Genomic DNA, 144,179 nt, shown 5'->3' with positions numbered 1-144,179 from the left:
TCAATATTTGAATATGCTTCTCTGCAATTTCATAAACTGACCTATGAAAACCACACGATTTGAGGTATACGTTCATGTTTCCAGAGTTAACCAGAGACGAACAACACCCCGTTGTCCCTATAATTTATTCTTTTTCAAAATTTACATGAATATTCATTTAAACTGTGGCTATAGGGCATCGAGCATCGGTCATGCTATAAACGGGAAAAGTTGACTGTAAAAAAAATATATATATATATAATAACCCATGGATTGCAGCTCAAACTACTGGTTACTTAGCATCTTAATGCTGGGGCTTCAAATGTACCTCTTTGTTTGCATATCTCTCATTATCTTCGTTTTGAGAAGACCTTCAAAATTTCCTCACGCAGGAGAACGATAACCAGCAGGTTGGTGGCAGCAAGCACTGGTGGAGCTATGGGTGTCACTCTGGCTGTGTGCTGGTCCACGCAGAAGGACAGACATCTGACCTGCCCTCCCCATTCTCAAAGTCATGGCTAAAAGAAGTAAAATAAATAAAGAAATAAACGTATCAATAACCTGGAGTGATGGAGTTCGTCCCTGCCCTTGCTCCTTCTATCTTAGCTTTTTCACAACTATGCACAGGCTGAGTGTATGTTGGCTTAACAAAACACTGAAAAAGCAGCATCTGAGCTCAACCTGCCTCTTTTGCGGTGTCCCAGCTAGAGCCATGCTCCTGGCTCTCTTCTTCTAGGGACGTGGGTCACTCCAGCTGGTGTGTCCACCCTTCCTCCACAGGAAAAAGCACAGCAACCTGGGCTGCTGAGGGAGCCAAGGAGGGTTTGCCTCCTAACCCACAGCCCCCCTTGCAGTTCAGTGGTGCTGAAGACAGGATGAGGAGCTACCTCACGAGGCTGTAGGTTTCTTGTTAAAGCAGGAATTTAACAGATAGCTATTGTCATCCTCTAGCTCTAACTGGTTGCACTCATAGCTTCGCCAGGGGTGATCCATGATGCTGACTGCTGTGTGCAGTAGGGGATCTCCAACTGCTCAGATAGCATCCCCAGCTGGCCCCAGAAAGAGAGTCAGCACTTTGGGGAGGGTCTTTCCTTCCCTTGCAGAACCCAGGCAGTGCAGCCAGTCTGGCCAGAGGGAAAGCAGCTCCTCTGAAACAACTCATCCACTAGCCAGGAGACACCTCGGTCCTGCAGCACCTACTGTGAGCAAAGATGCTGGCGGAGCTGAGGTCAGGGAGCAGGGACGTCCACCCAGCAGCTGCGCAGGGAGGGACGGGAGAGATGCTGGCTCCAAAATGCCCCCAGCAGCTGAGCTGCAGCCCCAGCCCTCACACACCAGGAGTAGCAAAAGGACCAAATTAAAAGCTTGCAGGTAGACAAAGTTTGAGCTAGGGGCAAAGCCAAATCATAACTTGGATAAACTATAGACAAAACAATTGCTGTTTTATTTTAATTTAGTTCTGATGGCAAGCACCAGGCTTGCTACAGTGCTGCTCTCTAACCTGCAGCCCAGGTAAAGCCCCAGTGGTCTCCAAGGCACACCTACCTCTAACTCCATATGAGAGACTCATTTCTGCACCACTGCAATGCCAAAGGATGTGGTGGTATTAACCAACACATTCAGATTAAACATTCTCTTCGGATCATGCCGTTGCCGTATTTTCAAATGCTCATTCTGTCAGCATTTTATACCTGCACATTTTCAAATCTTTTTTGATTTACACTGAAGCAGCTGGATTATACCATCAACCAGCATGAACTTGATGCAAAACACTAGTATTGTCTGCTTGTTCCTGTTGTGTGCAGAAAGAGACTGAGAGCACACATGTACTTGAATGAGCAAAAACCCTATTTCATCATCTTTCTGCTTAGACAGACTAAAGCTTGGAGTCCCACTGTGTACCTATAGGAGTGCAGGTCCAGATCCAAGACTGGATGTTTGAAACTAGGTTACTACATCAATGCTTGATATGCCTTAAAAAAATTGCCATTTTCTTAAGAAACTGAAGCTCTTGGACAGCTTTTCTGAGGCCAGTCAAAAATGCTGTGTATTCAGTGTTTTTGTATGCATCTAATTTTAGGATCCCTTTCTTAGAAATCTTGGACTAGAACCAAACCCATCTTGATATTTAAATGCACTGAGGAGCAGAAGCAAAAGCAAACAGCCCTGGACTGCTGCACAAACGGGCAGGCTGCAAGCCAGCACAGGCAGCAATTCCAACCTGCTGACCTACTGGTGAGGAAGGAACTTCATTGCTCAGGGTAGATGGGCACGGCCCAGGAAATATGCAACTCTTTATACACAAAGAAAAATGATTACAAATATTACAAATATTATATAGAATAAAGATTTACAGTGTTTCAAGTCACGCATCTCCATGGAACAAAGGTTTTATAAAAAATTAATGAAAATTGTATATATATATATACATTTTTTTTTTTTTCCTGAGACTGCAGGCTCCCCTAGATACTTCAAGGGATTATTAGTCAGCCATAGACCAAAAGCTGCTAGATGCTGCCAGAGACCTGGCTGCTTGCCGGGGAGCTTCAGGCCTTTCCAAGAGGGCAAGGTAGGGCAGCTGGAGCCTAGAGAGTATAGAGCTCCCCAGAGAGACTTTTTGTCGTCATTGGTTTCATGTGAATGTCTTCTTCATAAGACTCCATTTGAGACTCACTTAAGTTTTCCACCAAGAGATTTTATTACAGGGAAATTAGTGCGATTTTTCTTTCTTTTGACTGTGTCCCTGACTTAAAAAGTCTTGCAAATATCTGGTGTTCATTTAACCATCGCTAGCCCTGTGTTAACAAACACAACACTCTTCAATTTGTCTTTAAAAAATTAACTCAGACCACCAGCTAGAAGAGCTTTCATTCCCTTCCTCCATAAATTCTTTCATTTGCCCCACGAATTTCCCAAAGGAAAGGAAACTAACAGCTGAATTGTTTTTTTCACCTACCTCTAAATTCCTTCTAGCTTGGATTTTAGAATCTGAAGTTCAAACTTCACTCATCTCCATATGAAAGTACAGTGAGGTTGAACTTTTATAAAACAGATGCCCATTGACAAGAAGCAATTTGCCATCAAGAAATGTATTTATGAAGACATTTCCTTCCTCACCTCTAGCACAGTCCCCTTCCCAGTCTCATACAATACCTACACATGTGGCACCTGCTCTTCTCAGATGTGTGCTACTGCTGCAGCCATGTGAGCTGAACTGGTATCAGTAAGAAATGCTACAGGCACAGTATATGATTTTACCTGTGTATATTTTTCAGTCTGTCATGAAGTGCAAACAAAAAAAATTTGCTCAAAATAATCAAAACAATGTTTGGAGTCAAATTCTTGTGCTTACATAGGGCTGCTTGTTCAAAGCTATGGGAACTCTTGCATGGGAAGAGCACGGACTTCAGTGTCGGATGATATAATGCACCAAAAAAGTTCACTTCTGCGACTGTTTATTTCCCAGAGAGTGCTAGCAGAGGTGGCTAAGGCCTCTGGAAATAAGAAGCATATTATTTTAAAGGGGGAGGGGGATTATGTTCTCTAATCTGGAATTGAGTAACTGCTGAAGAGGCCAGCCCCAGTTGCAGGCAGCTCCTGAGGTCCCAGGCTGTGCTGGGCAGAGGGGCAGCCACCGCCTCTGCTCCCCACTGCCCACGAAGCAGTCCAGCTCTCACGACTGCTGGGATGCTGGTGATGCGCAGCCAGCATCATGGAGATGTGAACCGCAGAACTGCATCCCCAGCTTATCAGCCCCTCTGACCATGCTCTGCTATGATTTGTAATGAGATTCAGACCTCCTTATAAGAGGGGGAGAACTACTAGAAGAAACAGTAACTTCACTACTTGACCTATTGGCCATGCTTCTTTTGATGCAGCCCAGTGTATGGTTGGCTTTCTGGGCTGCAAGCACACATTGCTGGCTCATGTTGAGTTAACCAACCATTAACCAACACCTCCAAGTTCTTCTCCGCAGGGCTGTCCTTAATGCATTCTCTGCCCAGCCTCTATTTGTGCTTGGGATTGCCCCAACCCAGGTGCAGAACCTTACACTTGGCCTGGTTGAACACTTGAAGTCCTTCATTCATTTCATTTCATACAAAGACAGCAGCCATCAAGACAGATTTTACATGGTGAATTGAAACATCTTTGCTATGTTTCAGGCCCTGTTGGAATAGAGAAGTGTTTCCACAATCATCTGTTTTAATGTAATTTCAGACTTGAAGCACTCAAGGCTGTAAAAACAACAGCTTTTTTTAAAAAAGGATGGTTAATAACCAGTCTACATAGAAGAGATTATTTTTCTCTTCTTTTTCCCCAGAAATGGATGAAGAGATGGAGATACAGACATATATATAAATACAAATATATATATTTATTTATTGAAGAGAAGAGCTCCTTTAAGCGTAGTGATCCATTTACACATCAAGAGTCTAACACACATCCTACTTCAACTCAGGATGGGACAGAATGAAAATAAAGGATGAACAATTTACCAGAATTGAATGAGGCCTTAATAAGAGGTAGACGATTCCCACTTTTTATGAAAGATACGGTGCTTCCTTTCTCATACCACTGACTCAGAATAGGTGACCTCAGGTTGTGGTTAAACACAAAGAAAAAAATGGCATATTGTTGACAGATGCACCTATGGTTTAAACACAAAATACTGGATCTGGTTCAAGCAGATGATGCTAATCTACAGAATTACCATAAGGAGGTATTTTCCTTTGATTTAAGGACACACTGTTGTTGCTTGCTAAATTTTCCATGAAATGGGCAGGCACATATACAGCAGCACACAAACACCATCTGAAATGAGCAGTTCCACCCCCCTTTCTTATGGCCACCTCCACACCAGCCGGCACAAGTCCCCACTCCCCATGACACATCCTTGAATGTTCCCTTCCTGAGGGCACCTGTCACAACCCAGGCACACTGTGAAGGCAGAGGCTCCACGCATGGCCCTAGGACAGCTTCTCAGCCAGCCCAGGCACATGTATATGGAACCTAAACTACAATGTTCAGACTGTACAACCCAGTATGTCCAGCAGCTTGTTAATATTCTAATAATAATTTACAGTATATGAATAAAAAGCACGTGTTACCAGTCCTCTGTGCACATCCTGATTACGCATGTGCATACTCTATTACAAAATGAAAAGGAACAAGCATTAACTTTAAATTCTAACACCAAGTTCTGACTTCACCAAGTACAGTTTAATGCCACAGTGCTGAGACATGAGACAGATGGGATAGATAGATCTGAAGTGCTACAAATAAAATCTAAAACTGAACTTTTAAATATTCATTCTGAACTATAAAGAGAGCTGTGGCTTTTGTGCACTACAGATGGCTTGGAAATTCAGTGCAAACAAAGGACCAATTTTTGAATACTCATAGCTGCTCTACCATAATAGCTGGAGGCCCAAAACTCCAGGGGTTTGAGATGATTCAACTCAATCCTCTTACCTGCCAAATTTCATCAAAGCAACATTGCTTTTACCATCTTATAGGGATGAAAGAAGTATGAATAGTGTCGTGTTTTTTTTTTTTTTTTAATGAAATGTGGACTGCTTAAGCTTGGAACAAAAAATTACAATATGAATGGAAAGTGCAAGGTAAAGGGAAAAATGTCTTTTTTATCATAGACACTAAAGCACAGTATAAGATGAAATCTGTACTTTTTATAGATTGAAAGATTAAACAGATATATTTGGTAGATTTAGATAAATGAGGGAAATAAAACAAACAAAAAAAAACATAATAAAAATCCCTGCCAGTCATAATCAATGAGAAACTGCTGATTGCCAAGTACAGCCTTAGGTTTAAATCTAGGAGAGAGACATATGTTTCTTTGTAAGGTAGCAGGGCATGACCTCATCAATCAGAGATTATCCTCTGCATAATAGTTTATAGAAAGAAACCACTAATGCCAACTTCTCATCTGCCTTCCAGACAACAGCAAGCTGATACAAATACAGCTGGAAAGGGAATAAAGTCATATAACACAGTTGCTAATGCCACACACTGCAGCATTTACACAGCAGTGCAAGGAATGCAGCCTCTGTGGTGAAAACCATACAAACATTTCCATTTTAATCTGTTTTCTGTTGCTATTAGCCACTTCCTGAAGCCTTTGACTTTAGAGAGGATGCTCACTCTTCTTTTGTATGTATTTGAGTTTCTACAAGAATCAAACAGAAAAGCAAGATACAGAAGTGGAGAGACAGAGTGCCTGCAGGGGAGCAGGGACCGCCCCAGGGGCACAAAGGACCCCTGAACTGCAAATGCTCTTCCAAGTGTACAAGCTATGGAGACAAACATGCAGTGCTGAATCACAGCTAGCAGTCAGGCTTATGGATATTCATGAAGCACCACTGCCAACTGCAATGAGATAATGCAAAAGAATCAAAGGAGAAGGCATGAGGTACTTGATGGAATATCTAAGAGTTGTGTAATGACAGCAGGTGCCAAGAGACGGTCATAGACTGATATCAAGTGATGGGTGAGTGGTAGAATAGGCTGACAACAATCAGATTACACTATCAGTGAAATCAAGGGATTTAGTAGTGGAAGGACGCACCCACAGAGGTTGCCTAGCTGGCATGAGATGCTAGGGAGAGGGTGGTTTGGATGGATGGCAGCAGCTATTGCCTTGATTGTCAAGATTAGAGAAAAAGATGTGAAAAATCAAGATAAGATAATAGGAGTTGAGGCAAGCATTTTAATTGCTCCCAGCCAAGACATAAGTGGCAGCTTATAGCAGGGAGCCAGTCTACCAATCTTGGGAATAGCACAAGGTCGGAGGTCTGAACTGAAGAACAGACCTGCAACCTTGCAGAAGGGAAGCAGGGTCCCAGCACTGTCTGCAGACAGAGAGAAAGGAAGACATAGCAAGGCTTGAGGAGGCAAGCAGAAAGACCAGGGCCTCGCTTTCAGCTGCGTCAGGCTGACAGATCCATCCGAGGATGAACAGGGACTTCAGCCTGCACAGGTGGCAGCTTGAAACACTGGCTTCATCTCTGTTTGCAGCAAAGGCAAAGAGGGGGAGACAATCAGAGGGGAAAGGGCAGGATCCTGTAGAAAGAGGTTTTCCAGTGACCTCACTGTCCTTTTGAGAGTAACGGCTTTCCAGGACAGCATGTCCCAACAGGATACTTAAATGCCTTCAGCACAGTACAATATTTGAAGATAAAACCATACAACTTCTCATGAAATCTGCCTCCAATAAAAACATCTTTATTGCCCTGGGCTAATGTGTAAGTTAGCGAGAGATTATGGTTCATCTTCTATAGCCATTTTATGTAATATGAAAAAAAATCCATAGGGACCTTGTCTGTTAGTCCTCTAAAACATAAAATATAGTCTTAAGCTACACTTCCATCATGGTAATAGGCTATCAGCTATTTTCCTAAACCCTCAGACTCATCTCTGTCAGTCTAGAAAGACTGAGAAAACCTGACTTAATCACCTCCTTGTGACTCACTGCACCGTGCCCCTTCCTTTTGAACACATATAAATCCTAATTATTTTTTAATCCTTCACTAGTACACCAGCAAAACGATGGCTACACTCGCAGCATACAAATGTGGACGTGTACAGGAACCAAAGCTGGGGCTTCGGGGGCTCTCCTGCCTGGGGAGTTGCATGTCGCCAGTGGGACTCAGCACAGGGGACCTCTGCCTCTCCAGCAGTAGTTCTCTTGTAACTTCTGCTCATCTTCTGGAGGGGCAGAAAGCATTAAAGCAAGGTTACAGCCTTGTTATTCAAGAGTACTGCGGCCAGTGATATAAATGGCTTAAACCTAGCCCTTATCTGAGTTTGGTTGTCTGTATAAACAACTCACCAAAATCCTTAGTAACCCTAAAATCCTGAGATGATTTCAGTGATCACAAATACCTTTTGTGTGTGTGTGTTTGGCTCAGACTACAGCTTAAGTTCTGTCCTCCTCTGTTGCAAAGACTTGAAACCTAACTATTTATAATCAACAAAATGTTCAGTGAGAACCAGGGCAAGGAGGCGTTATTTTTGTTGGTCTGTTGCCTTCTCTAAAATCTGTAATATGACAATTCATGCATTCAAATCACAAGAAGCAGCAGGAATTTCACCAGTTTGCTGTCTAACGCACTTAAACCGCCCCACATGTACTAACAAAACTGACACAGCCTGTAAAGGCCTGGCCCCAGACAGCTCCTGCAGGCCTGTGGAGACGTGCGTTGGAACCAAGGGCACCACATAGACAGGTGCTGCCCTGTATTTCCCTGTCTTCCATCAGGAAATGGAGGTGAAACAGAAATCACACGTTGCTATGGCCTCAAAGGTGCTGCCTGTCCCTGGCTCCCCCACCAGTAGCCCTGGCTGGTGAGGACATAGAGGAGCTCAGTTGCAGGTTGGTGCTGGCCGCAGCTTTGACATACAAATCTAGGAGCCAGGCTGCAGCCCCTCCACAAGAATAAGCCCCTCCTGGTCATGACAGAGTTTCCCCCAGTTTGTATAATGACAGTTCAGGAAAATGAAATTTCAGGTAATCTGGAATCTGCTGCCCAAGCCTTCACGGCTTCAGAGAAGTCTGCCTTCCTTATGGCTGCACCATCACATGCCAGCCCTGAGGGACACCAGCAACTGAATTTGTACCTCATGACATAGCAGCAAACTCCACTGCTACCTTCCACATGTAATCCTAGAGGGATTGTGGACTGAGGTGACAAGGGTTCAGCAGCTGACCCAACATGGCCTACAACCACACTTCCTTTTTTCCCAAGCTATCTTGTGACTTCTACCAAAGAAGCTTTTCTTGATAAACCAGAAACTATTGCATACTGTCACAAGTGATGGATATACATGCACACAGACAGCAGGTTCATATCACATACCTGGAACACCCTGGATTCCCAATCACAGAATATCTGGAGTCACAAAGGATCCATAAGGATCATCAAGTCCAACTCATACCACCACGCCGGGCAGCCTAAGTGTTAAACCATATATCTTAGAGCACTGTCTACACGCTCCTTGAAAGGATGGGTCCAGTTCCTAAAGCTGTCCTCACAAGGACGGCAAAACAGGACTTGTGCTTATCATAAGCCTTGTGGCCCTCTCAAACACAAATCACATTTTAAATGTTAGCTTCTATATTATTATCCCCCAACACTTTCAGACAACAGCTTGAACCACAAGCATCTCACAGCTCTTCCTCCCCAGCTCTGTTCCACATGCAGTTTCCTTTTCTGTCATGAAAATGAACAAGCCAGAGGCAGCTTGTGCTGCCTACTTTAATGTCCCAATTCCCTGGCCTATGAAAGACTATCTGCATCACAGTGTATTTCTGTCCAAGCCCTAGCAGTTAACTCTCCCCCAGGAACTGCACATTATTGGGGAAAGAAGCACTGCAAAAGCAGACAACTCACTGCAGTCATTCACACACTGGATCACTGATTCTGGGAGATCAACATGATAAACATGGCCCTCGCTGCTTCCTATGTTATCACACGAACCTTATAAAAGCACTCTTATAAAATGTACTTTAATCGGAAGAACTTTTTAATTTGCAATTTTAAATGTGAGCGTGTTATAACTTGTAGCTGAACATTTCTATAAAGATAATTACATATGGCAAGACAGAAAAACTTTTTAAAACATTTTCTCTTGAATGTATGCCTGAATTCATTTACAACTGTTGCTGCTTTAAACACTTCAGGCAGAATAAGTGGATGGCACTAAACAGCTTAGCTGCAATTATTATGGAATGTCTGAGGTATAATTTCCCCTGCGGTTTTGTTAGGCGTACAAAATTCATAATTCTGATTTGTGGCAGGTACTTATTACCCATCGCAGGTGGAGATATGCAAATATTATTCTAGTAGGGGTGAACAGCCTTTATTTCAGTATTCAGCTATTAACGAGATTTGTGAGTCTGGTACTCTGGGGCCATTTAATTAATTAGATGGTACAGATAAAATATAAATTGTATTGTAGGCTACACAATTCCGGTTCTAGAAGATATAAAATATGGCTAAATGAACTTAGTATGGACTGATTTGTTGTTTCGTGTATGGCACAGGGTACAGGCAAATCCTGCTTGTTATTTTTGTCCAATAATAATCCTGGACAGAATCTTTCTATTGTCAAGTATTGCAGGAAAGAGATGTTATTTATTTGTCATTACTACTAAGAATATCTATCAGTTAACCTTTTTATAAAAAGTGCTGGCATGCATAAAACAAAGAAAAACAGGCATGTTCTTTTATGCAAATCCAATATATGCATGTTTCAGAGTGAGCACACATTTTGAAGACGTGCAGATTTGGTAGTATATTATTGTCTCAAGGACTGACACTTGTATGTTAAATAAATCATTTCCATGGGGTAGATAAGCCATATTTGCAAAGGGAAAACGGAGAGAGAATCTACAGCATCATTTTAGCATCTAGATCTTAAAATAATTCTATCAATTGGTTAATTCATGAAATTCCTTTTCCTACGTATGATCTCTTGACAACTCGAGAAGATTTTGGAAAACCATGAACACAGGAATTGGCGGGAAAGGGAGGGGAAGAAAACAAAACAACAAAATAAACACCTTTATTCCTCAAAGTGATAGCTATAGTGGTCACAATAAAAGAATCAACATTTACGAGGAGTTACAGCAAACTACATATTGAGAAATTCACCCTGCCCTCATATGGAGGAAATAAAATGCAAGATGCATGAGACTGGAAATTGTTAGCAAACTGTCAGCATTTAAAGGCAGGCATTGACCATTATATTAGATCTAAATCGTGGGTAAAAAACTACACTACACAATTACCGTACTCTAAACATTGAATGAAAACCAGTTACTTTTACTGAAGTAGGAGTATAATCAGCAGTCAGCTTTATTGGTTTATTGAACATATTTTGGGGTCCATTCCAGCTGTCTTTATTAGCTCTAATGCAAATGATTTTTACACTGCTATTTTGCCAAGCCCTGGTAGCTGTAGTACTGCAAACACACCCCACTGCTTTCTGTCTGCTGGGGATTTACTGACAAATATGATAAAGAGTACATAAAATGAATAACAGTATAAAACTAGTGCCATACTGGAAAATGAAAACTAACTGAGGGAAATTACATTGTAAGCATTAAGAGCTATTGTAGGGTTTTGTACAATATAACTCAAAAACACACAAGTTCAAAATTAAATATCTATCAGGAATCACTCTGGTCATTTCTCCGTAGAGGGGGGACAGGGAGCTGCATTGCAGCCAGCACACCATGTGCTATTTTGGTGGGGCACAGCCCCACCTCTGCTGCTTACCTGCATCCCTGGGGATGTACCCAGTGTACAAAAGCATCACCGGCCTCACTTCTCACCCAGCCTCTGCAAAGATCCGCATGGTTGGCAAGAAGAGGAAGAGACTGGTAGAGATGGAATCAGGCTGGTACAGACCAAACAGGAGAACAGCAGGTGCCCAAATGTTGTCTAAAAGACAAAAGGATGGAATTTCATTCAAAGAAAATGCTTTTGACTTTGGAAGCATCCTGCACGGGAGAGGTGCAAACCTGGTCTCTTTGAACACGGCAAGATGTGACCGAGGAATCTGGCTGCATAAATAATTTTAACTATAATTTTAACTGTAAGACAGAAAGTAGAAACAAGTCAAAGTGAGGAGGAATTGACTGGGACCTGAGGAAAAGGGCCAGTCATACTTTGTGGGTGAAAAGAATTGATCACATAAGAAATTCTTTGTGGCTTAATTTTCAGTGAGAAATGCCAATTGTGTTTTCAGTGAGATTCCCTGAAGCTGAGGAGACTGCAAAACCATGAGATGTATGGAGAAATGAGCTGCGGGCAACTGAGTCTGACAAAGGGATTTCCCGGGCAGGAGAGCCGTGGGTGTTTTGGTCACAGCGACAGACGTGCGACTTTGTGGCTTGTCTGAATTGCCAGCTGCATTTTGCGCACTGAGAAACACAGAAATCTTGGTGCCAGTGTAAGGGACATGTCCTCATGTTGCACTTGTGTCAATCCAGGAGCACTGCAATATTCAACTCAAAAGCAAACCCTGCAAGCAGGCAACAGAGGTTGAGTGAGTAGCTTGCATGGACAAACAGAATAGATGTTCAGTGAAAACACTAGAAAAAAAAATCTCCAAGGAGAAAAATGTATTTGGTTGGACACCAAATAAGATAAATGGCAGCATTATGTATGGAAGAGCTGTAACAGAACCATAAGAAATACCTAAAATGTTCAGACGCAGCGAGCCCAAGTTACCTGTAGGCTTTTGACGAACTACCAAAGAGCGTCAAAATAGCTCCAACCTCATCTCTCGCAGCTGTGCAGATTAGCAGGATGTGGCCTGCATCTGCTCCACATAACAGCAAAATGCTTGTAGGGGGGTGGAAAAGAAGTACAGATTTCCAAAGAATAAATACAGCAGAATAATATTCTGCATTTAAATGCCTTAAATTGGATAAATAGTACCCCATGGGTAGAACCTATAAAAGGCCATTCCTAAGGAAGATGAAATCTAGAAAGCAGTTTTAATTAAATCTTTCCAAGGACTTCATAAAAATCGATACCCAGCAGCAGTGTTCCATGTAGTACCACGATGACAGCCCTGAGCTACACAGTCCAAAATGGAGGAGGTATGCAAGCACATAGCATTTTTTTTCCCAGGTATGCACACAAACACATCATTAGTTCAAAATCAATGCACAAATGAGAGATGTGATCAGAGCATTACATCTATTCACAGTAACACAGAGAGAACCGCGATGAACCTAAGGCAGTTCCTGAGAGGCGGAGGAGAGCAGTGCTGTGGCGGGCAATTGATTCCTCTGAACACAGAGGAAACCGCTGCCTGCTGGTAGGTGATTATTACCAGCATTTTTTCAGAATAATGTAAGTAAGCAACATTTTAGGTAGCACTGTAATACCCACCAGGCATAGTATTTGCAAAGAGATAACAGAGCAAAATGCATATCTGAGGAACTTCTGCAGCGCACAGCTGGCGCTCCCTCTGCCACGTGCCCGCCAGGCAAGCCTGGAACTGTATGCGGAGAGGTGGGCAGATACCCACCTACGTGAGAGTCAGGGTTTTCCTGACCAAATGCTGTCCTTGAGACACCACTGCTGCAATGCATGCCTGGAACCAGGCTCTGCTCATCCCCTTAAGTGACAGGCAAAAGATTAAATTGGTGAAAAAATCCCTTCCCTTGCCTCAAGCAGGATAAGGGAGGAATGGAAGGGGAAATTGTAATATGATAAGAACATCAGCACGCTGAAAATTGACAGAAGAAATTCCTTTGTGACCATGGTACTCTGGTACACCAAACCAAGAAAAAGCCGGGCCCAGTAAACTAACCACAAAACAGGCAGGCTGCTGGCTGGGAAGTGTTGCAGTCCCTTGAGACCACGTCCCAGCGGCGAGCAGCACAGCAGGAGGGGGCCAGGACCCGCCGGGTGCTGAGCACGGCAGAGACCCTCAGTGCCACAGCCGCTGCGTGCTGCTGTGCCAGGGCGCCCAGGATGAGCAGCTGTACTTACTGCACGTTCAGCTGAAAGCATACCCTGACAGCCCACGAGCACAGCATTTTTGCACCCCTGGTCAAGTTTTTTACAAGTCCTGATCATCGTGCAGAGGGACCTGGATAAGGGCTGACTGTCTTTTTGGAGAGCACTAGAAATCACCCTAAAGCTCTGTGCTGTAAGTATAGGTGATGAGCTGAACCAAGAGCAGTGGACTTGACATTACCCTGGTGAAAAACCCAATCAAATAAGCAGCCTAAAGCAAACCAGCACCCAACCCCATCGAACCACCACTTCGTCAGCGATTCCCCCTCTTCCCTCCCTCCTGCTAAAGCAACAATGTTTGTTCAATACATAGTGCTTTACAGGCTGCATGCTCCCCAGCCACCAATGTCTGGCAGAGCTGCAAACAGGACTTTGGCAAGATAAGATCAATTACACACACTATGCAAGCATTCAAAAATTAATGCAACTAATCTGCTGGTTTCATCTGACAGGAGGTAAATTAATGATCTTTGCAATATGAAAGCACCAAATAGAAAAAACTCAGAACCGCACACTTTCAAATGCACCCTCATCTCCCTTTGTCAAACTTAAAGCTCAGTCGTATCCAAGGGGCTGCAGGGAGATTTGAGAAACACATGTTCTCCCTCTACAATTTAATCATGGCGCAAGCAAAAGGCTGATTCTCCAACAAGCCGATGGTTGTGTCGAACATGAAACAGCATCACCCAAACCCCTGGCACAGGCCAGTGCTCATGGGAATACATGCAGGGAGACTGACAGTGTAGGCTATCGAAGCCTTTCCTTAATCTTTAACAAGCAACTGAGGTTGTACAGCCCTACAGCCAAATCTTTTTGTGCACCTGAAAGACTGGTACAGTTACCAACACATCACCGGTGTTACTCACCCAAGGGGCAAGCTTGCTTTATAAAACCAAACATTGCTTTCCCCAGTCCTGCCCCCCTACTCCCCCCTTTCTCCTGGCAGCTCTCTATACTGCTACATAAACACAAGCTCCTATAAAGTTGCTACAGGAGCTGATGCTCCGTGAGATAAAAGCCAGGCTGCCCAAGGATCACTTCCCTAAAATGGGCACCTTCCCATGTGCCTGCCTGCTCCCCCTCATACACAGCAATGAAGCACACCAGGACTTCATCCTTAGTGTTTAAAACGGGATATATAAGAGAGAACAGAAAACAAACCCACCAATATATGACGTTTTTTTCTAACTTCTTCATGGTCTTCTTTGTGAGGGAAAAGGAGAGCAATTCCTCTAGGACAGGGCGTTGTTCCATGACATAGAGCATTACATCAGGTTACAGAAATTGACGTGAGAGTCAGAACCTGCTGATATTAGCTAAAAGTCTGATTTTAACTTTTTTATCATTATTATGTCTCTTCCCCTCTATGCACCATGCACACCACCACTAATTTGTTGTATGAATGAAATGGCTTGAGTGCTCTTAGCTCAGAAAAGAATTTCTCTGAAGATGCTGAAACTAACAAGTTAAAACAAAATGAAAGGATTATACTTCACTTTCTACTGATTTTGCTCATCTTTTTTTAAGCCTTCAGATTCCAGGTTATACCTAACCTTTTTGCTTCACGCAGCACTGTCTTTACAGTACAGATCAGCAGAAGCCACTCAGCCTCCACCAGGCACATCATGCCCTTCACAAAGTCCATCACCACAGGAGGAAAGTTCTCCAAACCCTGTGTAAAACCACAGCATTTCAAACCCGAGCTGTGTATTTAATACACTATACTTAACTGCACCTCCCAGAAATGATTCTGCTATTCACTGGAAAGGGGTCAGCTTTCCTTCTTATCCTGTAAGGAGAGCCATGACCCACATACTCAGCCTCCAAGCAGAACTTGAGCACAGGGTGATGGAGAACCTCAGCGCGTAGCTGTGACATGATCTCTTTTTCCAAATGCACTCAAGAGTGAATTTTGCATTTTATCAAAACATTGCAGAACGCAGCACAGTTTCAGGAGAAAAACATGCTTTTGAGAACTTTTCTTAATATTTATTCCCCAACATTTTCTTTATTTGCCTCAGGCCATTTTCTTGTCTCCAGCTCAGATGGTGAATAATTCCTTTGTCTTTTGCACTGTTCATATCTTGAAGGTACTATTGATTAGGAACAGGCCCTTTAGGTCTTCCCACATTCTATACATCTCTTGGTATCACTTTCATCAAGTTATTATTTCTGTTGTTTTCTGTAGAAACTGTTTTCTCCTCCTGCCCTTCCACCTTCTTTCCAAAAGCTGGGAACAAGGGAGAAGGAACTGTTAATGCTCCTCTGCTTACACTGGTATTTCTGCTAGCACTGAACCTGAATATTGGCAGTAGTTCATACTGAACTGCTACTCCAGGCTTGCTTATTCTGCCTTCAACAGCCTCATGGTAAACTGCAATGACTGTTCTAAAAGAACAATTCTGCTCAAAAGTTCCTTAGTAATGTCATACTAGTAAAGTTCCTCTTAAAAACAAAAGATAACAAAACCCTCTTTGTTCTAAGAGAATTCATAATAACACTCATTATTATTCTGCCAGCTCATCCCTTAGCAACAGCCTTGCTGCAGCCCCACTGGAAAGACTAATACATTTTATTTATATTTATATTTTACATATACAATTCTGGGAGGAATACTAAAGACTAACAATTATTTATTCTTCTCGTTTTGCAACATACAGAGTTCTTCCCATTTAAGCTTTAAATAAAGTATTCGTTCTTCTTTAATCTTGACTACTATCTTTCTTGGTCATACCCCTGTTCTCAGTATAATCAAAATCCTTCCCACCTCAATCCCCCCTTTACCCTCTGCCTCCTGCTCCCACAGAGCATTCACTTCTGTGAATGAAAGAGATGGAGGCAGATGAAAGATAGGGTTGTTTTCTTCTGTTTTTCTTATTATTTTATCAAAAGCTTATCATTTTCTCCAAGAATTGAAGTGGCATATGGTATTGTCAAAGGCTAAGAGTAGTTTATCACATTTTCACCTCAGCACATTACAATTCACTTGCATGCAGTCTACTTTTAGCGTATTTTAAGTAATATATTCTACTCCCCAAACCATGCTTGGATTGACATCAGCATCTCCAACAGACAGGTCTACCTCAGTGCCCATGCTCTGCGCTGTGTGCAACTCTATCAGTAACACCCTGTGCTGCACATCCCATCGCAACGGGAATGCGCTTCACTTCCAGCCTCAGCATGGTGTTTCTCCTGGAGGACCTCCCACAAACAGTACTTGGATTGCATTCAGCCCTGGAGAAGGTTATTTGCTTTTGGACAGCCACAGCCCTGGCTCCCTGCAGTCAGAGGGTGCATCACCTTGAGTGTGCAGCTTCTAGGACACAGGGCACCCTGTCACAGGAAAGTCATGTCTTGCCTCTCCTGGGAGTGAGTCTCTTTTTCGCCTTTGATCTACGTAGGATTTGCCAACAAGTTACCCAGAGGAGAATTAAAAGCAAACAAATTCCAAGGCTATCAGGAAGCCTTGGTTTCCTCCCCCGGTTTCTGGCTGCTATCCTCATTCCACAGCTCCTTCAACACACAAACGCTTTCAGATTTTGGCTTGTCTGTGCTCATATGTAAGACGAGGACTGCCTGGCCCCTTGCCCTTTTAACAGCAAAGGCTGGTACAAAAAAAAGTTTTCTATAAAATAATTATCCCACACAGTGAGGCATACTTTTTTGTTTTGTTTTAATCACTTTTACCACCCCAAATTGCTACAGTAATGTTGACATGCACCATAAGGTAGCTTTTTGACTATTATACTGTAAAATAATTTTGCCTCTTTGCGTGCAAGTTTTAAGTGGCCTGTCGTGGCTGGAGCTAATACTTGTATGTGGATTAACTGTGCTGCCTTTGGTAGTTACCACATTATACCTAGAATATTCTACCAGAGCTGCTAATGGTGCAATCACGCTTTTGTATTGTTTAAGATAAAATGGGAGTCTTTCATTGTCTTCCCTAGGTTCCAGCTGTTAGCACCACTACCTTGAGTTGCTAAATTATTATTAATTGCACCAAGATATCTCAAAGAACATTGCAAAAACTTATTACAAAAAAGTCACCATGAAGACATTCTTTTCAGTCTCCACTAGTTCTCCAGAAATAAAACAGCAGTAATAAAAAAAAAAAATCATAAAATCTTGCCTACATCAAAAATATATTTGTTGGATAATTCAAGTATTTGTTTGCCTATAGAGATGCAAAGATAGATAGATTTGTTTAGCCTCCATCATTGTTAAATACATGCTTACCTGCAGCAGAATTAAGTCTGTCAGAAATTCGCAGCCGGCACTTACAGCACGTCTGTAATTGTGTGCAGGGTCAGATGTGTCAGTCCAGCATCCCTGAAGCGCTCATTTTGAGTTCAAACATACTATCCCTTGGAAGATCGACATGCACAAGAGAATTTTCTGTTTGTAACCTTGAGGAACAGGAAGACCCTCGTGCTTTCAGTTACACACATGCTGTCCCAGCAGAAGGCACTATTTTCATATATTTTACTAAGGTTTCTGCTTTCTTCATACCAAAATATAATGCAAATGGAGAATGAAGAGGATATTTAAAGGAAATATTTTTCCACAACCAGACTCACAAATCAAACTATGCCAGGGAACCATGTAAAACCAGAGGACAAAACGGAGCCAGTGGCTGCCCTGGGGCAAGGGCCCCCCATCTCACAAGGCGATGGCCCCCCATGAATGCCCATCCCCGTGAAGTGCCAGGGCAGCTGCTGCCCACCTAGTGCCAGTCTGCTGGGACATTATCATGGCCCTGTTATCATCTTCAGATGGATTATGTACTCTTTGCTCATCTTAAAACAGAACTGACAAGCTTGTAGCAATATCCTTCAGTCCCAGAATTACTGGAGATCAGTAAGAGATACTGGGTAAGCTGTAACATCTGTGTTATTCTCCTACAGCCTGCAAACATGATTTTTGGTGAGTTCATCATAGCTCGCTGCCCAGGTACGGAGAAGCTTTAGCTATCAGACAGTTCCCTCCTCACTGTCGTTCAAACAAGGGGCTGCTACGTTTCGATTGCTGATGCTGTAAGTATGGCTTTGGTCAATCATCTACACTGAAGGCACAAAGGAAAAATCCACCTCAACCAAACGCCCAGCAGGAATTTGTTCAGTTGGTATTTTTAGTAGAAAGCAGCGATTTGTTTGATCACCCTGCCACAAAATAACATGGTTACATCATACACCAACTTTCTTACCCGGAGGTAGTAGGTTCCCTCTGACAGAAACCCGAACGAGGTGTATATAAAGCCTTTGTACAGAAAGGCAAGCAGATGACAGGTAGGCTGATTTCATGCATGACTCAGGTTAGCACCAGTAATTTTAGCAGAGAGGTTTTATTGCATGTAAACATTATTGTTTCTGTTTGGTTGTAGGAACATCCATACAAAAGCATGTCAAAAGCAGTAAGGGCACAGCTTGATTTATTACGTAAGATTTTATGACATTTTTATTTGTGTGGGTTTTTTTTTTGTTTGGCTGTTTTTTGGTTTTTGGTTTTTTGTTTTTTGTTTTTTGTTTTTTTTTTTTTTTACTCCTAAAGCATAACTTTTTGGTGTGACAACTGCAAGCCAAATATTATCTATAAAACAAAAGGGGGAATATTTTGGCTAACAGTCTCTTACTCTCTTTTTGAATGTCAGCACATGTCCCATTGGCAGATTCCAGAAATTCAAGAGCAACCAGATGGTTGCGTAACAACGATGCCCAAAATACGCTCTGCAACTTAAGGAATCATAACAGAAGACAACGAGTGGGTGGCTCAAAGATGTGAACAACATCTACTCAAAGTTGTCACTTTGTTAGGTGGACATCCAAGAACATCACCTGGAAGAGAGCAGAGCACAGCCCACCCTGACATGACAACCCTGCACATAGCAGCATCCTGCAGATACTGCTCGAGATGTGTATAAAAACAGTGCTATATTTTAGAAGAGTTTATTTTAAAATTTATGTAATAGAAATGAATAGAAAATGCCGAGAATTTTCTTGCAGCATTTCCTTTGGGAATGCTTTATCTCCACATACAATACTCATTTGGTTTTGAAACTTCAGCATAGGGTTTTTCTTTATTCTTAATTAGGCACTTTACATATCACCTCTTCTAAACCTACATCCAATTTCTTTTATGGTTAAGATTTTTTTTTCCTTATTCAGTAGCTTTCCCACTTAAAAACGGCATTGCAAGAAGTGTTCCCAGTTACAGGTGTGCAATTCAGTCATCAGGGATATGTAGATAACAAATTATCCACAGTTTCAGATTTTCTCCATCTACTTTGTAGCTACCGTAACAAAACCTTGGCTGACAATAGTATTTTTATGAAATCTTAGCTCCTGTCCACAGAACACCACTGGTTTAGGAGATGTGCTATAAGTGAGTGTTTATATTCTGAATTTCTGAGAAAAGAAAGTGATATCGCCATAAGATAACAGGAAACTTTCTTTTTGGCAGCAGTACAAGTTACAGTCAGGTGTCACAGCTTTTACATAAAAATAAGGAGTTTCCTTTATGAAGCACAAGCAGCAGGGCGCTGAATGCTGTGAATGCTGAGAGAGGAAGACCTTGGTACTTGTGTCTGTCAGCAGGACAGCATCACCTCCACAGCCACGCAAGGGCAAGGAGCAGGAGTGTGCACTTACACGTGTCAGGCATACAGGCAGCAGGGCCATGAGTGCAGGGAGGAGGTCGTGTTCCTCACGTCACAGAGCGTCCTGCTCTTCGGAGGATCACCCCTTCGTGGCTGTCTGAGGCTAGCCAGAGAGGCAGCTGTGCTTCCAGCTCATCAACAGGGCTAACAGCCTTCTTAGGGGAGCTTCTGACAGCACGAGGGCTGGTACAATGATGCTTGTCATTTTAGCAGCACTGGAAATCTGAAAATGCCAAATTAGAGTTTAATTTTTCCTCTATATTTCATTACTAAGATACTAACAGTATCAACGGGATTAATTTGATGATGGGATTAAAGAGGTGTTAACACCTTTTAATGAGATCAATCATATTCTTAAAAAAAATATATGAAACTATCAAGGAGGGAGTCAGGGGAACGATTGGAGAATAGGTTTAACGTAAGTGCAAAATTTGGTGCCCGTAAAACATTGCTGGCAGAGCATTTTAATTCACTTGAATCCCCACATAGTACAGGCTGGAAGTCCATTAAGGAGAAAACTCAGTATTCCAGTTTCAAAATGAAAAGGCATCACAGTAATTAATGTCCCTGCTCCAGTGTCTGAGGGAAGAGCACTCGGTCAGGCAGCATTTCCAAGAAAACGGGAGGCTGACACAGCCACAGCAGCGGCAAGCTCAGCAAAGGAGAGCCCTGGTAAATGGCAGGTACCTGCTAAACCCCTAAAATAGGCCCCACGCTACTGTGCAGCAGAGTGTGGGTTTGGCCAACTTCGCTAGAAACAGCCCTGTTATCAGCTGGTTATCTGAAACACTGCCCCCAGCAAGCACCACGAGCGATCAGAAGCAAATTAATGTGTACTCTATGCCATGCAGGAGGTGGTAAGGATAAACATCATATGATGAATAACACACAAATCCTGAAGAACCAAAACTATGAAATCCAGGGTCAACAAATAAGAAAGAGGGGAAAAAAAATAGGGAAACTTTTCATAAATCACAAATTAATCATAAAACATACGTTATTCAACTTCTTGCTATATTTGATTACATAAAGTCTTCCTACAAAAACCCATCCCACAATAGACTAAATCTGAATAAAAAGCAAGCAAATTATTCTATTATTGCAGCTACTAATCAAAAAATTACATTAATTTAAAAAAAAAAAAAAAAAAAAGGTAATTATATTCCCAAGACATTTTTGTGCTCCAGAGCAGTAATTTTTACTTTCTCAGCACAGGATGAGTTTTAGTGTCCCTGTTTGCATGAACACGCCGGCTCAAAAATTCAGAGTTGATTCAAAGTTCAAGTGAGCCTCCTGTTCCCTGGGTATTCCTTTTCCTAGGATGATAATGTTCACAGCTCATTGTTTCCCAAATTCACAGACTCTCCCTTCTACTCTCAGGAAGCTCAGAGCACTCTGTAGTTTCGATAACAGGTTGTCCTCTCCCTCTTTCTCCCTCTACAAATGCATGAGCAGAATTATTTGTACAGCCTTATTTTATTTTTTTTTAAATGCTATGTCAAGTTTATTTTTTTTCACATCAAATCAGTTGGACCGCAAATTTAGAAGAACTGGCATTCTGAGCAGGAGACGACACCACAGGTGACAGCATAGCCCGCTTGCTGAGCACGCACCCATGTGTCCTACGGATAGCAGAGCCTGGTGCACCAGTGCCTCCTGGACACGGTCCCAGTACCCTGCCACCGCTGCACCAAGCCACCTGCGCGTACTTGCAGCCACCAGCTATAAGAGAGGCCAGGTTGCCATTAACAATGGCCACGGGAGAGGCTGCAGCCACTGCTCTCTGCACTTGCAATGGGAGCACACACAAGGAAGGGGCAGCTGCGCAGGGGCATTGCAGTGCATCCATGAGCAAGTCCTTTCTGCTGGCTGTCACAGCACCAGAAGTGCACACAGTGGTCAAGGAGCAATCACGCTCCCGCAGACAGTCCCGTTTCTCCCTTTCTGCACCACAACCAAACGCCTTTGCAGGCAGTGGAGTGGACACTGACCCCTGCGAGTACAGGGCGGGGAGGAGATGTTGCTGCGGGGTCCTAGCTCTCCTGCAGCACTTCCCCAGGTCTCTCCTCCTCCTTGCAGCTGATTCAAATTGTACTCCTTTAGGTGGCCTCCCCTTACCACCCAAAACCCACTCTCTGCTTGTCAGCGCAAGCTCCTTTTCCCTACAGACACCTAACATTCCCCATCCCAGCTGCAACCCTACCTCTCTTTTTTTCCCCACATCAGTTTAATGACATATTGCTTTCTAACTTTCTTGGGTGTCACCTTCTTACTGATTAGCACTGCTCCAGCCTGATCAAGGCAAACAGGATTATTCAAGATAATTAACATTTCTATAGGGCACTGACAATTACACACAGATTTGAAACCCGGAATACAAAAGAGCGGCACCAATTACAATTCTAGGAGGATTTTCATTCATTTCTATGTTTACTTGCAAACATGAAATTAGTGATGCCTAGATTAAGATTAGAAACAACATGAGCTGCTGTCACAAAAAAATCCTTTCAAGTATATTTCAAGCACAATGCATGCGATATCTCAAAATACAAAAAATGGTTGTATCACAGATAATCTAATGGAGAACATTTTTTTCTTAATAGTGGAAGTACAGCTACATAGAACAGAGAAAATGGCTTGTTGATCTATTTGAATTTTTTTACTAACAATATACTTTAAAAAAGAAGAGGCGTGATAATCTGTAAAACATAATATTTAAACTAAACTTAAAATCCACCTCAATTCTCTTGCCAGTAGCAAAGTTCAGCTATATAATTCAGAATATTTTTTTTAACCCCTCCTCAAGAGATGCCGAGGAAAGGCTGGTAAGCAGAGTTTGTCTTGTCTCACAAAATTGTATTTGAATAGTAAAATTGAGCTTAATTGTTAGAATTCAATTTAAAAGATAATTTTGCTATATGCCAGCAGTTACAGGAAAAATACAGTGTACCAAAGGCAAAGTTCTATTTGAGCCCTGCAAAGACAGTACTTTTTCCTGTAAATCCAGACTGATGACATGAACCCAACCACTGGGATTTAAAAAAAAAAAAAAGAGGAAAATCGGAAAAAAGCATTTATGGTCAAAATCCTGAAGGTGATTCTAAGCAAGAGAAGAAAATCCTAGCAGCAGTCAGCAGTACTTAGTAAGTCAGAAACAACAAACAGGAGCCACGTGAATCTGAGGTTTCTGAAAGGCACATATGGCATGCTTCCCTCCAACAAAAAGCCCCGCAAACTGAAGACAGCAACTGTGAGCAGCTACAAGCCCACCACCTTCAGCCTGACCACCCAGCAGTGGGACAGATCACAGGGACCTAATTAAAACACGATCGAAAATACATTTGAAAACAGGGTTTTAATTGAAATCCATTCATTCAAGCTCTCGGAAGACAGCATGTATTTTTCTTTAGCACAGTTCCCCAGTCCAAGCCACGACCACCCAAGGTCCCAGGGAGGATGCATTCACACGGTCTCGGGTCGCAGAGAAATTCCCGACTGCTGCAGGTTGCCGCCCTGCCTGGCTCAGCTTGACCTCTGCCCAAACCTGACGACAAGGACACACATTTTTATCTTTCTTCTAAGGTAGTTTGAAGACATTCAAAGTCTTTCTCGGTTTTGATAATGGTGATCAAAGGTACAGCTCTTTTGAGGACTGTGACCATAATGCCCATCAATTTTCGGTACTACGCGCACATGCACACACATACACTGCATTATTTCCTTTTTTCCAGGCCTGTTTTTCTGTTGTTGTTGTTTTCATCTCTACAGATGTTAAGCTGCCTGGCTCCTGCTCTGAGTCCATGCAAAAACTACCACGCTGGGTCTCAAGCCTTTGCTAGAGTCTTGGATTTTCTTCTTGTCACCACGTGAATAATAATTCCTACCATGCTCAGTTACAATGAACATAATAGCAGACACAGTACTACGGACACAGTAAAGGTCCGTAGTAAATAAATACAAATAAAGCAGAAAGGGGCTTAAACTGGACTTGACTTGTCAGGCTTGCAGGACCACCACCACCCTGCACTTCGGGAGAGCAGCCACCTCAGGCTGCGGCCCCCGAAACAGCGGCAGGGAGGGTGCTGCCCTGGGGCTGCCAGAAGACTTGGGGGTCTGGTTTCTAAAATCTTATTTTAAGTTGATTATTGTCCTCCGTTGTAGGGCAACCATGGAAGAATCACAATAAAAGCCATAAGCCAGACCCATTGTTGAAGAGGAAGTGAAAAAAAATAATATTTTGATTCCAGACCTAAATTTAGACCACGACAATTTTTTAAGCGAATTTTCGAAGTAGTGAGCAGAGTTCTTTCTCACCTCTTCTTGTTTACAGTCTCTTAGACTGGGATCCCACACTACCAGTGTCACACAGGATGTCATTTTTTCTCTTGGCAAGTAAACACATGTGAAAGAGAAGGCATTGCATTTATAATGATAGCAACAGAACTCGCTAACATAGTTTTTACCAGGTTTCAAAGGGACAACTTCAGCTTTCTGATGTACTACGCGATGTCTCTTAGCTTCACATGCGTTTTCCACCCTGCTGAGCACAGTTTAAAATGCAGAAGTACCATAATTCAATATTAGACTATTTCACAGTACCATTCGAGTTCAGAACAGAAGAAACAACATTAAAAGCAGCGAAATAAATCAAGTGAATCATCTGAAAATAAAATTAGGGCATAAATAAAACAAAAGTAAGGCCAGGAATAGACAGACTGTCTCCTCTTTTCCTCTCGGGACAGATTTCTTTTAGTATGGCTTCAGTCACTCGCCGTGACATTTCCTGGGACTCCCCGGAGCCCTGGCAGCCGGGCTGGGATGGAGCAGAGAAGTTGGAAGGCACCGCGTAGCATTTACTTAGTGGGAAACATGGGAAAACAGCCGCACTCTTAGAGCACAGGATACCTGTGCATTTCCTAAGGACTGTCTTAACCATTGATTTAAAGTGTAATTAGTTTTCAAGCATCTTTTTGTTGTTTTTTTTTCTTTTTTTAAAACCTCAAAACGCATCTGCTCAGCACTTTTGTACATTAGCTCTCTCTCGCTCTCGACTCTCCCCGAGTCAGTATCTCTCCCTCCAGCACACAGCCAGCACCAGGCTGCTCGCCTCCTGCTCCTAACTCAGGTCCTTCATTTGAAATAATTTCCCCATTTCTCCTCAGATATTATCTGCAATGATGGATGGTCAGTAGCTGCTCTGCTCCTACGACAGCTGGCACCAGGAGGGAGAGGCAGGGCTGCTGCAGAGCGCCTGAGCCACGCTCCCATCAAAAACACAGAGCCAGACTCAACTTCAGCCACTCCTCGAGGACGAGAGGCGAGGGTTGGTTTGTCAGGGGGATCTCTGTGTTTAAAAGCCGGAGCTCACAGCACAAGCAAGTTTGGAGATCGCTTTCTGGCATGAAAGGGGAGTTTGAGAGGTTCCTCTTCCTCACCAGGGTATACACCCTGTTTTGGTAGGGAATGATTCAGGAGTACATTAGCAAAATACAATAGCAAGAGATACAATTTGTCCTAAAAAAGAGAGAGAGAAAAAAGGAGTTATGCTAAAGGCAGTCCTGACGGGAGCAAACTTCTGTTTCTTGTAAAAGAAATGAAAGATTATTACTTCTACATGACAAGAATAACATTTTAACATTCTCCTTTTCAATAATAGCAGCTAAATTCTCGCAGGATTCAATGTTTACACTCAAAAATCAATTTTTCCCTTTTATTAAAAAATTATGTACAGTAAATTGCCGCTACAACACAGTCTACATTGTTTAACATACCCTGCTTTGATTTACTGTTCCATTCATAATCTGCTGATGATTAAGCGTCTCAAAAACAATCCACTAGCCTTTCTAAGTGATATCAAGTTGTTTGTTTTTAATCTGCTGAAAATCATCCTGTAGACAGATGCATTATTGAGGAATTACATGTTAATTTATTTTCATGCAGTGCCTGTGATGGGCATTTGGATTAACAGAGTATGATAATGCTTCTTTATGCCTGTATCTATTCAAATCAGAAATTACCTGCATACACCGTCTCTGATGGTGGTCAAAAAATGTACAAAGAACTGAGAACAGTGCTTCTTAATATCACACAGCCCTGCTGCTCATCAATGAGTCTTTTTCTGTTCTAATGCTTTTGTCATGTATATGAAAGTCATTATGTAGTTTAGAAAACAGGAGATGAAGTGAAAGAGGAAGATCAGGAACCTGGGATGCATTAATATTCTACCAGCGTCAAAGATATTTCCCTCGAGGGGCTCCTACAGGCCACACTGTTATTACAGTGCCTATCCATTATCTTGTGCTGTACTTGGTATTAAGACAATAATGGAGAGAATAGGATTATGTGCAGATGATAGGAAATGCGAAGGCAATTCAGCAAGATAGGAAATGAATGGAGACATGATTCTTTCATCGAAGCTAGGGATGGTTTAGCATAGGGTAAGGGAGAAGATAAATGAAGCAAAATGAAATCTTTACAGGTTAGCTAGGGTAAAATGAATGTTTACATAGAATCCAATGAGTTTAACCTTTTTGATACAGAATATCGCAGGATCTTTCTTTAATGCACCCGTGTATATCACTTCAGAGGTCTGTTTTAATCTGAAAACTTACTCGACACACATGGGGAAACAGCCAGTGTTAATTCGATAGAGGTGGCCTTATACAGTGGATAACCCTTTAATTCACTCTAAGAAAGGGAAAATTCTTATCACCACTCCAGGTTTCTGTTTTTCAACTGCAGGCTAGAAAAACTGTCTAAGCCTGCTAAACAAACAGACAAAATAAAATCAAAACAGCAATAAAGAAGGATCGAGCATAACTGAATCGCTGATCCCACTTCTAAATGCTCACGTTGTTTCACTATTGCACACTTTTAATTCCTCAATTCAAAGCCTGTGGCTGATACCAAGTAACAAAGGCTAATGATTTTAGGAGGCCAGCAATGCATTATGATGGTGATAAACAAAGACAGGACCAGACTCTGTCATTTACAGACGTTTTTCTGGCTTATGTCTGTCATTTTTTTAATTAGGATAAATCACATACACGCATTTGTTATAACAGCACAATGCCAAAGGAGATCATTTTTGCTCCCTAAAGTACAACCGCAATTTTATTCTTTTTAAGCTGTGCTTGGAGGCTTCCCTGCCGTCGGATTAAAAACCAACAACGTACTTCGGCAGCACGATGTGCGCAGATGCAGGCAGGCAGCGCAGCGGCGCCAGGCAGCTCCCACAACCCTGCAGCACACGCGCTGCCTACGGGCTTGATTGTGGAACAGGAACAGTTTGCAAAGCAGCGATTAACGTACACTTCCCAGAACCCATCCGCCAACCTGTGCTCTCCAAGTCAAACCCAGCACCCTCGCTAGAGCTCTGGCTGCCAAGTGAGGCAACGTGCCCTCACACAGAGCAGGGCTCCGCACCAGAAGTGCTTGTGCTATCAGCCTTAGCACGCATCTCCTCACAGGCCTGGCCCTATGGCGTGGGCGGCCGCCAACGTGGCTCCATGCTGCTCTCTGCTGTCTCCCGCTCACCAGCTTTTCTGCTACTCCCTTTGTCTCGGTCCCGCTGTTTGCCCATCGTGGCTTAAATCCTGGTGTGCCTTCGCTGGCAGTGCTGGCTGAGCCGCAGGGCCGTGCATGTTGGCTGTGGGCCCTGCTCATGACTGGGCTCCCCCTGCTCACCCCGCAACCTCACCCCTGCCCACTTGCCCAGCGAGGCTGTTCTTGTGGAGTTTTTTCATCCAAAAATGAGTAGAAAATGAAGCTTCTACAGCCCAGCACAATTAGCATCAATGTGACACAAGGACCTGGTCCCCACCAGCTGGGCTGGACCCAGCACTGAACATCCCCAGAGGCAATGAAAGACAGGCAAGGAGCTGCTGTGACAAACCCCAACAGAGGAAGGCTGGACAGTGACAAGTTGCAATACTGGCACGCAGGGGACTGGTAGCCCAAGAGCATTCCACATACAGAAAATAGTACAGGTCCACATAGCATGGGGTAAAGTAAGCAAAACAACCCAGCTCTGAGCTCACCTTGTACCAGTGACATCCTCCTTTACAATTTTTCTCCTTCCCTGTGATCAATACACATTAAATTCAGCCCCTCCACACCTGCGTTTCACCCCAGGAGGGGCATGGCTCCTGCTGAAGACAGGTCCCTCCTGGCTGCCCCCGGGAGTGAGCACAGCATCACCCAGTGCCCAAGACCAGCTTTTCTGACAGACTTCTGAGAGGAGGCATTTCTGTGAGAAACACAGAATTGGCAGATTTAGGGAATTAGGAATAGACCCATGAATTCTCCATAAAAGACAAATACAGAAGACTACACAGCAACAGTGGAGCTACATGTCAAGAGCACCCCTTCACAGGGATACATTGGCTGCACCAGGGTGCTCTGTTTGCCCCCTCACGCTGGGCAATGCCACATACCCCAAAGATATTGCTAAAAACACTGCGAAGAAAACTGTCCACATAAGAGTTACAGACCAAACTACATTGCACCACTGGCTGCTGACTTGAAGAAGAGTGTTTATGACCCTGTTTTAATGTTACTTAAGATAATGGACACATTTATATAAATGTAACATTATGTTTTGAATTAAGTAGAGCCTAGACTGTCCCGTAACAACACATGGGGGCAATGAGAGATAACAACACATTATATCCTTTTATCTCATCACCTCAGTCTCATGCAATGCTTCTAGTTTTTATATTACCAGAAGTAGTTAACAAGGATGGTCAGGTTAATCAATCTGCTTTCCTTAGTACTTTGTACATGTCCGTTGCTTTCTCAGCTGAACGCAGACTTACTCATGAGTGAGAGAAGCGTCTCTGTGAGTTAAACTTCACCCATTTCTTACATTAGTATTTTGTATCAGAAATTAAAGGCAATCAGTTGATGAAGCCACTTCCAAAAAATACAGATTAAGCACTTTCCAAATCGCTTCTTCAGTACGATCAGGTGTGATTGCACTGAATGACCCCAAGGGTGCCCCAGCGTGGGGCCAGATCCACTGCTTTGGTTTGCCACACCGTATTTTATTGCCTGATTTCAGAAACAGGTTGGTGATTTTTCAAGGGGGAAAACCCCAGGAGGGTTTTGACCTAAGGCTGAGAGCTGTGCAAGCGATGCCACAGCCAGCTTCCCAAAAGCAACTCACGCCCGGAGCTCTGCAGCAAGGCCTAGCAGCGCCCCCGTCCTCGTGCCTCCAGCCTTCCCCTCAGGAAGGGGCTGCCTGAAGCCTTGTGGCTCCTCTGTTCACAGGAGGCCCTCATACCGGGGACGTGGCAGGAGGGCATCACTTGCTGGGTATGACGTTATGATGTGACACAAATGGGGACTCACACACCCCTCATAGCCTCTCATTCAACTCTGGCCAAAGCTTGTGAGTCCTCATCTGCTGGGCCGTGCGGGTGTGCAGGCAGAACAGCATCTTTCAAGCTGGCCACAAAGTGGACAGCCCTGGAGATATTTCAATTTCCCTTCTCAAGTCCATATTCACATATTCAAATCAGATGAGTAGGGATCAGTAAAATTGTTATAAATCGCTATAAAAAAATGCTGTAATTCAATGGCTACAGTTCACTCTCACAAGGAAATTCCAGGTTTGAGGAGATTGTTTTCTTGCTCGCTTCCCCCAGGGAACATGTACATAGGCTAGAGAGCCAAGGTTTACGGGAGGAGGCAATATCTTTTATGAGACCAGCTATTAGAGTTGGGGGAAAAATAGACAAGCAAATAAGCCCTTCTTTAGGTCTGAAACAGAGGTTGCAAACTGCAGTAAAAGCATGTTGGGAAGACGTGCTCTGGGATGAAGTTATTATATTATCAATTAGGTGATATGAGAGGAAAGGACAACTAGCACCTGTGGAGCAGCAAGCAGCTCCTGCACAGGGAGCCATGTTGAGGTCACTCACTCCTGTGGGACAGAGAAATGAGAGAAACAGAAAAACAAGATAGTCAGGTGCAATTGAAAAGTTAGCAGGAAAGGAATGAAAATTATAATGTCATAAACCAACCTCTCTGTTGGGTCCCTGCTACTCAGCATCTTCATTTGCAGGTTCTTTCTTTGGTTTGTTTTGTAAATCTGCTTTGAAAACCAGAATGCCAGAATGGGCAGATTATTTTCTGAAAAATGTTTATCCTGTGATAATGGTGTTTCTGTACCCCTTGGTTGCCTGAAGGAAATAATTTTGGTGTGTAGGGCTCATCAAGTTTCCACTCACACCATTTCCACAGCCCCACCTGGTGCAATGGGTAAAGCCTATTACAGTACTGGTACCTATGTGCAGGATGCACATGCTGTGGAAAAATATCCTGACTACAAAAAGACTACACGGTAGGCCACATTGTCTCTTAATTTTTTTGATATTTTTGTGATAAACACATACACCTAATCAGCCCCCCCCCCTTTTTTTTCATGGCTTTGACTTTATTCATTGAATTACTGAAAAATAATTTACCTACGAGCAGCAGATTAGCTGTTTCTTTTCTGCTTTGCCTAATACATTCAAAATCGTTACGGACGCTGTCATAAAGGCCAGTCCAAAACACTTTTTACTATGTAATCCTGTCTATGGAAAAAAATGTATTTTTGAAACAATTTCTTTTGTAATAATTAAGGACTAAAATTTCATAAAAATTTAAAAATACCGGTCATAGAAATGAACATCCCCTTTTGCTCTCCTCCATTACAAAGCAGAAATACATTATATATACTGCTTGCCATAAGAATAGTTTCATTTCTAAGCAAAGAGTTCAGAACATCTTTGTGAACATGAAATGATTACTGAAATACTAACTACTACATAATTCAGCTGTACCTACCCTGCCTACCAACCTGTTGAATCCTTACTCTGGAAAAAGGATAAGCTTAGAAGCACAGAGCAGGCAAGAAAATAACATCTTGGATTACAGAAACATTACCAATTCTCATCTTAGACAGGGATTCAACCTTGTTTTGTTGGATCCAAGAGACATCAAATGCCACCTTTCCACTGACCCCAACAACTTCCAGCTCAGACCCACCACCTCATTAAGATGATTCCAGTGTTTCCAAGCATACAGCTGCTATGGACAAAGCTATCCATAACAAATGACCACTATCTATACCCAATTCCCTTAACTATAAAATATATTAAAAGGGAATTACAGACTGCATTTATTAAAACAGCTAACAAGGACAACAAAGAAAGCATAACATCAAGACGAAGCACACTTAACCAGAAATATTTTGCTTCTGCTAGCATGCACCTGGTTCACAGATAGTGCATTATTAGTCTGATATCCATGAACTGACACTCCTGCTTGTTTTCATTTCTCCTCTAATTGTAAGGAGCCGCTGAATGCAGTGTGTCCATCCAGCAGCACCCCAAGAGCCTTTTCCAGTGAGAGCTGTCTCCTTTCACAGCAAGCACTGAGGATGCTGGTGGCTCTCAGACCTGCCCAGGATGGGGAAGAGATCGTCGGGGCATTCGTACCTTAGTTCCCCACTCCATTGATAAGGCCCACTCAGCTAAGTTCATCAAAAGTCCTTAAAGGAAATGTTTTTGTACATCTAAAATCAGGCTGTATTTTGGCTGACATTATTTACCCTCTTCTGAAAGACAACATTTTCCCTGGCAGGTGACAAGCAACACCTCCATCCTCTACCGTAGATGTTGCTAATTAAACCACAGTGAAATTCAGATAATTAGCAACCCTTTCTAACACGTCAGGTTACTTATTCTAAACCTTTCTCCAGATGAAATGGTATTTCAGACATTTAAAAAGTCTACTACTTTCCATGCTTTTAAAAGTATTTTCTGTTCTAACAGTAAGAAAAGGAGAAAAGCACACAGAACAGATGACATAGGGTACTGAAAGCAGGGGAAGCGTTTGTCAGCAGTGTTTCTTAGCATTTTGTATCACTTGACCACAGGAATACCAAAAATACTATGTTCAATCCCTCCACCTAAGATAGTCTCTCATCATAATGACATGGCATTTTTATTACACTTTAAAAACAAAAGTAGATTTTAACAGTAGATATACAGACTCGATGCCTATATCCTTGACAGAGACCCTTCTAACTTTCAGAATGTATTACATTACCAAAATCTGGTATGTGGTGAATGCTCTAATACAATACATGTTGCTGATGTTTCTGTAGAAGCGGACTTGCTTATATTTAGGATTAACGTAGAGATGGCATAATTACTGGGATGGTTGCATGCCTATCCCTTAAATATACTGTGTATCCACCAAAACCATCTCTTGCTCTGCTGGCTGAGACCTCTGCCCATGTATGTCCATTTAAACCTATGCATCTCTACTGACAGTTCAGGAGATGAAGTCATGCATTTTTTTTAAGGTAAAAGAAGTTGTAAACCAGGAGGTTTGGTTCCAGGTCTTGCATAAAGGAACTGCCACATTTGCCTTCTCGCTCTAGAATATCTATGGCTATTGGTCAAAACAGTAGTCATAGCAGAGAACAATAAAAACTTCCTTCACCTTTTTCTCCTGAATTACAAACAGAGCTGTCCCCTCATCCCCTTCCAGTCACTCTCTGCAGCATTCAGCTGGGTTCTGAAAAGGGTACAAAGCAGGACAGAGCTGCCAAAGCTACTGGGCTGAGGGACCACAGCTGATCCCCACTCAGTACACTGCAATTCGTCCCAGGCACTGGACAGCACGGCTGCAACTTTTGGCCTCTGCTGCCTAAAGTCTTTGAACATCCCTAATTACCAGTAGTCAGCTGTTCTCCCCCTTATTCCTCCCATACGCACCTCTAATCACACTTCTCCCTCATCAAGCTGAGAGCTCTGCAGGGGTTAACCCTGAAAAATTTTACAGTAAAGGCAGCTTTTATTGTAGTGGCAATTACAGAAAAAGAAAAAGCAATTTAGTCTTTTATGTAGCTCACAGTTTCATTAATGCCATACACTTTTAGCCGACTCAAGTTGTTATGCATTAACTCAAAAAGGCATGGTACACAAACATTGCTAAAAAAAAAAAAAAGGCAGGGCAAACTTTAACTTCTCAAATACAGGCTTAATTCCTCAAATACCAGTAATGCTTTTTATATGACAGCTTTATTAGTGTTCTAAGCTTCAGGCCAAACTCACTGTGAAGTAAACTGCTCAAACGAGGCTGCAGAAACAAGGAAGAAAGATTTAAACAATCTGTAAAGAACCCCTTGTACCTCTTGTTTTAGCGGGGAGCTCTGCTTCTACTGCTTGCTGCACCTTCCATAACCTCAAATGATGACAAAAGGAACTTCGAAAAAAGGCAGTCCACCGCAGCAGTAGTGGTTATGCGGCAGCACAGACCTTTCAATGTAACCTATAAAGCCTGTGCTTCCCCTCCTCTAGGAACGGCAACCTACAAAACAGCAGCCCTTCAGCATTTCTGGTGCACCCACTACATTTCTGAATGTATTTTTCCTCTCACTAAGCGATTTCTTCAGCCACAGAAAGGAACAGCCCACTGTGTTCAGCCTTGCTGGATCATCTTACGTTAACAACCCACGGCAACTCACCAGCCTAATATCATCTAAGCATAACGTGATTTTGCTGAACACCAAGGCCTGGTATGGAAGGCCAAGAAGTTTCTGTAGCACTTCCTGTTCACAGTAGCTTCACAAAGTTGTCAACAGTGTCCCAAAACAGCTGGTACTTACCGTTCAGGAGGCAAGCATCATTCTGAAGAAATCTTCCATTACATTTGCCTTGGTAGCCAGGTGAATCAGACGAGCAGCAGCAAAAACTGGGATGCCCCTGTGTGCCAGTGGTGCTCTAAGCTGTTCAAAAGTGGACTTCCATAATCCTGGTTTCTGCCAACATTTTGCACCATTGCATGCCTCCAGCACTATCTTGTCCTGTCATTGCCATTTGTCTGACATTAAAAACATTCCTCAAAGAAAACTGTTCCAAAGACATGCTGGAAAACTGGCTGGTCAGTGTTTCTCCTCCCTTTCTTCCCATCAGGTATCAACCGCAAGTTCTCCATGCAAGTTCAGAGATGCTTCTGGGATTCTGCTGATATAGACATCGTGTTAGACAAATTTCTCCAAAGTGACTGGTATCATTTTATATCTTTGGACTGAAAAAAAAGCACAGATGATGATTACACAAAGACTAATCACAGAGATTATTTTTGCTGACATTCAAGTCCCAAAATTCCAGAGTTTGGAATTCTGAATGAAGAAGAGTCACTGGTGTTGTAGTTTCCAACACATGAGCAGATATCAAGCACTTATTCTGAGGCTTTCCAAATATTTCTGGGCAGTGCAGTTGCAAATAAGAAATTAACTCTGTTACTCTGTGGAATCAGGGTATGTAAGTGCAGTTTATGAAATAGTTCTCACCTATCACTTCACATTGTTACAGAAAAACCCACAGCAAGTTATGGGCATGACTACATTTTAAATAAAGCTTGTACCATACATCTGTGTATAGGTTTTTGTTTGTTTGCTGCTTGTTTTTTTGTTTGGTTGGTTTGGGGGGGGGTGTCTTTTTTTTTCCCTGCAAGAGGTCATTCAGGCAAGTTAAGATGAGTCAACTAAACCCATGATAATAATGCATGTAAGTTAAAATACATTAAATTCCTGTGTGGATATTCTCACTGAGAAGTGGTCTGACTTTAGTGTAAAAGAGGATTAAGCTACCATGAACTAAGGCCATTTTCCTTCTGAATTAGATCATCCACACAGAGGAGCTTAAACCCCTCTAGCTTTGATGCGCTTACTTCACACTTTTCATTCTTCTGAATTTTCCTACAATTGGTACAATTCTTGTTTAAACAAAAATCTTACCTACTGTATATTTCTGGTTGATATTAAACCACAATGCCTGGTTACCTGGTTCGCAAATGTATTGGGAAAAAAAAAAAGAAAAAAAAAAAGCTAAAGACATTTTGCAAGTAGCAGAAACAGACATCCTTTGTAGAGGAAAATGACAACAGCATGCCCAGAGCCTGGGACACCCAACAGATCACCAACTTCAGTGCTCTACTTAGCTGTTGCAAATCTTGAAAAGCAAACAACAAAGAAACACAACTTTATATCAGTCTTATATCCCATCTGAAAACATCTCTTTAGATAAAAAAGACAGACAAACAAGGTAGTCTCATGAGACAAGGTTGTGATGGAAAGCATCTGGCAACTTTGTCCTCTAAAAGGATGAGCAGAGCAGGCATGGATCTGGGGTGCCCTGTCACCGAACATAGGATACATTTTTAGAGGTTAAATAAGGTGCATTCTGAAATGTACCCATCCCAGGCTAACAGATGAAATGTTAACTAATGAACAAGGAAGAGTAAACTCTTTTGCAGCCTGAAACCAACTCAGGTCTTAGTTTATCTGAATGATAAATTTTACATGACTAAAAGGAAATTGATACAATTCATGTTCCCAAGTACTGATAAGTAATTGAGATGTGGCAAACAAACGCAAAGAAAATAAAGTAATATATATATATATATATATTAAACAGATATTCCCCTTGAACACTAAATAGCAGGTTGGCTTCAAATGGGTCAGGGAACAGACAGCACTAACTATGATACAAAAAGTTATTTTTGTTGTAAATGCTGTCTTTAGTTTTCTCCACAGCAGATATAGGCACATATCTGTAATACATATTTTGCACTAACATATCCATTAATATTCCCTACAGATATGAGCTACTAACAGCAATAGTGGGAAAGTTTAAGAAAAATCTAACATAGACAGAGGTGTTGAGCTTCCGTACTTCATTTTTTATGATTTCCACTGTTTGCCCTTATTATACCTTGACATTCTCAAACCCAAAGAGAAAGGATCTGCCTACTCAAAGATGACTGCAGCTGCCAGCCCCACTGCTGTCCTCACACCTGCAATCCAGATGTCAGCTAAAGCAGCAGCCCCAAGCTCCTGGAGAAGGAGGCAGCTTTGCTGCCAGCAGTCCTGCAGGAGAGCACTAGGAACTGCTGTCGCTTCGACACCAGGCTGGTTACGATCATCTCCTCCATGCATCTCCAAAGAAGTAGTAACAAGTCCAGGTTTCTGCACACTATACTCTTACAGCACTTCACCAGTGAAAATCTGGGTAGTTTCTCTGATCTTGTGATGGTACTCTGATCTAATTCAGGCTAAGTGACAGACAAGTCTGATATGAGAATCTGTTACAATTTCAGCAGAAGTAATAAAGCTGCAAGGAAAAGACTTTATATTGCTCATGAACTAGGGAATATGCTACATTCACATGTGCTGGTAGAATGTTTTAAAATGGCTCAATCATTTCCTGCAAGAAAACAGGCCATTCAGATCATTTTTCTACAGGTCTCTCCTTCGCAATTGCACAAGCCAAGCCAGAAAGAACACCCCTGCAAGTCCACAAATGTAAGACCTTTCATACTAGCTTATAGCACAGATTTCTGCTTGCAAGTTACTTTCCTGACATGTCCACCCAGCATGCTGGGATTGCAGTTTGCACTGCACTGTATTAAATCATTTTGTTATTATTATAATAAAGACGTATTTGATCCATACAGCTGAACGTTTCCCCATGCAATGACTCTGGAGAGCAGAATCCACTGGTGTGAAATTCACCAATTATGTCACCCTGTACCTCTATCTGACCCAGCCTGAATCTTCTTGCATGCCTGCAGAGCCCCTCAGTGTCCGTCCCGCCACCCTGCAACCCCACATCCCAAGGGATGATACGAGAGCTCTGCCTGGAATGGGACTGCTCCTTCTCCCAGGCTGTCCTGACTGCCGGGCACACTGCAAGCCACAAGGGTTTGTGTCTCCTTAATCTATCTTCCTTCTCCACTTGCTGGGCTATGCTAGCGATGGGGTTTGAAATAGGACCGAGCTAAGACATTTGGCCTGAACCACTCAACGTACACATGCCAGGTTCTTCCGTCTGGCACAGCTGGAAGCTTCTGTATCACAGGGAAACATTACTTGGGGGTACGTGTGCCTGCAGACATTCATTCCATATTCCTCTTGCAAAACTATCTTCAGGATCTACACCACTCTATGATTATCTGAATGCCATTCAATCTACCTCTAACTTGAGTAGCCTACGTATATTTGCATGTATATTGTAAGCATTATACTAAATGAGATGGGACTGCCTGTGTAATCATGCCATGACTTTCCCTCAGGGAAACCTGGTAAAATTATGTTCCATTACATTTGTAAAATACTACCCATTAAAAGCAGGAATAAAACTTTTATGTTCATGTGAAACAAAGCAGAAAAGATTCTCCACCTTGTAACTTATATCAATTTTGATATGAAAGAAACATTTTCCAGGCAAGCAGGGATTTCGAATTTGAGTTCCGTAACACGCACTTTCAGCTTTGATAGCTTGACTGTTAAGCCTCTTCCCAAAATTCTTTTTTCTTAATATTATAAAACAAACAAAAAAAAACCACAGATCAAAAACAGTTCATGTGCCTTGAAGAGAATAGACAGCAGGTTTGGAAAAATCTTTCTTGGTGAGCTTTCCTTATTTATAGCAGTCTATGTCACAAAATAGAAAAACTGTTTCCTATACAGTAGTGTTCAGTGTCCTTTACTGTTGCTGCTGCTGAATTCATTGTTTTAATTCCTTGATGCTCTGGCAAACTTTCAAGTATGCCATAGGAGAATTTTGAAAATGAAGCATTCATTTAGAAGTCACGCAGTGGTGATATATACACACAGCTTCAATTTAAACCATTATTGCATACCATCCTTTTCCTTTTATAATAATCCATTAAATGCTTTCAAGTATAGAGAAGGAATAGCAACCTGTAGATCTGAATGGAGCCCAGATGACCTATAAAACACATCCTGCCTCACTGCCTGACTTGTTCCAGCTCTTGTCGCTAATGGTTGCTATTGTTATTCCTCCATCCAGACAACCACACACATCAATTATACATTCTTCTGGGTCACGAATACATTTTCTTAGGCAACCTTTTTGTCTTAATGCATAATGCTTTTTCTTCAACCTGTGAACAAAGTTGAAGGTCTCGATACTTAAAAAAAATATTACTTTTTCTTAAACTGTGTTGATAATTGGAAAACATCTACATGAAAAATCAGAAGATACAGCTTTCTGAACTACTTCAAAGTGCATGTTTAGACCATATATTGTCTCTCTATTACACCAAATGCGCTAGGCAGCACTCTGTTGTAGGTGAACATTTTTTCTTTTGTTATACCACTCCCTGGCACCACAGCTATAATTAAATGTCCTTTGCCTTCTCTATTTTATGACACTTACAATTCAGTCATCTTAACTGGACTTTCCTTGGTATACAAATGCCTGGCTCAGAAGCAAAAACTTTTCCTCTGTGAAGCAAACTCACTATGAGCTCTCTATGACTGTTTTAGAGAAGAGAGGATGGCAGCTGCACACGTTTCAGGAATTCCATCACCACACCATGAGAACCATGTTAATTCCCAGTCTCCCAACCCTTCCACCCAATCTGTGCTTTCACTCACCACATTTTTAAGAGAGCTTTGTTTTTAATTCATGTGAGGACAGAGGTAGCCTTAAAGCAAAGCTGAAGCTGGAGGGGAGGCCATAGCTTCGCATTCCTGCACTTCACATGCTCACCAGTTTTAGGTCTTTACAGCAGTCAGTGGGACCCATTTAGCAGAATCCTATTCAGATCTACAAAAACCAAGGGATAAATATTATTTTAACAGGGGTTTCTGGTTGGCTGATCGGTTTGTTTGTTTGCAAAGGCAAGGGGGTGTGTTAAGCTTAAACTTTATTATAACTAAGCCTATATAAATGCAAATACTGTTTCTGTAGATATAATTTCATAAAGCAAAACTATCCACAATCTTTAGCAGTGAAATTCAAGTGGCAACTGTGACAAGCAAAGAAAAATGAATGCAGTTAACTTCAGCCATCCCTGCTCATCTGAAAGCTTGTGTCAGTTCCTAAATAAGCTTTTCATTTTTCTATTCAGTCTGCTGATCTTTGTTGATTTACAGCATGAATGAGCATGGCACATTGCAACTTGTATAGTATATTTTTCCTAAATAATAAAACATTTATTGCAGACCCATCAAGCCTGCTACCAGCTTTGAATTATTATGGCTGTGAAGTGCCATGTTAACAACTCATTTACATTGTTGCAGAAGACTCTGCATTAACACCACACATAATTTAATCCCAATCACGAGAGGGGACTCCCCAGAATATATCCAGAGCTGATGATAAATTACAACTTCATGCCATTTTTCTAATCAACCTCTTCCCAAGATGGGGCTGCTTCCATCAAGTCCATCCCACCCCTCACTGTGCACAGCGTACAGATTGCAGCTGAATGAGCCACTTCCATGTGCCCTTCACCTCAGCCAGCCCCAACTTCAGGTCCTTCCTCTGCTGGAAGAAGAAAAAGGAGAAGAAAGTATATTTAGAGCTGCAATGATTTGATGCTGCCACTCACACCTGCTGCAGGTTTCCAGAGGAAACATCAGGAAGAAGCTCCTGCTGCTGTACTCACATGGGTGACTAAAACAATTAAAATATATATATATATATATATTAAAAAACAGAGGGGAAAATCCCCCAGGATATATATTATTCTCCTAGCGCTCATCAGAAAAGATCCTGTTCTTGCATATGTTCTGAAAGTAGGTTGGATGGTATTGCAAAGCCTGTTTTAGGCAACCATAAATAAAAGTATAACAGCCAAACTTTACTGGAAAGAAAAGTGAGATTAAATGTGTGGATTTTAAAATGATATATAATGTTTAAGGAGTAATCCAAAATACCAGTGGTTTAATGATGAGGATAACTCTGACTTATTGTACAGAGGAGCCTGTCTGGAACAACGCAACTTCATTTTTAATTGGGTAAAACAAACTTGCATGGAAGCAGAAGGCATCATTTATAAACATACCCTAAGACAGTACCCAATTCATCTCCCTGTTTTCTATCTCACTAAATACAGGTTCAGGTTTATAAACCAGGCCTATAGCTCTAACACACACAGGCAACAGGTTTATTCTCAGCCATGCTCTTCCACAACAGGTCTGGCAAAGCAAGTGGATTTGGAGGCAACTTTAAAATCACAGGTCTGCAGCTGCTTTGAAAACTTCACGGGTGAACGTTATTAAGCACTGACCGGCGGGTTTGTGTCTCCTTAGTCACAGACCATGCCCAGCTTAACTCCTCTTTCTAACAGGATTACTTGGCACACACAGAACGAGCTGAAACCCACCTTCACATGAGCGTCCTGCACTTTGCAGCAATTGCCCTGTGGCCACAGCGAGGCAGGAGCCAACACAGCAAAGGAATGGGGATGCTGTTCAGCACGCAGGGGACATAATACAGTTGCCTCAGAGATGGTGGTGTGGCGGCAGAGTGGGCACAAGCTCCATGACACGCAGCACAGCTGACACCATGTCATCCTGCTGCTTCTCTGTAGCTAGCTCTGCAGAGAGGCTGCAGGCACTACCGTAGTGTCCTCAAAATAGGCTGACCGACCCTAAATATAATTTTGCATGGACCCCTGGGGACATGCTCACGTACATAAAATGTCCAGGTTACAACCACTTCTGCATTGCAATACCCAGGTTTTGCTAGACACCCACAAGCCAATACAAAAGTGATCGTTCCTAGAGTCTTGTGGGCTTATGACTTTTATAAATAAGACCAAGAAAATAACATTGCAAAAGTATTATTTCAAAGTCTTAAGACTTACTTCAATTATTTATGAGAAACACTGCCTTTTCTGAACACCATTTAGTTTGTGTCCAGTAGGTCCAAATTCTTCCTGCATAATCTTTGTTATCTAATAAATTGCAAAAGACAACATGTTGCTAGCCTCTCTAGTTCTTTCTGGACCAAGATTTCCCTAAGAAATACTTTGTACCACAACAGGCACCAGTCTTTGGCTGTGATTATTTGAATAATTTGATCCCCTCAGTCTTTTCTTAAGACATTTCAAGGTAGGTGAACCTATTAGCATGCTAAAGTGTTACTGTCATTTTCTGAATCCCTGAGATTGCTTATAATAGAGGACAGAATTATTCTTCTTATCTATTAGCTTCACTTGCAAAAACATTGTTGTTTTTCTTTGTTCCTGTACAGAAAATGTTAGTTTTCTCTGTAGTGCCCCAGGATGAGTACTGACTTTATTCACTTGAAAAAGACTCCTACTCGAGCTCCATTTCCACCTGCTTCCAGGAACAGACTACGAACCAGCTAAGTGCAATGCACCTTACCATCTTAAACTAAACAAGCCGGCACCTTGCCCCTGAAAGTTGCCTCTCTCGGTCCAGCAAATCCAACCAGACCATTGAAGGTATCCAACATTCACACAGGTGCTGTCCTAACTAGCATCAGCGAGGGACAGCAGAGGCCATAAGAAAGCAGTAGCCATACAGTAAAAACTGCTAAATCCGTCTGTTAGAAAAGTACTCCTGCACATGAGGTCGCTTTGTTGTTATTCTGAAAATCGTATGATTGGAAACTACAACCATAAAAACCCTATCTTACCAACAAAAGCCATTTAATATCTTAAATCTAACGCAATTTCAATGTCCCTTCCACATGAATACACTTATTCTGCTTTATTTCACATAAATTACCCAGTTAAAAAATTATTTGAACAGGAAGGCACAAATAAGGGAGCATTATTGTTTGCTGGTTGACTAGAAAAGGAGTTAAACATCTAGAGGTGAAGTGGAGGACAATTAACATTCTAGCCTGCTCAATTATCATACAATGCCCACTTCTCAGGGAATTAGAGCTATTATGTTCTATTCCTATGAATAAATGAGAATTTTAACTCTCAGAGGAAAATGCAGTAGTTTTTGAAATAATCTTTTCATGAGATTGTGGCTTTATCAGTTATATTTTAGAGTCAGTATAAACACTTGTGTATCATAGGGTAAGAACTAAAGACACACTTGTAATTTTAATTTTTGTTCTCATATTCTTAGTTCATTTCTCCTTATTCTAGAAACCAAAGGAAAAATTAGATTACTTTTTCAAGTTTTCTACTTCTGTAAAATATTACCAGAAATCTAATATCCCAATAAAGATATAAATAATGATTTGAGTAACACAAATTCAACACAAATGGTTTTCCAATGCAAATGAACACGCAATGAAAGTAGTCTTGATGACACTCAAGTGTTGAAACACTCGAGTGAAATTCAAATACAGCTTCAAAGATAAGGAAAAAAACAAAGAGGACATTTCAAATTTCAAGTGATCTAGTAAAACGTTTGTCTTCAATTTTATATAAAAATATTCTTTGTTGAATATTTGGATGGAAGTTCTTCGAGCCTTTATCAACAGAATTGCTGATTTTCTCTACAGTTGCCAAGTTTCAGACTTTCATGGTCATTTTCTCAGCAGACAGAACAAACCTAAATATATGATAGTTTTAAAGCAGCCTGACCACAAAAGAAAGCTTCAGGAGGCCCAAATAGTGGACCATATGTGATATCAAATGGGCAAGCCATTAGCATCAGCTGTGAACATATTGTACCAACTGGGAATGAAAATAAAACATTCAACTACCAACTGTTATAATCTGTAAATAGTCAAACCAATTCCTCTGGGTTCCAAAAATACATGAATAGGGTGACTCATTGTGGCCCCGTTGTCCTGTTCATAGGTAATGGGGTATATTTGGTCCTAGAGGAAAAAAAATAGTAGTTACTGAGATCTGATATCAGACACAGTCCCTGTACATTATACTCCCGGGCTTTTCGAAACTGTAACTGAAGATTACACATTAAGGATTATGAAATACAGAATTCTTTTGAAGCAACTTTTCTCTGTACAATGCACAACACCAATAAAAAAAAAATCCCCATTGTAAATTATATTGAGAAACTAGCAGAATACTAGAAAATTTATAGAGGGCATCAAACTGCTGAGAATTCATTGTACAGCTGGCAAGTGCACTCCTACCTACTAGTTGCTTCACATTTAATAATGTATGTTATGAACAGATGGATAGAATGTCAATAAGGTTCTCCGTATCATCAGTGGTAATGAAATACTGGACTTTGAATGCTTAATAACACAGAAAACAAAAAGCCTGGAGGAAATTTGTCAATGTCATGCATGCAATACTTTAGCAGTGCTTTAACACTGTTAGTGTGAGGCCATATGTTTCTTCTAACAGCATCTACTGTAGCTGGGTGCCAAAAAAAAGTTTGACACTTTTTTTTTTTTAAACTCTTACAACATGTTAAGAGCAAATACCCTGTGAATCAGTCAAGCACAGTAGTCAGCAGAAGTGCAATATCACTACTTTTTTTATTCCATTTCTCAATGAAAAGAAGCTAAGGGAAACTTGCTAGTAAACATTGTTCTTTATACCTGCTTAAGAAATACACCTGAAAGTAATCTCTTAAAAATTAAGTACAGAAATAAAGGCACTGAATTATCTGTATTAGGCAATAAATCTCACTGTCAAGAGCTGTGGAAGACGTAAATCTGGAAAATATTACAAGCATAAGTAAAGCAGAAATGTACACAGCAGAGTCTAGAAATTAGGCACAGAAAAACGAATAAAAGTTATCTTGGGTAAATGTCAGGTAAAGCATCTAGGGAAAATGCCCTGGAATAGTCAAAAGGAAGAGGAGAGCAGAAAGCTGCCATTCTCAACAAGAGATGCAGACCTGCGGATAAGCACACCAGGTACAGACTTTAACTGTGACATGGATGGAAAAGGAGTGGCCTGGTGGACAGTAGCACCAAGGCTAACAGTGACACCTGGGGTGGCATTCCCACCTCACACGCTCCTTGAGGAAACACCGTGCTCAGGACTACATAAGATGGCAGACCACTGCTGCAGGTAGTCCTCTACAAGACATGGAGAAAGATCTCAAGTTCAGAAACACAGCTTGAATTTTAAGTATATGGTATCAGCAGAAATCATTGCAAGTTTAACTACTGGTTTGAGGGAAAGAATGATTAGACCAGTGCTGGGTTTATAATAGCCCGAATAATCCTGGGGAAAGGTTCAAGTTCTTTGGGCAGGAAAAACACTACCTCATGCCTTATGACTCACCCACAAGTGAGGGACCTACGGTGCCTTCCTTCCCCACGCTGCTTCTCCAAAACCATCCTCAGCCCAGTGTCCCCAGCCACAAAGCCCTCAGGCACCCGCTGTGCTACTAGCCAGGCCACCAAATGTGCCCCAGCTGCTTGCAAGGCACAGGACCACCGTGGGATGCTGGCGTCTTTGGGACCTTTACCACCACCAGACTCAGCTGTGAAAATGCCCAGTGTGTTTGAAAATAATTAGAGAAGGCTGACAGACAGGCAGCATTTCCTTAGAAAATCAAGCTAGAAATTACAGCATTAACAGCAGCTACTCCTCCGAACATGAATAGCTTGTAAACCATTTCACTTACCCTCCATTCTCTGTAAGCCAGGACTAACGCTTAGTGCTAATAACAATAACTTAAGTTGCACTAAAAAGAAAGTAAATTTTTCCAGCTGCTGACAGTAGAAGGCCCTTACAGCACCAGTATCCATTGGCACCCAGCAGCAGACTCTCAGCTCCCCTCGCACAGCACAGAAAGCTGCAGGGAAGCAAAGGGCCTGCCTGTCAGCATGGGTAGTGCACCAGCTCACCCACGCTCCCAGCTGGCATGGGGAGCCCCCCTTTTGCCACCGTGAACTGTGAGAAGGTGGGACCAGCCCAGGCTGGCAAGTCTACCTGAGAACTTGTCACAGCTCTCTGCATTTTCCTGCATGGACATACATTAGTTTAGTTTCCTAAATAAGGAGCTAAAAGACAGCTGAGGGCTTCCAAACTGGACTTCAGACTATAGCACAGCATCACCCTCCTCCTCCTGCCTTCTGTTTTACCTGGAAATATCCTGTGTACTGACCACAACAGTTACATTTGCAGAAATGAAGCAAATTTTATGCAAGCTCCAGAAGTGCAAAAACTAATAGGGATGCAAGTTTTCTGTGGAGCAGAAGACTGAGGTAGGAGATAAAGAACTGAATAGCAGTAGGGGGTCCTCATTCAGCACAGCCAGAAGAGCTGTGCATCGAGAAGCAAAGCAAAGGAGCCTTTCTCAAAGCACTGATAAAATCATTCTATCAGATTTCTCTTAGCTAGAATCTCATATGTATGTTGGACCCTGAGAAAAAGAACCTGAAGAAAATGCTGTAGTGAGCATCTTTCTACAGTATGGTTTGATAGTAAATGTCATTCTCAGCCTAGAAGGTCTTAGGTGGGTTTTTCAAAACCAAAAGCATATTGATAGCTGAGGAAAGTTTCAAGAACAACTTCTTATGGGAAAAGTATAATAATCTATAAATATTTCAAGTGTGTAAAGCCATCAAGGGAAAGGGATATAACTAGAAATAATGGAAAGAAAAAGCTTAAGCTCAATAGAGTATCGGGAAAATCTTCCTGACAGCGAGATGTATTAGCCTGTGAAATAGTCTCCCAAGGAGAGATATGGAAGCTTTCACTTGGGATTTTGAAAACTAAAGTTGACATAACACTAAAAAATGTTCTCTAAGAAATAATCTTACATTGGCAGAAAAATGGACTGAATGATCTATTGTCTTTTCTCTTTTGAAGTTTCTTCACCCTTTGATGATTTGGTAGCACATCGTAAACAGCAAAAGGTTATCAGATAGGAGCTTCTTCAATTAATATGATGAATAACAAGATTACAAAGGTCATCATTGTGAAAGCCTGTTACAAAGAATTTCTTTAAATGTGGAAAAGCAGATGCTTTTCAGACAACGGGATTTTTTCCCAAGACTTGTGAAATATGACCTCAATCCAGTTTTTAAGTACATGCTTAATTTTAAGTATCCCATTAATTCAAAGACAGCCCAAACCTACAAGATGAAGCAAACTTGTAAGAAAAGGGCTTTCCAAGAGTCCTTGTAAAATTCCCCATCCTCAACATAACCCTGCCAAGCGTTGCATGCTATCAAGCAAACAAATAATGTTTATTACACATTTATTGGCACCTTTCAAACCTGCCACTGACAGGGACAGCCTAAGTTAGCTCAGAGCTACTATTCTGATCACTGGTCGAAACCACACATCTTCCTGCACTAATTCCTATTTAATCTAACCCACATGACACTGTGAACAGCGTTAATGAATATTACAGTCTGTCATACTGACTTGTACACCACAAAAAAAAAAAGATGCTGAAAATACTTTGGGAAGTGTACTGTGAATTATGTTCTGCGTGTTCATCTTGAAATTGTCCTATCTTATCATATGATTAAGTCACTACCAATATTAATATTTAGCAGATAGTCTATTTCATTCACTGCCTCAGATCAGTGATGGATAGTTAAATATTAGGGCCATGGAAATAATTTATTTACTGGTTCAGTGCCTGAGAATGAAAACAGAAATCAGTACATATAACCTATATGAAATTTCTTGCCAAAACAAAAATTCCAGGCCATTACATTTAGGATCACAAAAAAAGGAATTTCTTTTCTATTTCTCCCCCTCTGAAAAAGGGGTGCTTTGATGTAGATATAAATAGATATGACAGTAGATACAAAAGGTATGGCAAGCGCCTCTCAGTAGGGTTTGCTTTTGTCTAGCAGCATGGTATCAAGGAGGGCTGGACGAGCCCATATGCCACAGCAAGTTCCCTCCAACATGGGCAGGCGATGCTGGTGGAGGGCACGGACTTTGTGCCCTGCAGATGTGCTGCATCAGTGCATCCCTGAGATCATGCTGGTACCCATACGGACACGATCCCTGAGTGGACATTACCAGCAGCTGCCACGCAAACCAGGAGCGAATGGAAAGCCAGGGTTGTGCTTCTCTTACAAAAACACCTGAGCAACTTAGCAAGAATAAATCAATCAGAATGAACAGACTTAACTTTGAGCACCTGGAGACTGTAACAGAAAATGTTAGCCCATCCAGACCTTTAAGGATTTAGTTCTACAGCAGAGATAGATACAACATATTAAATATTTTGACATCAATAAGTTGTGAATTATTTCTTCTAGGAGCATTACTGAAGGTAAATCAGGGCTGTTTTGGAAGGAACTCTCCATTTATGTGCTTTAAACATCAATGTACTATTTGTATATTTTTAAGAAATACATCCTTTACACACATGAACCATAAAACATATAACCATAAGAATAAAATTACCACGTATTTTACTGTCCAAGAATCTGCAAGGATTAACTAACCCCAGAGCACAGATGCCCCTCGGTCATAAGTCATAACTTTGAATCCTCCACCCCGTGCCACCAGTACTTTTTCCCAGAATAACTCTCCAGTTTGGGAGAAATACAAAACCCCAGAGCACCAAGGAGACACTGCTCAGCCCTGTCAACCTCAGGCACCGCCTATACGCAGCGAGAACAGAAGGAGGAGAAGCATTTGCTCATGGGCTGCCCTCCTGGCTGTCCCATCAGCAGCCATGAACCACACCGCCTATTGACCACTGCTCCCCTTCTTCCCACCGTGCCCCTTCCCACCCTTCACATCTTTTCTTCCCAACCCCCCAAACTTTATTTTCCTCTCTTGTTATAAGACTTTTCATAGGGTTGTTTTATTATTGTTTTTTTCTCTGAGTTTTACAGCTGGCACATCATCCCCTGCTGCACTAAATCAACACTTCTGAAAGTAGCAGCCTTCAAGTGACTGACTGGAGCCACTGCTCGCGGAAGTGTCAATTTGGTGCAGCAGGGGATGGTGTCGCAGCTGCAGAATGAGAAGAGAGGCCCTATTTCATGTTTTAAAATGGTAAAAATGCCAGAGGGGAGGGAAATCTATACAAAATATAAAGAGTGTAGAACAAAGAAATAGAAGAGGAGGAAGAGAAAAAAGGGCCAGAAGGAAGAAAGAAAAGGAAAAAATGACACTGCACAGTGGAACAAAATCACTGGTAAACAAGACGCAAGATTTTTGAAAGTGGGCGCTTTCAAGGTAAAAACAGGTCATGTGCACATCACAAATACAAACCTACCAGAAGTATCCTTCCACTTTGGGGAGAAAGTCTGGTTCATTAAGCTTAAATTATTCTTTTAATTAACTATACCCATGATAGGTTGTGATGTGCTTTTAAGCACAAATACCGTGGCTAAAGGAAAATTATTTCACAGAGATTGATTTTTATGAAGAGATTTCAAAGTAGAAGACCAAGCATCCTCCACTCAGAAATCTGAATCAACAAAAGCAAACAGAATTTTCACCTCCTGAAGTCAATTGGGCACACCCAATCCGAACACTCTTTAGAGGCTCCCACTGGAAAAGGATGTACCTATTATTTTGACAGCTGAAAGAAAAATAAACCAAAAACATAGAACCCAAAGAAGAAATCTCAAAAAAACAAACTTGTGATTTTCACATTACGTGAATATGTAAATTCATCTAATGCATATTTCAAATACCACAAGCATTAACTTTTTGCTTTTAAATGATGCCTTTTGTTTCTTCTAATCTTTGTGTGGGAGCTGCTGCTTTACTTCCTCTCTATTAACTTTCCAAAGCATGCTTGCAGTAAGGGAAAATATAGCTGGGGGCTTTATAGCCCTAAGATATTTTCAAATATAGTCAGCGTACCGTACAAAATTTCAAATAAATGCACCATTTAAATCAACAAGTGAAAACATCTCTCCTGAGCTGCAGTTGTGCTCTGGTGGCAGCAGAGCTTGCAGCACACAGTGCCTCCACAGTTTTTCCTCTCTAGGTCACTTTGTACATGCCAAAGTAATCTCACTTTTTGTCTGCACTGCTTTTCCTTACCAACCTCACCAGTCCAGATAATAGACAAAAGAAAAAACAAAATGCAATAAAAAAGTGGACAGAACTAAAAATCAGAAACCAAACAAGTAGCCCTTGATATTCAGGGGCTAGATAATCTGTTGTAGGAAAATTCATCTTTGTATCACTTGGAGATGAGGCAAGCCAGCTTCACATGCTTTACACAAAACTTTCAACAATTTCTCTTTAAAATGTTTACGGAGAGCTCCAAATTTAACCCCCCAATAAACCAAGTCCCAATGTTGTCATAAGTCTGACAGTCAATGCCCAAGGTGTAGGCTGTACACACCTGCAAGACTGTGACTCTTCCTTGCACTTCATCTCTTGGTGCAGCACATCTCAGCTTTCCTGCTGTCTGTTACTTGCTCCCTCAGGGTGGGTGCCCTCACATCAGCAGAAAACAACAGATTTTTGCCTGGCGCAAGTCAAAGGAGGCCCAAGCCAGGGGATGAAGGAGCATATTTGCAGGACAGATTTTAAATGTGGTTTCAAAACTTCAAAAAGTTTTACCATAAGAATTCACTACCTCTTTTCTGCCCACTTCATTTCCAAATTGGGTTGTACCTGCCCCTCTGCTCTGATCTTTATCCTGTTGTCCATCACATACAAGTCACTTTATTAAATGCTCCTATTCAACTCCATGCTTCATGTTGATTGAGAGTCCTAAAAGGATGAAAAACATTATTTTCTTCCAAATTTATTAAATTAAAACACAAATACAAAAGAGCCCCCCACACAAACACACACAAAAAAATCAACCTCCATCTACATCAATATTTAAGTCAATATTCAATATGCAGTAGCTTAGGTATGTGGTCTTGACTCTCTGGTGGTTAGACTACAATACAAATAGCAGGCTAATTATTAAATAAGGAATTTCTTAACAGAGCCATTGGGTGCTAAAGAACCCATATTAGAACCGTAATATTAATCTTGCTAGAACCTTATATCATCTCAGTATGTTGTATTAATATATGGATTTACCAGTCTGATTGGATAGCTTTGTTTAGGCTTGCTCTAACCATATAGTACCATAGTACCATATAACCATAGTACTCTTCACCTTGAGTACTGTGTGCAGTTCTGGGCACCACAGTACAAAAAGGACATTAAACTGTTCGAGAGTGTCCAGAGGAGGGCGACGAAGATGGTGAAGGGCCTAGAGGGGAAGACATATGAGGAGCAGCTTAGGTCACTGGGCCTGTTATGCCTGGAGAAGAGGATGATGAGGGGGAACTCATCACGGTGTACAATTTCCTCGCGAGGGGGAGTGGAGACGCAGGTGACCTATTCTCTGTACTCACCAGTGACAGGACCCGTGGGAATGGTGTTAAGCTGAGGCAGGGGAAGTTTAGGCTGGACATCAGGAAGAGGTTCTTCACCGACAGGGTGGTCGCACACTGGAACAGGCTCCCCAGGGAAGGAGTCACTGCACCAAGCCTGTCTGAATTTAAGAAGCGATTGGACTGTGCCCTTAGTCACATGGTCTGAACTTTTGGGCAGACCTGTGGGGTGCCAGGAGTTGGACTTGATGATCCTTATGGGTCCCTTCCAACTCGGGATATTCTATGATTCTATATACAAGAAGATCCTCTGGATCAAGTACAGCTTTCAAGTCTGTTACAGGCTCAGACCATATAAAACATACATTATGTATAAACAAGAGCAGAAGATGTCTCCCATTCATTAACTCAAGTACATCTTCTCTAATCCTAGTTCTTGCAGCATTCCTAAAGTAATTGAAAAATTTAAAGACATCAGACTGACATTAAGCAGATTAATAATTATCAAATTATCCTTCCAGTACCTAAAGGGGTCCTACAGGAAAGGTGGGGAAGGACTTTATTTGGGAGTGTAGTGACAGGAAAAGGGAGAATGGCTTTAAACTAAAAAAAAAAAAAAAAGTAGATTTAGATATTAGGAAGAAATTCTTTACTCAGAGGACGGTGAGGCACTGGAACAGGTTGCCCACAGAAGCTGTGGATGCCCCATCCCTGCATCCCTGGAGGTGTTCAAGGCCAGGCTGGATGGGGCCATGAGCCTTTTACCTTCTCCCGTTCCTCCTCAGCCAGCCCCTGCGGCAGGGCACAGCCACCTGCAGCAGCCTCAGATGGTGCATCGTGCCATAAACACTTCTGGGTTACTTCAACAGCGCTCTCCAGCACAAAGAGGGGAAAAAATTAATATCAATTAATTGTCAGCAAAATGACAATTCTGAAAGTGGAGCAAATATTTATTTTCCAGCAAGTGTGTTGTTATGGAAACAGCTGTGAGCTGCTGTTTGTTAGGACACACGGTGCCAAGGCCCCGGCACAGGGCTCCCCAGGCAGCCCCCGCGAGGGCAGCACGCAGCAGCAGCTTGGCCCAGGAGGGAACAGGGCAGGGAGGGGAGAGCAAGGAGGGCAGCGCTAAGTCCTGGGGAGCTGCTTCAAGTCACACTAGAGCGATTCCAATGTATTTCGTAAGTACCAAGTTCTTGTTAATTGGCTCAAAATAGCAGGTCGTCCTGCGTGGAGAGATGAAAAACAAAACACAGCATTTCTACTATGGGGAGAAGGCCCCCAAAAACAGACAATTCAGTGCTTCTCATTACAGCTGTATTTTTTTTTCTAGGTAATAAACAGCTGACCAGTAGATATTTGGTTACACATACTGCGGTGACAACTGAAGGCAGCATCACTCCACAGGCTGCATGTGAGAGAGGCCAGTGACTGCTCTGCAGAGCCCTGTCCCACACCGGAGCTGCTAGAGCAGAGCTGAGCAGTCCTTGTCCTGCACAGACCCAGGACCTCCCTCAGTGCGGGGCTGAACAGTGACACAGGTGCCTTCCAGGAGGGCCATTGTCCAGGCTTTGGTTACAAGAGCTCATTTCTCCTCTTAAAACTTCAGCAGACCTGGTAAAAAGCAAACAAGAAAACCCAATGAGATCTAGCCATGTAACACTCTTATTTTACTCATAACAAATATTCCTTGATCTTTTTGGCATGATAAAAATTTGTTTTGCCTAAGTAATTAGGCAAATTAATTTTGTTTCCAAGTTTGTTATTACAGCATTTGTATATTAAATACACAATGCATACGTACATGAGCATGTTCAGCTAGTATTCAGATGGAAGAGCAAGAGAATTCCTTTCCAAAAAAAATTCAATATTTCATTCCAATTATACAAGAAACCAAATCTTCAAATGTTGGAGTACAATGTAGCTACCCTGGAGAATAGATATTTGGTTTTCCAACCAGCACTACGGGTTAGTAATTGAACAGCTGCAGAAAAGAGAGAGGAAACAAACATACCAACAAATTAGTTTTCAAACCTATGTTCACAGGAAAATTTCTACTCTATTGTGCTTTTGGTCACAACACGTGAAAACCGAGTTCCTCACTTACTTGTGTGATCTTCTACAAAACAGATTAGAACGGCCCAAAGCAATTTAATTTATTATATTGTATAATCCCTCATTCAGAGGGGCAAGTAAGAACATAGCCCAAGTACTTGAAGGACTGAAGTCTATCCACAGCTGCTAGGATTGTTAGAACTCATGGCTTAATTCATGTATTAAACAGATGCAATCCTTTTTGAAAAAAATCTACTATGTTCTGATTAAAGGACACTACTGTTGTTTGATTATTTTTTAAGTGCCTGGGTCATCACTAATATTCTAAACAAGGTACCAGTCAAAAGGACAAGGCAAAATTTTAAACATAGCTATTTTAGGAGTAGAAACCCTCTTTGTATATCTTCAGAGAGAATGGGGGAATACATCATAAAATATGAATTTAATGTTTATATGTGTATGAGCATCTGTATATCTATGTATAGTCTTCAACACTGAAATCATGAATGTTTTAATGCATCGACAGCATTTGTTCATTTCACATTTTCAGGGGAGGAAGAAAAAGAGGGTTCTTTACTGCAGTACAAAGAAGGATGTTCTAATATCAAAAGATCCAATTAAAATAATAGGGCCATTTATTTCAGTAGGATTTCACACGTACAAGAGAAATGCTAACCCTTGGGAGAATGTTCTCAGTTCATTTAACAATATATGTTTCCTCCGATATGAAAACTTCAGCTTTTGCATTATAACATCATTGCTAACAAGGCACACGTATATATCTCGTAAGTAGATGGAAACATGAATGCGGGAAGAATGATAATAGTTCTTTATCCATAATGCACTCATCTCGGGATACACATGCATCTGTTTTGTACTCACGCTGGGTAGTTTTTTCCTCTCCATGCATTTAATAAACACTCAAGAAAGTCTCTGTACTCTGAAAGACAATAAAAAGATTAGTAAAGAACTAAAAGAGATCAGCAAGGAAAAGAACTATGAAATGAAATGGAGAATTTATATTCCACACCCATGACTGCCAGAACATTTTAAAGGGCAGCTGGCATACAGCTTTTCTCCAGCAGGCAACAGAACGATTTACTCCCAGGCTGCAGCTCCCCGTACATTTGGGGCTGTGACTCAGCCCATTGGGCTCGAGGATGCTGCAGGCAGGCAGGCACGGACCTGGCGTGGCCACCTCTCCTCCCGGCCGTCACAGCACACCGCGCCACGGGGAGGGCAATGCTGGGTGCCCAATGTACACAACGCCACCAGGACAAAACACAGGGGTGGGTGCCATGCCACCAGCACCCTCTTGTGCTGCTTGCATATTGCTAAGGACAGGCAGTCCCTTCATTGCTGCTGGTGACAGCACCACGCCTGCAGTCTGCAGCCCAGGAGGTGCTGTCTTTATGGTGGGTGTCTGGGCAGAGCAGGCTGGGTGGATGTATAAAGTAGCAAGGCTGAAATCATGGGGTCTACTTCACAGTTTTGTGTATCCAAACAAAAATCTACTCAAAAATGGACTTCCCAGGGTATAACTCTTTCTATTGTTCAGCTAAATATATTCAGGACTGGGATCTGATGTCAGTGAACAATTTATAAAGTCTGGGGTTTTGAATGTTGCAATTAACTCATATTACAAATCTCCCTGTTTAATTTTCTGTGTAACAGAAAGTTGCAAATCAACCAGTCAAGCCATTAATGAGATTCACTTCTGTAGATCTGTTCCTATTGCCTGTCAGCACACAAATATTTCTACCTAACCATGAGGACAAACGTAACGCTAAGATTTGAAAGATCAAATCCCTAAATGAATTAAGGCAATAATCTCAAATCACAGATACAGTCCTACAGTCAAAATGTCAAAATTACGTCCATCCAATTCAGGATGGAAACATGAATGATGCAATTAGGCATTTCATACAGCACGCGGAAGGGACAAACCTCTAGGAAAAAGTTGGTCTCTGAGTACTTTTCTCTGCAATACACTACTTGTAAGCCCAGAACAACAGACTTGCACATGCCTTGTATATTTGATTGACTCCATAAGGTTTTCATCTAAATTCAAAATATAACTGTGTTTAGATATATTTGAACATTTTATTGCATTTAGTTATGAGATATGAATTTTTACTGAGAGAACCTGGGGCATATAGCATTGCGAGATCATTCCAAACAAGTTAATTCTGAAATGGGCTTGAATCAATAACACAAAAGAGGCAGTAAAGCCAATTTTTACGGTAGTCACGGTTGCATAAAATAATATCAAGACAGTCAGATTGAAAACTCCGTGCATCACAAATATAATTTGCAACCTACTCTAAGCACAAAGAGGAAATAGATAGATAGGTGGAAGATATAGATAAAAAACAAGTGATACATAGGACAAAAGAAACTGGTGGTAAAGAAAGAATACAGAGTAATTGCCATTCAATATGGGGGGGAGGGAAGTATGCCATGCAAGTATTTCAAGGTAAATAGAATGCTTTTCTTTCATTTAGGCTTTAAAACTGTTATGAAAAGGCTCTCTTCTCACTCTGTCTATAAGGCATAGACAGACAGGGAATGAATGTATAAATAAGTATGTCACTGCAATACTTCGCTTTTAATGAAAATGGATTTTTAATGATCCAAAAAGCTGCATTTCTTTCCGACTTGCTCCATTTCCAGGCTACCCACAGGAAGTAGGTAGAGCAAATGCACTTGTTTTCCATGTCCTTCACTAAATCCCAGGACGACCCACACATCCAGGTACTGAAAAAAATAAAAAATAAGTGGCCATTATGCAGAGCAGATACAGAAAAGCTGCAAGTCTTTCATTGTTTTTCTTGAACTCCAAGAGCTACGTGACACTGCTGCACCTCTCTTGCCGCAGCCCTGCTTAGGTTACCTTGGTCTCCAGCTGCACAAGCAAAGGCAGACATGCGGCTCTGCTCCTTCCCAGGCTCTCCACCTCAAGGAGGCTTGTTAGCAGCACGCTGCTCCTCCCGCTCCCCAAAGCGGGCATGTTGTGCTCAAGTGCCCTGCCTGAAGCTCTGAGCACACAAATACCGGAGGATTTAGTCGGCAGATGAAGAAAAGCCACAAGGAAAAGAGACTGATGCAATCCTTCTCCTTCTCATCAGGGCACAGGAGTTCTTCTTTCCTGCGTCAAAGATCCCGTTACAGTCAGTAATAAAAAGCACACTGAAAAATGTGTACTAATGTACCAGATAGTAAGAATAACATTTCTTCCTTTTTTTTTTTTTTCCTCCACCCAGACAACAATATTTTTAAGTCTTCAGGATCAGAGAACAAAGGGAAGCTTTCCTTACTCCACCTTCCACTTGTGAAATTCCCCCTACAAATAGTTGTTGTAAGGCAGGTCCGTACACTGGGAAACTCTGCAATACAGTTCCCAAAGCCAATATAGCATTTAAAATGGTCTGGGACTCTCGCATTCCAGTCACATTCAGTAATTCTCAGGTAATCTTTGTGCAATATACATTATTTGGGGAAAAAAATCCCCACGTTTATTTCCCATGTTTTTACTTCTTTCAAATATTAGAAAGCACAAGAAGGAACCAAGAATGAGAACAATGCTGTTGAGAGAGAGAGAGCATGACTGAGGTGCTACACAGCCAGTTAAAAAACATGCTGGTCCACCTAATGAGACAAAAGGATACAGCCTCACGAAGGGCTCCACAGAAGCAGAATCAAATGTTTCTCTTTCTTAAAAACATTTTTTAAAAATCCATTCGTCAGGCACTCCCAAACTCATGCGTTTTCCATTTTGTCTGCTGTCCTTGCTCAGAACGCCTGCCAATTAATATTTACCAAATGTCTCTCCCTTCTTCATTTAAATCGGTTCAAAAACTGCACCTGTTTCATGAGACCTGTGTGAGCTTCTGACAGCTGGTATTTGAGAAAAAACAAGTTAAAGTTCCTAAAAAAATATCCTAGCTATCAACGTTAGGCTAGAGTCAAGAAAAGCAGAGCTAAGATTAGCTGTGCGAGTACAAGACACCAGCAAAAACACACACGGGTAGCCAGCTTCTTTGAGGCTCTGTCCCACATCAACAGGGCTTGAAATGCAGCAAGGCATCCAGTAGCAATTTAGAGGGACCTGGAGACACTGACACTGGGCAAACAGCAAGGTTGTAGCTGCATTATTCCACTAGAAACCAGGCAAAAATAAAAGAATACAAATCTGTAAAAGTGCCACAATTTCCAAAAGATCAAGCTTCAGAAAGCCACAGTGTTCAAAGCCAGGCTTCATTTTAAGTAGCAAAATGTAACAGGCCAGTTAAGAAAAGAGCTTCAAAATCCAGCAACAGCTACTGTGGACAGCAGCCAGAGGATTCAGCAGAAGCCAAGGCACAGACAGCTAGAGCCACTTGCCAAAGTACAGATTCAGGCCAAACTTCACTTAAAATAAAGTTGTTATCAGTGCTTTGGTATTGTAGAGGAAAGGAACCAGATTTGCCCTAAAAAGGCTGGACCAGACGTGAGCAAAAAGCCAGACGGAAATGGGGTTGTAAAAATGGTATCCCTCGTCAGTTTATAATTCTCCATGATTTTTGAAAAATCCTAATATTTAGGAAAAGAAAGAACACAATGATCAAATAGGGCACTTCCTTTTAAAAATGCAGTTAAATTGCCAGTTCCACAGAGGCAACTTATCAGGATGAAAATAATAAGGGAAACATATAAAAACAGTATCTGTTGTGTTATTAAATACTATTCATATGTAGTTTCTGACAGTAGACTTAGTGTGCTGTCCCTATTTGTTCTTCTTTGCCTAAAAAACTCATCCATTTTAGCCTTTCTTTTGCAGTCTCTTTGCAGGCTTGTCTAAGGGTACATCAGCACTGAGCACACGTTTAAGCAGATACTCCACGTAGCCTGTGTTGCACCCTCAAGTATTTTCTGAATCAAGTCCATCACTTCCTAAGTCATGCTCCTTTCCATTCATTTGCTAATATAAAACTTATAGTATTTTATACAGGAGTTCTTCCAGATTATCTAGGTAAAAGGTAATTGCACAAGGACAGGTAAATCTTGTTAGAAAGTATCCCAAATAAGAGGCCGAGGAGTGGGGTGGATAATGTCCAACTTGCCTATAAAAAACACAGAAAACATTAACATCTGTGTATTGCGTTCACTGATGAATTCTGCCTGGGATTTCTTAAATAGAATTCATGGAGGAAGAGGCTGAAGCTTTTCCAGCCCTTTGTAGTAGATTCTTTCAATGCCACCATTCCATATTTCCAGTTACAATTTTCTTCCTGACTTTGCATGATGTGCAGAACCAAGAATCCCCTGCCGGCATTAATAAAGTAGCATTACTTGGGCAGGTGAGCAGCCGCAGGGTTGTCTTCTACAGCAGTCAGCTGGGCCTGAGCCCACAGGTGGATGCTGCCTGCTGCTGGTCTTTGCCCCAGGCACAGGGACTGAGCAGCGACCCTGCCCGACAGAGGCCCGTGCTCATTTCTGCGTTACACCAGATACCTCCGTGCCAGAGCATCCTTCAAATAGGGTCCAGTTCCCTTGTATGCCATAGCTCATACAAACTAGCTCCTGATATACCACTATCGAGCTGACAGATAATTGACAGAATTTATAACATAGAAGAACATTTTAATGTGCTAATTTCAAGTACCTTATTTAACTCATATCATTTCTCTAAAGCAATACCTCCTACCCCCGAGTTGTATTTGTTAATTCTGGATGTAAATGCATCCTTTTCTCACTAAGACAGCATTTTAATAGTTATGCCCACACATTTTTAAATTCTTATTAAATATTAATCAAGAACATAATTTTATCATAAAGTAAGGTGTGGGGTTAATCACAGATGCAGACAATTTACATTCTGTATGTTTTGCACGCATTTCGGAGAAAGCAAGTTAAACAATGTTTATTCAATGTAAGTTTACTTTCACTGACAAAACGACTTTTCAATGTGAGAGACAAGTCAGCCAAACTAAGAAACAAACGGAGCCACCTACCACAGTCAGCACTGTCTAACTAAACCCAATAGCCATCAAAAGTAAGAGTTTTCTCCATCACCACTCATGACAAAAGTGATGGGAATCACTCAGCACGAGAAACATCGCTGTCTCTGCATGTATCTCATATGCCCTCTTTTTTCTGCTCGCTGTACTCCTTCAATCTGCCCACCTCTCTGCCTCCACATCTCCTCCGGTCTCCGCTTCTCTTAGTCTGCACAGACCCCTCCATGAGGCAGGTTCCCACGGCACGGTGCCCGCAGGGTCTCAGCCTCGCTGGTCACGCACCCAGCCTGGATCAGGCCACAGCTGCACCTTCTTCACCCCTCCAAAACCTGCCCAAGCCCAGGACCACTCAAGAGACACCACAGGCAAAATTCACAACTCGTTTTAGTTTTGAACTACACACAAACAACTATCAGCCCAAAACTCAGCCTCTTTCCATCCTCAGAAATTAATCCCAAACTTTTCTATGAGCTTCTAAAATAAACATGTCGGCTGAGAGTGATTTTTTCTGCTTTATTTTTCAGTGTATGGATTGTTACAGAATTATCTTCAAAAACCTGCAGCTTTCAGTCCCCAGCGATTAGCTCAGTGCTGACTAGTTTGGTCGTTTTCGCATTTGCTTCTCTATTTTAAGCATAAACAGATATGCTACTGACACTCGTGTGCACAAGTGTAGAGGAATGCCAGCAATTTGAAAAGAAATCAGTTTCTTTTTTGCTACTTAGAAGTTATTACTAGTGTTAATGCAACTCCTAAGTGCCTGATCTCGTTTTTAATTTTTTTTATTTTTTTTAAAACAGACTACTTTTTATTTTTAAAATGTGTCTTATTCCCCTGTTGCTGGAAAAAAAGGTGTGTGTACAAACTCTCTTATTAAATGCTTTAAAAGTTAAACAAAGTAGAAAAAGAGAAAATATTTCCTCCCACCTTTCATTTACACTTGTCTTAAAAATTCTGTGGATATATTGGTTATACGTTTGGGTAATCTGGATAAAAGAATATTTAGACAGCAGTAACTTAACATTGTTCACATACTTTAAATCTCTACTCTCATAAACACCTGTGAAAACAGTCCTATTTAATTCCTGAAAACACTCCTCAGTACAACCAGCCCAAGTAAGACTTTCTGGAGAGTACAGATGAAGTTCTGAATTCCCAGCTGCAATAAGGCAAAGGACCACAGTAATCATAATCCGAAGAATGCCTATTAAGATTTTTCTTTAGCACTTCTTTAAGAGGTTGACACAGTACTAGTTATATCCATAAATAAGGTGTTTTTATTACAATCTAACAAAATCAAGACTGTAACAGTGATTAATTTTTTTTAATAACCTCAGTGCTTGAAGACTTCCCATCTTAATATGGCAATTGTGTATCACCGTTGTGTTCCAGCAGAACTATTAGTCTCTGTGCTGTGTTAGGCTAATTGCGGTATAATGGTTTACACTACCATAATAGCACTAAATATTTTACTAAATGGAGTACAGTATCTAAAGTGATGTAAACTGTTCCAGGCTTTAGGACTTTATATTCAAAGATTAAAAATAAAGTGGTTTGTTTTCTTTTTCCTCTGAATTGAGAGTAACAAAACTGTCAAAATTAGATTCTTGTTTGTCATCTTAATAAATCCAGTAAAAGGTTAAAAAACCTCTCCTTCTGGTAAAAGAAGGAGAGATTAAAAGAGATTAAAAATTGCAGCATAAAAGGATCTGATAAAATATGAAAAATATTGTGATGTTTTAATACTCTGATCTAGAAGGCTCATGCAATTCACGTAGCCAGATTATCAAAGGCATTACCAGATTCGTTAAACTATTTTTTTTTGTTAGTGTTATTTCAGAATTTCTAATTATTTAATATAACAAAACAACAACAAAACAAAAAATTCCCTTGCAGGTGTTGCATATGCTAAGCCTGATCTAAATAGCTCTAGATTTGTGAGAACCAGTATCAGCAGGGCTAGTGAGACGTCAGCCAGCCGCAGCAGCACACCTTTCCCAAGGAGCCACTGCCCAGCTCGACCAGCCCTCGTAATGCCCACAAACAGCAAGGCCATATGCCAGTAACCTGCTGTGGTCCCAAGATGAGATTCTTTAAACATTCAGAATATTCTTACTCACAAAAATAATTCTGTGAATTAAATTACACTACTTACATAATGAAGGACTACTGAGCCAGGTAAGGACGTGCTAAACCTTGCCATTAGCATGCAATGGTAACTCTGACTCCAACCCATAACGCATACTGCCTTACTGCCTTGAAAAAGACAAACTTCTGTAATGGCCCTGAAGTTAACATGAGAACTGTTCTAACATCCTAAGTCTGCCTCAGAGCTCCAGAAATGTAATTTTCAAAAAAATAGTTCTTCTAAAGAGAATACATAATTCTTCCTGGGTCTTGGTTTATTCACTATTTTGAAACTATATTCCTTTTTTTTTCCGCCTTTTAACTGAAAAATTTCCAGTGTTTTTCAAATAGAGTTTTCTTAGAAAATAAAAGTTTTTAAAAATAACTAAAAATCAACTCATTTTGTTCAGAAAGGGTCTTTTGAATTCAGAATATAAAACGCAAAATCTTGTGTGCTACTGACATTTTCCTACAACACTGATCCACTTTAAAATGTTGAAAAAGATATACTCTTTATCATTTACAGAACATTTTGCATAGCTCATAACCTCTTGATCTAGGGACTGCCAAGATCTATGGTCGCTTCTTGCTTGGAGAAGAAATTATTATTTTAGAACAGGATAAAACAAAGCTTGTACTTTGTCCTGTAAAGCTTGTCCTGTACTTGGAAAAAATAAGTAAATGTAAAATACATTAAATAATGAGTTAAGCAATTTGTATACTAGATAATCCTTGTGTGTGCACAGAGGTGCCAATAACAGAGTGGTTCCTTGCTTGCACAGCAAGGGAGAAGCCTCAAAGATGCTGCTTCCTCCTGCTGACATTGCACAGGGTGAAAACCAAGCCCTGCCCAGGTGTGAGAGCAACTCTCCAGCAGCAAACACTCACACAGGGGTTAATATCTCCACTGGACTAAAAAAAAAAAAAAAAAAAAATTTACTTCACCAAATTTCTTCTCTGAAATATTATTTTTCTTGAAGAACCTTGAAAATTTTGCTTGGACTTCTGTTACCACCATGAATTTTATTTATTTTTTTTTTAATAAAAATAAAAACACAACCAGAACGACAGTAGAAAAATCTGTTCTCTCGAGATCTCAAAAAGGATTTATTTTTGCAATATACAGACCTAACCTATTACTCTTAGATAATTACCTTGCATAATATTCTAATTTCACAGAGAAATTTAATTTTAATTTACAGTTTAATTGTCCTACTTTAGGTAAGCCTGTCACCTGTGCCACTTTGTGACTTATAATTGTAATCCTCACTTAATTATTTACTTTGAGGGAGCATTTTAATTATGGGTATTACTATGTGTCTAGAGTAACTTATACTTGAGAGTAGTGAAAATTTACACAGCAGACTGCTCACCTACATTTCCACTAGCTGTGACTGTACACGTGTCCCAGCTGCAGAAACTACTCCTACAACTGCAGAGCAATGGTATTTTGTTCATCTCTGACAGACGCCTGGTTGTACACAGACACTCTTCTGCACCACTTTCAAAGCAGATGCTCAAATCTATATCCCAAGAAAGCAGTTTGGGTGGAGTTTTTCCACCACAGAGCAGAAACTGAAATGAAATGGGATATTTTACAAGCACTCCCAGCATCTCTCCTCCCTCCCACTCATGCTCTTAAAATCCACATTACCAAGAGGACAGGCAGCAGCCCGCAGGTTTTCCCAGCCCTCGAAGCCCCGCGGGGCCGGTAACGCTCACAGGGCCGTGGCACCCATCCCACCTCTCTGAGCCCACAGCCCATCCCCGCGACATTGCCCTGTCAGGAGGGGAATTGCATCCAGGGTGCCCGAGATCAACACTAGTGATAAGTGCAAGGTCCCCAGCTGAAATATAAATGAGAAGATAATGACTTATCACCTCTAAGTTTGACCCTACAAGTAATCTTTGGGCAAAGGAGCAGCCGTGCAGCACTGGCTCCGTGGGGAGGCTGACACAACGACCTGCCTCCATGGTGGTCAGTAACAGAGGTCCGGAGACCGTGGTGAAATGCAGAGCAGGAGCTTTCTTCTGCTTTATTTCACCAGATTTGAGCAACCAGTGATTTTTGGGTTTCCTGAGCTGAGGGCCGCATGTCAGCTGTCAGTTTTAATAGCCATCATTCAACCAATCTTCCATGAATTTATCTAATATCTTTGCAATGTCTTTATATTTCTGGCTTCCCAAGTATCACTTGTGGTAGCGAGCTCCACCATTTAATCTATTGCATTAAATATATATAGATAAATATATTGCTTTAAATGTTTGCTTTAAATCTGACAGATTTGTGAGTTTGTCTGCTATCACAGGATCATCAGTCCAGTAATTTTAACTTCCAAAACAGACATTTCATCACTGCATGAGCTGCACCATTCAGCTTTCCTGCACTGCACCATGCAACGTTTATTCTTTCCCCTTCCTAAAATACAGCCATGGCAGGCTAAAACCTACAGTTTGTCTGCAGCTTCAGAGCATCCTGAGCTTGGCCAGGCTCCCTAACAACTGAGGGTGCTTGGCACCTTTCAGCATTGAGGATATCATGTTTCCCATCTGAAATTGCTTACCTCATCAGTCACTAAGGGCTCAGTTTGGAAGTCATTAAAAATAATGAGAACACTGGCACTTGTCCCAGTAATAATGGCATTGGATTCGGTGTTACTTTTCTACTTTAAGACATTTGTATATATCCACAGATCATTTAACTCTTATCTTTATACTAGCTTTAATGAAACTAATGGCTGTTGAAACTGTGGGCTTTCTATTCTACTTTTTATTTAAATAAGTGTCTGCCCACTCCATCATAAAGTGACACAAACACTTACACAGCATATTGCATCACGAATGCCCCTAAGTGTTTACCAGGATCACCATATCCATCACTAAAATGCAAGCACTTCTCAGTCAATAAACACTTCAGCTGACAATAAAGTCACAAGAGAGTTTTCGGGAGGAAAACTGAAGAGCAACAAATCTAATTTATCCAAAACAAATTTAGAACCCGCACTGCTGGTAGAGTCTCACAGTGCCCTGCATTTTCCTCTCCATCTGTACTTATTGCAGCATTTTTCCTTCTAGCACCATGCAAAAAGACTGACTCCATACCAATGCACTGAGTATCAGCATCACTCCTGCAGGGTCTGTATTTTACGGGCTTTGACAAGATAATGAGCCCTCAGTAATATGCTGCAGGCCATCACAAACCGCAGCTTTAAAGAGTTTCATTAATCCCCTCAAAATAGAAAATACTGATTGTTGCAAAATGCATATTAAAACTTTAAAACCCTTGCCCTTATTTTCAACATCTACTTTAGGACTAATGTAAAATTTCTCACTGCTACTATTTTCCTGTTAAGAATAAGTCTGAATTACATGGAAGTGTAATTTCTTTGAAATAAATAACAGTAATATAAAACTGAAAAAAATACCATCTTCCTTCGATACATACATTTTATTACTCTAAACATATATTTAAACTATACATGAAAAACAGACCTGCTCAGTTAGATGGATTCAAAAGTCATAGACCCAGTACTTCTGCACTGCCAAAGTGAGATACTTCAGGCTCCCAGAAATTAGTCACAGTGATATGAACATTTTGGGATCATGTGCTCACAGATAAGATACCTCTGAGATGCACAGAACTCAAACTCTAGGAACCCTGGAAGACTATCCACACTATGAGAAGTCCAGAAACCCTGGACTGCTGCTGAAAACCATATCCTCTTCTCAAAATCAGTAGGGCTTAATATGACTTAACTCACTACTATACCTAGATGGGACCATAAAATTAAAAGGCAGACATGGGTCAAACAATAATTCTGCACATAAAAAAAACTACAAGTATCAGATTTGTTGGAAAGTTCTCTTCATAAAGTTAATTTTAAGTGTTTTGATGTTATTATCAGCATACATGAAAAATCTGAAGAAGAATATTACCATTGCATAAAACAAAATAATTAAAATCTTCCAAAAGCCTCTTTGGTTAGGGAAATGAGCTACTCAGTTATTAAAATAACTATTTTTAAGGCCATTAAATGTTTAATATCTTCACAAAGTATTTTCTTTGCACTTATTTTTACATGGTGGACAAAGTCTGTTTTAGGAACACATATTGCTAATATTCTCATTGGTTAGTGCAGCACCTCTTATCTAAAAATATTTTATGGTATGTTACAAATAGCTTACAAAGCCAGAAAAAAAAAATAAACAAATAAAAATCACCCAGCCATCCCTAGCAGCACACAGCATATCATGAAGTTGACTTTACTTTCGTCTATTAGATTTGTGATCAACTTTAAAGATATCTACTAAACGTCCATAGAACTACTGGTTCCAGCCACACAATTTAACCAGTATGTGTAAATGTTTAGGTATTGTGAATAGTCTCACCATTTTAAGACATGAGCATGTCCCTACACAGCTCAAATAAAAAGTGAAGACCAATTTAACAATTGATTTGAGGACAATATAGAACGCCAAGAATGAATTAAATCATGAAACTTTCAATTAAAATAGATATATTTTCAGAATATTTGGGAAATTCTATTATATATTCTCTTGCAGTAAATGATGAAATGAGGAAAACAGCTTTGTGAGAAACCCGAAGCTTGCCTGTGGTTCATTCTGCAATTAACTGATATGAGTAAGTTGGTTAAATCAAGCTAAATGACAGCTAGTTGCTCCACAAGGTTGAAGTATACCAGAGTAAGAGGCTTTCAAATAATCAAATCAGTGCAGAGGTTGTTCCTTCTGAACTTTAGAAACACATTAAAAGGCATTTATATTTGCATCTTCAGAACAATAAGATGACAAAAAAGGATGACAACTAATTCAGACTTAGAAACTTGAGATTACAGGAGCAGTAGCAGTGGAGAGTTTCACTATAAGAGCAAGCCAGCATTTTTGTATAGGGAGGGAGATGAAATGATTTTTTTTTTATACCTATTATCTCAATTGTCCCTCTCGTATCATCCCCAAGGAAAGAGAAGACAGCTCAGTGTCTCTGTTTCTCCCATCCCCTCCTACCACATCTGGCTGTGCCGATCTGAAGGCACCCTGCTCTCCAAGGTGCTGCTTTGCACACTGAAATGGGAATGACACATAAGAGAACTCAAGAAAGCTTGTTAATCTCTTAAAAAATTGCATGGAATAACTACTGTTAAGGTCTTCTAAGAATCCTGTCTTTGCTTTGCGCAAATGCACAGGGCTTATAACCGTTAAACAAGCGAGGAAGAACTGAATCTGCATTTGTTAACATTTGTGGTGGAGGGGAGCCTGTTTGTTTGGTATTTTTTGTTGGTGGTGGTTGGTTGGGTTTTGTTTTCTTGTTGTTGTTTGTTTGATCTTGGTTGGTTGGTTTTTTAATAGAAATTCAGCACCACGCAATGCAGAAAAAAAAACACACTCCCTTCTGTTTTGATGTAAGCTTCAGTGTTGACTAAAGTGCAGGTTTTAAGATCTGCTCTTAGGAGCAAAAATAATGTAAATGCTCTAAAAACTACACACCTAAGCCCGAACACTGCAGAAATGGGGAATACACGTTCCTGGGCTGTAGAGATTGCTCCCTTACAAGAAAAAGAGCACAACTCTCCCTACAGTTGAGGTAGGTCTCACCCTTTTTCATATTAGCATTGGTTTGTTTTCCACCCTCCTCCTTCCTGCCCTCTCAGGCATGGCAACCCAGGCAGCCAGTACAAACAGATAGGACCTTGCTATCCATCTCAGCTCCCTCCCTTTCTCTCCTTTTTTTTTTATTTTTCATTGTTTTACAAGCATCAAAATGAGAACTCTGTCCAAGATGTTGCTTGTGTCAAACAGCCTGTGGCACTTGGTGAACCTGAGCACTGGGCATTCGCTTACGGCTTTCATCAAGCTGATCCTCAACTGAGGCAGCCCAGAAGGTAGAGCTAACACTCAGTGTTGTCACAAGGACAAAGTGCATGGAGAACACTGGCATCTCTCCAAAATACGCTGATGCCAAGGCTGTCCTGAGAACAGAGATCAGAAAGGAAATGGCCTTAAGAACATATGAGGTATGATTACAACAAAGTTCATGTTCACACATGAATTAACAAAAAAATAAAGATGAGTATTTAAACTCAGAATATGTCCTTTCTCTCGCCTGTCAAATCCTTCCAAGCACTTCATGTACAAAGACTGAATTTCTAATGTCCAAACACTTCTTAAGAATACAGATATTCAACCACAGCAATGACTTCATTCTTTGTTTCCCACAGCCACTCATTCACCCAGGTCAGGCTACCTGCCCAAAATACTCCACGCCAGTAGAAAAGCCAGGCCTTTGATTTTCAGATCCAAATGTTTGCCAAGTGTTCAGCCCTGAAGACATTTTCAGACAATTAGTTCAGAAGCTTTGCACAATTTAATCAGAAGTTTTAAACTCTGATTGTACAATTAAAACAGTATATTCTTGCAGTTGTAATTTATCACGCTGCTCCCGTGTCAAGTAATCTGGCCAACAAAACTGCCTGGTACCTAGGAGTGGAGAAATGAGGAGGATAATGTTCTGCAGGAAAGCAGGTCTATCTAACATTTTACAATGCTAAAAATACCCTTGGGACTTGTTCTGATATCTTGTAATTATGTGCACATATCCTGATTTATGGTGCATGTCTCCCAGCTCAAGAAAGTATGCACTCTGCCTCATATCTTGCCCTATTTATGAGTAAAATACTTGATTCTGTAATGTCATAAAAGAGAGGACAGGCTCATTGCACATGTTACTATCGATTTCATATGAGCATGGGGCATAATCTAATGATCCTTTTCAGCTGAGGATAAATATGCACAATTTAGCCTTAAACAGAGTCAGCATCAGATCATTTCAACTGCTGCCTTTGAGAAATGTGGCTGAGATGCTAAAGACCTCCACTGTCCAGCCTCCTTCATAAGTCTGGTGGAGAATGTGGGAAAGGAGATGGAGACAAGCAAGTTGGAAAAAGGACAAGAAATGTTAGCACCTGTGTATCAAGAAACACCACTTCTTCAGGCCAAATTTGTGAATTCACGTCCCACTTCGCCCCCACCCCATCTCCACATTACCACGCTCTCCCACTGGGCAGCAATGAACAAAACAAAAAAAATCCTCTTGGCAAAGGGCTGAGGTGGTTGATAGCAAAATAGGTATGCATTTCAGTTGTGAAGACTACTGAAAACATCTTAACCAATAGGCAGATACAGCTCCTTTTCAGTTATACACAGTCTCAAAAGGAGGAGGGATGGCCTGGCTTAGACCAAGAGGGCAGATCTCCATTCCCTAAACCTGCTCTGCAATCCTCACACAACCTTGGGCATGTGGCTGAAGTCCTCTCTGTAACAAGACATGGAAAGCAAAATAGCAACCAAACCCATAAGCAATGCTCTGAGGTTTGAGATATTAATGGTTTCCAAACAAACGTTGATCCTATGGTAAAAAAAAAAAAAAAAAAATAGTCTTATTTTAAATCATCCTTTTTTGTGTTTATATATAATTATTATTATCATTTTCAACCAGATTCCAGATGAAATAACATGTGCAAATTTAGCATTGTAACATGTTTTTCTATAGTTATTTCATGTTGGTATATAGACTGAAATGTAGCTTAAACAACTGTTTTTCCCCACATATGCAGAAGCCACAAAAGTTGATGGAAAAGCAACAACCTAATGGTGAATTTACATCTGTCCAGTTTTCTCGGGAAAGTTCACATAGGTAGATAGGCAGCCAATTTTATGAAGAATAACCTTCACAAATAGAAATAAAAAAGTGACAACTTCTTGATAAACTTTTTTTTAAACAATATAATTTGTATGATGTTCATATTTTAAACATTTTTAAGAAAATGAAAGTGGGAGGCTCGCTCATCCTGACCTCTTTCTACAAATAATCCCAGCATTCACATCTGTTACTAGTGTCTGCATTGCTGCTAAAGTAAAATGTTTGGTTTTGTTGGGAGGGAGTGGGAGGGGAGCACTCCACTAACATTTTTTTAATGTTCCTTATTTCAGAAGACTCATCTACTTAAACAGCCTAGGGCTCTATTACGTCATGCATCAGATGCAGCCTAGAAATAATTTTATTCATCCAAAGCCATTGAGGTGCTGTGACAGTGAGGAACAAAACCCAGATTTCTTGAGACACGATCCAACATTTTAACGACAATCAATACCTTCCTCCTTCTACAAGTGAACTCCCTGATTATTAGCAACCTTGATGAATGGCAAGCTGAACACTGGATTGGGTGAAGTACTAGGCATTGCCTCTGCTGCCAGTGTTTTGCTGAACTGGATGCAGAAAAGCAGGAGTAGATATTTTTAATTATATCACTTTGACTAGACCATGGAAATAAAGTTCTCAGCAGCAGCCTGTCAAAGCAAATGTGTAACTCAGAAAGAGAATAAATTAAAAGGAAGGGGCAGGGTGGGGTGCAAATATTCTGAAGAGCAGATAGGAGGATTTAATTCTTTGGTTTCTGTGCAAAATCTTACAAGATTATCTTGAGGAGAAATGAACAAACATTCTTCAACTACATAGTTACATGGAGGCAAGGAGATACTGCAGCTAAGTGTGATGCATCTTTTCAATACTCAGTACTCACTGTTTACTAATGGTCATCATTTTGGATTAAGCAACAGAAGTAACAAGACTGTAGCTTGGTTTTCCCTCCTTCACAGGCACCACCTGACAGCCCCTCACAGAAAGTAGTGCCAGGATGGTTCAAGAGGGACCTGAATACATTGATTCAGGAATACATTTAATAAGGCACACTCTCTGTGCAAATGCCATAACCCTCAGAGCATAGCATGCTGGAGGGCAGCTTCCCTACCCTTCACAGGATGTTTGGTTTGGGGGTAGTGCAGAAGGAATGCTTCTGACCATCTCACCTGTCTCATACAGGAGCTAGTTTTTAAAAGAACTTATTTTTTGAAGCCAAATATTTCATATGATGATATGAGAAGAAGTACCACGTATTGATGTAAGCGTAGTATTACACTAAACAGACTGAAAATTACAACAGTGAAAGCAACCCTTGCTGAGCTAACTCAGGCATCCCCACATGATATGGCACTGGGCCACAGAGTCAAACTGTTCTGAACGTCTTCTAAAAAGTGAGCAATAGCAGCTACAGGGCAGCTCACCTTTTCTGAGCGTCAGCGTGAGCTCAGTTTGGCTTTCTGCACTTTCCTCACACCAGCAGTGCTGTGCCAGAGCCTTACGCACGCGCACGTGCCATCTGTCCTGGGAAGAAGAGCAGATAGAAAAGTGCTCTTGGTTTGGGGAATAAAAACAGTCTTAACTGATTCTGCTTTTACCTTGAAAGTGCCACCAGGAGACTGTCCCAAGGGCTCTTCTGAGCTGGATAAAGCCTTTCTCCTGCCCAAACTCATGCTTTGGCTCCCGTGGAGCCAGCAGCTGCCACTGCCAAGAGGAAGCATAAGGCTGAAGCTCACCGGTGGCCTTCCCGCCTCCACAGCCCTTATGAAACAAGTGAGCCTTTTCAATCCTTGCCTCTGGGAGAGAGCATCTGCACAACATCAAAGGGAGCCTCTGTATTTTCATTTGTAGACAAGAACTCTAGGAGACATACAAGTTTTTTAATGTACCATTTAGATTAAATGAGATTTGACATTGTTACTAGTAGGAGCATTTTTATTTTTTCTTTCTCTAAATTGAAAGCATTCAATCTCACTGATGAACACAGTATATCTGTCACAGAAATTATTGCTCACGTAGATGATTTAGGAACTGCCCTTCGTGTACCTGAAAACCTACCTACAGAGAAAGGAAGGTGAAACTAATCTTAAGCAACATGAAGGTCAAGCACATCTTAGCAAATTAAAAATAAAGGAAGACTTCTACAGCAAATAAGAGACAAAATAAGCCATCACCACATTAAGAACTATTTTCTTTCTGCAAGGATATTCCACAACAGTCAAAATAAAAAGAGCCCGAGCTCAGAAAACCAGGAATGTAATGGCATTACTGCTTTCTAGCCATGTGGAGCCATGGCGATATTTAGCATTGCAAAGAAATGGGGCCCAACATTGGAAACCATATGGACAGGAGAGAGAGAAGGATGGACATGAGTCATTTACAGTCTCAGCAGCCCAAAACTGTCAGGAGTCTGCAATTTTTAGCTTGCAAAATATAGTACGTATTTAGCATCTGAAAAGTCTGGATTCTGTAATAAGTACCAGACTCAAAACTTAACGCGCAGAGGATATAGCCTCTTTGTAACACATTCAATAACATGGTACTTGATCGAATAAGAGCAGCCATTTAGACTTTACATATTGAGCAATAGCTCATCTACAAAATGTCAGAGGATAGAAAAAGGAAAAGAACACATTACAAAAGAATATCCAGTCCATCAGATAAGACTTAAAAGCAATATATAATATATCCAGGATTAATAACATATTAATAGCTGTGCAAACTCATACCATTCCCATTTCAATAGCTTGAGCCAAATAGGGAATGCATCTGACTTTATCTTTTCCGTAATTCTACTTTTTAACAGTTATATTGAATCAGGTCAAGCAGAACTCAAGATACTTTATTTCAAGCTTATTTCAATGGCTAGAGCAGCAATTTGAATAGGAAGCGAGAGTAGTACTGTTCTCCATAGTTTAAACTATTTTAATAGTTTAAATAAATGAAAGTTATTGAAACTGGTTTCCAGAAACGAACTTGAATCATGCAGAAATGTGCTGTTTCAATAAAGAATAGGATCAGCAGCACAGAAATGAATTACATTAAAAAGCAAAAATATGCCAAATCAGACAAAGATTTAAAACTCCAATACATCACACAGGTGATTCTCCAGTAACACATTTCCACATACACCTGTTGCACACAGGAGGTAGGAAATGAAAAGAAATGTTAATCCACACAACAATGCAACTTGATGGAAGCAGAGAAGTGACACAAGGGCTTCAGTCCTATATTTCAGAGCAGGTATTGGGCCAAAACTAGATATGGCAGCACGCAAAAGGACTAGGTAGATGATTAGAGGAGCACCACTGCAGTACATGTAGGAAAAACATTTTAGAGAAATTCCAGCACCAGAGGTTATATGTTGATGCTTCAAAGCATGATGTTTCTAAGATCACACTCTCATTATGTTTCTTTTTATAGACATAGAACCATGAAGGAAAGACCTTGCTGACTGCAGCAATTTTCTCTGCTGAGATACGCTATTGGCACTGAACTGACAGATTTATATTAAATTAAAATACAAATCCTAAGTTATCTTCACTTAAATGCAAAAGCATATACATACTGGGCTCTCAGTGAAAAAATAAAAATAAAAATAAATAATAAAAAAAAAACAGAAGAAAAAAAACATACAGAACGATTTCATTTTTAGCTGCAATAACCATAGTGTTCACACAGTTATCATCTAATACTCTCAGGCCAAGATACTAGTACATCACTACATGGGATTAATGGGAAAGGTTGAGTAAACCAAGTACTGTTTTGCCATGCTGACTTACCTCTTGCTTGGAGCTAGTGTGAAGATCTCCAATGTCTCCAAGTAGTGCCCACAACCCAGCATCATCATGCAACAGAAACTTGTCCAAAATCACTGGAAAGCACGTGCCATAGTAAGCCACAAACATACACGATGGATGTAGGCATTAGGTACCCGTATTTCTTATTTCAAGCCATAACTCTAAGCCTCAAAACACACATCAACTAACCCAAGATGCCAAAATTTTCATCGCAAAATGTAAGTAGACCCCAGAATTTCCACATACAGCAGATGTGCCCAGAAACATTTCAACCCCAGGAGGTCTGAGAAATTCACATCTTTCCAAGGCCAAACCCTCATTAGGATCTTCTCCCTCCTACATCTTGCTTAAGGCAGTCAGCCCCACAGGTGTGCTTAAAACATTTTTTCTATAAGTTCCACATAAAAACACAGCAGTAAAGTTTGTCTTTAAAATCAGTTATTATCACAGTGGCAGAAGCATTATATCTTGCACTCTTTCAAGCAACTCTTCTCAGCCTCTACGTGCAGAAACCAGGTGCCTATTTCAGGAACAAGGAATGAACCTATGAGGTGGACCAAGAACCCAAAGCCCAGACATAGCAATTGTTCACGTTCTGGCCATAAAGTTCCCTTATGAACCTGCATCAAACTTGACTGGCAGCTCATTCAGTGTCTGGAGTGAAGTAAAGGGGAACAATTATACTATCTCAAATCATCATTATTGTTTCAATGATTGCATTAGCATTCTCCAAGCATAAACGTTCCACAAAACATTTCAGGCAGACATCTAATGATGGATTTTCCCAACAGAGAAAGCAATTCCTCTAAGCAATAAAACAGTCTGTGAGAAATCCTGCAGTCATAAATCTAGTATTTCTCATTACAAAATTTACATCAGCCACAAAGTGATTACTTCTAAAATTACAAACCCTTGTGGGCAGCAATATTAGTGGGTTACCAATTGCCATTCTCATGACTCGTGAGAAAAGCAAAGTTATAATAGTCTTGTAAAACACAAAATATCAAAAGAATTAATTGTCTTATTATAGACAAAGTTTAGGGCATCCACAGAACAGACATGTAGTTATTGAAGTACAAAGACCAGCAGTAAGTCCCCATGGAAACTCTCAAAGGTTACATAGGAAAGTCTGAACAACACAGCTTTGTCACAGCTTCCCAACACACCCTCCACAAGAGCTGTCCCCACAGCAAACCCTTCACTCCCACTCACCACAGGCACCCAACAATTCCCCACATGGGAGCAAGGAGCACACAAGAAGGAAAAAGACAGAAGACAAAGAAGAAAGGGTGCATCCATGGCCGCTTTCTCCTCCTGAAAGCGAGCTTTAACTTCCCGGCCTAACCCAGCTGCTGGCCCCCATCCAGTGCCAGGAGCTTCGGGGCCCACAATGTTTGACAGGTCCCCTCCTGGGGCAGTGAAATTTCAGCTCACAACAGGTGAGGGGGGTACACGGGGCAACGCGTGCGCTGGTTTTGTCTGGCTAGCTTGGGCCTGGAGCAGACTGACTGTAGGACGTTTCAGGGAGCAGATGTCCTACAGAGCCAGTTCAGCTCACCTGTGTCTTCTTGCAGCCTTCTTTTCCCTAGATGCTGCAACCTAGCCGTGACCTGGTGCATGAGGATCAGGGAGCTCTATAAAGACCACTGGGATTAAACCAGACACATTTTAGCAAGAAAAGCCTGTCTTTCAACACCTCACTTTGGAAGAGGTAAGTGTTACCAATTCCTTGAGAATAGGTAAGAAATTGCAAAAAGCACCTTAACAAACACAAGATTGATCGCGCAGTGAATGTAATCATAAATAAAATTAAATCCGTTTAACTCATCAGGATTCATTTTTCCACATATATTAAGAAACGTCATTGGTTTAACTGAAGAGAAAGCAGAGGAGGAGGAGGACAAGTGGATACAGCCATTTCTGCGTGACTAGAAAACAACCCACCAGTTACCAAGCCCACGAACACAACACCACCAGCACAGGTAACAGTGCTCAGGCTCCTTCACTAACTTAAATTTTAAGCAATACAGAAGGCATCCTTCAAAAAAGGCAGTGACTGCTTTAAGGGCTTTAATAGGAAGGAAAAAAAGTGTTTCATTTTTGCCCCCAGTCCTCACCAAGGCAACTGCTACCAGCAGCATCCACACTACTTGGCCTTCCAGCATGAGGGGGGGTTCAGTCTTAAGAGGTAACACCTCTGTAGGTCCAAATCTTCATCCCAGCTGTGTTTTCCACACAGGTAATTGCACTCTAAGGTACAGAGCCCACACACAGAACAACTTGCTTTTCACAACTGGGGGACTACCCAAAAACCCAGTGGTAGGCCAAGGGACAAGCATGTAGCCAGAAGACTAATCTCGACTAAATACCATGGCAGGCAACACACTGCTGTGGAGAGCTGTCCCTGTTCATCACTGTTACGTACAGGTTTTTTTGTCAGTAGGAGGCAGCCCAGGAAGGAGCAGAGAGGCTGTGCCAACTCCAGAGCAGCAATGTGGCACCCTGAGCAACACAGCCAGTCCCCGGGCACAGGCAAGGGACAGAGGAGGCAGCACGGGACATCAAATCGAAGGCAAGTAAGGTTCCAGGCACAGCACGAGCCACTTTGAACCAAGATGAGAAAGTTGCTCTTCAGCATCCTGAGTAGCAGGTTTTGGAACCAGTTCATTCTCATGTCTGCTCTGCCTGGAGCTTCTTGGGGCTTGACCAGAGCCCAGACGCAGACAGGGGTAGCCCACTGCTCGCTGCAGCTGTAGGAAGTTATTATTACTTCACTTTTACTGCAAGTCCGATCTTTGGGTTTTGTATTGCTTACTTTGCACGGTATGGTGCAAAATTTATTACAAGCAAGGTAACAGTAGCAAAAAAAAAAAACCACTGTAAATACATGCTCGCAAAAGAAATGAAGTTTTATTACATACAAAAATATACTATAAACACATTCCCACAATTTATTACCTCATCTTTGCCATACCCTGTGCACTTCATTTTAACTATTCCGGGAGTAGCCTGGTCAGATTTTCCATGTTTATGAGAAAACTATTTTCCAACTATTTCTATTCCTTACCATAGAATGAAAAATATTCAGTATGCTTATGCTTTCTGCCCTAATAATATATTTGAAATTTATAGGGCTGTAAAATGATATCCTAGCATGGCATTAGCTATTTCAATCTTTGATCTATTGGTGCCATTTGAATGGGTGATAATCGTTTACCAGCTCAAAATACTGGCCTAGTAAAAATCACTTCAATGCTCCCATAACAAATATTTACCCTCTAGCTGTAAAACGTATTTTCTGTGGGTAAATTTTCTATTTTAATAGATGTTCACATGCTGTATTGCTCTTGTGTATCCAGTTCTACATACACCGCAACCCACAGTCTCAACCTTTCACAGTTAATTACCAAAAAAAAAAAAAAAAAGCATTTTGAGAAAAAGAGTTTAAAGGACCTTTATTTAGAGATGGATAAAAATTGATAGGTATATTATGCCTAAGTTAGCTTCACATCTCATAATTGAGAACCATCAGAAGGCAGATTTGCTCTAAATTGGGACTGTCTGAGAACTGCTGATGAGCACAGAGTGAGGCCCAAGTCCTCCCATCCCTCTCGCTTAGAGGGATGTGCCCTATGTGGTAGCGATCTCCAGAATGGTTAATTCTGATACCTTTTAACCCTGTATAATTTTCCTGTCTTCACCTTACTCCTGTTAGGTGATTATGAAAAAAAAAAAATGATCACAATCCAAAACCAGAAGTCTTGTATTTCTGCTTGGAGCACATGTATCTTTGGATTATCAGTGCAGGGAAAGTAGCTCAGCTACTGCCAGACGGACATCACCCAGGATAAAGACCGGCCATCTCCACAAGAGATTGCTTTTTGCCTCTTAAAAAGATGCTTCAAGCTGAAAAATTAGTTTTGATATGGGAGTTAAAACATTTCATCTTGAAACTGTCATAATGAAAACTTTCAATTTCCTGGACTGTTTATTAAAATATCAAAACATTGCAGTATTTTTCAAATTCTCCCCACCCCACCTCCTTAAGCAGGGAAAGAACAAACGAGAAACAAAACTGTTTGCCGCATCAGACCATAGTTCTTGAACATTCACGGTCTTTCCCTACTGTGACAAAATACAGAAAAAAATGCATTTGTCTCCCCAGCACATTTACTACTCAACCAAGAACACCCTTCCCCTTTATTGGGGTCATGTTTGCAAACACATAGCCAAACTACCACTCTTCACCTCAACTTTTCAAAATTCTTTTTGGAGTATTTTCAGTAGTTTCCAGTAAAAAAAAATGAAGTTGATTTTAAGCAATTAATTTTGGCAGTTAATTAGGATAAGGAAATTCAAACTAGCATATTTTTCCAGAGAAAAAAGATCTAGCTTCACACAATGAATTCCTGGTAATAGAGACCAAACTCATGCCAACAGCATCTGGCCCAGTGCATGACTGGTCACTCTTTACTGTTGTCAGAAGATCAGGTTGTGAAATCAATCTCTGATTCCCAATTAAACCACTTCCTTCAGCTAGGAGACTTTCTGCCATATTACCAGAGAACAAATCCTGCACCTACCATGTCTTCCAGTAGCAGGAATTTACCCTCCAATGGTCTTTCTGCAGGGTCCTGTCCTTGCCTTGCAGGATGTAATTTACACCCGATACCCCAATGCAATTTAAATACACATTTTCCCCAAATTCTGCTAATTTGGCAAAAAAAAAAAAATCTTGATTTCCAAGCCGGCTTTTTAGAATGCACATAACTGAGGTGAATAAGCCTATGTTGCTACTTTTGTTTCAGGGATGAAGCACAACAATTTACAAGTAGATCTCCAGTGGGGTTTTACAGATGTGTGCTCAATTCTGTGAAACACAGAACTTTCATAAATAGCCTGGAAAAAGTTAATAAGGAAGTGAATATGCTTGCTGGAAACACTCCTTTCCTTACAGCCCCAAGTAACTTAGCAACAGTGAAACACTCAAAGAAATTTATGATACGAAGTGACTGGGTGCTAGATGCAACAGCAGATTAAATTCAAAAGAAGAAAAATGTGAAGCGGTACTCATGGGGCAGTAGGGGGTGGGAGCAGGGAATTAACTTTCCATAGAAAATAGTTGGGCCTGAGCCAACCATCACCATTCAGGATTTTGGGATTATGCTGAATAACACCGTCAAAATCTCTCAGGTATATTCCAAAATTTCACAAGGAAAATGCAATGATGGAAGTTATTAGGAAAGGACCAGAGATGAGAAAAGAGAATTTCGTATAATGTGTCTTTATAAAAATACAAAACTGACACTTGAATATTTCTGTATGGTTCCAGTTTGCCCTGCCCTGCTAGAAGGTGTAAGAGGAAAGGCAAAAGCTATGAAACAAATTCTGTCTGAAAGATGATTAGATAGATCACAATGCCTCAGCCTGGGTGAAGATGATGGACATTGTGATAGACATGTATACAATGACAGGTGACACAGACACAGAGGGGAAATCACTGCTCACCATCTCTTCCAACACAAGAATCAGGGTCAGAAGCAAAACTAGTAATACCAAAAGGGATGTCACTTGATCCATTGAATAATTAAAATGAGGAACCAACTGCTACAGAAATTAGGCAATAAAAATTTATGTAGTCTGGGAAGAATGAGAAGTAAGAACATTTACCAAGAGCTATAACATATAATAATGCTTCTGCTGGTCGAGGCGGTCCTGACCTACAAATCTTGAAGGGTGGGGGGCAGCATGTACCCAGGAAGTACTGCTATAATCTTGAATTGCTCTTTGCTGTTTCTTTCGTATCATCCATTCCCAGAGGGAGCTGACACAAGGCCAAATAGACTTTATTATGACAGTACTTGGGGCATTATGATACACACTTTTATGACATTAGAAAAACAAATTTCAAAAACATTCAACCTACATCACTTTTCCCGTGCTTGCAAGAATAAAGGACAGCTTTCATTAGAAAACCCACTGCTGCTAGGCTAATGCTATGACTTGAAAAAGTTCATCTTACCTGTGGGAAAGGGAAGGCAAAAGACATCAGAAAACAGAAAAAAATATGAATCAGGAATGGAGCTGACATTCACAGAGTTGCCCTGACATTGCTCTGTGTTCATGAGTGCAGCTGAGGATGTCTCAGATCATCAGTGCATGGTGCTTCACCCACTTGTGGAGTGGCTGCACAGAAATAGGTTGTTCAGAAGTTATTCTTCACAGGTGCCTTTCAGGCAAGGTTTTGCACAGTTAATTTTGATAGTAACATCCACCAGTGGAAAACTAAAAGTTGCCTCACTGTTTTTTTTCCCTGAAAAGGAGAGAGGGGATACAAAATGCAGTTTGAGAACTGTGTTTGAAATGTCTACAGCATTCATTGCTGGAAAGTGTTTTTTTCTTCCCTTTTTTTTTTCCTTGGGGGTGGGGGGAAGAGGAAGGGGGCATTTGGGGTTTGTTTGCTTTAAAAGCTCATATATTTTTTCTACTTTTGAGTGTCTTGCATACTAAAAATGAGATACAAATATGGATTTGTCTGACAATGAGAGCTTGATATGTAACATACCATTTCAGATCATGAGGGTACTACACCTACTTTGATTTCTTTAAAGAACCTCAGAGTATACTGGCTAGAGAGTGTGACATAACAGCTGCAATAGTTATAAACAACTTTTATTCTCCCCAGATAAGATTTCTCCTATGAAATTTTCCCAGTAAGAAATTTTGAAAGCTGACATGGGGTTGCTGGTTGGATTTCACTGCAAGTAAAATATATGCTGTTGTGTCATGTCCTGAACAGAAAACTGAAGCAGCCTTTTTAAATTCTCAGCACTGCTAACACTTCCAACAAGTACTTCAGTATTGGTTTTGGTCTTATCTGTTTCTAACAGACAGCCTCATGCCTTGGAAATTTGACCTGAAAGAAAAATTCAGCCCCAAGTATCTGCTGTCAATTGTGCAGAAAATAGGAGATGACAGCAAAGTCACTTCTGCATGCTGAATTAGATCTCTTTCCAACATCTTCTAATGTCATTATTAGCACTCAAATACACTGTGTCAAAATGCATCTGTATAAGGAGGTGGACCGGGCAACATCAAATTTATCTCTTAGTCAATAAGACAAGATGGTTTTGATTCAGGCTTTTGAATAGGGAGAGACTCTTAACAAAAAGGATCTGTTCCACCATGAAGTCTTGTTTGTGAATGTGGATGTTATAATGGAAGTGGTCAGGAAAAAAACTGAATTATGCAACTTCATTGAATTGCTAGAATCAATAGTGCAATGTGAGCTGTTAAAATACCAGTTTGAGCCTTAGTGCCTATACCCCAAATACGTCAATGATGCAATGTGAAGAGTTTCAACAGCAAGATCATCTGCAGGAAAACTACTCTTTGCTTTGGAACTAGCATTAATGCCTTAATGACAAAACCTAATTCTAATACAACCATCTAAGTGTAGGTCTAAATGTGGTTTTAGAACAGTATTCAAAGGGCAGGAGTAGGATATTGCATCTGGAAAGATGAAATTTGAATGATTTATTCAGTTTCCTTTTTCCTTCTGACAAAATGTATCCAAATAAGTGAATAATAATGCACAAAAGGCATTTAAGTGACAGAAAATAGTTCCCATAGAGTCAGCAATGTCTACCCCTGTAACACTGAGAAGGAAGAATGCCTCATCTAAACAGCATCAGTGCCTAATAAATAGCTAAAACTACAGTAGTCATTACAGCTCTACACCCTGCGTCTGTGTGGCAAAGTTCACAAGACTAATAGAAGAGATGAAATAAATTACAGTGAAAAAGGTTTGGATTCTCATATACATGAGACTATTAACTAACCTAAAGAGAGACAAAAGGCTATTTTATTCCATTAATAAATGGATATTAATAAACTTCTCCTAAGCAACAAGACCCTTTATGTTATTTCATCTTTTTATGCTCTCTTGATATCCATTCCATTCAACTAACAGCAGGCAATTATTACTGGTAATGACAATAGAGTTTCATCCCACCTCATTAAAATTAGTTGGCTACCAAAAAACATTTATGAATGTTTAAATATTTTGGTTCTTACTGAGCATGTGAAGTGGCTGTAAGCCATTTACATCAATCATCCACAATGGAAGGGGTTATGCTCTGCCTTCTGTCCAGGAATCACAGATTGGTAACTAACATATCCTTTGTCCTGAAAAAGGTGTGTGGGGAGGGAAATAGTCAAAGTAGCACAACTCTTCCACCCGTATGATTTTTGTCTTGTGCAACAACAGAAAGTTTGCATAAATCCTAAAACCCTAATTTCTCATCTTCTTATAACACAGGAAGTTAACCACAATCAAGCACGCTTTGAGTGGTATAACAGTACCCTAACAGAGAAGTATGACGACATTTCCGTTCTTCGTACATACAGTATATGTATAATATACACCAAGTTCCATCAGCCACAGCTAAGTGAACTCTTTTCTCCTCTGCTTATTTGCAAATTAAGACTCAGTGAAAGACTAAAGGGCCAATGACCAAGAGACCAGAAGGAGAAGATACATGCATAGATGTTATCTCATAACCTCTTCCCCTTTTTTTTCTGAATTATGAACAACTGTTTGCTTGAATGTTGCTTCCAATATTTAAAGTTTTGTCTGCTTGTCCACTTCCGTGAAAAGAGCAAACCCACTGCTGGTTTATAGAAAGGTGTGGAAAGAGGGAGGCAGAGTTTTAACTGCTTCCCCATCTCCTCTCTAAAGCTGGGCTGGGAAAGTTGACACTATTTTTTAATCTCACCACATGGAAACAGACCCAGCGAAGGCTGCCCCAAACCCAGCATCCTACTAAAGATTAAGATTAATCTCAAGCATAATTTGGGATAAAGAAGGGATACGTGGACAAGTCACACAGAAACATAAGGGCAAATACTTGTTACACTTACTGTTGCTCAGCAGTAGACTTTTCAGGATAATAAATTAACCACGTGTGTAAAAAATGCAAGTAGTCTTGCTCTGTATCTTCATCAATTGATACATCTTATATGATGTGAGACTGCAGGCTGACATTCCTCCAAAAACTACACCAAAGAAGATCAAAGATTTTGAAAATAAACTGGAAGATGGGCATATAAACAAGGTCACTGCTTTAGTGAAAGATGAATGTAACAAACCGGTATAGTTTTTAAAGTAGATCTTTTCAAAGACTGAGCAGGGACCAGGCACTATCCACAACTACAATGACATGGGATCATTGTTCAAAAGAAAGTGATAAATGGCTTCTTGAAGGGCAGCCTTGCATTTGGGAAGTAGAAATGGCAGAAATTACCAAGCTGATGTGTAGGTCAGAGCGTTTCTTGTATGTTCTTGTGCCCCTCCTGGGAGGGAGAGCTCAAGCACCCTCATGCCTGGGTGAGCAACTGCTTCCCTGCAACCACAGCAGAGCAGAGCTGAGTTCGGATTACTCTATTTTGATCTCCTTTCAGGGGCTGGGAGAAGTTTTTCTACCTGATGGGCAAGTACAGTGAGTCTGCCAACAGATACAGGAGAAAGCTTTGTGAGTATTCTCAAATGCACTAATAACAAAGCTGCCTAAATAATGTACATTCATACATTTCTTTTACATATTCCTCATCAAAAGACAGGAATTAGAAAAAAAATAATAATAAATAAATAAAGAGCTTGAACTACAGGATTTAAAACGTAATAATCATTTCTGGAAAGGGACATATAGTTGTTAGGGCCATAAAATTAACCCAAGAAATGAACAACACGTTCTTTATTTCTCATAAAAAGCTTTTAAGTGATGAATTAGATTAAACAGACACCTTGTTTTGCCTCCCAGTAAATGGCAATAACAGTATGAACCAAGGAAAAAATGTGAAATCAAAGGATCATGCAATTTAGATTGATGAAAAAAAAAAAAAAGGATTTATCACACAAGAATTGTGTGAGAAGTCCCAACCGATGCTAACAGTGCTCAGAAAAGTGCAGCTGAGCACCAGAACGCATCCTCCACCAGGGGCAGAAGCCAGCAGCTCAACAGTGACAACAAGAAACCTTGCCAGTGGTCTGTGGACAAAAAGTTATGAACTGGCTAAGTTTCAGTTGCCAAGGTTGGTGCTTCTGCCTACCTCCAAACTCAGTGGCACAGCTAATAAGCACAAGAGGCCACCCACACCCTCCCCTTACCTCCACCTGAATCCACTCTGTGAACAGACCATCTAACAAAACGGGAAAAGGGAGAAAGAAAAAGAAAGAAATGGGGGGAAAGGATGTGAAGTATCCTATATCTCTAAAAGAAATATAAAGCCTAGCAAGTAAACAACAATCCCAAAATAATGCGTATGGGTACTAAGTAAATACAGTACTTTATCTTCAGCCCAAACAGATTTCTAATTTAACAAACTCAGCAATTAAAAACCAATTGTAATGGTACACAAGATGCGTGTGTGCTTCCCTCAGCTGAGCAGGGTCAGACAGTTTCTCATTCAGGGAGTAATTAAATTTTCCTAACAATCTCACAAGGTTTCCTGCACAAAGGAGCCAGGCCTGCTTATGCTATTCACATGAGCAAATATTTTTATGGAGCAACAAAAAATGATTGAACATTCGTTTTGCATTCTTCACGCTATAGAGAAGCACAAAAAATAGTCAAAGACAATTAGAGACTGTAAAGCTATCAGAAACCCAGGAATATAATCAATTAACTCTCAATAGTGTCTATTTACTCTGTTTTTCCGAAGTGAAAAGGTTCCAAAGAACCTTGAAGACAACAGGTCTAATGGCAATGCAACTCTCCTAGGCATCACCCAAGCAGTCCCGTGTTGCATGTACTTTTATCGGTATCTTGCTGACCGTGATCAAAAAACAATTTTAGTTATGTTTCCCATAAATTACCTGGAATACCAGAAATAATAAATAAAGGTCCTAAAAGCATTCAGAACTTATCTAGCCTGATTTTTCATGTATTGTGCCCTTTTACACACACTTTTAACAGAAACACAATTATACTTTTGAGGAAATGCTAACCTCATTGTAAACATTACAGAGGACACTGGTTTAAATCAAACCTCAACTTCATTTTAGGGGAGTCAAAATCTTGACTTCTACTTCATGGTAGGAAGACCTCATGGAAGAAGAAAAGTTATACATGACCATAGGCATAGAAGAACTGGCTCCAGAGGTATCCTCAACATTTCAGAATCAGTTGAGTCAGCCAGACTCAGATTCTGAAAGAAAGATCTACTCATTTATTTTATCAGAGAAAATGACTTATTCCAACAGCCAGAAAAGATTACAGACTTACTATTGGTGATTTGCCTGAGGGTTTTTACAGATACTCACACTAAAAGCAAATAAAAAAAATACAAAGCATTCCACGTTGGACATATAACTAGTGATTATAAATTTTGCTTTACCATCATATGGTTTTGGGACCCACACACAATGTTAAAAAACAAAACTACATCACTGCCTAAGGGAGAAAGGGGTAGAAATTTACTTAAAAAAAAAAAGTGAATGAAAAATACTCTTTTGGTTACGAACTAAATATTGACCAAAAAATAAATGCTATTTTCATAGCAATATTTCTGCAATTAAGTTTATGCGCCCTGTGCCCCATAATCCCAATGAAACAACACAAATAGCTACTTTCATTTGCAACAGTTTGATTTTTGAAAAGAACACGAAATTAACTACAGCAGAGCTTTTTTTAAGACATGCTTGTGCTTGAGAAATCATTCTAGGAAAAAACAGCACAAAGTGTACCTCTCAAGTCTGCAGGTACAGTAGTACAAATTTTATTTAGTTTCGCCATTTGTTAGCTGATTAGCATATGCACATAGGATGAAAAAAGAGACCTAACAGGGTAGGTCTCATTCCTGCCTTATGTTTCAGCAGATGTTGTCTCCTCCACAGAGGGTCCAGAAATTCTGTCCCCATCTTGAACTTCAAAAACCTCAAAAGGAAATGGTGATAATGGCATTGGGGTGTTTGCAATTTAATTCCTCTGAAGACCTCCTCAGTACATACAGGTTCTGCTACATGAGGCAAGGACTGCAACATCCATCTTCAGCACAGGGAATTCACTGAGCATCTCTGCCCCAGCCTTTCTCTGAATGCCCCCAGTTATAATGATGTCATCAAGTGGTCCCATAGATTTTCTGGGTTTGATACGCCTCAGAAATTTTCCTAAAAACTTGAGTATCCTTTGGTAAGGCACTTTTCTAATTCCTTATATGGATTTTTAATTTCCTGTTTGTGTTTGACCTGCAATGTTCTCAGGACTTTCCTCTTCTACTTATTCAGGCAGGCTTTCCCTCTTCCAGCTGCCAGCCATTTTGCTACCATGCCCTCCCCTGGCCTTCTTATTGAGGGAGGCTCCGAGGGATGATGTAGTCTTACCTTGTTAGCATGCATCACATCTGGGGGATTCTAAAAACTTTATTACAACAAGCTGATAGGCTTCCTGGACAATTCCTTAAGGTTTTGGGGTTTTTATTTGACCAATTGCCTGAATGTTCTGCAGACACTATACCTGAAACTGCACGACCACATGCTGCACATATTTATTGTGCTCTCTTCAGCTATGAAGTTCCACCTAATCCTACAACGGTTGCTGATTACCAAGCAGCTCTCAGAATTGGCCACTGCACACCACTCCAGACCACATCCAGGACTGCACCTTTCCATCTCGGAGTCCTAGCACCGGGTGCTCTGGGAAGCAGCCACTTTGCATGTCCAGATGCATCCTCTCTGCCTCCCATCCCAAGGAGGCACTGGTCCAGCCTCTATGGGCCTCAGTTGTAGCCTCCCACTGTTGCTGCCTGTCCTGAATTTGCAGCTTCTCTACTCTCATTTCACATTTCCTGAGCACTATTACAGCTCTGGGCAGGGGACTGGTAACACAATCTTAGCACTACAATTCTATTAGAGCACAGGATTTCTGCCCAACATGGTTCCACAGTCCTTCTCTTTTACCGTAACATTTTTATGCTGCTATACTTGATAAAATACTCTACATACAGCACCACTCCCCTGACTGTATGTCCTCTTCAGCTTTCCTATAAAGCCAATATAGCCCAGCAACCAGGCCCGTTTCTTCGAGGTCATCATTTCATGCCAAACAATTCCCTCATCTTGTATTTCAGGCCTTAAAGCCAGTGGGGAAGCACTTTAAGTTTTGCCACTCTTCCATCACTTCACACTGTTTGTTAAATAGCATTGCAGGTGCTCTGATAGGACACTCCTACTTCTTACACTGCAGTGTCTTTTTTCTTCTTGCAGCCTTTTTCAGTACACTGAACACCAGCCACACTCACACTGCAGCCCCCGATTTTCCTGCCTGTGCTCCCTGCTACAAGAGCACCTCACTGCAAGAAGACACTGTGGTGTCAACTGAAGTCAGACACACCTGAGAGACCAGGTTGCTCTTTTCCAATGGCTGCTTCCTTCCCCAAGGCTTGCATCCTCCTCAGCAGTGCAGAGGCTGCCACAGAAGGAGGCAGTACTCGTCTCCAACACCTGTAGAGGCTCCATCGGCAGCCCTGCTAGAGTCCCACTGACTTATTCACAGCTAACTGGAAGGAGGCACCCACACAAAAGCTCTATGGGGCGGGCTACCTCACTAGTGAAAACGAGATTGAAATGAAGTAAATGAAGTGGCTCAGAAGAGCAGAGAAAGCAAAATACTGAATGGACAAGGTCAGGCTATATGAAACCAGACTGTCACAGTATTTGGATGTAAGTAATACTCATCACTTCACCAGTACAACCTTACCTGCATTCTGCACTTCTTCCTCAACAACTACCACCTGTTGAATTAGGCACTCCTTGCTGAGGTCAGAATATTATGGCTGCAGGAAAGCATTTAGCCCATCATTGCTGCAACTGCAAAGTAATAAATAATACTTAGACCCAAAGAGCATGGTTTTTTTTTCTGTTTTTTGTGGGTTTTTGGTTTTTTTTTTTTTTTTTTTTTTTTAAATCACATTTGACTGGGTTGATGGCCTTCACCCCTTAACGCTATATTATTATTGCTACCGTAGGAAGACATTTAGCTTCTAATTGTGTTTGAGACATCTGTGAGTGACTCATTATTGCTTTCCCTTCTTACAAAAGATTGGTTTCTGGCTCAACTCAAGAACAAAAACACACTGAAACACCTGGGCACCAGAACCATGCTGCTCTGCCTGCTGATCCATCTGCAGAACAAGCTGGCAACCTGCTTGATCCAGGATAGTTCAACGGCGAGAACATCTTCATGCTTCTCTATAGTTACACATCCTTCACCCAGAGACAGAGGATAATTTGTATGTTATCTGCTCACTAGGTCCTTTTTTATCTATCAAAGCATTTTAGAAGTCAACAGACTTGTAAAAGATGTCACGGGCACAAGCCAGGTGCTGTAATGTCTTGGAAGAATGAAAAACAGAGGTTTTAGCAGGCGAACAAGTACTTTGACAGTAGCAATTTAGTTTCAGTGATAGAGATTTGATTATCAGTTTGGTTTATCGGTTCATTTCATTACTTATTGAACTTTGATTGAAGAAAAGCACCTGAACAACTTTAGAATATTTTAAGTTGTTCTCTATGACATAATTGATAACCATCATTTTTCTAGAAAGACAAATTGCCTTTTCATTGGCTGTCTGCTCTAATAATTACAACCTGAATAATCCTTTCAAAATAGCTTTCTCCTGACAGAAAATAAAAATATAGAATGAAAAGGGACATTACATACAGCTTCTAATGTTTTTCTCTTTCCCACCTTATAATTAAAGGGCTTGTTATTCCAATTGTTGCTTTGCTATTGCTGTTACTAAAATGATCAGGAATTATTCTAAAGTCTTTCTGCATATGCCTTTAAGTACTTCCATACTATATTGCTACCATTTAAAATATACTTACTATGGTCAGTAATTCGTTTCTTTTCATAATGGCACAGAAGTATTTCACACTGGCATTCTCTCACTCTCTCCAAGTGAGATCAACAAATGCCACAAACATTTTTCAGTAAGAAGAAGAATTTATAGGAACTGTTTCCTCTGGATTGGGAAAGAGTCTTTAAATGGTTTAAAGCCTCCTGATCTACTTCCATTAATACCATCTCACATTAAACATTAAAAACAACTCATTATTTCTAGCTTTTAAAGCAAAATATATCATGACTTGAGAACCTTCCCTCTGAGATACTGGGCTTAAAGACTAAACTCAGAAGTTTAGTTTATTGAGTTAATAGGAAAACCCCAACTCTTAGTCTTGCACATCATAAATATTATGAAAAAAAAAGGGGGGGGGAGAAAAATATCATTAATTGTCCACAACGATATCTATTAGATGATCAGTACAAGTCAACTGTACACCTGTCTCAAGTTAAATTCAGTACTTTGCCATGATGTGTGTGAAGAGATAATGGGAAGAAGGAAAGGCCTGTTATTACGAGCACAAAGTGCTAATCTGCTGTCTAGGTCTTACTGAACCTCTCCCCTAACATTTAATCTAAAATGCTTTCAGCTCTTAAATTCACCTTCCAAAACCAGTAGGAGGTTAAGGCAGGACCCAATGGGAGGTTACATTTATTTAATATTCAGCCCTTTCTCAGATGAAATATTGCAGTCTATCCTCACAGGTATTTGTCAAACCATTAGAGTAATGGTTTATAGCTATTACATGAAATTGTAGTTCTATTTGTAACTACCGTTGACAAAGGATAAGCAAAGTGCATTCATTTTCTTTGAAAAATACCCAAAACCTTTGCCACAGAACACTGAGGGAATTTGACCTGTTAACTAGTTCAGAGCTGTGAGCTGAGGCAACGCTAGTAATTATTGTTTACCAAACACGAACCTGCATCTCTGTAGGACCTGCTCTAGTACCACTTTTCACACATGGCAGCTCCATAGTTTGATGCAGATGAATCCTAAGAGCCCTCTGGTACTACCCCAGTTCCAGTATCTTCACATATTAACAAAATCTCTAAAATATTATAACTAGATAAAGAATTATTAAAAAAAAAAAAAAAAACGAGCAGTATATTTAGCAGATAGTATTGTGCTTGCATTTTCCTAGCATCCATTACCCAAAAAAGAAAAAAAGAAATCAGGAAGAAGCTGTAATCTCATAATGAAATACATAAAACCATCGAACTAAACCTGTCACAGAAATCTCATACACAATCTACTTAAATCTCAACGCATGCAGGTTCCACTGACTTTGCAGATCTCGGTTTCAAATTTGCTCTTACACACAGTTTCATTTCTAGAAATTTACTTTACTCTCAGTAGTTTCTAAAACCGATTAAGATTTGAAAATAAAGGATAAAACCATCTATTACTCCTCTTCAAAGAAAAGATGGAAAACAAACACTGTCCTCACACAGGTAAAACTCCACTACCAAAACAGTCCAAAATAAGATAAACTTGAGTCTAGAGTACTATGTAAATTGGCTGTACAAAGAAGTGTGATTTACCAGCTTTAACTGATCATCACTATAGAAATAAAAATCTTTTTTCTTCACCTTCAAACAGGTATCTGAATTGTGTCTGAGACAACCGATTTCAAGATATTAATACCTTAGTACAGCTAGGCAGTTTTGACTTCTGTTAATTTTTCTTTTCCGTGTCACTCTTGCTGACACTGAAGAAAAGAAACATGGGTAATACTTGTTGTTAACATTTTGAAAGCTGTCCTTTAAATAAAAGGGAATCTGGTATGAAAAGCCTCCTGTTATTGAGAACACACAGTTCATAAGAAAAAGTTTTTCACTCCCATTAAAAAAAGTTGACATAAGTATCTAGTGTCATTCTACTTAGATTCTGTTTTGTTGTTGTTGTTTTGCCTTTTGTTTGTTTTGCTTTCAATTTTTGTAATTTTTCAGTCAAGAAACAACTACTGATACGAATAATATAGACTGCCGATGTGACTCCCATCTACGAGAAGGGCCGTAAGGGGACCTGGGGAACTACAGGCCTGTCAGCCTGACCTCAGTTCCAGGGAAAGTTATGAAGCAAATCATCTTGGGTGAGATCACACGGCACTTGCGTGGCATCCAAGGGACCAGGCCCAGCCAGCACCGGTTCACGAAAGGCAGGTCGTGCTTGCCCAACCTCATCTCCTTCTATGATCGTGTGACCAGACTGGTAGATGAGGGAAGGGCTGTTGATGTAGTCTACTTAGAATGCATCAAAGCCTTTGACACGGTCTCCCACAGTATTCTCCTGGGGAAACTGGCTGCCCGTGGCCTGGACAAGTATACTCTTCTCTAGGTAAAGAACTGGCTGGAGGGCTGTGCCCAGCAGGTAGTGGTTAATGGAGTTAAGTCCAGCTGGCATCCCATTACAAGTGGTGTCCCCCAGGGGTCAGTACTGGGGCCTGCCTTGTTTAATATCTTTATTGATGACCTAGATGAGGGGATTGAGTGTACCCTCAGTAAGTATGCAGATGACACCAAGTTGGGAGGTAGTGTCGATCTGCCTAAGTGTAGGGTGGCCCTTCAGAGGGATCTGGATAGGCTGGACTGTGGCGAATGGGATGAGGTTTAACAAGGCCAAGTGCCGGGTCCTGCACTTTGGCCACAACAACCCTATGCAATGCTACAGGCTTGGGGCAGAGTGGCTAGAAGACTGTGAAGAGAAAAGGGGCCTGGGAGTTTTGATCGATGCTCGGCTGAACATGAGCCGGCCACGTGCCCAGGTGGCCAAGAAGGCCCATGGCATCCTGGCCTGTATAGTGTAGTAGTGGAATAGTGTAGCCAGCAGGAGCAGGGAAGTGATCACCCCCCTGTACCCTGCTCTGGTGAGGCCACACCCCAAGTACTGTGTTCAGTTTTGGGCCCCTCACTACAAGAAAGACATTGAGGCCCTGAAGAATGTCCAGAGAAGGGCGACAAAACTGGTGAGGGGTCTGGAACACAACTCTTATGAGGAGCGGCTGAGGGAGCTGGGAGTGTTTAGTCTGGAGAAGAGGAGGCTTAGGGGAGACCTCATTGCACTCTACAACTTCCTGAAGGGCGGTTGTGATGAGGAGGTGGTCGGCCTCTTCTCTCAAATAACTAATGATAGGTCTCAAGGAAATGGCCACAAGTCGCGCCTGGAGAGATTTAGATTAGATATCAGGAAAAACTTTTTCTCTCAAAGAGTGGCCAGGCACTGGAACGGCCTGCCCATGGAGGTGGTGCAGTCACCGTCCCCCACAGTGTTCAAGAAGTGCCTGGACAAGGTGCTACAAGATATGATTTAGTAGCTTAGTGGGTAGTACTGGTGATAGGAGGACAGTTGGACTAGATGATCTTGTAGGTCCTTTCCAACCTTGTGTTTCTATGATTATATAACTTTGGGAAACACCCTTGCAGAATCAAAATAAAGTAATAAAAAAAAAAATGCTCTAATGATGATTTTTGTTTACAGAGAGTTTCAATTTTAATTTTTAATTTCACGTTTGCAGCATCCCTTGGCTGAGCACAACCAGGTCCCAGCTTCAGCGCCTTTGCCAGCCACTGGGCTTCAGACATCCTTGTAGGACAGGCCTCTCAAAACACAGGGAACTGAAACCCCAATGCAAAGGGCAGATGGAAAAATCTCAGGTTCTTAAGTAAAATGTTACTTTGTTCTGGACCACTGTCTAGGTAAAGCTATATTGCTGACAATTATGTTATTTTCTCTCTCAGATTGGTCCCTCTTAAATAGCCTTTCTTGTTATTCCAGGCCTCTGGAATAACATATCTGCACATCCAGCTCCCACTTTAAGTATTATTTCCCCAGTTCCAAGCCTCCTAGCATTAAGTTTTGTTTTTGTTTTTAATAGAAGTCTAAGGTTAAGGTATGAAACACTTCAACTAACTATACTTAAATGTATTTAATAACAGTAGTTAATCACAGCTATTGGGAGCAAATGCTATCCAAGGGCACAGCTCAGTTACACCACTGCAGAGACACACAGCTAGGCAGACAACTTCAATCTCAACAATTGCTTCTGTCATAACTTTTTAACTATTTTTTCAAGTCTCCTAAAACTACAAAGTCAAAGGTGCTAAAACACTACCAGTGTAAACAGTGTCTGTGCCAAACCCAGCCACATTTGCTTTCCCCAGGTTCCAATGCCCTCCCAGACAGGTTACAAAGGTCTGAACAGCAGCCAGAGCAGCCAGCACCCCTGCCACCAGCGAACACTCAGAGCAGCAGCCTATGCCAAGTGGAGCTCGCCTTCACGGGGCAGCAGGAGGCTCCTGGCCACATGGAACATGCACAGCCAAAAAACAGAGCTCCTATAAGGTGCGGGGCAAACCAGCAACATAAGGGTTATAAACACTGAGCATTCAATTGTTAGTTTGCTTCTTGCCCTTTGATAACCAGGGACAAAATTGCTTTTCTGTTGCATAAAGTACCTTTCAAATTCAATTGCTTATCTCCTCATTCATTCAAGAAAGAGAGCTCAGATTTACAGGAATGAAAGCCCATGATACAAATATACCATGTTAAATATACAACAGAAATCTGAAAAATAACCAGAACACACTCTATTGATTTTAACCTTCGATACTAAGATACTCTCTAGCCATCTAAACTGAACCCAGGCTATAACAGTTTCCAATTACTTGAATGTCTATATATGGAGTAAGTATTTAGTTATCAACATCCACTACAAAACAAATTTTGGTCATCATTAAGGCACCATTACAATGCAGAATTGAGTGTGTTTCTGCTGCAAACTAGATGACCACTGAGGTGCAAGGGGCTGCTTCCACAGGAGGAATGCCTGCCAGGCAGGCGGCCACAGCAGGGCTGGGCACCTCCTTAGGGATGGGAGGACAGGATGCCGCAGCAAGGCTTCGTCCCGTCCTCCTGACAGCCATGCTAAGCAAGACACCTGTCTGTGCATCAGCTCTGTGCTTACAGCGAGCTGCTTGAACAGTGTTTATCACATTACTTAATTACACTACACAGGGACGTATTTGCAGTCCTGAGGAATACTGCATTTACTTGACAAAATGTTACTTTGAAGTATGTGTGTTCTGTTTTGCTTAGCTATCAAAAAGACCTCATGCCTTCATTTTATCTATCTCCACATCTTAATTTTGAAACATCACAGCGAGCAACAGGGAACCCCAGGGTGGGTGTGCAGGGCCAGGGCAGGCCCCACAGGGTGTCCCCATAGGCCTGGCAGGCCCTGCCCACACACCTGCCCATCCCAGCAACCCGGGGAGCTAAGGCAGGAGAACATTGGGACACCAGCAGGCAGTGGTCTAAGCTCAATGACAGATTCCCTCCTGGAATCTGGGATTTTTCTCCACAAATTCTACAGATTTTAGTCAGAAGCAAGCGCTAGTGTCTGTGTGAATCCTGTCAGCACCTCCAGGCCCTTAGCCTAAGCGTAGGCCTGCAGCCTGGCACAGGCCCTACAACAGGGCCTGTATGCCCATCACCAAATGGTTACCTGGGTTTCAGAGGCAGGACAAGACCATTTCAGGCTCCTTGCCTTTCTACATACACAGAGGAGGCCACAGAAAGCACTGAGCTTGCAATGGCTTCACTGTGGCTCCTGAGTGTTTGGTAGAACAGCCACACTGGTGCAAGGCATTGCATCCTCAGGCAGGAGGCCTGGCTTGCCAAGCTGCGCAGCCCTGGAGGAACAGCCATAAATGATGCTTTGAATTTTTCCTAAACTATCCAAAATGTGCTGCTCTGTTACAGCTCAATCCTGAAGAACAATGAGGTACACCAGCCTCCCAGGTGGGCTGCTGGTTGATAGTTCTTTGCCTCCTGCCCCAGTCCCTCAGGAGCTGCCCTACTCCTGCCTTGCAGTTACCAGCACTAACATGGCAATGCATCCCAGGGTGGCACACAGCAGGCAACTGTCCCACTGACAAATAATATTTTTTCCTCCTTCTGAGGAGCCAGGTAGTAGCATTACTTGGTACACATCTGACTTAGCAGCAGTGAGGACTGTTGGTAAGATCTACTCACATTTGATCATTCAGGACAGTCAACCTAGACTTCACGAAAGGAAAAATAGAATTAAGCATGGTTTTATGGCTAAGGGCATTATCACTGACTTCCATGGCTCATTTGGGTGCCACACCACTGCAGAGTCTTCCAGTAGAGAGTGCAGCTATGGGCGTATTCAGTGATTTCAAAGTAAAATTCTTATTTTATTCCTTCCTTATCTTCCCAGCACTTCCACAAACATCAGTCCAGGGCTGTTTGGTAAAAGGAATAAATTGTTTATTAAAATGACACTTTCCATTGTATTAAAAAAAAATAAAAAAAGTTAATCTGAAACTAAACCATAAACCTTACAAAGAGCTGTTTATGAAGCCCCTGCTAAGGGGCTCTGTTCCCAATGAAAGGAAAGCGATCACATCTGAAAGAATAATAAAAGCCTCTAATTTGTATACAAGCTTTCAGTCTACTGACTAATAAACTAAACTTTGAAGGTTACATGTAAGTGCTCAAAATAAGTTCCTGACGTTTCATCACCTTACTTGAACTTTTCCAGCCACACCAGCAGTCACAGCTATTAGCTACATTTCTTCTTTCATGTGGTGAATCCTTAGGACTCTCCAAACTTTTCGGTGTAATTTTTTCCATATGAACTCAAATATTACTTCAATAATTATGATTTTTGTGACCAAATGAAAGAAAGAAACACCACTGAAGGTGTCTGGAAAGGATGATCCTACTTTGCAAGCTCAGATGACAGGCAAGGTTTTTTTCCTTCCGCTGAGAGAAGGATTAGCTCTAATACTCTTGCAAGAATTTTATCATGGCATTTTTGAAATTAAGAGCTTTTTCTATGAGGCAGCAATCTTGTTTGAAAGTGGGTATATTTTAGGTTTACTCCACTTTCAACAGATCTTCTAATTGAGGTCTGGAACAGAATATTTGTAAAGCAGACACTAAATAAACAGATTCAAGAAGGAAAAAAAAAAAGCCACATAGCCTTGTTAGGTTACTGTCCCAGGTAAGTACTGTACCAGAAGCAGCTCTCCAAAAATCAGAAGGTTTGAACATTGCTGCTTATGTCACATCAACACATACTTGAATGATGCCTTCACGTATCTGAAGACTGTATTTTATGTATTTATACCATTACAGCTCAGAATGGCAGTGGGTAGAAAAGTCTAAAAGGGTGATTATAACAAACCTGCTAATGGTAATGTCAATGACATAACTTTTAATAGAGCTTTACAGCTCCAACTTTGTAGTCAAAAATAAGGGTACAATGTCTCGCTTTCGTAAATTTAGCTAATTTTAAACATTCTTTCAAAGTAGCTTCTAATAGGTATCATTATAGAGAAAAAGCCACAAATTCTCTGTGGGTTCGCTTCTTCTTTTTAAAAGGAAGATTAGCCTATGAATTTGCTCATATCTCTATTATTTCCCACACTGAACCGAAGAGTAAAAATCTTTACTATATATTTACTTTTAAAGTAATAAAAGGGGGTTGATTACTTTCTATGCCAACTTTCACATGAGTTTAGAAAACAATGATCTTAATGTACTGGTAAATACAGCAGTTTGAAGAATATCCTTCTAACAATAGTAAAGAGAACCATGTTTTATTACATTCCCATGACACTACCAAGCAGTGGCAGCAATAATCCTTCATCACATTGTATAATGAAAAAAGCACTACAACTTGCAAAAAAAAAAAAAGACAATTTACTGTAGTTTTCCTTTAGAGTGCTATAAAATGCGACCACATTCACATGACAGCATGTGTGTGTATATGTCTCTTAATAAAGCTTCTCTGAAGGGCAATACAGCATGTACCATGGAAACAGAGGTTGCCATGGAAAGAATGCTTTTTAGTGAATAGCAAAAGAAACGAAAGCTTGATTCTCCTCTCACACTTGTCTTAAAAAAAAAAATCAGTGTTACTGTTGGCGTCAGCAGAGTTATTCCTGAAAAACATCAGTACAAATGAACAATCAAACCCAGTACATGCACAGCAGACAATTTTTGGCATTAGGACCGCAGTGATCTGTATAGCCCTATATTTCCAGGGCAGCTTGCTAGCTATCCCTCCAAACACCCAGATCTGCAGTCAGCCCCCCTCAGGCGTGCTTGTGACATGTGTCGATGGACACATGGCAGGATCGGAGCTGCACCGAGCTGCAGGAGAGTGGGCTTACAAAGTTGTCGCTCAATATCCATGCAGAAAGTGCCAGTCTTCTACCTGCCAGGTCTTGTCTTTGCTAAAGTATGAAATGTTTTCTGTTAAAATGCACGTGGTGTTACAAACGAATTAAAAGCATGGATCAAATTAACTTAAAGCGTATTGGTTTCTAGACATGCTTAAAATGAAGTCCAAATTGATGCGTTTCATCTACCTTATTCATTAAAATGGCATTCTTGATGTCCTCATGTTACTGTAATCTCCAAAGCACTGGACAAACAAGTACATTTGTTTATCTTTATCACTCTTTCCTTACTAAAGAACAGGGTTTTATTAAAGAGATCAATCACCTGTGTACAGTTTAATAGCCTGAGCTGTGCTTGTAAGACAGAACTTGCTTCAATAGCCCACAACTCCCAAAGTATAGAGGGGCATGTAAAAGCATTTGTTGCTTTAATAAAACAAAATTTTTCTCGGAGCTAGCAAATACCCTATTAGAATTAGTAATTTGAGACAGAAAAGCAGTGCTTAAAAGAAACCAATTCTAATAAAAGGAGCAGAATCAATTCTGTTTGCTTACCTCCATGAGAGCCCTATGCTTCTAACCAGAGACACAAAAACACTTTACATGCTTAATGCACTGCCTTTCTCTTATTGAATCACACTTATTGTGGAAGCAGTCTTTTGAGGCTTCTAGCTGTGTTGTAGTAATTGGAGGATTGCTGCTTCTAATGAATGGCCTCCTTATAATGGAGGCCAAAGTGTTAAAAACTTAATGTCAGAGGCAAAACATACAAAGGAAAGCTTTTTAGAAACACTGATGAACAATCTGAAATACACTGTTTTACTGAAATATATTATTTCTTACTAGGCTACTGCTATAGAAGTTGTATGAGCACAGGAAACAGCATTATTTACTAATGCTGTTAGATGTTGCCACAAACTGCAGCAGCCACCTCTTTTGAAAGGCCAAAAAAAGTGTTAGTTAAGATCACAGCTTTGAAGATTCCACTTCTTCACAATCAAATGCACCAGTTAACAGTTCGGCCCCCAAATTATCCTTCTACCTACATTACACAATGAACAGAAACTTCCTAATTAGATAAAAACTATAGCTCATTGACTGTCAAGTTTGAGAATTCTTATTAATTTCTGAACTACTTACCTTTATAGAAAAATTATATTCTGTTTAATTTATTAAAAAAAGAAAAAAAAACCTCCTTTTAAACTAGCTGCTTGCTTTGATTAACAAGTGGCTTTAGCAAATGGTCATGGTATGTAAAGCAACTGCTGGCAGCCATAATATAAAAGATAAAAGCCGAAAAGTTACTTCAACAATACTTTAAAAGAAAATAAACCCACTATAACTGCAGCAACTAAAAAGGCACTAACGTGATCAGGAAATATTTCACAGATTTTGAAAGTAAAGCAGAAAAAGGAGAAGAACTAATCCTTCATCTCCTATCAGCTGCTCCTGTTGCCAGTGATTATGGCAATATTTCACAGGGAACATATGGCAATGTTTATAGCCATCAGGCAGTATTTCACAGAAGCTGCGACACCATGTGTCCACCAACTAGCCTTTCTGATTGCAATTAATTAGAGAAGAAGCAGGAGGCACTTTTTAAATAACATTAAGTCTCAGAGATTCCTGAAGTTCCATGGCCCGTGTACAAGACTAAGTGACAGGAAAGCCCATTAAGAGTGTAACAAGCCTCATACAGTGGATCTGTCCTTGAGGAACAAGACCTAATAAAAAATACACTCTTTAAGGAGAGTAAGAAAGAACAGAAGTATAATAAACAATTCAGGGTGGTGCCTTGCAAGCCTGCAACAATAAGGAAACATTTGAAGACCTTTAACATGCCATTTTATGGAACAGATTCTGCAGAAAAGCTGCCACAGTGAAAGCTATAGCAGTTGTTTTATAGTTGCCAAACCCAAGAGGATGTATATCAAAATTACGTGGGGATCCATTAAGGAGCCAAGACTTATGAAATATTCTGTGGCAGTCATTTCGTGATTCCTATTTTAATAAAAGCAAGCAAGAGAGAAATTAAGAATAATAAACTACCTGATAGGTTTTCATACAGCAGTGGAAAGTGAAACTTTCCCAGCCAGCCCCTACAGTTGAATCCAACACTTTCAGGTAGCAACCCTGGGGGATGGAGCAGGTGGGCAACGCAGCCCCCACACCCCAGGACTTTCAGCAACACTACAGAGAGCACCGTGAACTACAGTGCAGTGATTCCCACAAAATAGCCTTCCATCACAGGGGAATTCTCTCAACCCAGCCCAACCTGATCCACTGGAGATGAGCCAGGAGAATCATGCTCACAAAAAAAATTGTTCCAAAACTTATGCTATAGGTAACAGATCGGGCAAAACAGATATTAAAAACTTCAATATCATGTTCCTGATTTGGGGATTGGCTCATAGCATCCTCTCCCCCTTACTGGGCAACTTTGTCCTCACAAGAAAGTATTCCCCATGCAACTTGCTTCTCTGCTCCTCCTTGTGTTGGACTGGGACATTGCCTAGAGATGACGGATAAGAAAGCAAGGTCAGGTAAAATGTCTCAGCTCTGGTCTCGGCAGAGCTCCTCTCTGCCAGTTCTCCGAGGTCTAATCATTAACTGAGCTCACCCTGCAGCTCTTCCCACAGTGAATGTACAAATGTATCTCTTTCTCTTCCCTCCAGACTCTAATTCTTACGAAACTTCTAGAAACTCAACACCTTTGAGCTCTCTCTCCACCTGCCAAATTTGGCTAAATTGCCCAGCCACATCAGAGGTTATTAAGACACACTAACAATGCAGTCATCCCAGCCTCATTTCCTTAAGAAGGAAGGCTTTTAAACTTCTCTACCATTATATTCTTGTTATTTTAGCTTTCATTTCATTTCCCCAAACATCTAGCAGCCAATTTTTATTACAGAATTCTCATCCTGAGGCTTGAGACACAGAAAATGCAAATGGTAATAATGGAGGCATTGATTTTTATTAGTCTTAAGAGCAAAATTCCACATTACCTTTTTGAGATCTGCCATGAGTATAATCTCATGGCCACAATACACCTGCCTAATTGCAATACAATAACCTAGGATTTGTTCTCACAGATGTGACATGACAGCAAATACAAGCCATGTTTAAAAGGATGTCAGATGGTTGTGATGGTTAAAATCTTTCCGTCAGCACCAGGAAGACTATTTTAAAACTCCAGATGCAGCCCTGACACCAATCAGCAGCTAAAAACAAGCCACCATTCCACCCACCGCTACACTTGCATGATGACAACAGGGTAACTTAATAAATAAATAAATAAATGCACACTGAAATAAAGTGACAGCTGGCAACTTCACCGTCCTTGTCTACACTTTCCTAGGAGCAGAGTTAATATTTTGAGCTGTGCACGCAGAACGCTTTCAAGGTTTGTTCGCCATCAAAAAAGTTCCCCAACTGTGAGGCTGACAGCTGCCACTGACTTTAACAGCTATACTAAAGTTCCCAGCACAACTTATAGTGGCTTCTCTAGAATTTAAGAGGATCTTCAATGCTGAAAGCAAATTGCAATATATTCCTTAATAAAGCACATTTCAATGAAAAGATGAACAATGGTGTTCAGTGAGAAACTCCTGTCCAATATGCTACCCACCAGCTGAGGTGCCATCACTAACAGCACCATCCTATTACTCGTTATTTTTAGGACAGCCGCACAATGGCTGCTGATAATCAAGAGCTGTAGCAGGGATCACCCTCCCCAATTAAATCCCCACTTTCCCCCCTTTCAGAAGGCTCCATGGGCGCACTGCTTCCTGCAGCTGGGGCTGGGAGCTGGGCAGAGCAGGCCCAACCCATGCCCAGAGGGCACATGAAAAATATTCACAACTGCTGAGGAATTATTTGATTTGAGTCCCCCACCTGATGTGCTGTCAGCCCACTGAGTGATCAGATAACTAAATGAGAAGGAAATGGAAGAACCAACATGTTTCTGGTACTCCTGTCTAACACCTCCCAATAACTCAAACACTGCCCCAAGGAGCTACCAGAAGGGCCGAGGACTGGCTCCAGTGCACGCGGCCTGGGGGGACTGGGCCAGAGGGTCTGGACTCCACCCCGGCTTACACTGCATCCATAGAAAATAATTAAGAGCTGTGAAGAGTCATTTTAATAAATAATTGAATTTTCACCATTAATATTAGAGATCTGTTGTACACTGACATACTACAAAGCATTTGCTGCTCACTCCAGAATTTATTTGTACTCACAGTTCCAAGACTTAATTTTCATTAGGCTAATACGTGAACTAGAGTTAAAGTTGGGTTGAAATAATTTTTTTCCCTGTTTTCACAGTGAAGTCATGAAGAACTCAATTAGATATGCTCTTGTTAAACAGACCTTGAAAGAGTCAAGCTCAAGAGAAAGAACAAGTCCAAACTTTACGTTCCTAAGTACCTAAGTAGGTATGTAGAACATACCTAAGCATAACATGCTATTACCTGGATTACCTTTAACATGAATAAATGGACAATATGAAATATATCTTGATAAATATGCTCTTTTATGTTTCTAGAATATTAGAATATTCTAACTTTCTTGCACATACTGCTTAGAAGGGAGTACTATTATTGAATGTCACAGGCTGCTCTGTCACCTTTGCAAGTATCACATAGGGGAACAACTGAAGCCAAAAAAAAAAAAATAGTTGAAACTACATGAAACTACATTAAGCGTGAAACTTCTGAGATTCCTTCTGCCCAGAATACTGATATTACAAATGACAATAAAAAATAACAATAAAAATCCAACTTAGAACCAAGACAGCTTTTCCTGTAAAAGCAGATTTAAATATTCTGAGTTCTTAATTTCATTCTTTGGATGCTTTTTAATGATGCATTAGTCCTAGTAGCCATGTACTATGCTATTAATAAAGATGATGCTATCTTCCAGGTTAAACTCTCATTGCATTAAATAAAAACCAGAAATCTAATCTGCAGAATAAATATTAAGTGTAACTGTCTTAAGCATTTGCATACATGTATGGGGAAAAGTAACACATTACTAGTGCAAGAAGATTCTAACTGAATTGTGCAATTAACAGTTAAAAGAATGAAAATGAAATTTGCTATCAAAAATTTTCATTTGCTATTTTTCCCTGAGAAAACTGTCATTTAGCTAACATTTCTGAGAAATTCTTTTCTCCCGTTTTAATAGCTGCTTCAATTAAATTTCTTGTCGTTCCAACTCTAAAGATGCTTTGGACAAGAGTGACAGAATCAAAATCGCTAATTACTGCAGAAATCTAGTATTAAGAAAAAATGAGAAGCAGGAAAAAAAACACCTACCAATGGACAAGGAATCACCAAGACGAAAAATATGCATTCTATATTATTCATCTTAACCGAGTTCAAAAGCTTAACTAAGAATACAGACAATATTATTAAACAGCTTAACTTTTTGTTCAGGGTCAATTATAACTTTGAAATAGATAATTAATATGTCTCTTTCCTCAGCCAGCACCATCAGGTTACAATTTACGGCTTAGGAAAGAACATTATCTTGAGTTCCCAACAGAGAATTTTTCTTCAAAGGAACACGTAAAGCCATTATACACCTTTTGCAAAACAGTACTTAAATGTGGAGGGTAATAAGTGGGACAGGGACACTTATAGCCTCTGCTACGCTATCCTGAAAGGAATAGTGCCCCATGCACTTTTAAGGAAGATCTTTGACAATTAAACCCATGCTGTGATGGGCAGACAAAAACGTTGACGCTTTTGGTTTTGGCAGATTGGAGACCTGCAGGGTCATGTATGTACTACACTGAAGCAAAGTGCATAAATAACTCTTGAAGGTACTTCTGAAAGAGCAGCAGGGTTATGCCAGACTCCTCAGCTGTAAAACAACATGAAAGGGTTGAAGGAGAAGGGGAAGATCTGTTTTGATTTTTTTTTTAATACCAGCATACGTTATTTGAAGAAAAAGAGTGGATCCCCATGCTTGTCTACGTGCCATGTACCCAAGGGCTTTGACCTGCAAATCCCACAACCCCAAAGCTGCATCATGATAGTGGGTGTTCATCCTATTTTGGAAAGGGTTAAACAAGTCTAGGTCATCAGATGAGATCTGTGGCTCACTTTTAGAAAGGGATGAGTTGGCTATTAATATATATATCAGAAGCATCCAAGCCTCAGTAAAGCATTTTGGTTTCACACTGGTATTCTAATCATATTCTTTTGTTTGCTGCTGTAAAGTAACATGTAATTTTGTGTCATAGCTATAACACTAATGGACAAAGATCTTTGTTGGAATATTTTAGCTTTGCCAAAGAATCCACTGCATTGCAAACCAAACCAAGCTGATCTACCATCAGAACAGTACTTTCACGTGCTTGTGCTTCTTGTGTTTTGTTTTTAATCTATTTTCCCATGAGATCAGAATTCACATGGTGTTGCTTCTGTTGAGAGGAACACTGACAATCAGCTTATTTATACTTTATTCACATTTGCTTCAACTGAAAACTACGGATGTTAGAATGATATTTGCAAACTAATTTGTATCCACATTTTACACTTTGAAGGCAGTGATAATTCTCCATGAATTCAAAATTCTCCCTGTCATTTTGTCTTAAAGGAAATGCAACAGTAAACTAGTAACTCTTACCTTTTGATTATACTCCAACATATCTGCAAGACTCAAAAACAGCAAAGAAATGTAGGATCCATTTCTGCAGAAATGTAATCCTTTTCTGCATTATCACAGACCTGCCAGACAATCAATTTGAGTCTTGAACCCCTTTTTTTCCTGAAAAGTCATTATCATAGATGAGAAATTGTGAGAGGTTGTAAGATGGTTATTTTAGTTGTTTCTTGGATGTTGCAAACCTAGACCAGATCACTGAGTGGTTTATAAAGTATTTCTGCTCCAAGGACCTCGTCCTTGAAGTTGCAAAAAAAGATGCAAAAACTAGAAGCAGCACAGTACATGCAGGCAAAGGCAGAAAAGCATGTACAGTTTCCCCTTTCCACTACATCACAAACTTATTTTTTCTCCATCATCTCTCCAAAAATTGCAGCAACATTGCTGCTTCCTTCAGCAAGGTGTGTGTTTTCAAACTCCACCAATCTAACACATTTTCAGAGTATGCTCTGAGATGGTTCTTCCTACATTCTCATCTCTCCTCGTTGATTTATTGCATTAAGCAGTCTGTAAATATTATCACTTTATAGTTGAAAAGGATGCACAGTAACTATTTAGCATTTCATTATTTTCTTTGTCAAACACTATTTGTTTGCTTTCCCATTAGGTAGCAAAGTGGGTTTTTTTAATCATTTTCTTGTTTCCTCTGTACTCATAAACCTTTATCTCGTTCCCTTTTACACTTGTTACCAATAGCGTTTTCGTCATTCTTTAGTTTATACCCACATATCCTTAACTCTTGTCTTTTTCCATTAATTTCCCCTCATTCAAATATTGTGCAAGTACTAAAAAACTCTGCTTTTACACCTTTTCTAGCTAGAGCAAACTGTAGGAAACAAGAAATGACAGCCATCTGTGTCACTGGTGATCTGGTCTTAGGAAAGAAAGAATCTGACCCAATTTTAATAAACAAGTTTTCTTACTAACCTTAAGTTAGGGTCAGAACAAAGCCACCTCAAAAACTGAAAATAAATCAGGTGTGCTAGTATTTATATACTAGTGTATCTGTGTTTTGCTCGTTTACTGTATTTCCTACACAGATAAAGTTCCACACTCAATCTTTAGTGACAAAGTATTTCGTGAAGGGTTCATCTCGATTAATTTTACCTGAAGTTATGGGCTACAGCATGCCAGGACCAGGATACAGGTTTATTTCAGAATTCAGGAGGATGCCAGGAGAAAACACTGCCAAACCTCACCATGACTCCTGGTGCTCTCTTATCTCCCACAGCAGTATCCAGAATTTCCCTATTTTCAGGGCTCCTTCCACAACCAAACTGCCTCCATTTGGATGTGGATCAGAGCCTCAAAAGTCACTGACCCCAAAGTCATGTGGGGTGACCAACGGGGATGATGACAACACAGGAGCCCCCAGACACCAGCCAACAGGAGCTCACCTCTGTCTGGACCCTAGTTTGAATCTTCTCTGACCTCCTCAACCATTTTCTGCCTTGCAGCTGGTCGGTACACGGAACCGAGGAGCTCAACGCTGCTCTTCTGAGAGTAAGTCCAACCAGTTCTAAAAGCAAATGAATAAGGGCGAGTTGTTAGAGCACAGCCACTTCTACACTGAATAGCAAATGTAATGTAGCAAATCAGTCTAAATACAATTAAATGTAAGGACAGGATATGTATTTTGATATCCTGTTCTAACAGTTGTTTATTTCTTGGTCACTTATTTCATTGAAAACAGGCTCTTCTCCTCTTTGGCTTCACAGTGTAATGTCACATTGTCCTTTCTTTTTGCCCATTTTTCTCTTTGCATGTATTTGATAGTTTTGTTTTTAATAAAAGTGGAGGTGTTCTTGGCATTTCTACTGCAACAGCAGGGCTTGAACTTAAGGTCAAATGAAAGGAACAGTGTGTTCAGTCACCATGGCAACCATACCAGTCTAATATCAGGTACTAAGATACCAAGAATGAAGTGATAAAATCACTACATTAGTTTAATAAACAAGTTCCATTGTCATCATTTTACTATATATATGGTTCTTTGAAAAATATCAAATTTCAGAATTTGCTCTGCTTGGCCTATTATTTATTATCTAACAAAAATGAAAAATCATTTGCTTTCTCAAGAGCTTCTGAAACACAGATATATCAGGAACCCATTAAGGCTGCTATACATTTTAAAGCCATATTCTAGGTATGCCACCTTTCGCAGACCCTAAAGCCCTAAAAATCTTAGTTTGGCATTTAATTTCAATTATCATTTTACATTTTTCTACTCTGCCTCAACCTTTTAATAAATGTATAATTAAATTTTAAATACAAATGTTAACATGTCAAACTACAAACCCAAGAGCACACCTTAAAAACATTTTATACCAAGAGGATGAAACCAAACCAAAGCCCTTCTTGGTGCGCCTCCAACAGCCACAGAGAGCTGCTCCTCGGGTATGCCTCCTGCATCCCAGCCTGACACCCCACTCCAGAGCTGGTTCCCAAGGCAGGGCCAGGAGCAAGCAACCCGCTCCCAATGGCAGCGAGATTAAATTCCCGCAGAGCTAGCTGGAGCTGGCTTCAGGTACCCTTGCAGCAGGTGAACGGGACAGAAGCTGCCAGGCCAGCAATTAATGCCATATGATTCAAAGCAAGCACCCTAAGAAGCCCCTGAAAGCCCAGATGGCCACCAGGCAGTAAGAGCACGCTACCACCTGTAACGCCGGAGTGAGGGCACGCCATCCTCGCTCTGCCTCCACACCGAGCTCCCGGGCAGCCTGGAGTCAGACGGCTGACAAAGATGCCAGAGGCACATCACAGCACCACGCCGAGGGTGCGGCTCTGGAGCAGAATTGCTAATAAGACACAGATTTACAGTGTCAGTTTTGGCTAGTGGGGACAATAGTGGCTAGAGAAACCATTAACACCAATTTCCATATTATACATAATTCTGCAAATGAAAAAGAATAGGGCCAAATGGTTCTGAGAATTCAAGATAACTCCAGAAAGTCAGGAAATCCAACAGAGTCTGAGCAATTTAGTTGTGAAATAATTTGAAATTACTTTGCATAGTAATAGGATTCTGGAGCTATGTTGTTAACCATGCAGAACAGCCACATTGACTGAGAGCTGCAGTAGAGGAAAACAAAACGTTTTTCCACAGCAGAGCACTCTGAGACATTTTTGTGTCATCTTTACCCAGGTAAAGAGCAGAACTCACCCACCACGAATCATCAGCATAACTTCACTCAAAAGACAGAGATAATTCACCAGCCACCACCAAAAGGGACACTGCTCAATTTCATCAGCCAAACTAAAACACTCAAAATTTCTGTAGTGTGTTATATTTCCTTGTGTGCACCTCAGACACATCAGTGTCAAGATGTCATCACTGCAAAAACTTCATCTTTTCAGTATAATATTTAGAAAACAGGTTAATAATGTCATCTATCTTTTGATAAATATATACAGTTAATATTTACTTTCCAAATGAAGTCAGACCAAAAATGAATTGCTGAATTACAGCAACATACTTTTAAGCAGATACTGAAGTACTCCTGAAGCCATTACAACTTGTACACTCATCTGCTTCTCAGAGCATGTCATTTTGTATTGATTTTATGCAATTGTGTCAACCTGACATTGGGGAACTAGAAGTAGCCTATGGTCTTCCAATCACATATCTATACACAACCTCAAGTACTGTAAGGATTATAGCTGCAACTGCCAGTTTCTGTTAAAAAATAAAAAAATCTCAGGGCAGAAGGACAAGCTGACCTAATCGGTGGGTTGTTTGAATAGGTTTTGCAGTGGGGGCACAGCTAATCCTTGGCTGACAGTCGAGCCTATTTTTTTTTTTTAAATCCATGATTAATGGACTTGACATCCATGTTCCCACAGCTTCCACTAAACATGCAGTTCAGACCTTATTGTTAAATACCACTGAGATCACAGAAAACTAAACTCTTATGACAGTGGAAGGACTGTGCCAGAGGGCAGATTTTTCTGAGACGAGTATTGGATTACACTAGATATATAACAGAATAATAGGGCACTACAAAAAGGTTGACGATCTTGGGCCCCTGAATACCTTACATCCTTAAAATGAGACTAAGCTTTCGAAATGGAAAATAGGTTGTATGAGTTAAGAGATCTAAAAAGATAACACGTTATCCAAAATTATACTGGGAGACTACATGCCCATATGATGCGCTTATCCTGTTTAAGTCAAAGGCACGTGCAATCAGCTTGACCTTTCACTTTATATTTACTCACTAATCAAAATTTTAAAACAGTTTGACTGAAGCACTGATAGACATCTCTCCTCCAGAACTTGCAGGTTTGGATGTGAGCAGAGAGACAAAATTTGGAAATAAATTTTAAATCCTTAAAGTCTGAAGATGTTTGGATCCAATTAACATCAATAGAACCACATGTTCACAGACAGAAAAGAACAAAACCTCCAGACAGATAACCTTTTTTCTAACTACTCTGAGGTATAAAATTTAATTTCCTACCTTCTGCACTACCTACACACAGAATGTTCTGGCTACTCCATATACTTGTTTTCTAGCCTCTGAGCTTCTATTATAAAAAAATGCGTTGATGACTATTTCCTAATTTCTGTTCTTCCTGTACATTTTGCACAGAAGCCCATAAGAAAAAAAAAATAGTAAAGCATGTCAGTCTGAAATGGAGAAGCAATGTCAGTTCATAAAGGGACGTTGTTTAAACAGTTAGCTCTGTCTGAACTATCCTTGTTTTAGACTAGGAAGTATTTCAAACCTTAATTACAGCAGTCTGCAAGACCGTGACAGATCTATCTTTTTCTTATGGGCATCTTGCCAAAATGAAGCATGAATTCTACTTTTAAGACGACCATACTTAATTAATGTTTTAGCTAACTTTATGTTGCTTGCATGATTCAATAGACTACTTTTGGCTCTGGAAAGTACATCTGTCTGCTGCGGGTTTCTAGGGTCAAAGCTATTTTGCATACGTTTTCACAATTTCTCATTATCATCTTTGTATCCCTAAAGATTTTGATTTTTAAATGTAAAGTACAGAGAACAGGAAACTGAAATTTCCAAATTTGCTTTTAAAAAGTCTACTCTGAATCCTCTTTGCTATATCAAAATTCACTACTTGATTGCTGCTTTGGTATGTTATTATAGCATTCTGATATGTATTTAGAGCAACAGCTCCATATAGGAAGAAAAATAATAGAGATGGAAAAGCTGAACTCAGTAAGGATAAAAACAAACACGTTACCCACTGACACCAGCACTCAGCCAGTATTTCATCTAGAGCAGCTGTCCTGTACTGACTTGTTGCATGCTGTTTCTGCTGAGAGAAAACCTAAAGGCTGTATTTCATTGCTGCAGCAGTTTTTCCACAATTATCATAGACGTTGCCCTGCTTTCTGAATGCAGACAGAGCCCATTTCTTCTCTTTGCTTGTTGTTCCAAGCCCACTCTCTACCTCTCACACACCTGTTTGCTGGATGCTCAATGACAGCCACCTGCCTGGCTCCGGGACTCCTCACAGCCCAGTCCAGTGACCTTTCTCTCAGTTATCAAACACTGCCACAGGTCTATCTAACTCTGAGTTCCTGTGTTGGTGTAGAAATGAAACCCGACATTATACAGCCCAGCAGCTGGCCAGTACTGTGGGAAACTGGGGCTTCAGCTGGGGATTCCACCAAACATTGTCATTTTCTTTTACATTTAAACATAAGGCAAGGTAGTCATTATCTTCAACAACTGTCATACCCACCACCTTCAATGAGGTTCAACTCTAGTGTTAGCTGTAATAAAACAAGTTTCAGCTCTGCCATCAGCTCAGGGTCTAAAGTGACATCGTATCTATGAGCAATCCCGAACAGAGTTTTCCAATGTCACACAATATAGGCAAAACTATTTTTATATTTACACTTTCTGATCTCCTCTCCAAACCGAGTTTCTCTCTACCCACACATCAATCCCTGTCTCTGCCTTTACTCAAGTCCTCTGTGGCAATTCTGTAATATTGGCAGCTCTTAAGGGTGAGGCTGTATCACGGCACAGGAGGCAGCACAGCCCACCCACACAACACGGCCTTGCTTTAATGCTGCCGCCGATCCCCTCCTCAGCCAGGCCCGGGCTGCGCAAAGCCCCAGCACCACAGGCCCTGAGGGCAGGGGACGGCCACCGCCCCACGCCATCCCCAGCTGGGCGCTGCCAGCTCCTGACAGGGCAGATGACTGATTGAAGTGACAGGCAGGGTTTCAACAGGGAGAGGAGCTTGTTTTAGCACAGGCCTGTCTACTTCAGTAAACCTCCAGTTTTATCAGCTCCATGCAACTGGCTCATTTAGAGCCGGTCGGCAGCAGTCCATCTCCTCGCAGCACCTTGTCAGTGACAGCCCGCAGGTGCCAAAGTGTGCCAGTTTGGTACGAGTCAAACCCTGCTGCAAACAGAGATTAACCTGCAAAATCGTGCCAGGCTCCTTTCAAGTATACTCTAGCCAGGCACAAGGATATACTGATTCTATCAGACTCAGTAAACTTGCTTTAGCCTCTCCGTGTCCTGCATCTCATTTGCATTCACTCTAGAGGCTGAATAAAAGTAACTGGTGACCCAGGCAGCCCAGCTACCACACAGGAACCACGTGAGCAAAGAGATGTCAAAATAGCCTTTGTATAACAGAGTAGTTTGTCAGAAAACACTGGAATGGCTTTCAAAAACCTGCATAACCATGTAGAAGATGAAATATTAATAGCTTTAATATTAAAATACTTGATTAAATTAATATTAATTCATGATTAAATTTTAAAGAGTTTCATATTTCATAAGAAAATCACAGCGAAACTACCAATAGGGATTTAACATGTGAAACCAATTATACAAGACCATTAAGTAATGCCTCGAAAAAAAAAATAGGGAAAGTTTTCGTTGATAAAGATGAATTAAGGACATTTTGTTTACAAACAGCACCATTTGTGTAAGTCCTTACTGGAAAGGAGATTTGCCCTCACTCACAAATGTTGCATATATGTTAATAAAACACTAATACATTAGTCTGCTTCAACTCTTTTACATACAGAGCCTTAACTCTTTTTCTTTATATATACATTCTGGTCTATCAAAACTGTTAATTATGGGCTAGTTTTCTCTTGTCAAAAAAAAAAAAAAAGTCATAGCAACACAGAAAAGCAAAACCTCTGAATTCTTTCTCTGATTATTGTATAAAGCCCTCTTAGAGAAGCTGACTTACTGACAGCTGAAGACAAAAAGCTTTGATTGCATTCAGTTGTCTTCTGACACAAAGCAATGGGGACAATGGAGAGTTTTTCAAGTGGGTCTATTCATTTGTTTTGCTACTAGTTCCAAAGCCAGAAAGCTGACTTCTTTCTCAAGGATCCAATTTTGCTTTCCATAAGCACACCTGTAATTACATACATGTTATTTTTAAGAGTTCATTTTGATAACACAAAATTTATTTAAAGCATAAGCAATGAATTTTGTTCAGTTATTCCATCTCTCTTATATTTTCCTTTAAAAACAATTCTTTTTGTCCTTTCTCAAGTATTCATGCTGCCAAACAAACCTCAGTCAGAACATTACAGTCAGTTCTCTTCAGATGTGAGCTACAAGTTTATAAAGTTACAATGCAAAGCATCTTTCACTGTAGGACAGTGTATCCAGACTTCAATTATTTTAATAACATGAAAACTGTGTTTGTATAACCAGCAACGAAGGACTAAAATGATGCATGGGGTTTCATAATTAGATAAAGCCATTGTTTAGAGTCAGACAATGCCCTTTTACAGTTGAACAAACAGCTTGTCACAGTTGCTTGGTCAGAGCAGACCTGGATGACAATGGAAACAGTTAGCGCCAAGGTAGTGAAATAAATTGGTCTCTTGGGTAAATAAATTGGGCAGCAATGTGCATGTGCCTCATCAGTAAAAACTGTAATTTATAAAAGCTTTGTAGAGTGTTTTATATCCACTGACATTTAAGGGAATGCCTTACCTCCTATCATGTTTTTAAAAAAGCTTAACAGTCTTTGGTCCAACAGTTTTGCACTCATTAGTGTAGACGATGCAAAACAACGCTAGCACAATGAGAATTTTGAATATTTTTCTCAATAGATAAATACAAGTGATTATACCAGATTATGGAGTGTTTACATTTTCTATGTTGGTTTTGCCATTTGGAAATACCCAAGAGAAACAGGCAGAAGCATGTTGAACGTTAACATGCTTTTAGCCAAGACACATTATGATTTCTTCGCTTCACCAGAACCATCAATATGCATCTATCAGCAAAAAGTTATGTATGTCCACACAGTGTTATGAAAATATAGTGAAAAATTTACCTTTTGAATGATATTTATTTATCTTTCAAGTATCCTTCCAGAGAAGTAACTCTTCAAGTATTTAAGCTTGTTTAGAATTTTGATTGTGAATAATCTCAAAAAAGCCAGTAGTCTTATGCAAGATCATACACACTTATACAGTACTTCTTACTTTTCTGAGTGGTACTAGATAAATGACTAAACCTAAAAATGATGTCAAACAGTTAGCAGACTAAAAACTTTCCATAGAAACTTTTACACCTGATGAACATCTACTCTCTTGTAAGAAAAACTGAAATAGGAAAATAAAGATTTCTAAATACCAGGAAATTTGTATCTGTATACACAGACACACACCCCTATAAATCGCAGCTGCTTATAATCATGAAAATCCAAGTACAAAGGTTCCTATTAATACTGCACTCATTTGCAAAGATCGTCATTATTTCTGGCCTGTGTCTAGACAGATGAAAAATTGATGGATTGCGTTTTCTAGGACATTTCCCAAAGCAAAGGACATCAACAATGCTATTATCTCCATGGAAATAGTTTGCTTAGACCTAAATTAAATTTCCATTTTAGCACATTAATCCATAACCATCTATAAAACGAGGAGTGGGTGGGTGGAGAACAATAACATTAGTAAAATTGTACATAATTCTGGAAAGAATTAGAGGAACAAAGTCTGTCTTTCTATTTCCTTTATTGTTCATAATATGGCTTCCTCTGACATTTCTAAAAACGAAGGAAAAAACATCTATTAGGTTTCAAGTCCAAAGCGATTAATCATGTGAAAACTATTGAAGTATTTTAAAAGTTACCTCTTCAAAATGCATAACATTTGCTTCTAAAATATCATTATTTTATTTCAAAGCTATTTATAAATGACTTATTGAACCAAAGTGACTTCTACCTTCAAATCTGTGTGTATATTCTAATGCTTCTGAACTCCATACATATCACTAACCCACCATATTTTTCTGTTCTTTCAAACAGAAAACTAAACCACCCCATTTTGTATGAACTGCAGTACTTCTATTCACCAGCATAAACACCAAGTTATTTTCTCCTGTTTTTTCAGAGTTAAATGTAACGTTCTCTATTTCTCACAAAAATCTCAAGATATAAGACTTTTATTCTAATTCAGCCTCTTCTCAAGTCAAGTATCAGATTCATTTTACTTGATAGGAGCTAGTTCTATTTTTCTTTCCAAAGAAAATCTCAGAAACCAACTCAGGTTCAACTAATTACACGCCGGTTTATTAGAAGAGAATAGATATAGGTAATTTCAATAGAAATCTCTGCAGGAAGGGAAGAACTGCACATTACCGTGGAACACAAGCGACAAGATCATTACAAGCTCCCTGTGCCTCCCTTACCACCTCAGTACTGTTCTCCCTCAATTTCTGTGTCCTTTTTAAATTCAAAGACAAGTGTCATAGTTTCAGTTCCTCTCTCACTTTCTGTCTCTACTATCTTAGAAAATTAATTCATTACTGTTTCTGAAGGTTGCCTTTAATGACCCTGACACTTACTGCCCAAGACAACTTTGATTGGCTCATCTGTATTTCTTCACAGGCCTTGATCTGACATGATCACTTCAGGGCAACTTGACATTACCTCTTTCAGAGGCATATTTCCTTGAAATTGATGCTTCCATTTAAACGCTTAATATATTATCTTTACAAAAATTTGTTAGATCATTTTTTCAGCAGCCATCCTACTTTACTGTATTGAAACACAAGTAGACACTCCCTACAAAGAAATAACACAAAGTTTGAAAATGCAGGAGAAAATTAAGTCATTTTTGCAGACATAGCCATTTCTCTCTTTTTTAGAATATACACAGATATACAGAACTCACCAGCATCATGCCTGTATCCAACACAAACCACCTCCAGGATGGGTAAGCCACACTACAAGTTCAAGTGACAGAGGAAGAGGAAACAGCACAAACTCAATGGTTGGTGGAGTTTGTGATCATCCAGCCTCTTCCAAAAACATGGTCTAGATATAGTTTTTGAGTGAACGGTTTCAGTGACTTTAAAATAAAAATGTTACCACATCAATAAAATCATAATTCAGCTCTATAAAAACTCAGAGACTTCCTCAGCCTATGATCATGAAATACCATTGTCAAATAAATATATGAAGAACAACTCATGCTAAAAGAGCTCAAGTAAAGGTCTATCACTTGGTTTCTTTCTTCCCACGTAGGACAATAGTGCCATACAGCTGTTGAAATTCTTCAATTTCTAATTACTTTACAATGGATGATCTGCTATGAAGTGATCTCCTTCCTACTTTTAGGTTCCTACCTTTCAGAGATAAGTAACACCATAAGTAACGGGGGGGGGGGGGGGGGGGACTTTTTCCAAATGAATACATCCTTGTTGTCTTCCTTCAATCATTTCACCCTCTCTGGCTTAGTAGATAAAAAATGAGACTGTCTTTAGTTTCCCCAAGGGTATCTACCCTTTCCCATGCTTGAACAACATTTTAAACTGAGATATTTTTACTAGCATTTCTGTGTTGTATAACTGAAATAGTATGTAAACTAAAAAAAAAAAAAAAAAAAGGTGATATCATGAAAAATAAAGTCCCAAATCATGTGGCACTGCTAACGTTAATCCTGGAACCTCCTCCTATTGAAATTATGCCTCTACAACCTTCACATTCCCTTAACATAGCTGTATTTTAAACACAGCAAATGAAAGAAAACCCTCTTCTTGATTTAAGCTTTTTTCTACAGGTAGATGAATACCAAAATGGAAGGAAATTGTCAATGTCATATGCTGAATGAAGTCACCATTCCTCTTATCACAGAACAGAACCCAGAAATGCATTAATAAAGAAAGATGTAAGATTCTAGACTGTCATTTTGGTTATTAGGCTAATGTATTCCAGAAACAAGGGAGGAAAAGAGTGCTCTTACAGCAAGTATGTGGTTCTGCAGGTATTAACTGAACAGAAATACTGTAGCAGAGCTCCAATTTGCAGGAGCCTGCAGCAAGGTTGCATTCACAATAAGGTCAGTAAAAAATGGCAAGCATTAGCAAGTAAGCTACTCCCAAAAGAGTATAACACTTTTTCCATCAATATTTTGTGGGAATTTAAACCACAATGATTTTATTATTTTATAAATCTAGGTTAGCATGTGTATAATGACATGTCAGTTCATGCACAGTGTCAATATAAAATGCCAGTTTTGAATTCAACCAGGCATGTTATTAAAATGAAAAGTTGACTGACATTTCCAAGGAACGTTAGTTCTTCCATAAGTAACTCAGACCTCGGAGTAACCCATAAATAGAATGAAGTATATCTACTTCACTGTCCAGCAGTCCTCCTACTCAGGGTATGAGGCAGCAAGTCATTTCCCTGTAGACTGAGGTTTTAATCCAATACTATTCTGTCCTTTTCAACACAGACATAACACAAGAGAGGTATTGACCATCACCCACGAAAAAGTCCATCAGAACTTTTGGCTGTGAAGCACATGGCAGCCAGTCATAGCTGGCCTAAGTAGCATTAAGCTTTAGCAACACATGGGAGACTAACCTGTAAATGATTTTACAGCCTTTTATTTTTTCTTTAAGCTGATTTGCAAACTGGTGGTTGAATCTTGGTCTTAATGAATTCAACCAGACGTGTGTCACTGACTTCAATGGACTGAATATTTCTTACTGCAGAGGCCTTTCTTGAAACTGTATTCAACAGAAATGTTTTTAGGTACAGAAAGGATATATTATAACAGCCACTAAACATAGTACAACAAATTACAGTTCACTCAATTTCCTGTAACTCAAAAGAAGGATATTTTACTGAGTAGCTGGGTTGTTTAACCCAGTGAGGCAGCATTCCCCTTCATGCGGCATAGGTGCTATCTGGCTAAAGGAATTGAAAACAGACCATTACTGGCTACAACTGCACAACAGCAAAGTTGTGAAGAAAAGGTCAATGCAAGTGGAAGTGGCTAAAAGGCTGTTGAGGCAAGGTAGGGTTCCATTCAGTTTCTAATAACTAACTCTTAGCCAGCTCTCAAGACTTCTCAGCAGGAAAGGAAAAATCTGGTTTTGCTGGAGCTGCAAAATAGGTAGCGGAAAGGAGCAGAGGATTTTAAGAGGTCAGTAGTTAATAAGGTATGAAGATGCTTAGGAAATCTTGGAGGCTATGAATGGGGAAAGTATGACAGGTAGTAGGTTTTTTGTTGTTGTTTTTGTGTTGTTTTTTTTTGGGGGGGGGAGGGGGGGGGGCAGGCCAGCATGGCTCCAAAGATAGAGATCTTTAAGCAGTAAATTCAAGTAAAATATTTCTTACATGTATTTTTATTAAACATTTTTGGCTAGGTCTTGTCTAATGCCATCACCATTTAGATGTCTCCATTTCTTTCTCTGGTCATTTATAAACATCGAAACATAACATCATCTTGCGTGATCAAGAAGATATTTGTCTTCCATACACATGCCTTTTCCAAGCCAAGTAAACAAACATGAAATCCAGCCATCACCTAAATACTTCCTGCAGAGCTGAAAAGACATTTACATAACAAAGTCTTGACATGAGTACTTGAACCAATCCATCAAGAACCGTCAAAACAAGCCAGTGGTTGAGTAATGCTACCTTCTACTCAGAGCAACTAATATTATGAGTATCAGAGTGCCCCACCAATTTCAGGTTTTGGGAAGAGTTTAGGATAATGCTAAGTAGAAGACAATGCAAAAATGCATGTTTGGAGTTTACAGGAAATGTGACTTTTACTGGTTGTGAGAAGAAGGATGAATACCATCATTTAACAGTTTAAAAGTAGCATCGTTGGTGGCACATATCTGGTCTTGTGTACAAAACAAGGTGGCAACAGAACTGGGAGACACTGCACACCGAAGTGTAGATGTCCTTAATCAAAGTTTTGCATCATTGGCCAACAACACTTCCACCTTATACAGACAGCACCAAGTATTTTTCAACAAGCTCCCATTTCACTGAATCATATCATTCGTGCCTGCATTCCACTGAAGTCATAGCTGCCCATTCCAGGATACAGAGCTTTTCTCCCACATACCTGGGCTGGTACAGTTGTGCATATGACTCCAGAAATCATATTTGTATTTGTGAGCTCCTACAGAGGATTCTGCCCCTTCTCCATCCCACCACCTCCCATTTGTCTTGCCCTCAGACCTATGACTCAACTTGCTCCTGCGTTGTGGCGCATGCACCAGTCTGGGTCTGAAACTGTAAGGATGGGCCTTCCCTGAAGCTACACTATAGATCATGTCTAAAAATGGCTGTCTTGTTTAAATAAAAAACATTACAGCACTATAATAAAGAGTTCTGGTTTACATTGCAATGCTATTTTTCAGTGCTCTTGACATACCCAGATCTCAGGTTTTGTTATTTGATCTTGTCTCCATTTGCTACACTTCTAAGAATTTCTGAAGCTTTATTTAGTGCATGGCTCTGTCCTGCCACAGGGCAGAGCAGCACAAACTCCTTTACAGACTAACCTGAGACACTGCAAAAGTAGAGTGATTTTTACAAGCTTGTAAGTAAATACTATAAACAAATTTGCAAACAAGTGATTAAAGCAATGTTTTGCTTCAGGATTTACAGATTTAAATATATATATATATTTTTTTTTTTTTATGGAGAGGACTATTTTCACCAGGAAACAGTTCTCTTTAAGAACCAAAATACAGATGTAAAAACTTTAAGTCACTCTCACTGCAGTTGGAAATTACTGATCAGTAGTGTTGATTACCACTGCAGTTTTTCAAAAAGCTTTAAGATTAAGAGATGTTCACTGCTCTTCTTCTGTCAGATGCCTCAAAAGGAAACCATGAGAAGAGACACAGAATGAAAAACAGCAGGTAATACCATATGAGACTCCTTATTAAAAACATAAAATGCCTTTCACTCTTGCTTTTATTAAGTCTACTTTTCAAGCCAAATGAAAGTTAGGTGAGACGATTATAATACAAGTCACGTCTAACTATTTCATTATCCGCGTCCTGCAGCATGATAGCCCACAGAATACCTTTTGAAAGCTCCAGAGTGACGGCAGCAGGTTGGATATAATGAACAGTGTTACAAATGGGGACACGAGACGACAGGTCTGGTGAAGAAGGAGTCTCCTGGAAACTCTATGACTGTAATTACTGAGTGCTGGTGCTGTCTCAGTTGGCTTCGAACAAAGGTAACCGCCTTCAGCGAGTTATATTTCCTCAGCCAGCTAAAATGAAACCAGTCAGAGACACAAATATTTATGATACACAATACATAACCAAAGTCATTGTCTGCTTTTATTACCTTATTTTTGCTGTAGCTTTGAAGTCTCCCAGATCAACAGCATAAGAGAATTAAACAGTAAAGCACTGGATTATTTTTAAATTAGACTTCCAAAACTAGAAATGTTGAAGTCATTTATAGGAAGATAAAATGCTCCTGTTTTAGGCACTTTGTTTACATGTCACAATTCTTTCCTCAATAATTCATTTGGTTTGTTGATCACAAACCAATCAAGCAGAAGTCAGTGAGAGATGAGACTTCTGCATTCCTCACACAGGAGCTCACTGGGCTCCCCTCAACAAACACAGAACAGGTGTACTACAGAGGGATGAAGAGAGTTTCAGATGCAGAATGCAAGTTGTGGGAGATGGCAAAACTGAGAACAAAGCTCAGGCTAATCCATATTTTCTTACCCCAACTTGCTAAATTTCAGACATGGGCTCACTTGGACTTCACAAATGCGATGGATTGAGTAATAAACCCCAAAGAAATTACACACACTGTGGCTGAGCACGGTCACCATAAAACCTTCTTCACTCAAAGGGTCATCAGTGAAACAGAAAGCCACATAGCCAAAGCATTAAACTTTACAGTCTCTAACTACACACAAATGGAAAATTATTAGCCCCACTGTAAAAATCATAAACAGGGAACAACAGACAAACATGTCATAACTAAATAAAAAGATAGCAAGGAGAAAAAGAATATTGCCTCTGTCAAAAATATTCCTTGGCTAGTATCTGCTTCCTTTTCCCCTACCCCTTTCTCCTGGAGGGATCATGAGTTCTGAAGATACAAATCATCAGCATCAGATAACCATTAGGTTGTATACGAGAACATATGACACTCTGTCGTTACCTTGATACTATTTTCTTTCATGGTCAATTATTTAAGGGAAAAAAACACACAAACACAGAAAGCAAAAATAGAATAGGTTCAGTCTAGTACGACTTGGACTAGATGATCTTCAGAGGCCCCTCCCAACCTCAGCCATTCTGCGATTCCGTGATACTTGGGAAGTCAAAGTGATGGAACTGCTGGGTCCCTGAAAGGACCTGAAAAGGGGCTGCTGCAGAGCCCTTCTCGGAGACCCCAGGTGAAGAGAAGCAACTACTGGAGCCCAAGTACATGCGAGATATTGAAACAGGAGTTGATCTGAACAACTAAACATTTCAAATGGAAAGCAGGACCTGGACTGGCCAGGTGTTGATTAGGCCATGTCAGAAGCCAAACATGTAAGCAAGGGTCAAGTTCATAGGAAGAGGAATATCACTGAACCACAGAATCAACCCTTATTTTAACCACAGACTACATCAAGCATTTCTGGACCACATTTTGTGTGTGGCTGCTGAATATAAGCTGTTCTTGTACACAGCTCCGCATGCAAAAAAAAAAAAATTCATGTGCAACTAGTACACACTTTCCCACTAAGCACCAACACTTACACCCCCCTCTACCACCCAACGAAAGCACTACAGGATAAAAATGCCTTCAAATAAGACAAAGAAAACAGTCGCTGTTAGTAAAACTTAGCACAAATACATAAAAGCTGAGAAAAGCAACTCCAACCGTCAGTACCTATTTTCTGCTTCTTCCCTAGAGGCCCACATCTTACCATTACTGTAACTACTGTGCCCTAAAGGCCTGTGCACCACAACCACAATTCTGCCTTTTTTTTAAACAGATGCCTGCCCTCCATCAAGCCGATTACCACATTACATCCTCCCACTGCTACTTTAAACACCTTCTATTCATAGTATTGAGAACGGGCCATTTCACAAGGAGGGCAAAAATAAGGCAAACTTGTTCAGTCTGGAACACACAAGTTGACTGTAAACAGCCAGGTTCATACTGTTAGTGCTGCTAGCACTACATTTTCCACTGAGGTGCTTGGTACTGCCCACGGCCTGCAGTGCTCCAAGGCGAGCCCAGCTGAGAGCTGGGATTCCAGTTCCCTTCCCTCCTGTACAAGCCACCAGCATCCTGCAGGTTCCAAAAGGAAAATACACTTGAAATATCGACCCATATGTGGGTGGGTTTTTTTTCAGCTCCCAACCACTCCATCTTAGCTAGCCAGCATAGCCGATCAGGAACAGGCGAGACCAGCATTTGACACAAGGAAGCACATGCCCAAGTCACACAGCACTGGAACGGACACCGACAGCGCTGCTGCCAAGCCCTGCCACCAAAGGCCGCGTCCCCTGACCAGACATGATTTGCCCAAATCTCAGTGTACTGGGAAGGCACAGTGGGAGAGGACTGCCTGGGCAATCCAGACCAGCCTCCTGTCACTGGGCAACAAAACTATATAGGTGCTTTAGAAAACACCATGTCAAACTACACGTTAAAACCAGTTTAGTTTTAACTTGCGAAGGAGTTGGGTAGGTAGATGAAGACTAGGTAAGGCTAACTATGAGATTGAAATTATTGCATCTGCAACAAAGAAATATTTTGATCTACACTACTAACAGGACATCTGAATTTGCTTTTGGAAAAAATGTCTTTCTGCAGAGGCTGTTCAGCTCCAACACAGATAAGATGTAAGATGTAGTACAGCTTCATTCTGAACACAAACACCAGCTGATTTCAATCACCGACTCCTAGATAAAATATTCAAATAAGTGAAGTGACAAAGACGACTGAAAATCTTTGGCATTCTGATAACAGCGTGTGTCACACATGGTTACTGAGGGCATTATTAACACACACGGTAATGAAGAGATTTTGCCAGGTTTTTATACATGATATGCAAATTTGTAATTTTTTCATATAAATGTCATTACAGACATTTGCTATAGATTTTCGCTGACTGTATTTTATGACTCCTTACATGCCGTATGAAGGGTTTCTGCCAAATTGGTTCCTAATTGTATCTCATCAAATACAACAAATTCATCTATCAGTGATGTCTGCTACCACATGATTTTCATTACACAAACCATTTTATGTCAGACTTACTGAAATTTTGACCAGAAGCAATAATTCAGGTTCCTGGTTTAGGGCTTCTGGATTTGTCTGACATGTAAGTCAGGCACTGAAAGAACTATAAAAATAAGGAAATCTCAGTCTGCAGCATTTTCCAGTAAAGTTGAAAAAAAAGCATTTAGAGACATTGCCTACACAAATTACGCCATCCCTGCACTATGCTACTAGCGGTAAATATTCATTGGCTGCCATTTAAGAGCCCCAGATGACCAAAAGAGGTTATTCTCAAAATAATGTCTCCAAATTCACTCAGATAAAAGTTTATATCTCTATATTTCTGATCAAGAACTTAGGATGCAATTGGGAATACAGTAGATTTGTCCTACAGAAACTTATACCAGCAAAGCAATTGCAATCATATTTTGAGCAGAGATTCTGCAAGAGGAAAAACAAAGAGCAAAATATAGACAATAATTGCTAATGTCAGTCCATTCAGACGGTATTATCTTTTATCTGCAGACTGCCTGTAATGTGCACAGTAATGACTCGGTAGGCAAGGCAACAAGCAATATCCTTTCCTACTTGGTTCTTGGAAGAGTGGCCCTTCCTACATACTACATCACTTACATTGTTCATAGCCCTGTTGATATCGTGTGCTATGCCGCCAAGCATGCTAAAGAATTCAGCATCTGTTACGTATCTTTTCCCTGTGTAGGGTAAACAGTATGTATTTATCAAGAACCCCGCCTCTGCTGATTAACCACCCTGTTTCTCTCTCCCTTTCCCATTTGCAATTCTCTTCCATAAAATTTCTGTCTGGGCTAAGTCTCTGCCTGTGCACACACCATATGGTACAATGATACAAATGAGATGAGACTAAGTTAATTGGTCATATTAGACCACATGAAACAGATTTTTAAGTTCAATTATAAACATTTTTGTACCTATGCAGAACACAGAGGCATTGCCTGAACAACAGAGGGATGGTTTCTTGCACATGTAAGTTGTTTGCCCACAGAAAAGTGGATTTTTTTCTTCATGTGCTCACACATCCACCCAGCCAGATCCTTTCATAAAATGGAGATGAAAAAGAACCGCAGACTTGACTTCCATGTTTGCTCTAGGAAAATGTATTTGCACCACTGGAGTGTGCATGGCTGTGAACACACACAGCGGTTTCTGGAGCTCAAAGGGTAAGCAAAGATGGTTGCCAAGCAAAGCAACGTGAATCTTGAGTCTGGCAAGCACTCTGCATTAACTTCACTAGCAGAGACACTAGAACCAGGCTGAGATACTGCAAACACAAGTGCTTTCCTCTACTTCTCCTGCTATTTTGTGAACCACACTTCAGTATCTTGGGATGTAGGGGTACACACAAGCCCCATGAGCAGCACTCATGTAGTTTTAAATGTATGTTAAATCCAGCCTCCTGCCCAAGTTTTTTTGAGTGCTTCCAGTAATGAAAACCAAGAAAAGTCTGTCACTTTGATACAGCTTCCAAATCACAGCAGTACTAACAAGATATCTTAGATGAGATTTTATACCTATTCAAAGAGAAAATATGAAGTACTTTTCTAGACAAAAAAAATTGTAAGAATGCTAATGATACAGTAATAAATAAGAAATACAATGCTCTTCTTGAGCTTGGGCATAAATCAGATGCTGGTGTGCTCCCTGCTGCTTATGTGTGGTGTTGCTCATCACTACTATAATTTGTACTCAAAACAAAAAAATCCTTTTAAAAAGGGATACCATAGATTTCAGCTCAAACTCAGAAAGTTGAATAATACCGTCATAAACAAAACATTCTCCATTCAGGTCATCCAGCAATGAGGAATTCTGGGAAAACATGGCCAAATTTGGTTCCTCCTAAGGTGGATTTCATGATTCGCTAACTCAAGTATCTCTAAATCTTTTTGTACTAAATCTTGTAAAGCAGTTCCTCCTTGGTATGTTTGGCCTCTGCCAACCACCCCCCACTGGAAGAGGAAACCCAAGGGAGGCAGGCTGCAGCCCCACGGGACAGGAGCCACCCCACACCAGCAGGCCACCTGCCCAACCACCATCAGCACATGCCACGAGCTGTCCTCACCCCCCCAGGGCTGGCAACCCTGGCTCCATGGGACACAAGGGCATACACAAAACTTTGTGGTGCCTGGGGACTTTGTGCTGGGCCCACATGCACTAAGGACTCTGAGACAGCACTTCAGTTGCGCCAGTGGAGAACGCGGCCTGGCGCTGCTGCGAGGCAGGCGGGTGCTGGGTGACCTGGTGGCAGGCCTGACGTGGCTGGTCCCCAGGCACCCTCAGAGGGCACATGGCCTTCAGCGACAGCACTTCCATCTGCCAGGGTCTCCTGGGGACAGTCCTTTCCAGACAGGTGTCCACCTCAAAAAGCAAATGGACTTTTCACTATGGCTTTTCCTGCATGAAAAGAGTACCCGGGCGTGCCCGAGAGAAACATGGTCTGCTTTCAGTTATTTTCTCGGCCACAAGGGTTAAGCCTCTTCCAGTCAGAAAGGCAGAACAAACAACATAAGACTGCTGGGCAATTCTGCTCTAAATAGAGAGATCAAAATAAAAGGGAAAAAAATATATTACTTCACCATTTCAAGTCGTTACCAAAAGACAGATTTGGGGGTAAAGTGCTGCCAAGTTTGGCACTGCAAGGCAAGACACTGCCGTCGTACTGGGCGCGGGGACAGAGACCATGCGTGCTGTGTAAACGCAGAGCCCTGCATCAAAGGTGCACCTGACTCCACCATCCATTTTTCCACCTAATGGGAATAACCTGGAGGACCCCAAACACTGCCTAACAGCTTGGATCAAAGGGGACAAAGAAACGTTCGCTGTACTCCAGCTGAATTGGAGTTTGCTCTACAACAAGATAAAAGAATATTTGTTTTTCCTCATTATATGAACCTTTTTCAACAAAATAATTAACTGTAGCATAACAGAAAGCTGCATTGGATAAGAGTTTTTAAAGCATGTATTGAAATACAACTATGCCACTGGAAAAGAATTTGAAAGGCCATGTAGGAATATGCAAAAAAGATTAGTTTTTTTTTAGAACTTTATTTTTATATATATATATTTTCTACCCTCTTAAAAGCATAACCATCAAAGCAAATAAAAGTTTAATAAGTAAAAAAAAAAAAACATTTTAAATGAAAAACCATGATTAACTTATTAGGACCCATTAAGTGTATAATTACAAGGATTCTATTACATTAAGATACCAATTTCTTTAAAGCCAGAAATAATACCTGCTGAAACTTTAATTATTTAAATGAGAAGAGAAAGAGGCATGTTATCTTCTCTGACAAAGATTAAAATCAATTTAATTGCTTCTCTGCTGCATTGACATGATTCTTGCTGTGAGTCAAGCAACCAAAAAGGGAAATTAATACTGCAGCTGTTAATCAAGTGATATTTGTGTGCTCCATCTTATTATAGCAGGAGAAAGAATAACTGGTACTTTGGAGAGTTTGTCCACACTATATTTCACAGAATTATTTATTTTTTTTTGCTTCAAAGAGCACCTTTACTTAATTTGAGTTGCAGGCATCTCCAGGTGACGTGCAGCCTGAGAAAATTGTATGTTATATTGTTTGATCCCCTTGCAAAAATTGTTCTGCCAAGAGTAAGGTTTGTTTCAAATTAAATTCACCCTTGGGTATCTGACTTGCTACTATGAAATTACTAAGTCACACCAAAAAGGGATAAAAATACAGCTGGAGGAGGGGGTTGCCTATGAATCATAATGTATTTTCAAGGAAGAAAGCAGGTCAAAAATCAACAATTTCAGTAAAATTAAAACATGCATTGGAAAACATGTAACAGCTGAGCACACAGTACAACCCATGGCTTCTATCTGCTGATTTAAAAATGTTTATCCTTGCAGTGCCTTTGTTAAACCTCTGCACCAAGTGAATATTCAGCAACATCTACAGTCGACAAATTAATGTATCTGATTGTAAGAAAAATGGTATTGTGAAATATTTATGAGTTCTGAAATACAAACCCGTGTGGTGCCTCATCATCTCTTATCAGCCCTTGTTAACTTTACAGATGATGAGAAGCACCAGAATAACTGAGGTTGTCAAAACTAATAGATCTCAGAGGCTCAGCACCGGCACAGTTCAGTTCCATCTACAGTCCATTTCTAAGAAGTTTTAACTCTTTCATTTCTCTTCATTGTACATGAATCAACTCCATTACCTGAGCTGTTATTTACTGTTGATAGCACCCAGTGCTCCAGGCACTGTCCTAGACATTTCAGGATGTGCAGGTGGCACTATGGGGAAAGAAGTTGTGTTAATAAAGTGACAGACAGATACCAAATAGTTTGATTTAAATAAGAACCAGACAGAACTTCAGGTTCTATTGGAAACTCACAGAATCATAGAATATCCCAAGTTGGAAGGGACCCATAAGGACCATCGAGTCCAACTCCTACTCTTGGATGTGAGGACAGCAAAATTGAGGTAGAATTCTTGGAGAGGTGGCTTTTTGGGATAACATGTATTTGCTAACAGAATGGTTGGTGCATGGAGTGATGCATTAACAGCTACAGGAGACACCGCAAGCTAGAGGATGAGGCTGGCATGCTCTGAAGCAGCAAAGAGAGGCCACAGAGAAGGGTCAAGAAATCTGTGCCACTATTCAGCCCAAAAACAAAGTCCACGAATCCAACAGCAGTCTCCGATCAGCATTGAAGATTTACCTGGCATGTTTTGTAACTGGGTGAGTGGAGCACCACCTGCATCAGACCAGCCTCATAGCAGGAGGCCTCTGCAGCCAGGGAGGACAGAACTTGAGCAAGAGTCGCAGCAGAGGAAGATAAATGTCATGGAGATGCCATAGGAGTAACAGCCAGCTCTTGCTCACGTGCATACACGCACCTGCAGGCTGGGAACGAAGCACGGGCTGAAATGCAGCATGAGCAAGGGCTTGAAACAAGCTGCAGCATCAGAGTAAAACTTTTCACTCAACTGACATGGCAAACAAACATATCTAATAACAATCACATCCTCTGATGTGTGCAGAAGAAAAACCAAAAATGGTTAGAGAAGGAGATTTATAGAATGAGCCCGATTTTATTTTCTGCAAAGTGTGACACAGCAAGCTTCACTTGCTTTGATACCTGTCAGATGGTCTTTGTCACCCAGAGACAGTCTGTCCATTGTCTAGGGGAAAGCAGGATTGACTTTAACGGTTGCTTCTCATAAGAGTCCTAAATGCAATCCTGCATATCTCTAGGAATAAATAGAAGTGATCCATCTTGTTTGACAAGGATAACATTATGTTCTCTTTCTTCTTTGCCTCACATCTTGTCTATCCTACCTCTGTCTGCCTTCAGTGTCAATGGGACTCCATGGGATTAAGAGTTCTTTTACATGCCACAGGAGCTAACATGACCACTTATAGTGATCGATACGTGAGGATTTTGTGGCCAGCCATGTTGCTAGACTCAGCAACTGACTAAAAAAAAAACAAAAAAAACACACCACCACCAGCCTGAGACAAATGGCCAAGAGACACAAAATAATGGAATAATTGTACACAATTCAGTATTATCTTTTGTCCTGAAACGTTAAAACAAAACGCCCAAAGTTATCAGGTGCACATCCAGCACCTTCTGGTCAGTCTGGTAATCACTTTTGGAAGAACTTCATCTTCCGCAGGATGCACAACGACCTCCCCAAGGCATGGGAGCACTGCTCTGGACAAGCAGAGGATGGAGGAAAATAGGAAGGTCATTGTGGTGCACGGAAAGCACTCTGGAATGGGGAGAACAGGATAAAAGCCTCCTGGCTGTATGGTACCCATCTGAATCTACTGCAAGAGAACAGAACCCAAGCATATTGCATGCACCTTCAGCAGCTTGCACAAAACAGGCTTGAAACCATGATTCAGTTCACAGCACCAACTTCCCAAAAAGCTACCTACACGGACCCTAGAGAGTAACGCATTTGGAGTACCCAAGCTTCCCTTCACCAGCTCTAACACCATCTCACAGCCGAGAGATGCAACCAAAGCAGAACTTAATCATGCTCTGACCCACCCAACATCACCTCAGAGTCGCAGACTTACTAGCAAAATGCTAAGCCTAAATGCTTCATGCTGCTTAGGTCCAATGCAGACCCAAATGTATTTAAAGGATCTGGAGAAGGAGAGAGGAGAAAAAAAGTTTCCGTAGTGTCAAAGGATGACAAAGATACTGAAAGAAGTATCCTTTTGTAGAAACCTGCCCAGTAAAAGCAGCTTTTGTTATTGATTTCAAATAAAAAGAACAAAGCTGATGCAGGCCATTCTATTGGACACCAAAATGTTTTCAACATGTATTTTGATGCATGATTATGGGAACTCTTCCAACAGACATCTTTCTTTCCTGAGTACCTCACTTGCTTTTTCAAATGGCAGATGTACATGTCTATGATTCTATCACTCGCTGTTATCACCTATAAGACTTATAAACCCTTCCACTCCTCTCAACAACGTTAATTCCCATTGGATTTTTGTACTTACGTTCCTCCTTTTGCAGAGGTGGAGAGAAATGCTGTCTAACATCTCAGCATGGTGCCCAGCTGAACCTTTAACATTTGCAGTACTCTCTAACCAAAATCATGCTCCTGCTAGCAGTTATGATGTTTGTGGTAGGGGTCAATGGGGAGAATATAAATAGAAAAGATGGTTTAATTTTCCCTGCAAGAATAATTTTATGGAAGGAAAATGAGTCAGAAACCAAGGCCAACAGTATCTGTTTTTCTTGATCCAGGCAGATTTGGTGAAGATTCCCGTTCTTCACCATCATGTATTAGTTCTGACATGGAAAGCACTTTTAAAGAGCACATTGATCCACTGGTATGGAGAAAGGATCTGCTCTTTGATGGCAAGCACATACAAGAAAACATCTGCTTGCTGTCCCAGCATGCTGAGACTGGCGTTGGGTTTCTCTACAATTCTGCACTGAACACCAGGGCCCCATGTCAGATAGACACTTTTTTTGGGACACTAGCAGCCAGAATAAAAAATAGCAATGAGACATTTTATAACCAATATTTGGGTTTCAATCTTTTCTCAGCCAACAACACATCATAAAATTAAAAATTGTATTCAAAACAGGTTTCTGGTCCCGTACAGAATGCCAGGAAGTAAAAGGACATTAGAAGCTTATCAGCTTTCCGGTATCCATTTCTTCAGCCATGCATTCTCCCTTCTTTCAACGCCAATCATTTACAACTAGGCTGGCAGGAAAAAGGAAAGAGGGAGGAAGGGAAGGGTATCCCCACAATTTTCAACGTCAGTAGTTTTTATATTCTGACAGGATGGGAACATAACTAGCAGCTTAGTATGCATCACTAGATGAACAGTCATCATCAGGGACACAAGAAAAACACAAAAAGGAAAAAAAATATGAAGATTAGTGGCACAACTTAGAGATTTGGGAGCTGGGAAATCCCACACTTAAGATGCCTAACAGGATTCTACACTAATGGTTCTACAGGGATGCTTGCAATGATTAATTCATGCTTATGGCTATACCACTGACATCTGCAGCAAGTTAACCTCTCTGCCTCAGTTTTAACTTCTGCATATTACAGATTATGGTAATCTACAAATGATGGGCCAGGAATTAGTTAGTATTTGAAATGGAGCTAAAGCACAATAAGGCACAGAATGCTACCAGCTATCAGAAAAGAGAAAAAAAAAAAGATTTCTTTTTTATTATGATGCCCATGGATGTGTAATTCAATACTGTATGAAAAGAATGCAACCTGGTTTGTATGTGACACATTCTGTACAAGGAGAAAGAAAGAAACTTTAGAGATATATAGCAATTGTGAAAAAATGTATACAGCAAGCTCAGAGACCAACAAATGCTGTGGATTTATGAAAAGAACAACTATAACTATTATTATTCTAAGTCGTGACAACCCTTAGATATAGCTACACAAACAGGTTCCACCTGGGAGGTTAAGTGTGGATTTACAGCAAATTTACTGCTTTCTAGTGTCTACCCACATGTATGCTTTCATTGTGCAGTGAATACAAGGCAGTTATATCTATCACATTCATTGTCCAGTTTATGTAAATTCAAATATATCTGAATCTCAGAATATTATCATTAAAAACACATGCATCTGAGGTGATAACAATAGCAGGTCCTGTATGATACCAGCAAACAAACCTGAAATGGAATTCAATACAACATAATGTAATCCAATGCAAAATGATGTGAAAATGGCCTTACCACAGCTCTGTGCATTGAACAGGCATTTAAATCTTATTGTGTCTGGTTACATTGCACTATTTGGGCACATTTCTAGATAGCTATAAAGAAACATTATGCCTAGTAATGCTAATTCCCCACGCATAGCAGATGGTTTCACCATAGTGAAAATGTGCATTTCAAAGTCAGACCCTATGTAGGAAAGGTAACGGTGGAAACCGTGGCATCTAGTTTCAAAGAAATACAGCTCAGAGGTACAACAAAATAAATAAATAAATAGAGATGCAGTACTGGCAGAGAATACAGTATCGTTTTACGGGACTTCTACAACAAGTGGAGGAGCCAGAAGTGAGATGTTGAGGCTTTCTTTACCATTTAGGAACAAGCAGATGCACAGAATATGGCTAAAGATGTGGGGACCCAAACAACTTTTTGTTGTTTTATAAGCCTGGGGCATCAGAAAGGGAAACTGCCAGTCCTAAAGGAAAGCTCAGCGGAAGCATGAAAGGAAGCAATACCACCCCATAATCCAGTGAAAGAAACAAATACCTTTCTGAATGCCCCAGGCAGCCCAACCACATCAAGTGTTAGCTCTTCCAGAAGGTATTTGGTCTTGGAGGAGTTGTCTTGTTGTTTCTAAGAGATTTCTCCATTGGAAAACAATCTGCCAGCTTTTCAAATGGGAGAATAAAGATGGTAACTGTGTAGTTGAGGAAGATCAGCCCATCCCTGTCACTGTCCAACTTCCTGCAAGCACAAGGTTTTAGTGCCCTTTTATGCTATAACCCTTTAGGTGGAGAAATGGGCTTGGCAGACTTCTCACTAGCTCCTGCGAATTTATGCCCTTTGCAACCAGCATGAGCGAGGGCAAGCAGGCCCAGCATTTTACATTTGATATCCAAAGCTCAAAAGGAATTAAATGAACCTACATTTTTTTTTGTTGGAGGACATTTCCCCTGAGTATCTTCAAAGACCCTGGCAGAAGGCATCGTTGCTTATTCCAGCCCTGACTCCTGGCCCAGAAGAAGCCTGCTCAGACCCAGCGATAGGGCTCACACCGTGCTGAGGGGCGCAGGTGCATCAGGGGCTGCTGAAGCCCACCCAAGCTGAAGGAGCAGCAGCTGGGACCTCTCCATGCAACCAGGGATGGGCTGCAAACACTCAGCACTGCCTGCAGCACTCAGTGCTGGTTGTATCACGAAACCAGCAAGAGTTCAGAGGGGTTTTTACTACCTGCAGAAGTTTAATAAATTTTTTCTATGATTACACCTATGTGGGTTCCATTTAAGTTGGATTTAATGCTTCCACATTCCCTGTTGGGACATAACCGAGCCAAACAGACAAGATTCACCAGGAATCAACTCCCAGATGGGGCGCATTTCATACCAGCACACTTTCAGCTTCCCACAGACCCGGGTAGTGGTCTCTTTCATCCTCAGACCAAAAACCATGCTGAAGTCATGCCCAAGGCTTCTCCAGAAATCATTTCATAGAAAATGCCATATTCTCTGAGAAACTTTGGGTTTCAACAAATCGCCACTTTCTGATATTTGCTTTACTGAAAAATACCCAACTAGTTCCGTGAATATAACATTAAATCTGTTGTACAAAAATAAACACAGAAACTGGATATCGTAAATTTGGAAAAGTGTTAATTACAGCTAAGCACATAAAACATATGTCTGTTACTAATGTATATTAAAAACAGTTATATATAGCAGCTTGTTTTCCATTGCTACAGCTATGTAACAGCTGGTGCAAAATGAGATGTGAGAGGGCAATTATCTTGAGACAGTGCATTAGTATCTACTTTGGTCACTTCACTGGTGTCCTATGGACATCATGTGTACTGAAGACAAAACGCCACTGCTTTTCATGGACCTTTGACATGTGAAATCCAAGTATCAACTCTGCCCCCTTTCTTTGTGAGGAGCGATGAATCCCAGATCAAAAGCTCGTCCTCTCAGAGCTGCCATGGCTCCACAGTGAACACACCTGGAAAGTCTTTGGTAGCAGCCTATGGCAGGGCTTAGTTATACATATAGAGTCTATCTCCTTGGAAATGTCACCTGGTGTTTGCAGTGGCTGCTGCTGGTAGTTCATCAGAAGTTATGGAAACTCTCCTACAGAGTTAAGAGATGAAAAGTAGTATCTAATACAAATAGAGCAATTAGCATCAGCTTTAAAATAAATTGACTTGTCATTCACAGAAATGGACCTCACAACCTTTTCCTTTTAGTGCCATTCATTGCTGGGCAGCAGCCAAACTCCTCACACAGATGAGGACCAGACAACGAAGCATCCAAGCTCTAACCTGCAGCCTGTGCCCAAATACAAACTTGCACCCAGCACCACCAGCTTCTCTGCAACCATGCAGCAGATCTGACGCTGGAGCCAGCCACCACAACCCAATGCACGCACATACTTGGCTACTTCATTGCAGGCTCTCCCCAGACAGGCTGAATGCAGACTTTTTTTTTTTTTTTTTTTAAACTGGTGACCAAATGTACTGGATCTACTCAAAAGAGTACATCTGCCAAGAGAAATAAAGCCCAGGACTTCCCATAAAAGCAGCACAAAAAAGAAAAAAAAAAAGAAAAAGAGAAAAAAAAGAGAGAAAAGAAAAAGAAAAAGAAGGAAGAAAAAGTCACTTTAAAAGTCTGATCCAGTTTCCGGCAAAACAGAAATCACTACATCAAAGCACCTTGCATGAATAACAGCAGAATAAAAACCCTGAAACAGCAGAGATTCCAGTCACATTTGCACTAACCCAAGCATCTTATTGGTATCCTCCAAGGTAGAACTTGCCCTTTCCCCATCCAATACTTAGTTAAAATTTAGAAGCAACCAATAAGCCTTCCATAGCAGAGAACCATTTTCTGTATGTGTCAAGTTTCCTCAATCATTTGCATGCTACACTGGGGTTTTCTCCACCCTCTGCCCAGGGGCTAAGCCCTTATTTCACTAAAAGGAATTACAAATAGTTGGAAGTGTTCAGAACATAGGGTGAGCTGTTTCTATCCTACTAATGGCTTTTATACATTCAGCATTTATAAAGCTAGTTGCATACACACACACCAGAATAGATAAACACATAGGGCAGACAAATGCAATAAAGTGAATTTGATGTTGCTAACTAGTAGCTATTGAAATTCTTTGATAATACTACAGAAGAGTTTGAAAGTAGCCATAAAAAATATTGGTTCCTTTACAAAAAATTAAAACTTAATATCACACAAGAAAACCTCATTGAAGTTTTATCACATTTTGCCCTTGCTGAATAGTCTTGGCTTCAGCAGCTGCTACATGAAATGCAACTGTCACTACAGTGAATAAATAAGTAAATAGTGCTATAATGCAGCTGCCCCCAATAACAGCATTAGTATAAAGCCTTTAGTGGTACCCACCAGCAAAACCAGAAATGCATTCTGACTTTAAAAAGATATGCTTTCATGTCATCAAACATCTCAGTCCGTATTCTATTAAGTGTATGTACCAGAGCTTATCATTGATTTTTCTCTTTCTTCAGAGAGCATAGAAAAGAGCAGGTACCTTGCCCACTGCTGATTCTGGTTTCCACCCTGTAAGACACTTCTAACACAAAACATAAACCATTCAGGTTCTCTGTACCCCAGCACATTCTCCAGCACTACAGAAAGAGTTCTCTCATCTCACCCTGTAACCAACACTGCCACAAGTTTTCTACTCCCTTTCACAAGGCATAACACAAACAAGGGCACCAGAAAAATGCTGGTGGGGTAAAGGGACGAGGCAAGACCAACTCCCTTGCCTATGCCAGTCTGCAGATTTCACCTACACAAATATACAGCATTGTAACAAGCATATTTGGACAGTATGAATGAAAAGAGTTGCAGACAAAGCATTTTTATTATGGTTTTAAGTTCAATAGCTTGTACTTATTCTGCTTTAAATATTTCTTTTTAGTTCTCCTGTGGAGTCTCATTTAAATACAATCACAATTCTTCAAGCCAAGTTATTTCCTTGGTAGACAAGCTCTTTTCATAGAAATGAAAGACGAGTCTTTTGTAAGGTCACCCTCAGTTAGCTTGCCCAGAGAGAGAAGAAAACATTAATAAGGACCTGCTCCGCATTCTAGAAAAAATATATATAAAAAATATATATATTAAAAAAAAAATAATCAGACAAGCAAGAACCAGGTGGGAAGTCTTGCTATCTACTCATTCAGCACTTTGAAAACAAATCAATTTAGTCATCTGCAAGCTTGGCCATAAGCTCCCTGCAGGAATTTTAGCTCATGCATACACAAGCCCCAAAGAGTTTTTTTCACCCAGTTTAATCATATGGCAGAAAATATCATCAGTTTTATTGTATATGCTAGCTCAAGTTATGAGATAACATCACATTTCCGAAAAGGTAAAAGAACTGCGGAGCATGTTGGATTTACTAGCAAGGTGACAGAAATCATTTTAAATGTTCAATTCAGCAGCTATTCTTGCTGTTACTCAAGGTATTCTCATAAAGATTAGAAAAAAAAAAAAAACTAAGGCAGTTATGAAGGAAGGTGAGTGTATGGAAGTTTAAGCATTAAATGTAGGACTAGGACTGTAGTATCAAATATGAAATTCAGGTGAACCCATATGGACTTCCTCCTTTCCCCGTTGCAAGGACACTGACAATTAAAAACATCTGGTTTTGTGTTTTTGGTTTTGTTTTTTTTTTGGTTGGTTGGTTGGTTTCGTTGTTGTTTTCCCTCTTGACATGAAGTTCAACACATTAAAGTTTGGGAAGACCTGTGGGGATAATATACTGCAGAGTGAAGTGCCGGAATAGCAGAAAGCCCTGCTGCCATTTTGAATAGCTCTTGAAGCAGCTGGCTGTCACATCAAACATCCCAAACGACCTAATTTGTGGCCATACCACACTCCGATATTCTCGTTAATTTAAAATCATCATGATACCTAGAATAAGGAAATACCTGTGTTTTCTGAACGAAGTTGTTTCTCTTCCTCTCCCCAACACCCCTTCCCTTTGGCATTTCTGTTTTTTGCTACTCCTCTCACAAATTGTTTAGTTATAAGCAGGAAGGTGGCAAATACATCTGCTACATTGTTTAGAGTACTTGATTTGCTTGTAATCTCTTATTACTTCTGCTTCAAAATGTATTTTCTTAGTTTTTAGTTTTCTCATTCTTCTTGTAGACTGCAAAGCAACAGCCAGCTATCTCAAATGTTGCAGAATGTATGGGAAAAATTGTTTACCTCAGACACAGCACCTTTTCCTCTGCAAAGATATTTCAGCTTCACCTGTCCCTTGCAAGTCGTGTTCTTTTTATTTTTATATACAATTTCAAGTCCAAAGTAAACCACAGAGTACATCCATACGTAATCATTTGATCTTGGCTTAAGCTAGGCAATCAGAAAATGGTTAACACACTACAGCTGCTCCGTAACAAGGTGCTCAACACCCCCTGAGACCCGAGGAGTCAGCTCTCAGAGGACAGGCCCAAGCGGCGGTGCTTTGGCAGCTCTTTGGGATTCCTCCCACAAGTGTTGCAAGAGACCTGCTCCAGAGCACTTGCTTATATGGTTACAGGGACTTTGTGAATACATCCAGATAAAAACAAATTCTAGATGTACTGTTTAGAGCTGTAAGGAGAAAATCCATAATCCTATAAGCCCACTGCCATTCAGGAGCCCCTCACCTCATTGAGGCACCACGTACAGGCTGGCCTCTCAACACATACTATTGTTAACCCTGGGAGGTTTGTGAGGTAAAACAAGGCCTCTGACTCCAAATTTTTTTACTGGATTTTTAAACGTCCTTTTTAAGGTTTGAGGATAACACTTCTCCTCAATAAAATGACTGTGCAAAGTCTTTTGCTTAAAAGACACTTGTGCAGGGATCTTAAAGTTGAGGTGCATTCTAGAAATGGCTGAATTACAGTCAAACTTTCTTGAAGTTTAAAAAAAAAATTTAAAAAAAATGAAGAATTCAAGTCAGACACCAGGTTGAAAACTTCAGATTCAACAGTTAAAAAACAGACCAAGCCATAAAAATCAAGAGTCATGACCTAAATTATAAGGTTGTCCTTACACCTGCGCAGTACAAATTGCACGTGATACAGTTTTACAACACTTTTGCAATAGGATGCGGTAGTGTCAGTTTTTGGACTGCGATGCTGACTCATAATTGCACAAAACATCTCTCCTCCCCTCTGTTTATTTAAAGATTGTAATACTGTTGCTGGAAGCACAGAGGAAAGCCAGCATCTCCCAGCACACCTTCACCAGCCACTGCTGAGGACAGCCCAGGCCAAATGAGGAGCGCTGCACTTCCACCACACTTCCCTCTCCTCTCAGCTATTTTTCCCTCCCCAGACTTTTTGCCGTTGTTTGAAAAGCAGCAATAACCCAACTAATATTTAACTGAAATTTTAAATCCATGTTTTCAATTTGTCCTCTCCAAAATGGGTCTTAAATCAGAAAGAGGAAAGCACAAGTGAATTACTACCCTGTGGGAGGCTGAAGGAGGGATTCAGATCTCCAAATACCAGAGTGAAGCCTCCTCAAACCCATTTTTAAGCAAGCAGCCTGTTTTTTCAGAACAGCCGAGCTTGCAGCCCTCACAACTGAAGGAGCACGTGGCCTCAGTGTATAACGTTGCCTAGCCACCCAGTTTCATGCTGCTGTTTTTGAAAGTTGTATCGTAGATTTGCTTATTTTGACTCTTTATTTGGCTTTTACTAACGTCCTCAATACCAGGTTTCAAGAACTTCCAGATGTGTGTATTAACAGCCCAGGCAGCTTTTCTAGAGAAAAACAAATCTCATCTTTGAATTGTGCTTGGGAACATCCAACTTTCATGAGTTTACATCTACACCGTCTGTCACAGAGAGCCACCTTGGGCCCAAACTCACCATTCCCCTGGAGAGAATTATAGATATGAAAAAAGAAAATCAAAAGGCTTTGCAATTCCTCTGTGGCTCACTGAGCCTGTAAAACTAAACCCATTTTATTTCATCATATTCAAATCCCTATAGTTCCAGTGAAATTTAATTATACCTTCACTTTGCATAATTAAACAGCCATTGCATAGCTTTATAAAGCATATAAAATGACTGATAAGTGTAGCGGAAAAACTTTCAGAAGTACTAAGTGGTTTAGGAGGCTACAAGTATATCTAGAGAGCAGCTAACTCATAAAAGCACCACCATTTTGTTTGCCCAGCAGGATGAAGTAGCTCTCCACATATGCCTTTTTTTTTTTTTTTTTTTTTTTTGCGTCTCATCTATTGCAGTCAAGATTGGGTATTTTATCTACCTAATTTACAGCTAGCTTAAGTAATTGCATCATGCAGAACAGGTATATCCAAAGTCCTGCCAATTATCAAATGGGACTTACTATCTCAGCCACAAAGGAGCTTTTGAAAGTTTCCCTGTTTGGTGAAGTGGTAGCTACAGAACCATCAGCTAAATCCTTAGCACCAATTCATCCCAGTACATTGAGTGAGAAACAATATATTTACAAACACACAGGCACGCTCAACAATCCTATTACGTGAAGCTTTCTGCCTTCTTTGTATGGCCTGAAAGCCAAGGTAGGTCTCATTCACTGTGTTTTGGTAGGTTTCCTCTTCCCTGTATTTTTATACCACATCCATCACTTTGGTAAACAAGTCTGCCTTCCTTAGTTCATTCCTCTTTGAGAACAGGTGCTAATGAGCTGTGATATCTTTGACTGTAGATCATGAAAACTTGTTCTGATTTTTTCCCTTTATTAGAAATCATATATTTTTAAGCAGCTAGAATATGATTCCAACATATCATTTCAAGGATTATATCTCTTTTTGTTTTCTCTCTCATTCCCTTGTCTTTTCAAAGAGATTTCCTTTGCTGATAGGGCTATTGCTGAAGCTGAAGAATACAATTTCCAAAATCTTTTCTTTAAGCAGCAGATGATACACTTTTCAGTCACCGTGTAGAACGTGGAATGTAATTAACAATAGCCTGCTTTGAGAACGTATTTTATGTTTCATGTACTAGGTGAAAAGCAGTGTGTTTTTTACCTTTCTTCTCAGAAATTCTGGAGAAATTTCACTGTGCCCACAGAAAGCTACCATTTTATATGTAAAATTACTCAGATAAAATGACTGAGGGCAAGACAAGTCAATTTAATTAAACATTTTGCTTTACTTTTTTGTCTTATTTTATCAGATCAGTAGGTCACAACCCAAGAAAGCATTTCTGTGCACAATACATAACGTATAAATGTACTAACATACAAGAAAACAGGAAAATTATTATCTAGGACTAATACATCATAGTGTAATTCAGATGGTGAAACAGGTGTTTTAACTTCGTTTACAGGTTTGTATTCAACTATACTTTTAACACAGAGTAGTAAAGACTAGATGAAAAAACAGATAAAGTAATGTTATACACATGCAAAAACATTGAAGTATAAAGGAAGTAGATTTATGGCATATACGAGAGACTACTTAGACAATCAGGCAAAAATCAAATAAGCGCAGCACTCTCTGTTTTAGTCTGCAGTCTTAAGATGGACAGCGTTTTCATATCTTTTAGAAAAGTTGGATCGTTCCTTTTTCTTGACATACTATTACCACACTCCCTAGATGAAATGTTTTTTCCTCAATTTCTATTACTCAGTTTCCAGAAGCGCTTCTTAGCTTGGCTCAGTTGGCAACTGCACAGAGCACACAACCTGATCACAGCAGTTCTGTAATTTAGCATTTGCATCCATACATATGTAGCCTATAGACAGGCACAGGAAAACTGAAGTTTATAACATACGTGTCAGTGGAATAACTATACAGCAGAGATCTTGACTGAGGAAAAACAACCTTGAAAGTCCACCAGATTGCATAAACTAAAAATAAAATAGTTATGGTTCATGGAAGTGTCATTGAAAGCAGGAAAAAAAATGGTTTTGGACAGGAAAGAAGGGAAAGCTAAAGCAATATATTATCCAAAATTGAAAGTCAGATCATCACGTTTGAACAGCACAGTAACAGATCAGTTTTACTTTGACCCTGGGACAGGCAAGATTTTGGTTAGAAGACAACAGAAACCACCACAGAACAAAGTGGAAATTACTGGACAATCATTGTCCAATAAACAGCTGAAATACACAAATATAAAACTGAATTGGAAGCAATAAATGACCTACTTTTCCTTAGAAGATCCAGCCTTAGGAGCCACAACACCAGAAATGCCCAGAGCCTCTACAAACCTACTCAGCCGTGCCATACCTAAATTACTCCTCTGACACCTGGCACCACCAGGGCCTTGGGCTGTGGTGGGTGCCCCTGAGCACACAGCTGCAGCAGTTCAGCACAACTGCCCGTTCCACCTGCTTCTTACCACCCCTGGGTGGGAAGCTGTTGTCTCTGCAACAGGATCAGAGCAGAGCTCAAATGCCAACACCTCAGCTCTCCCACCTCAGACTGTGTTTTAGCATAAATCCTTTGATGTCCATTTCAGCTATGCCAGATCTCACTAGGCCAGCTGAGGCACAAGCATATTGTTCTCTTTTTGCATAAAACAAACAACCAGAGACAGCAATGGCTTAAAGTGCTGCTGGAAAACTTGCTGCCACCACCATTTGAGAAGTGTCACATGCGTGGAAATAGAGCAAGTGTCTCAGCAGCTCAGGCACCAGGCTTTCTTCTCGCTTTCCTGCTTTACGCTATGTCCTCTGCTAGTGCGATGCACCACGGGGCACAGGGAGGTGGTTGCCAGCCATTGCCAGTGAATGACGTCCTGCTGGGCTTTGTCTGCTGTGCCTGTACTTTATGCAATATTGTAATCTACAAAGGCATTTGTCAGGCAGGTTCCTTTTACTCAAGCACAATGCCAGTTTGTGCAGGTGGAAAAAGAAAATAGGGGAGGAAATTCAGCTGCCTGCTCTAGCACTTTCAGACTAACTCTTGGAAACAAAGGTGCAGCATTCACTGCAAGTGTCATCGCTATAAAACCAGCAATGAACACAAAGGATTTAAAAAACAATCCTCACTTACAAATGCACATTGATTTTCAATAAAGCCATTTGCACGTTTTTTTCCCTGGGACTCCAAGTTGACTGTCACCACTGATTTACAGGCAAGATATCTCTATATAATACTATTAGTATTATTATTTTGTAAACGTTAAGATTTTTTAAGCTTTTTTTTCTGCTTCCAACAGTGAGGAAAATAATATGGAAGCAACAAAGAAGAGAAGAATGACATTTGATTTTCTTTTCTCTCCTAGTAGAATTGCTTGGAAAGCTGAAGGAACACACAACCTTACTGGATAAAGAGGCATTTGTTTTGAAACTGCAACACATCATATTGGCTTTTCACCAGAAATGCTGCTAACAGACCCAGCACAGGAAATTAAGAACAGACAGCTCTAGGAAAGCTTTTTATGATTCACATTCTAGGTGAGTGGAAATTTTTTCTTCCTCTCTCAGCACCTTTCCACTACAAAACATCCACATACTAGAAGGCTGTCATGCAAGAGCAAGAGGTCATGTGAAGAAATTAAAGTAATACAACTGGCTGATATAGGTCAACCTGGTGATAGCAGACCTTCTGATTCAGTACTGCCTTAATTGGGCTAACAGGCAGGATAGCCACCAAAAGAGCAATCAGAGTAAAAACATACTAATAAAAACAGGGCAGGGAAGTGAAGAACACCTGTTTGGTGATGCTAGACACTTCACACGCACACACCTGGAAATGCGAAAGGAGAAAACCTTACAACAAACCCCTTGGCTATTTTTCATCCACACATAGATACCTATGGGACCTGATTTCACTTTCCAAATAGATGTAACTACAGCTGCTTCACTCATGAACTGTCTCCTAACACCGCTGATGAATAGCCCTACATTTATCACACAGGGACACTGATCAGAAAGGAATCTGCTTTCTGCTCCAAATTTCAGTAGAAGTGCCTGAAACCATGAAACGCCACAGACAGCCATGGATTCATCTGGGAATAATGACACCGTTGTTATGACTCCTAAAGAGTTTTCAGTCCCTGTCAAAACAAAAAGCCAGCACGTGTGCAGAATGGTTAACAAGGACTGAGGGGGTTTACACGGGAGCCAGCTCCCCTTGCAAGCCCCTGACTTTTCCCTACACGCGTCCCTGGCTCTTTGCTGCAGGCTGCAGGGAGGGCTGCGAGCCTGCCCGGCCTGCTCTAGGGCCACGAACCGGGTACATTCATAAATTCTGCATTGCACCCATTAGTATCAGTGTTTAACATTAAATATTTAGCGTCAATATTTAACAGGGATAAATGAGATGACCTGGATAATTATAGTCTTCTCAGCCGACATCAATCCAGGGAAAAATAATGAAGCAGCTGATACAGGATGCAGCTAAAAGAAGTGACAAAAGGTGATGTCACGTCAGAAAACATGGCTTTATGGAAAAAAAAATAGATCTTCTCAAACAGGTGTTGCCTTTCTTAAGAAAAATACAAGTTTCACTGAGAAGGGTAATATACATAGCCTTCCAAAGGGTATTTGACTTGGTAGTTCTCGTTAAAGAGCTTGAATGATACAATGCTAACCCTGGAAGTTTTAGATAAAAATGAAAGAAACTTTCTGGACAATATGTGGAGGTCACTAGGCTCCAGCTGGCTAATTTAAGGGGAGAGAAGGAAGAGAAACCCTGCAGGAGGTGCAGAGACAATAAAGTGGAAAGTCCCTTGTTCTAGAAAGTGCCCCACTGATAATCCTGCATTTCACATTGTTCCTGATGCCCTGGGAAGTCCCATAGCTGTTCCCAGCTCATCTCGTCGTTTTTGACAAGTGAGCTCTAAGTATCCCTTTTCAGGACAGTGATGCAGCAAAGGCTAATTATTGTTCTGCCTTTAAATTGTAGCTAAATATATGCTACATCCTGCTGATTTTTGTGTTTGAGGATGATGGATTCATGCACGTACTTAAATCAGAGCCTGAATCCTTCACATCTTGGCTGAGCAATGAGTGTCAATCAAGGAAGGGGAGCATATTTTGTTGCCCAAAGAGAGTAGGACTGAGCCCAAAAATCAAGTGTGGTCCTGGATGTTACCTGAGGGTAACCTTCAAGCGGTGTCAGCTTGGCTCATATCTGAAGCGGTAGCTTTGAGCAGACAAACACACACAACGTCCTTCTCCAGGAGCTATCACTACGTCCTTCCAGCACAGAGGGAAGCAGATTATTTCTGGCTCTGACAGCCTGGCAAAATCCTATCCCTGCTTATAGAAAGTGAGCAATTCTTCAAGGCTTGTTTTGAAAGGTTTTTTTTAATGGTTAAATAACTATTTGTTTTTACGTTGTTATCAATCATCATGGTGAATGGCCAGTGATAACAGAAAAAAAAATAGGATGTCTTGAGAAGGGAAGTATACCTGGAGAGCAGGTTATAAACATTCCTCAAAAAAGCATCCTCAGGAAAGCTGTTTTTTATACCTTCCAAACACATATCTCAGGCACACTGGCACTTCCTGAAAAAAACATTTTAACTGCTTTAATTAAGGAAATATAGCTAAGCCGTCACATCCAGGTAAGCTACTGCCACTTCTGCTGAACAATAACGACAAAGGCTTTATTCCCAGAAACTTGGGGGTGGGGACAGTTTTACAAATCATTTTCTTTCTGTCCATCCTGATTCTTGTGTGAGACCAAGTTTGTGTTCTCCTCTGTACTGAAATTCACTGAGCTAGAAAATGTAAGACTAGAAATATCTATTCATCAATCCATGCTAGAGCATCAGTTTAGAAGACAACTGATAAAAATGTTATTGGTTTTAAAAGCTGAAGTCTGATGTCACCATGCCCTCTTCTCTCTCCCCTCCTTTTCAAGGCACACGAGTAAGTCTCATCAGTCTCAGAAGGAACTGTTTCTATCACAACAGCTGAAATTCTGGCAAAAATATCTAATTCTGGAGGAGGAAATAACAGACTGCTCTAGGATTTAATGTTTGTATTGCTCTACCAGAGCAATGTTTTGTGTTTTAAGAAAAACAGAAGTGGAAGAATAATACCCCGAATTTTGCATATGGCAATTTTAAATGAAGAAGCTGAAAATGTTTATAAACATAAAGGATAAAATCCACAAGAATATGAGCAGAATTGTCCAGTGTAGGCAAAAATACCATTGCAAAAAATAGAAATTGAAAAAATAAAATTGAAAGAATAAATTTGCCAGATTATTATGGAGATTATACCTCTATCCTAAAAGAGAGAGAAAGAAATCATCTCTCTTTTAAGCTGATCTTAACTATACGTGGAGACGGGAAGGACATGCAGTTGAGGGGTGATTCATGTGAGTTGAGGGGTGATTCAAGGCACTGGGAGAGGCACGGCTGTGATCCTACCCAGCCCTGGCTGATGCAAGGGGCAGAGAGGGAGCCCCTGCCCTTGGGTCTGCCGCAGCACGCAGCACCCAGCCCAAGAGGTGGCTTTCCCCCTCCATACCCCATACCAGCTGCGTGGGTCCCAGTATTCATGCAGCTAGCCCAGACAGAGCTCCACCATGCAGCAGTGTGGTTACATGTGCTCCGATTGCCTGCTCTCAGGCTCACTCTGGCAAGCATGCATGAACTGCAGTTGCCTCTCTGAACTCCAGTAGCATAAGGAATTAGCTGAGGTGACCTGCCCGGCCAACGCACCCTGGTGCCGGGGGTGACCTCGCTGGGACATCAGTCCTGTGCACGCACAGGTCTCCAGGGAGACGCCTTTGCCCCCCAGCTTTCCGACCTGAATCTCTCATGTCGCACCTCCTGGGGCACAGCAGAGAAGCCTGGCCAGATGTTTCAATTTTCTTGTATTCACAGCTCTGATTGCATTAGACTAGACAGGATTTCTCCACTGGCACTACCCAGGGGTAATGTGAAATGAGTTATGAACATTATCCACTCTGCAGTGTACATATCTGATGCTGAGAAAGCCTTAATAGGGTCAAGTGGAATTTCATGCTTGAAGAATCTCATATGCTTGGACATGACCCAACTTCAGAAAACGAGTTGGTTGTGTTTCTGTACAAATGCGTTGGAGATTGCGTTCCTGGTAGAAAGCAGCTGCCAGCTGGGGAAGCCGGCATTACCTGTCCTGAAGGGGAGCCCTGCATGGGGAGGATGCTTTCTGTTGTTTCACTATAAACTGTTTGCTGCATTAAAGGGCTCTTATTCTTTGTGAAATGGTGACTTTAACAGTGTTTGGTTCTGTTTCTTGGAAAAAAATGAACTATAAAGGAAAGAAGAAAAGCTTAGCTTTTGAGCAAGTGTTAATCACGACTCAGCTCTTCGCATGATCTCAACATTTCAGATACTTAACAGAGAGCAGAGGACACAGCATCTCTTCCTAAATCAAAAGCTGAAGGTTTTGTTAAAATCCTCTAAATTGTTCAGTGAGCAACAGAATCAGTGAAACCTCGCTCCTGCACACGTCTGCTCCCAAGATGAGCATCTGCCAGCACTCTGCTTCCAGCCTGGTTTAGCACAGCACTGCTGTGGTGGGAGGGTTTCCAGATGCCCTATCTAAATGCATAAGGACTCAATGTCTTTGAAACCCCCACCGTCAGTCAAAGCAGATTGACACGGACTGAGCCCAACAGGTCCACGAGTTACAGGGATGGGGCAGAGATACAACAGGCAGACAGAAAGTGATCACATAACGTCTCACTTTGTTGAGAAATCGGGCTAAAAAGCATTAGCTATTTAAGATGAACATTTTTGCAGTTGAAACACAATACATTTGTGTTTGTGTATACTGATATATACACGATCAATAATAATATTTATCATTGTTGTGGTGCTTTTCACATGCAACATGTCCCAATTTAATCACTGACCACACAGTGCTGAGGGGGAAATTCTGGTGCCTGCAGAGTTTTTGCATAACTGCAAGGGGGACTCACCTGACAAAGCCTGGGTCAGGAGGAGTTAACACATAGTGCAAAATTATCACTAAAAGAATGGGTAATTGTCTTTAAGATCAAATATATTTATTTTCTTTTAATCACAATAGCTCACCCAATACGCACTCCATTACATCTGCATGCCAAAGATTTGATCCAAGCCAGCTCAACCAGCTACACTTATTACTAACTTTGATTTGTGTAAATTCGTGGATTTATTAACAGAGGAGCTGGGGGAGTAGACTGTCCAGCAAGCCCTCCACTGCTGACAGAGGCCAGCTACCACATGCTTCAAAGGCTAGTGCAAGAAACCCTTCACAGACTTATAGGGAACAGCCTATTCAGAGAAAAAGCCCTAATTAGTCAGAAGATGGCTTGTACCCTGAAGCACAGGAGACATTCTAAGGTAATTAAATATAAAGAAAATTAGCATGTAGTTCATGAACCACACAAGCAAGACGAAACAGTGCCTGGTAGCACTGAAGTGAACTATTCTGGTCACACAGAAATTAATACTTCTGTTATTAATGTGACCTTTTCCACAGCCCCAATTTAAGCCTGCAAGAAAAGGAGAAGTAAGGAGGAGAATTCAGGAGCAACCACAAAAGACACTGAGACTCAACAGTGACAAACACGGCGTGAGGAGGAGGCAGAAACGGCCACGGCTGCTCAGCCCTGAGCAGGTGCCCACGGGTGGATGCGGGGCTGGTCGCTGCTCCTACCTCCACCAAACCCCCCACCAAACACTCCAAACAAAGCACAGATGGTAAACACTTTGAAGAAAAAGGCAGAAAGGGCTCCAAACAGCAGCTGAAGTTACTCAGGAAAAAGCCCCAGAAAAAGGGGAAAAGAAAAAAAAAACTATTATGAAAGAGGGCACCATATAGGAAACGCACCAGGTAGGCTGGATAGGTGCAGGAAAGGGCAAGAAAAGGTGTAGAGGAACATAGCTGAAATGTGAATTTCCTCTCCTACTCAAAAATCAAGATAAAGAGACTTGGAAAGAGACAAAGACATGCAGAAGGCTGACAGGTGGCACTGAAAAGATGAGAGACAGGTAAGATGATCCTGACAGTACCAATACAAGACGTAAAATGTGTAAGATACAGGTCATGGGAATAACAATGGCATCACAAGTGTAAATTCATCCTGCTCCCCACCAAACCATGCATATGAGAAATCAGAGGGGAGCATCAGTGCACATAAAAGATATGCAGAGTAAACTCAAAAGTGTATTAAAAACTGCAATGTTTGGTAACAAATTCCACCAGCCATACTATATTTTGCAAGGATAGGAGGATTATTTGGTTTTGTTATTGTTGTTTTTTTGTTTGTTTGTTTGTTTTGGGGGGGGGTATTTTCTTTTTTCCTTCTAAGCTGAAGATGCCTTTCCTCCTGGGCTATAATATCTCAGCACAAAAGCCCCTGGAGTTCTCTCTTCCCATTACCAGGCCTCCACTGCAGGTCCTTGCACTTGGTGCTATGAAATTCATCCCACTTTTATACTTCAGTGTGCACAGTTATCTACCTCTCCCCACAAAATATTCTGATCCTTATCTCTAATGAGAAAGCCTCCTAATTTCTATCATTGTATGTGTCCAAGAACATTGATTATTTTCAGCCATGCTATTATTTTTCAATCTGTAAATCAGATCTCCTTTGGGACTCCACGTGAGGTAGTCTCCTACTGTTACCTCTTCTGTTTCTCTTTGCAATTAAACTTTTATGTTTGAATTCCCTGACATTGGTCACAGCCCTTATATTTGGTTTCAGACCCTTCTTCCACATGAGCATTTCTCTGGCACTTTGTAAGAAACGGACTCAGTGTCCCAGACAATTCTCACAACCCCAGTGAGAATGA

The 144,179-nt window shown here is 40.6% G+C and overlaps 2 long non-coding RNA genes across 3 annotated transcripts; both read right to left on the bottom strand.

Annotated features, from left to right (window-relative positions):
• Positions 1–26,036: 26,036 nt before the first annotated feature.
• Positions 26,037–40,164, bottom strand: LOC125183166 (uncharacterized). The gene is made up of 3 exons (XR_007164602.2): positions 38,657–40,164; positions 33,857–34,211; positions 26,037–28,438 (listed from the first exon to the last, which is right to left on the bottom strand). It is a non-coding gene; the product is annotated as an uncharacterized lncRNA (long non-coding RNA).
• Positions 40,165–50,935: 10,771 nt separating this feature from the next.
• Positions 50,936–137,266, bottom strand: LOC125183161 (uncharacterized). 2 transcript variants are annotated; one of them, XR_010833228.1, is made up of 6 exons: positions 136,594–137,266; positions 103,092–103,213; positions 85,660–85,769; positions 53,145–53,202; positions 52,012–52,191; positions 50,936–51,821 (listed from the first exon to the last, which is right to left on the bottom strand). It is a non-coding gene; the product is annotated as an uncharacterized lncRNA (long non-coding RNA). The 2 variants fall into 2 exon arrangements; XR_007164584.2 differs by lacking the exon at positions 85,660–85,769.
• Positions 137,267–144,179: the final 6,913 nt, after the last annotated feature.

This window comes from Anser cygnoides, chromosome 8 (genome assembly GCF_040182565.1).
Source record: "Anser cygnoides isolate HZ-2024a breed goose chromosome 8, Taihu_goose_T2T_genome, whole genome shotgun sequence".
In the NCBI taxonomy this organism is placed as follows: domain Eukaryota; kingdom Metazoa; phylum Chordata; class Aves; order Anseriformes; family Anatidae; genus Anser; species Anser cygnoides.
Note: the sequence above shows the minus strand (reverse complement) of the source record. Positions and strands in the feature narration are given on the sequence as shown.